The sequence below is a fragment of the Bos mutus genome, chromosome 4 (assembly GCF_027580195.1).
Source record: "Bos mutus isolate GX-2022 chromosome 4, NWIPB_WYAK_1.1, whole genome shotgun sequence".
Lineage (NCBI taxonomy): Eukaryota > Metazoa > Chordata > Mammalia > Artiodactyla > Bovidae > Bos > Bos mutus.
In genome coordinates, this window is record NC_091620.1 from 25,000,409 (window position 1) to 25,112,184 (window position 111,776).

A 111,776-nucleotide genomic window follows, 5' to 3' on the forward strand; every position below is an offset into this window, starting at 1 on the left:
TCATCAGCTACGGGTTATACACCATCTCCCCATCTGAGAGCAGGTTTTACTTTCTCTTTGGTTTCAAGTCTTAAAGATTTCCAGGTATTTATGCTTATAAACATTTATGGGGCGTCTACTATGTGTTAGGTAGTATTCTTAGAGTCTTCATTTTATGTTTTGACTCATTTGACCATCCCAACATCCCTACAAGGTAGGCGCCCCCGTTCTTAGAGGGAGAGACTAAGGGTCGAGTGGAAATTAAGCAACTTGCCCTTGAGTCACTGAGCTGGAAGGTTGAGAAAACTGCACTGCTCTGGGCTTCCCCCTCTGGGTGGGCCCAACACCCTCTCCCTGGCCATGCCTCCAGTTCACCAACAAAAATGTAACTTTCCCTTGGCTGTCCGCCTCCCTCCCTTCCCTGTTACCTGAGATTCCACTGAAAGCCTTCCTCCTCTACCTACACGAAGGGCAGTGGGAGTTCAGGGACAGAAGCATGTGCTTCTGGGACCATGAATTTCCCCGTTCCACCGCTGTCTGTGTCTGGTGACCTGTCTTGAAGACAGGTGCCCCAGGGTTTCTGAGATTTGTTTTGGTTCTCAGCGTGTCCCTAATGAGGTATCACTTAGGGAAGGGGAGTTACAGGCTTTTCAACAGATTGTACGGGGAAAGTAGGCTGTTTTCCTGATGGTTGAACTCTCCAATAAAACCATATTGATATGATTTGTGTCCGATCTTCTCTTTCCTTTGTGGCTATGTTTCTGATGTAGGCTGAAACATAAATTGTGTGAATTGGCTCATGGTTACAGGCCTAGGCTTCATGGGAGGAAGCAGCAGCAAACCTCTGCACCTCTGTCCGTGTGTGAGCAGAGCTCTCATTCCACTGCAGTCCTCTAAAAATGTAGCTGAACACACCACTGTGGTTACAAAGAAGACTTTTAACTTTCTTCTTTTAGTTTGGCAGTAAACATTTGGCCGTCTTTGTCTCTGGGGTTGGTAGATGATGCTCACAGTTTGAGTTGCCAAATGGATCCTGAAAGCTTTGGGGAGAATTCATTACCCTTTGACAGTTTTTTTCAGATTTGACGGGTGTTCTGTGCTTCCTTCTCAGAGCTCTTCCTTCATCTGGCCAGTTTGAATGTTTTGGTTGGTCATATCAGTTTCCTGTAAGGAGCATCTGGGTCTCAGTGTGTTCACAGAATGATGTTTCTGACCTTAGAGTCCTTAGAGCAAGAATCCATCTGCATCTTCAAATCCACCTAGTCCCACATGTCCTTGCAAAACAATCACTGAGATGATGAACAGCCCTGCACTGGATGAGGGACTGGTGAGGTCATATCTGGATTGTGTTCAGTGACATTTCAATTTTAACTTCAGGCCAAAGCTAGACATACATATCTTGGTGTTAATTCAAAAGACCACCCAAAGGATTCTTATGGACCACCGATGGCTTCACAGGCCACACTGAGAGCCATGGATAAGGGTCTAAGAATGGAGTAAATGAGTTCATTTTAAAATAAAGATTTTTGAAAACTCCTGGAGAATAGGCATTAGCCTAATTAATTCCCCAGATTGCTGCAGGAATTGAATGTGAGCGGCAAGGGCTCCTGGGATTTGTCACCTGCACCACCTCTGGCCCCAACAAGGAGATGTTGGTACCCTGCCCTTGGTAGGGCACTTACTTCCAGCTCTGTCTGGAATATAAACTTTTCCAAAAGTAAGACAATTACCTTGTTCAGGGCGACAGCAGAAGAAATGACTTTAGACAAATTATGAAAAAGAATCTGGGCACAAATTAAGACGGTCATATAGATGTTTGATTTTGATAATAAGTTGATACTAGGTAACGTTACCCACAGGTGATCTGGTGTGTTTGAGTAGCTTCTTTCATTGCAAGAAACTCAGAAAAGTGTAAAGAGGAAAAACCATCACCTAGGGTAACCACGATTATTATTATTGGAGAATATCTACTTCCAGGCATAGTGGGTATATGTTTTCCAAACAAAAATGAGATTCATACTCCATATACTATATTATAGCCTGCTTTTTAAAAAACTTTGTGGAAATACAAATCATATGCCATAAAATTCACCCATTTGAAGGATACAGTTCAGTGGAGTTTAGTAAATTTACAGGGTTGAGCAAGCATTACCACAATCCTATTTTAGAATATTTCCATCATGTGACCAGCTTGTCTCACTCAGTATATTGTGACCATTTTTCCATATCAATCACAGACTACAACGGCTTCCCAATATTCCATTATGTAAACATGTAATATCCATATTAATACTGGTATCTATCTAGGTTCTTTTCTATTTTATTTAAATTTTTATTATTGCAACGTTGTACATGTGTTTATTTGAACTTCTCAGGGAATTTTTATAAAGTAAATTCCTCCAAGTGGACTTACTGAGTCAAAGCAGCAATATGTTGAAATGTTTTATTTATATCACCAAATTCCCCCTGGGAAGGTGGTATAAATTTATCCTCCCACCAGCAGTATATGACAGGTCTTATTTCTTCATACTCTTGATAATACTGAATTGTCAGTCTTTCTATTCTTTATCTGATGGGGAAAAAAATAATATATTTTTCTTTAATGTACAAAAAAAATTGCCCAGAGAAACAGTATCTTTCTCTTATCAACTTTTTGTATTTCTTCTTCGGGGAAGAAATCTTCTATTTTTCTTTTGAAATGTTAAGTCTTTTTTTTTTTTAACCCCTTTTACTTATAAAGGCTCTTTTCCTCTCAGGGTTATTAATAATTTTTCATATATGCTGTATGAGTTTCTAAAATTATCATTTCTCTTTTAGCATTGTTTTATTTAGAAAATAAAAACTTTTAATGCATAGATTTATAAAAATATGTATCTGCAAAGTATAAAGTTAAAAAATTTTAATTTATTTCCATGTCTCCATTTGAGAAGCATTTATTAAGTGCATGATACGTGTCATGTACTTGGCCAGTCACTAGAAACCGAGTGTTGAGCAAAATGGCACAGTTCCTGCCCTCGTGGCATTTTCATTCTGGTGCTATGCTTCTTGTCTTTTCAGCTTTCTTAATACTTTTACTTGTTCAGAGCATTACTTTCTAAATTGCAGCTCAGAAAAATTCAAAATAACTTGCAAGCCTACAAAAATACAGACTATAAAAATGAAAAGTTTTCTAGTAAATGTGGAGAACATTTGTTCAACAAATATTTATTGAGTATCTGTATGTCAAGTACTTCTGAGGGTTTTGCAGACTGAATACCAAACCAAGTAGCCTCTGCTATCAGGGAATACAGTTTACTTTAGATTAAGCAATTCTATCCTGGATCCCTAAGTAATCCAGTTTTAATAAGAGGATACACTATCTTGCTAACTTAATATTTTTTCATTTATCAGTCTGTATTAAGCAGTGAGATCAGTTTTTTCCTTGTCTTTTTTTTTTTTTTTTTGCTGAGCCATCACAGTGGGTTTCAGCTTATCTACATAAATTGAAGGGAAATGCTTCCCAAAAGATAACATGAAGGAAGGGTTATAAAATCTTTAGATCATCTTTCTGTAAAGACTGAAACACCGTTTCACCTTGCCTCATAAACTTATATATGTGTAAGTTTGTGTGTACTATATGTATAGTCAGCCTCATCCTTTTTATTTTTCAGAATGTTTGGTAGAAAAACATATTAAAATAAAAAATGAATGGTGTGTAATACATAAAAATTTTTAATCCCTATTTTGTATACCTGAAACTAATATATATATATTGTAAATCAACTATACCTTAATTTTAGAATATCAAAGATTATTTTAAAAACTCCAAGATGAAAATTCCTTAATGGGCCCTTAAAAAAAAGCATTTGAACTTCAGGCTACTGTATGTGAAAAAGACACAAATTTTTAAGTCACTGGAGTTGGAAGCATTGTACTTTGTCTGGCTGATACAGGGAAAGGCTGCCATCCTTACCCCAGCTCCCCTGTTTGGGGAGCTACCAAGCCATCCCCCTACCTCAACTTCCCAGTAACTTCTTAGGACTGACTCCCTACTCCACAGTCACACCTTAAGAGATCTGGAAGAAATGAATATAGATTCTTGCTTTGAAAAAAAGTTGAGATATATGCTACGTGTTTGTGGTGCTAGCCACTAAGGTGATATCGCAGACACCAGAATCACCAAGCCCAAGGAGGGAAGCCAAGTTCTAGGCGCTGAGGAGGCGATGTATCAAGAGGAGAGTCTTACGTTTGAGAAATTCTGCAAATGATCAGGAGCGGTGGCAGGTGGGAGAGGAGACAGGGTGCAGACAGTGTACTAGAGATGCTAGAAAGCGTGTGGCAGTGAGAAGTAAACTACTTCTGTCTCTAAAGGCAAAGTCTTTGCGATAAACTTCAATTAATAAAAATGCCCTGGGATTGGTGTTTGTTTTTTATCTTTAAATGATTCCGTTTAACGCAATTGTTTTCTTCCAATTTAGTTCAGGAGTGGGAGACCATATTTTGCTGTATAGAAAGCTTTGCCTGACTGTGACATCCATCTGGGAAAGCAGTGACCACCAGGATTATTCTATTTCATACTCAGGGTTATTGCTTTTGTAGATGAATGGATCCAACTAGCTAGACTATTGTACAAGCTGAATTCCTTACCACGGCGGGGTGCTGGGCATTTGGTTAGCAGCTGTGGCTGCTGCTTGCTCCTAAGGTATGAACAAATCACCCCACTGACGAGCTGAGCTCAGGGTGGTCTCATTAAAACAGATGCCACTTGGATACAACTTCACAGGACCTTGGAATGCAGGGAAGTTTAAGGGTCATCTAGTCCAACCACCCACACATTTCCACTGAGATCTGCAGGAACTAAATTACTTCTGCCCCAGCTTGAAAAGACAGACATGCCACATGCATCCCCACACGAGAGTCCATTCTGTTCCATGTACTCTCAGACTTTATTTGGTTGCCTGGGTAGGGCTGAAGAGGAGGAGGAAAAGAGTGCTGGAGGGCTGGGTCAGTAAAGATTATTCAACGTGTGCTCCATGATGGTCAGAACCCCCAGCCACGTCTCCTGGGCTGTGGGGATGATCTGGGAGGCTGGCAGCAGGAAGCCATAGCGCCCCGTGTCCCGGAGTTCAAAGGTGAAGGAGTACTTGATGCCTTGGTTGTAGGACCAGTCAATGCTGCCTCCACTGGCTTGGTCTGCGGCAGGAGCAGAACCGGCAGAACAAGGTCACTCACTTGAAAATATTTGCATGGGCCAAGCTAACAGTCCCAAGCCGAGAGCCTCATGCAGTGTCGACTGGAGTCAGCCTCTGCTACCTTCCGGCTCTTGACCAAGCAGCCTGGCTTCCTCCCAAGAAGCTCCCCTGAAAGACTGCAGTCCAAGAGGCCCAGAGAGGCAGACCAGCAATGGTTCTCCTCTCACTAGGGTGTGCAAGGAAGCTCCCATGATTTTGAAAGCCGCCTCCATCTAATAGTAGCTTGGGTCAAGCCCCCACATATTCCAGAGTTGCCCACTTGGGTAACCAGGATTGTCCCCCAGGGTCCTGCTCTGCAGGGGGAAAGTGCAAAGGGCCAGAGTCATAGCAGAAGCCCTCGGCTGTCTTTGGCAGACAGCTCTGCAGTAGATAAACAAAGCTCCTGAGGAACTGGGCTGGGGAGGAGGAGGTGGCTCCAGGTCAGAATTGAACCCCACAACACTCTGAACAAAGCAAAAACCTTTTCATTCAGGGTTGAAACAGTCTCCAAACAAACTCTAAACAGTCCAAAAACAAGGCCAGCCAGAGGTGAGATGGTGACCCCACTTGCCCCCCAAAACTGGGCAATTGGGGCAGGAAGTCAGACGTGTGTCCCTGTGCCCTGCTTCTTCAGGACTCTTCCCTGAAGAGTGAACCCCAAATTTGCTGTATCCCCCCAGGGCCCTACGGAACCTCCTCCACCCCCGACCCGTCTCTGCTGCAGCCAGTGAGTCTCTGCTCTTCCTGCTGTTCCCAAAGCACACCACCCCAGAGCACGTGGTAGGGACTTTGTTCTAGAAGATTTCTCTGCCTAGAATCTCTTCCTCAAATAGCCTCTTGGCTCCATCCCTCATTTCCTTCAACACTTGCCCAAATTTTGCTCTCACTGAGGCTCCTGCTTCCGTCCCACTTCTACCCCCATTACTTGAGTCCCCTCACCCTGTCCTGGGAGTTCTTTTTCTCCTAGCATTGATCACTTAACACACAATATCATTTCCTTATTCATGTTTATTGTCTAGAATAAATTGTCTGTCCCTGACTAGAATAGAAGTCTGCTTATTTTATTCCCAACTGTATCTCAAGCACACAAAACAAGCCCTAGTGTATCATAGGTATCCAATAAACATTTGTTGACTTAATTCTATTTGATACATTGCATGGATAAGTAAGCTGAGCAAAGATAAAATATATTCTGTAATAGATGGGCATTGGAGGAGAAGTATTTTTTAAGTTGAATTTCTTGGGGGATCTACAAAGCCAGCAGAACTCTCTACCTGCTCCATGTATGAAGCTGGATTTAACCCCAAGATAAGGGGACAAGAGTTCTCAGAGGAACTGAAGTGTTCGTCTGAAGGTATCAAGGAAAGCAGAGTTCACGTCAGGAAAGGGCCCGCTGCCCACCAAGCCAACAGTCAGCCGGGGCCATTCTCCTTGTCCATGCTCCCCACATTGGGGCACCCCTGGCTACTTCCTCCGGGAGAGACACTCCCGTGGGCAGGAAAAGTCAACTGAGCTTCCTCCCAGGACCACCCACGAGACCGTGCACACTTACAAATTGTTGTGATGATGCTGCCATACTTGTAGCTGGTCCCATACAGAGACTTCAGGGCCTCAACAGCGGACTTAGCCACCTGATTCTGGAGAAAACGCCAAGCAAGATGACTTGTCACGGCCAGCAACCCCAGATCCCCCATAACCACAGTGCCAGGGTATCCTGGGGGCTGGCAGGGTGACCCAGGAGCACACGCCCTGCAGAAGCCCACCCCCAGCAGACAGCATGGAGCCCACTGGGCCTTGCAGGGTCAGTCTCAGGAACTCAGAAGCCCTATGATTCTGAGCTTATGGGCTGTCTGGCTGGTACGTCACTGCCCTTTGGTCATTCTGCAGCTCCAAGTGTGAACTTGTGGTCCTAGCTCAAAGTCCAGCCCTGCCCTTTGCTCTGTCATGTGACAAGAGTGACTGAAGCACTCTGTGCCTCAGCTTCCCAGGCGGAGAGTCTAATCAGCCTTGCTGGTCTTCCCAAGCCATCAGGGGTCCATGGGAGAAAGGGGTGCCAGGCACAGCGTAGGCCCTCGTGCCTTCAGCAGGTTTGATGGGCCCGCCCAAAGCTGCCTTTGGGATGCGAGGGCAAGCAGACCTCAGGTACATACCAGCTCAGTCTTGTCAGGGATTGATTGTGTTGTGTAGCCATAGGGATAGAGGAGGAGCTGGGAGTAGCTGTGGATGGAGAGGAAGGCCTTGAAGTTCCCATGGTCTTTCACAAAGTCCACGATGGACTTGACCTCCACTTCAGAATTGGCATACTTGCCATGATAAGTCTCCGAGCAGGGGCTGCTGCTGGCTCCTGCCTCTGTGGGAGGGGAGAGAGGAGAGCTGGCATTCTTTATACCTGAGTAGTTGGTTTCCAGGGGCTTCTGGTCTTTGCACGAGGTGAGATGTACGAGGCCTAACCCCCACCCTGGATAAGGAAAGGGCAGAGGCCTTTTATAACCTGGGGGTCCTGGGCCTCCCTCCCCAGCCAAACTTGGACAGAGCTGATGAACACACCCAGAGAGGTAAGAAGGGTCCTCATGTGAGACTGCTCCCTGCAGTGCAGTGACCATGGACGGAAGGGGCTGAAGTTAGACTAGAAAACCCCTGGATGGGTTTCAGACCTCAGATCCATTGGGAGGACTTTCCTTTTACTGGCAAGTAGGTCTCAGAGGCCACCTTCCTCACTGAGTACCTTGGAGGAGGGCCCGGCATTCCCCACGTGCCCCCATGGCAGGGGCAGGAGCAGGGTGGAGCAACATGACAAAGGATGGTAAAAAACCATTCTGGGGGTCCCGTCCCTGCTCCCCAAACCACACTGGGCCTTACTCCCAAAGCCGGCATCCCAGTTCCGGTTGGCGTCCACCCCAACACAGAGGGAGCTCGACGTGACAGATCGAGTCTTGCGCCACAATCGATTCTGAGAGAGGAAAATGGTTAGCCACCCCATAGGGGTCACAATCAACACAGAGCTTGGGTGTGGACACAGTAGGGGATCAGAAACCATTTACAACTGGTTTTCAGGGAGGAAGATCTGCAAAGGAGGCTCTTGGCTGAAGGAAAATGGAGGAGATGATAGGTGGCACTTGGCAGAGGGTTCTACTGGTGGAAAGTGAAGAAGGCATGTGGCATTCCCCCAACCCCATACATAGCTGATTGGTCGCAAGTTGTCCCATAGAAATAAAATAGAAGCAGGAAATAATTTCTGGGGAGTATGTCTCCACTGGGGACAGTTCTGTCCCCCACAAGCTGGAGATGTTTTCAGTTGTCTCATCTGGGGGCTTGAGGAGGTCAGAATGCTGTTTACGCAGGACAGCTCCCGACACACCAAGAATTATCTGCCCAAACTGTCAAGAATGCCAAGGTCAAGAACCCCTAGTCAAGGAGAAAAGGTCTGTTTGTCCTTCCCTCAACTTCTAGGGGCTGAGATTAGAGGAGAGTAGCTTGTGGGGCTCAGAGGACAGAGGCTTGCCCCGCTTCCCCCAAGAACAGGAGAAGGGCTATACCTGGCTGTGGGTGAAGGCAAAACCATCAGGGTTGGTGACAATCTCCAAGAATATGTCCATGCTGTCAAGAATGGCGGTGAAACTCGGGTCCTGGCCATAGTCTTCTGTGAACTGGGATCAGGGGGAGGGCGGTGTTAGGGAGCAGAGGGGCAGAGCAGGCCAGGCCATGCATCTGCTGCACTGGACCAATGGATGCCTGCCCTTAGCCTCCCTCTGCTTCCAGATGGGAGGCAGGGGCCAGGGCTCCTGTGGGCCGTGGATACCAATGCACCACCAGCTGAGAGCACCCTCACCTCCCCAGGCTCACCTTCTTTGCAAACCAGACCCCAGTGGCCTGGGTGATCCACTCCCTGGAATGGATGCCTAAGTCGATCCAGATGGCTGGACGGTTGCTTCCCCCAGTGCTGAACTGGATGAGAAGAACAGGAAATAGTTCAGCTGGGGCCCCATCTCGCCCCCCAGAAAGGGAGTGCACCCTAGGCTGTCTGGTCTCTGTACCCCAGGTTGAAGCTCCATCTGAGGGGCCATCACTCAGGTGGGAGACGGAGGTGGGTCTGGACAGGGATCCTGCAGAGCCTAGCTTCCTGCCCTCAGCTCAAGTGAAAGTGAAAGCTGCTCAGTTGTGTCCAACTCTTTGCGACCCCATGGACTGTAGCTTGCCAGGCTCCTCGGTCCATGGAATTCTCCAGGCCAGTATACTGGAGTGGGTAACCATTTCCTTTTCCAGAGGATCTTCCCGATCCAGGGATCAAACCCAGGTCTCCCGCATCGCAGGGAGATTCTTTACCGTCTGAGCCACCAAGGAAGCCCAAGAATACTGGAGTGGGTAGCGTGGGGCAAACATGACTTGGCCAGACTCCCGGGCCCCACCATGTTCCCAGGCCCACACATAGCTCTGTCGAAGGTCACGAGCAAAACATTTTATTTGGACTACCCAACTCTGGGATACTTTGCACAATGTGCCACCTTACTGGGAACAGGGGAGTCACCTAAAAGTTTAAATTGTGTGTACAGGTGTGTGTACACCTGTGCTACACACGGAGTCTGTATAACTGTGTTTTCTGTCACCCTGGGCTTATGCACAGATGCGGGCATCCATTCTTGAGGAAGTGCCCACATACATGCACTGGCATGCACCCATTACCTTCAGCACGTAGATGGGACGGCCTTCATAGCTGCTGCCAATCTGGAGTTTGCTGACAAGCTGTGGGTGCTCGGCCACCAGCAGGTCCATGAAGTCATAGATCTGAAGGGGCAGAGGAGGGAAGGCTGCCTTCATGGCTTCCGAAGGGAGCCTGGATGCCTCGCTTAGCAGCTCCCTGAGCGAGCCTGCTGTGAGCCCTGAATGTGGAGCAGCTGCAACCCAGAGCCTCCAGGCAGCGTGGAGACAGGGCAGAGGCCACACACATCCAGGCTGGCCCTGATGTGATCTGCCAGTCTGACCAAGAGCTTGGTGCTTGTGGGGAGCAGTGCCCTCCCGGGGTCCCTTACCTCATCCAGGGTGTGGTAGGTGGCGTAGTTAAATGTGTTGGTGCTGCGGGCCCGGCTCTGGGAGGCGAACATCTGCTCCTGCTCCTCGTCTAGCAGGGATTGCACGTCCTCGATCATGATCCTGTATCTGATGCCATGGGCTTCCAGGAAGACTTTAACAGCCTGGAGGCTGGGGAAGGGCACTCGGACGTCGATGGGGGAGCCTGGCTGGCCAGGGCCCCTCCAGAAGTCCAACTGGGGAAGACAAAAGCCACTGTCACTGCAGGCTGGGGAAGGACACCCATGGGAGGGAGCGTTGGCGCCACAATTTCCCATATAACTGAGGATAGGGCATGAATATGAGGGGAAGAGGATGAAGGGAACCCCTGGGCATGGCACAAAGTCGTCTGGTCAGGTGAATGGCCCAGGAAGCAGAGTGGAGGGGCTTGGAGGCAACAAGGGAGAGACAAGAACTAGAAGTTGGGACGGAGGAGGGTGGGGGAGGCCCTTTTGTTCAGATGCGCAAAGGCAGCAAGATTCCAGAATTGGGAGGTTTAAATCACATCCTAACAGGGATCATTGGTCCCATGGCTCATTCCTGGGTGGCTGGGGAGAAAGAGCCCAGGTCCCAGGTGGCCCCAGGTGGGTGGAGGTCTGGGGCAAGCCCGTCTGCTCTCAGAGGTACCCTGGGGCCTCAGGGCTGCTCCCACGTCCTCTGACCTGCAGGTGCTCCAGGTCCTCCAGCTCCTTCACCGTCTGCACCTCGGCCTCATCGGCGGCAGTGATTCGGAGCACCTGGTGGCTGGGCAGAGCGGGAGGGGAGGCTGAGGGCCTGAGCAGCTCCTACGGCCATGCACGCTCCCCAGGCGGGAGCAGGGGGGCTGGGCCAAGCAGGGGAAGCACAGGGGATCCCAGCAATGGGAGGCCTAGGCTCCCTGGAACCTTCTAGACACTGCTGCTGTCACCGCCCCAGCTTAGACTCTTTCTCTCTCCAAAGACCGCCAGGCCTCCTCCTGCCTCCTCTTTTGAAAATTCCTCTTCAGGGCTCAGATTCTCCAGGGCTCACGAGGCTGTCCTGAGAGACTGGACCCTTTCTCAGCCCTGGTCCCCCGTCAGCCTGCCTTCTGGGATGTGCTAATTTGCTACCCTCTGGCCATCTTCCCATGTATCTCCCCCAGGCGCTGGCTGGCGGATGAATGCTCCCCCATCTCTCCTCTGAGCACCCCCTCCTCTCCATGCTCCTACCCCACAAAGTCCTCTTTGCCAAGGGCAGCCCCCAGCAGCACACTCAAAATCAGCAGCCCCTGCATGCTGCAGTCAGTTGGGAAGGTCAGCTGATGCGGAGAAGGTCCTGGGGCCTTTTAAACTCTCCCAGGACAGAGGTCTCCCAGCTAAGCCCAAGCGTAGTCCTTCTACTCACACCTGGGCCCTCTCCCACGGGCAGCGGGGAGGGGAGTTCCGGGCTCTGACACCGGCCCACCCTCCATGATAAAGTGGCAGGGAACAGGGCAGCTGGAGAGATAAGCCAGGCCTCAACCTCTGGCCATGAGGGCCCAGCCTGGGCCTGAGGGTCAGCTAGGGCTTGAGGCCTCCCAGCTGGAAGCCTGCTTGCCCACAGATCCTCCAGTCCTGTTACTGACCCGGCAATGGAGAAGAAGCCGGGACCCTGTAGCCTGGCCACACCAGCTGGGGCCTTGTGTGGGGTGTCCCCTTCTCCCACGTTCCCGAACGCCAGCTCTTTTGTTCCCACAAGAGAGCAAGCTGGGAGCCAGACTTGCTGGCTCCTCAACCACCCTGGTTTTGTCTAGGGTCGCCTGACCTGTAAGGGCACAGCCCTGGGAAGGAAACTTCCCAGCCCCACTCCCACCAGTCTCGGCGGCCTTGTGGGAATCAGGCCACAACACAGGAGCAGAAGCTCCCCTCCCTCCCTGCTGCTCCAGGGCTTTGGGAATCAAGGGTTGCCCTCGGTGGGAGCTGTAATCAGATGTCCTCTGAGCAGAAAGTGTGATGGTGGGAACCAGGGCCAGACCCCTGTGGGGACTGCACAGCATACAGGATGCTGACCTCACTGAAGAGACATCTAACACAAATCCACCCTAATCCGCAGGGGTCAAGCGGTTCCCTCGCGGCATCTGGGGGCCCTGGTCTGCGTCAGGGCCTCAGGCTCGGGCACTGATGAAACAGCCAAGGCGGCCCTTTCTGGTTTCCATCTGTTCCTTCTGCCTCTCCAGCCCACCCCCTACCTGGCCAAATTTCCTAGGCCAAGGCAGAGGGACCCATTGTGTTTACCGACAACTCTCCCGAACATAGCTCCGGGAAGGTGATAAAGCACTGAATTCATCCTCAACAGATGTTGAGCCTCCATGAAAACTGTTCCTTTCTATACTCTGGCAGCCTTGCCTGGCCTCCACACCCCAGGGAAATCTTACCTCCTCCCTGAAGCTTCCTCTGGCTTCTCTCCCACCTCTCTGTCCCATCTCTGAATGAATGCTCATCTCTTTGCTCATTCATCCTTCTGGGCCTGGTCCTCCGCTCCACCCTGATATGATGCCCAAGATAGATGGGCCCCTGATCTCATGGAACTTGGTCTGATGGGGCACACAGAAGTAACCAACTTGCTTGTATTCTCTCAAGTTTTCCAAGATGCTTTCAGTCACCGAGACAGAATTAAACACGCATGACATTCATGGGGAGACATACCCATGAGAGATAAAGGGGAGGGGGAGAAGAGCCTTCACTCGCTGCAGAACTGACATCTGGGAGAGGAGCAGAAGGCAGATTGGGTGGGAGGAATTCAGGCAGCAGCACAGTTCTGAGGACATTTCAGCCAGGCCGACGCGGAACCTTGGAGCCAACACGGCAGCTCAGGGAATCCTGTCTCCAACAGGAACGCTGGTACTAGAGCTGTGCTGTGCTCAGTCACCAGCTGAGAACAGCCCAGGGGACACGTGGGCCTCATCACACCACAGCGATGGGACCATCGGGCCACTAGGCTCCCCAATGACTTGTTAGGATGCTGACAGAGATCTAGTGGGAAAGACAGAAACAACCAGCCAACGTGTTGGTTCTCCAATAGGTCTCCAAGAAGTTGTCATCAAGATAGGATGAAATATGCAAGACACTCCTTGGGCCGCTCTCCTTGCTATAGGAGACCTGAGCATCGCATTTTCCATAATGTGGTGTGAAAGGCACCAGGAGGGCTGTGGACTCAGAACTGTGGACCCAGCCAAGAGTGTCCAGCAAAGACTTTACCAAGAAAGTGAAATCTGACCTGGGTCTTGATGACTGGATTTTGCCAGGTAGGGCAGGGAAGTGATGTTTATCACACTGTTTGGTGCTTGAACACAAACACACATTTATTTCTCCTTAATCATTCCTAAAGTGTTATTTCTGTCTCCCCAGTGAGACTATACACTTCCTGATACCAGGAACCATGTCTCACCCATCCCTCATAGTCCCCCTCATCTCCTAAGTATCCTACAGGGCTCTCAAGATGTTCTAATCGGACCCCCACCCCCCCACCCCCGCCCCAGGAAAGGTTTTGTAGAGCCTTTCTTTAGTTTGCATTATGAAAACAATATTTCTCTTTTTAAGTCAAAAGCTGCCCTATAGTTTTTAATGTTTCATGCACACTACCCATGTTGAAGGGGGTGCTGGCTAATTCTTGGTCTTTTGTGAATTCCCTTCAGAAAAGACAAGCCCGTTGGAAAGGGGGGAGCAGTAAGGGAGGGTGCCACAAGCCGAAATTAGGGTCAGCACTGAGCAGCAAGCTGAGAGCACAGTGGCAGAGGAATGTGGGTCTCAGATAGAGGTTAAGCCTAATTTCTGGGGTCCCTCCAAATGCTGAACATTGCCTTTTGGTAAAGACCAATTTGCTGGACTGGAACCCGGGGCAGAGAGCCACAGCTCTGCCTTTCTACCCACGGGCACGTTTCACATCAGTCCAGAGTGAGGGCAAAGATGAGGGCCATTGGGCTGAAAGCTGGGGGAACAGGCAGAGCACCAAGACCTGGTCACATGAGAAAGAAAACAGGCTGGCATCTAGACTCAAGGACAAGCCACTGGGCAAGTGCCCGAGTGCAAACAGACGGCCCTGCTGTCACCACATCGACCGGCATTCAGTGCACTCAGTGTTCCTCCTTCCTGCTGCTGAGCTGGCTGAGCAAACCCAGAGTGTATGTGGGTGCCACCCCTCAGCAAATCACCCCATTCCCAGCTTAGGAATAAGGTCTAAGATTGAAAGTGAAATGAAAGTCATTCAGTCGTGTCTGACTCTGCAAATTCTCCAGGCCAGAATACTGGAGTGGGCAGCCTTTGCCTTCTCCAGGGAATCATCCCAATCCAGGAATCGAACCCAGGTCTCCCACATTGCAGGCAGATTCTTTACCAGCTGAGCCACAAAGGAAGCCCAAATTCTAAGATTGGTCTAAGACAGTCTTCAAAGAATCTCATTCTATTTTGCAAGTGATTGGTTAGAGGTAGGCATGTGACCCAGTTTCGTCAATGAGATATGAGGGGAAACCAGCAAGGAAACTTCTAGAAAACATTTCCCCATTCTTGAGAAGGAGATACCTTTCTCTGGACATTGTCCAGTCTGTTGCCCCACCTTTGGACTGTATAATATGAAAGAATATACATTTTGTTTTTATTAATTGGGATTTCTGTTGTTCCTGTAAAAAGCATTCTAACTGATGCACTGACTAAGGTAAGCATACAGGTATTTTTAAAGTACCTGTATTGTCAGAAGACAATAAATTTTAGCCCAGGAGAGTCTTTATGGGAAATGGAGAAAGACAGCCCTCCCGCTCTGGACAGACATCATTCCTTGTCCTAAGCAGAATACCTTTCTGCAGTGCACAAGCTGGACAAACATCCATGGCAGCCCTGTTGCCAGAAAACACCCAAGCATGGTCAATAGGAGCTCTAAGACAATGCTTAGAGATCCCCACAGCAAAACCTAGAAAATGGGTTGCTAAAGCAGCATAAGGAGACACAGTCCCCCATGTCCACTTTAGAGATCAAAGGGGGCCAGTGACAAGGGAGATCTTGGAAGAGAAGACAATGGGTGCAGTCAGAGTGGCTAGGTGCAGTAAATGCATGAGACAGCAGCTGTCTCCCTTTGGCAGGTGTGTTTAAGGCTGTACGTGCTAACACAGTGTGCATGGGAAGAGACATCTATGGGAATCTGGGGCAGCCAAGTGGTGGACTGTAAAGGACATCTCTTATTTGCCCACCCAGTATCCTCCTCCTGCTGATAACAGCACCTTCATTTTCCCCGAAGGTCCACCCTTCCCAACTCTGAGGTCACGTGACTCAGGTGGACAGAGCCACCCTGCCCCCACCCCAGCTTTAGGGATGAGCCAACAAATTCTACTTCTTTCCCACAAGCTTTTTCAGGTTGGTTTTCTGTCACACGTGATTGAAAAATGTATCTAGCTATAAAATAGATAACTAATAAAAACCCACTGTAAGCACAGGGAACCTTGCCCAATACTCTGCAATGGTCTATACTGGGAAGAATCTAACAAGAGTGGAGAGAGAGAGATATATATATATAGATTCACTTTTCTGTGTACCCGAAACTAACACAACATTGTAAATCAACTATACTCCAATAAATTTTGGTTTTAAAAAAGAACCCACCTAATACAGACACTGTCTAACTTCAGAAGAGAGAAAAATGGGACAGCAATGCTTTGTACAGTGATTGCCACAAACCAGCATATGATTTAGGGCAGGTGCCTGCACATCCCTGGACCTCAGTTTCTTCATCTACAAAATGAGGGAGTTGGTCAAAATGATCTCCACAGTCCCTTACAGCTGTGACCCTTTATGATTCTAGGACATTTATATTTTTGCCCTGGGCAGAGTGGAGAGAGGTCTGCCAGGTTTGTGGCAAGGTCAGAATAGAGACAGAGGGGCCCTGGAGTTCTCAGTGGGTAAGTGCTCCCAGGGCAGTGTAGGTTGAGAGGGACCACGTCCTGCTAAGGTTGTATTAGGGAGGGCGGTCTTGGTGGGAGGCACGGAAGACAAGGAGAAAAAGGTCCATCAGCAGCCCTCCTTGAATTCTACTTTCATAACTGAGTGCCCAGTAGAGACTATTTGTTTGCTTTCACGTTATGGAGCTATCACTTTAACATAGCTAGCAGTGTTCATCCTTAGAATGGAGGCAGAAATTTTCTTTGGAAGAAGAGTCACCTGCAGAAAGAAGCACTCCAGTGGGTCTTTAGGAAAAATCAGAAGAAAAAAAAAAGTCAAAATCAGAGCCCAAATCTCAGAACAGAGATGCAGAAGAGAGCAACATTGAGCGGGGGTGCCCCAAGTGCACAAGGAAAAATGTTCCTGACCCAGCCTGAAAGAGGAGCTGGGGAGCACTTGGGGGTGCATTCCTATCCTTAGCGGGCAGGATGGGCTGCCCCAGCAAAATAGGAACAGGCAGAGGAAACCACCTCTGAATTCCAGTGGCAGCAATCTCCAGCATCCAATTTAGGTGTTTTATTTTCTACATTGCATTTCCCTTCTGTGTTCCCAAGGAAAATTTCGTGAGACGTTACCCCTGGTTTTGACTCTGTTTGGGGGAATTCAGGGAGGTGGGCTGATGGGTAAGGAGGTGAGGTGCAGATGGAGAATCACAGAACTTGGTGAAGCTAGTTAGTTAGGACAGAGCAAGAGGCCGAGTGCAGACCCCGGGGAGAGGTTAGCAATGGACAAACGAATAGATTTGCAACCCTGTCATCATTCCCAAGGATGGCCCTGCATCCTGGAGGATGGACCCTCCAAAGGCAAACAGGCTGGAGCTGTTATTCAGGACACACACCCCACCAGCAAGAGGAACATGGCCTCGTTCGTCAAGCGCTGACAGGTCCCACGTCAGCTGGGTTCTCCCTCAGTTTGTACTGTGTGGCTGCCTGGGCCTTCTTATTTTTCTAGGGAAGCTTTTAAAATTTTTACTTTATCTTTCAGTAAAGTCATTTTCTCTCTGACCCTGTCGGGGCCATGCAGAGGTGAGAGGGAGGAGGAGGGGGAAGTGGACAGCACCTCGCTGGACTCCCAGGACCCCAGCCATTAGCCCATCACCCTCGGCCCCTGCCGCCCGCGCTGCCCTCACACAGGACTCTTTCACATTCCAAACTGCCTGCCTAGTTTGTTTTTCTAAGAAAGCAATAACCACAGCACATTCACTGTGGTTCTTTATAGCTCTCCATATGTATAATCGCTCTTTCTCCCTTCAGTTTTTCCAATGTTTTTTTTCTTTCAAATAAATGCTCATAAATTTTTCTGGTGAAAAGGATGAAAAACATACCAAAAAAGGACAGTCTGTTGGGAGAAAAAAAACAAGCAGAATGCAGGGGGGAAAAAGTCTTGTTTAGTATTATATACCTAAGAAATGGGGCGGCGGGGGGTGGGGGGCAGTTCAAGCTTTATGAAAAAGAGATTATTCTGTAATAGCTCCCAAACTTGCATGTCTAAGTCTTGAGCTTTTACTTGATAAACCTAAACCGCACCCCAGGCCCCGCCGCCATCACACCCTGGGCTTGCTAGAAGAGACCCCTCAGTCCCGGGGGACGGTCCCTGGCTTCTCTCAGCCATTAGGGTTATGTGGGGCCTTGCATAAGTCGGATGATCCAAAGGCCTCCAGTCTTTATAACAGCAAAGTGTTGGATTAGAAACTTTCAAAGGACTCCTTAAGCTGGAAAGTTCTATGGCTTTATGATTCAGTCAGTCACTTGATGAGCTAGAGCAAAGAAATGGATTCAGAGGTCCCTGAAAATCCTCTGCCCTCTCAGAGAAGCTGCAGCAGAGTCTGCCGGCTGCCTTTCCAATATCCATACTCCCCTTCCTCCTTGCCAGCAGAGCTCCAAGTCTGGGGGGAGGGTCAGCAATGTGACCAGCTAGGAAGCAACTTTCCAGCCTCTCTTGCAGGTGGGCCTGGCCACCTGACTGTCCCAGCCAATAAGACGTACATTTAAGTTCATGGACAGTCATCTCAGCCCCTTACCCTTCCTGTCTGGAATTCAGTCATATGATGGCGACAGACTAGCGGTCAAGAGGATCGCAGAGTGGCAAAACAGAACAGGCCAGAGGGGTCAGGGTCCCCAACGCATCATGGACACACTGAACTAGCCCTGGACTGCCCACCTCAGATGACTTGTTAAGAGAAACAAAACCTTCATCTGGTTAAGCCACAGTAAGATGGGTTTGGAGAAGGAAATGGCAACCCACTCCAGTACTCTTGCCTAGAGAATTTCGTGGACAGAAGAGCTTGGTGGGCTGCTGTCCACGGGGTCGCATAGAGTCAGACACGACTGAAGCGACTTAGCATGCATGTATGCATTAGAGAAGGCAATGGCAACCCACTCCAGTATTCTTGCCTGGAGAATCCCAGGGACAGGGGAGCCTGGTGGGCTGCCGTCTATGGGGTCGCACAGAGTTGAACACAACTGAAGCGACTTAGCAGCAGCAGCAGCAGCAAGATGGGTTTCTGTCACCTATGCTAAACCCACACTAGGCGGAGGAGAAGAAACACCCCTTCAATAATGAGTACCTACTGTGTGCCTGACAGGAGCCGAGCGAGAGGGAATAACCCAGACAGGGTCAGTACCCTCATAGGCTCTCAAATAGCAGTAGACAGAACCACAGATAAAGAAGTCAATTAGTATCACTGCTGTCAAAGAAATTAATCAGTTCAGTTTAGTCACTCAGTCGTGTCTGACTCTTTGCAACCCCATGGACTGCAGCACGCCAGGCCTCCCTGTCCATCACCAACTCCCGGAGTTTACCCAAAGAAATAAATAAGGTTTGAGAAAAGGAAATGATAGACCTACTTCTAGTGGGTGGTCTGAGAAGGACTAGTGAGGAAATTATACTGAAGGGGAAATCTTAAGGAGCGGGACACATGAAGGAAGACGAAGAGGACACAATATTGCAGATGAGGAGGAGCAACACGTGCAAGGCCTCTAGTTGGGAAGGAGCTGAAGGAACAGAGAGAAAACTGGAGAGGCTGGGCTGATGAATAAGGCATTAAAACAAAGGTGAGACATGGCTGGCCACCTCGCAGGGCCAGCCAAGCAATACCTTGGGTGGGTTTTAAGTCACTGAAGGATTTTTAAGGGGAAAGTTACCTTTTAAGAAGACCACCCTCTGGAAAGCCGTTTCAGCTTCAACTTCAGAGGGCCTGTTGGCTGCACAGAGATCTTGCCAACGTGGCTGTGAGAATGAGTTCCTGGCCCTGGTCCTGAAGAGCTTCGAGCATGACTAGGGTGACCTGCAGGCCTGTCCCAGGCCTGCCACTCAGTAGCTGTGTGCCTTTTAAAAGCCAACGTCCAGTCTGAGTCTGAGCTTCCTCTTCTGGAAAATGAAAGACAGTACTAGCCTACCTCTTGGAGCTGTGAGGAGGCAATGGGTTGAATCCCTGGAAACATTCCTGGTGTGTAGTGTGTGCCAGAAGACAGTTGATTATTTTCACGGTTACTGGGAAGCCCATCAGAGTCCATATCTGCGGCCTCTAGGACAGTGCTTCTCTGACTAGGCTTTAGCATCACCTGGGTCCCCTCCTCAGAGATCCTGATTCAGGAGGGCTGGGGTGGCCGGAGAACCTGCCGTTCCAACAAGCTCCCAGGTGATGCTGATCCTTGTGGTCTGCAGACTACGCTGCACTAGGCTAGGGTCAAGGCAGCCCCTGGGAATATTCTGGAGAAGGGTGACTGGCTCCCCAGTGTTGTAGCCACCTTCGGCCCTAATAGCAGCAGAGAGTAGGAGGCCCAAAGCCCCAGGAGTCCCTGGGAGACTTGAACATGCTCCTTCAAGTCAGGGGAGTCAGGGGAGCAGGGATCAGAGGTCCTCAGCCTTTAAGAAACCTCAGATCTTCCGGGCAAGATGGTAAAAAGGTGAATTGGGGGCCCACCCCAGAGAGTCTGTTTCAGTCTGGGGGTGGAATCTAGCCACCTTTATGTTAAATGACTCCCTACAGACTCTGCCCTGGGCCACACTAAGACAAACGGTGACACGGTGGGTTTGGAGTTGGACAAACCCAAGTTCAGATCTCCAACTTTCCATCTGCGTGGCCTTTGATGACCTTTAAAACCTCTCCAAATCACGCTCTCCTTATCTGAGCTTATTAATGAGTCTATACACCAGGAATATCCTCCCCTCAAGGCTGAAATAAAAATATTTGTGCAAAGGGCATAAAAGTTATAATCACAGACTCCAGTGTGCAAAAGTATGACTTGCTTTATTTATCTATAGCTTATATTAACTTAGCCCACAGCCTCGGGTTTCTGTTAATAGCAGAAAAATTCAGCTTGGAAATTCTAGGCCGCTTCCAGCTTTGAAAAAAAAAAAAACACACAAAAACTCAAGTCTCTTTAGGGGAACTCTAGCCCGAGTCAGGACTCTTTCCTCCTCTGTCGCTGGCCTTTTTCCTGGAGATGATCTAGATATAGCTGGCCCTGGACACAGGCATGCCCACCATGCCATCATGGCCACTGGCTGCATGGCCCATCAGCTCAGCCTTCTTGCCTCTACCTTAGGCCTTCTCACTTGCCAACCTTCTCATTTCTTTGCTCAGAGCTCTCAACAGCTGCATTACTGATGTGTACCCAGCCATATGGCTGCCTCTAACCACCTGTCCAGACCCCCTATCAGCCACTGTTAATCTTTGGCTCAGGCGCCATATTGGACATGGCCCGTACCTAGAGCTTTGATCACCACTGATGCTCTCTTTCCACTAACTGGTCCAGCTTCTGTCTTCTTCTACAGGTTGGGTGGGAAGCAGAACTTGCTCTTATTCCCACCATACCCCCTTTTCTTCCCTGTCTGTAAAACCCTGCATTCTTTGTGTCCTGCAGGGGCTGACTCATGGGTACCCACAATTCTGTTTTTTTTTTTTCTATTTTATATTGGAGTTGTGAAAGTTTCAGTGGCACAGCAAAGTGACTCAGCCATACACATACATGTATCCATTCTCTGGTACCCACAATCCTTTAGCAACAACAACAAAAGTCTGGCCCTTGTAAATGAAGGTCTTGCTTTCTGCCTCAGACTTACACAACCCCACTCAGCTCTCTAGTTGACCTCCTCTTCTTGGTGGTACCTGCTTGCCCCTGAAGGCAGGGCAAACAGACCCACTATCCCTGCTCCCTAGTGATGGGGTAACGCAAAAGGGACAAAGCAGCCTGAGGATGGTAGAAGGCAGCTCATCTGTGTCTTAGAGTCTCTCCTTGAGATAAAGTGCTTTCTTAGTAAATGGCCTTGCCTGGACTAACTTCTTAGTGCATGACGACTGTGGTGAGGAACAAGAGGATCTCTCTCTCTCTGGATGTACAGCGCTTTGCTATACTGGCTCTGACTGGCTGAAACTCTGCTCCCAAGACCAAGGGAGCATCTGAGGGTGCCCAGGAAGAGTAGGTCACAAACCAGTGACTTGTTCAGTTTTGTTATCCAGGTGACGAAATGGGGGACTCTGAACAGGTCACTCCAAAATGGGCAACTCCTCCCTACCCAGGATGGGAAATGTGGCAGGAAGAGGAGGTCACCTGTCTGTACCCACCTCTCACTCAGGGTGCCAGAAACGCCGCCCCTGGAGATCCACTCCTTCAGATCAAACACTGCCCCTTCCAGGGTCCTCTTAACATTTAAGTGCCAAAGGGATGATGTGGATATTAGTAGCTCCAAGGAGTGTGTTATCTGTTTGGGGCCCCGAGACCATTATAAGAGGAGAAAAGGGAATGCCTGCTAGTCTTGCCTTTCTCCTGGGTACCTAGAAGGCCAAGAGGCATTTTCAAGGCCCCTGTACCTTCCTGAACCCAAAGGGGTGTCAGCCAGCACCAGAAGCTACCAAGCCTCTTCAAATTTGTTTTTATTTCCTAAGGAGTCAGGGCAGGGATGGGGAAGGGATCCATAACTTGGGTTTCAGGAGGAGCCCAGGCCTCGGAAAAGAAAACCACTCCTCTGGCTCTCCCCTCAGCAGTTCTGTCAGTAGGGATGATGCAGTGTGTGCTCCATGATGGTCCGAATGGCCATCCATGTCTCCTGGGCCGTGGGGATGATCTGCGTGGCTGGCAGCAGGAAGCCGTAGCGCCCCGTGTCCCGGAGCTCGAAGCTGAAGGAGTACTTGATGCCACTGTCATAGGCCCAGTCAACTGTGATCCCGCTGGCCACATCTGGGGACAAAAGGAAGAACAGGGTGTGGTCACAAGGCACAGAGGCTTCCTGCAAAGACAGTGTGCCTTGGAGACCAAACCCCCACCCATCCCAGACCACACCAAGCTTCCTGGCCCGGGCTTCAACCCGGGCCACACCCTGCTCACCCAGTGCATGCTCTGCTCTAGCAAAATGAAAGCTCCTGGAGGCCACCAGACTTGGGATATTTACGCCTATGGGGCATCGCAGTGAGCCAGCCGTCAGGAGCTGTGCACTAATTAACGCTTCAGAGAAGTGGGTGCTGGGTCTAGGTACCACCATTCACCCTCGTACTCAGATGTGGAAATCAGCTCTGGCCCAGCCCCGCTGGATCTGTGGCACAGCCCTGTGGCCAACCAGGCCTGCCAGCCAGCAGAGCCTGCACCTGCCTGAGCCCAGGTGGATGTGGCGCCTGCAGCAGCAGCAGCCAGGGGACGGCTCACTCACAGAGGGTGGTACTGATGCTGCCATAAATGTACTCGATCCCATGAACCTCATACAGGGCCTGCACTGCATCCTTGGCAAGATGGTACTGCAAGATTCAATCCAGAGAGTGAGAGGCAGTGGGTCCCCACTCCCCCACACCCTCACCAGCTGCTGTGAACCAGGGACTTAGGAGTCTTGGAAGCTGAATGTGTAGATGGCTCTTGCGGGAAGGAAGCACAGCATCTCCAGCTGCGAACTTGATCACATGTGAGAACAAGCCTCTCACCCCCACCCTGCTCCCTACCAAAGGGCCAGCTGAGAGTCTGTGGGATGCCTCCCCCAAGCCCTAAGCAGCCAATCTCACCAACTCCTCCTGGTTTGAAACAGGCTCCAGAGAGTGGCCATAGGGGTACATGAGCATCTGAGAGTAGCTGTGGATGGAGATCAGAGCCTTGACGTTCCCATGGGACATGATAAAGTCCACGACGGCAGCCACTTCTGGCTCTGACTGAGGGGAGGGCCCATGGTAAGTCTCTGAGCAGGGGTTGTTGTTAGAACCGTTTCCTGGAAGTAGAATAAAGGCACCCACAGGGTTCAAATTCCCAGGCGTCGGAAAGACTCTCACAAATATTCTGTATTCCTCTCTAATCCTAGCCTTCTTTGCAGTTTGGTTGAGGTCATGTGGCTACTTTTGACCAACAAGAATGTGAGCAGTAATGATAGGTCACCTCTAGTTTGAGGCTAAGAGCAAGTATGACCTCTTGATACTCTCTTCTGTGTGGTTAAACCAACAACAACAAAACCCTCTAAACGGAGACGTGTCCCGGATCTCTCTGTCACCAATGGAAGACAGCTGTCAAGGAGGGTTACCTACCCACAGTGGACTTTACGTACGTGAAAAATAAAAGTTTTTACTGTGTTAGGCCGCTGAGACTTGGAGGGATGCTTGTTACTGCTGCATACCCTGGTCTAATACATCAGAGGAGTGTTGCCACACCACAACTCAGCAACTCTGTGGCCCTGCAGAGTGCTCCCTTAGCTTGTCTTCTGGTTAAGTCCTGACTGTGGTTCCATTAGAAAGTCAGGCCTGCCTCAGCAGTCGCCACTAAGTCTCCAGCCTGGCTTCCCCTATGAGCAGTGACCCCTGTGAGCTGACCCTTCTCTCCCGACCCTCCATTTCCATGGGGAAGGCTTGGGTCAGTTGAGTGCTCAGATATAGTGTCTGCACAAGCTGTGCCAACCCAAGGACAGCATGGACTTGGAGCTGGGGAAAGAGAGAACAGATCACCATAGTTGCCTAAGACTACTTTGGGAAGCACAGATGCAAAAAACGCTTGAAAATTCTTCTGAATGGGGACCTAAGTTGGAAGGAGGGCAAAGAGTAACTGTTCCTCTACTTTAATTTGTTCCCATCTCCTACTAGATTCTTCGCTCCCCATCTCTTTTCTTCCTCTCTTGTTTTCCTCTCTTCCCCAGTGGCCAGTTGGTGGAGGGCTAGGCTGGGCTGGTCAAGATTTGGGGGTTAGGAACACATGAAAGGAGCATCCCAGGCCCTGCTCTCACTTCTCCTCCCTGAAATGACTGCACAGAAGCCCGGTCAGAAGCCAGGGGCTGCCCAACTTCTGAAGCCTCCTGAGGATGCCAGAGCACGCCCCTGACCCGCAGGGCAGTGAGTTGGCTGCAGACCTAGGTGGCTGCCCATGGACTGGTTCAGATGCTGTTCTAGGACTGCAGCAAACAGGTCCTCCCCAAGGGTACAGGTGAGGGCGGTATAGGTGGGAAGGATGATCTACAGATTACTCATTATGAGAAATCAAATTAAGGCAATAATAAAGTCATAAACAAAATCTTCCTGCCTGAGTCACTAACCAGATACTCGCTATTTCTGGCCACAGGCAGGCCCAGAGGCAATTCTGTCTCCTGAAAGTGCATCCCCTCTTGGTCTGCACGACCTCGCAGGGGGTGAGAACTGACCCTGGTTGGAAGGGGGTGTGCCTGCAGGGAGCAAAGGGGTAGGAGCAGCCTGGTGGGCTGGAGCTGGCCCAGCAACAGCGGCCCTATTTGTTGTGTCTGCTGGGAGCTCCTGCACCTGCTGCACTTGATGAATGACAAGCAGCAACAGATGAGCGGAGCGGGGGAGGCTGCGAGCTTTGTCTGCGTTTGCAGCCCACGCACGGAGAGCGGTTCCCCTGCCAACGACCAGGTGGCTTTGCCCAAATATGGAGAAACACTTCAGGCCATTAGTTCTGGTTTGAGCTAAGCAGAATAAACTAATCTTCCCCTGACCAAATGGGAATTAGCTGCCTGCCTCTCTCTGACGTTCACAAAGTCCTCCGAGCCTGCCTGTTTCACAAGTACCTGCTAATGGGTTCATTAGCTATTTATTTTTCCTTCTCAAAAATGTAATTTGTAGGAAGGGGAACTGGCTGGAAGGACATGGTAAATTATTAAAAGCAGTAATCTTTGGGCAGTGGGATTATGGGAGCTTTTTGTCCCCTCTGGGCTTTTTTTTTTTTCCACTTTTTTTTCCACATTGTGTATATACTGATTTTTTCCCCCCTGTGGTGAAACCCACAAAAGATATTTTCTTTAAGAGGTAATTTGTCTTTCTTCTAGCCAGTCTGTCTCAGGGTAGATAGGCACTCACTTCAGCCAGTTCTAAGGGGCCCACGTGGATGCTTTCTTGGGACAAATGTCTGGTTATTTGGAGATGGAAATGCCTAATTTTACACAGCTGTGTTTCCTTACACAAGCAGTTACAAGTACAACCCAGATTCTCAGGCGACCCCTACACTGTGGGCTGACTGGTTTTGCTCTGTAGACTTCAGAGCTATCCTTATTTTCACAGAACGGATTCAAAGAAGCCAGATTTTTGAAACAATGGGCATCTGGATCTAGAATGTTCTGCCTTGTTGGGTTAGCCAACAAACAGGTCTGCAGATCTGTTTTTCAATAGCACTGTCTCCTGTGGAGCTAAACTCTGACTCCTGGTATAGTGTGGCAGCCACATCTGGAGGCCAAGGGCTATGCCTATTCAACCCTCTGCTTTGGAGACTGTCCTGGTTAGACCCAGCATCCCACCCATCAAGCTGCTGCATTCGCAGGGTTCACATACTGGTCTCTGTTTCAGTTTCCCCGTGTGGTCCTTATGCCCCTGGCACGGCAAGAGAGATGATAAGGAAGAACACCAAGGGAACTCAGGAGGAAGCTGCCCACTCCTCCCTAGGATCACAGGGCCCTGTGGATACACAACAGCCCAGAGTCATAAAGTAATTGGACGGAAAATAAAAGCCAGGCTTAAGTCAGTGTTGATGATAAGAAACTAGCTTATTCTATATTTAAACCTTTGTCCCGGCCTCCCCAGAGGGCAAAATTCGGGTCACAGTTCTCAGGGAATGAGTTTTGAGACCTTTTCTTGTGGCATGCTCCCTTCAAGGAAGGGCTAGAGATATTCAGGGGGCACCATAAATCCTGGGTTTTGAACAACAAGCAAGACTACTTTGAACCTCCTTAAGCCTTTCTCTGCCATATTTAGGATCTGATCCTTGCAGTTAGTCCCCATTCAAGGAGCTGTTTCCCACGAAGGTTTAGCATATGTATACATTTAACAGACATATGCAACCTCTCCCCATATATCACAGCCAATCCTAGGCATGTGCCCGCCTGTCCCTGCCATGACTCACTCGCATTAGCTAAGTGCTCTGCCTCCCCGGTTATGCGTCAACATAATCTGTGTGGGAGATGTGCCAAGGACCAAGTTCTCTCCAGCCCTGCCCCTGGGGTGCAGCAGACTGAGGTACCTCCAAAGCCTGACTTCCAGTTTCTGTTAAGATCCACACCAATGCAGAAGATTCCTGGTCTGGTGGACTTGTTCTTCCGCCACAAGCGGTTCTGAAAAAGTGCAAGGCAGGTGACTCATTCACTGAGCCCTTTCTGGGTGGGAGCCTCTGACATCCTAGGAAGCGGGTCTGGTGGGACAGGGAGGGACGAAAGGAAGCAATCTCTAGGGCAGGATGGGGCTGGCATACTGAGCCATGGCTGCAGATTAAATGCTTTGTGGTTAAAGCTGGGGTATGGCGAGAGGCTTGAGCACAACCAAATAACAGTGGACTTCCCTGGGCAGTTGGAGGGCAACATTTGCAGCCACAGCACCTGAGCAGCCCGCCTGCCTCATGGAGACTCTGCAAGGAGCCCCCAAAGGGTCTGTCCCCAGGGAACCTCAGCAGAGCATCCCAAAGCCACTGTGACCTTTCTTTGCTCCATTCCCCCCAGAGCTGACCCTGATCCCTAAGCCCCTCCCTCTTAGGTGCTCTCACCATACTGTGGGTATAAGCAAACCCATCGGGATTAGAGACAATCTCCAGGAAGATGTCCATGGCATTCAGTACATCTGTTACGATACGGTCTTTGCTGTATTCACTGACAATCTGCAAGAAAGGGCTGAGTGGGTACAGACTGAGGGACAGGAGGCCCTGGCGGGCTCCCCTCCAGAGCAGAGCAGGATATCCATACAGCCACTGGCTACAGGCAGGGATGGCATCAGGTCATCAGGTTCATCCTTGTGCAGAACCGAAGACTTGGATTTTCAACAACTAGAAGGTGGGGGCTCTGGGCTGCAAATGGCCAGAGCACGTGGCGGCTGTTCCACAGGGCAGGTGTGCAGAAAGCACCCCAAGTCAGATGAACCAAGTAAGTTTTCAACTGGAGGTGCCCTTAAATAGTTGAGCAGCTTCAATCCTCCACCTCATCCCAGCCCCCATGGTCCATGCTGACCTTCTTGGCAATCCAGACGCTGGTGGCATGGGTGATCCACTCCCGGGAATGGATTCCAGAATCAATCCAGATGGCCGGGCGCCGAGAACCTCCAGTGCTGAACTGGGGAAAAGCACCAGGCCCCACACAAGTTTGAACCACAACAGCTACAGGGCTGTCCCCAGACTGCCTAGAAGGAGGCCCCAGATGTATCTTCAGGGCCTGGGGTGGCTCCCTGTTCCTGAGAGGGGGGTCATATGTGCGGGTACATGTGTAGGAGCCCATGGAAAGTGCACACAGGTGGGGACCTTGGCAACACAGTGATGCTCTTGCAGGGCAAAGTGATCTAGTCAGAAGCACAGAATTGCCCAGGTCTGCAAGTGTTTTAGACTAGTGCTTCTCAAACTTTCAAGGGCATGTGAATCCTCCAGGGATGTTACTAAAATTCAGATTCTGATGTAGTAGATCTGGAAGGTGAGGTTGGTAATTTCTAACAAACTCTCAGAAATGCTGCTCCTGTGGGTCCAGGGACCACCCTGAGTAGCAAGAGCTTAGACAACATTAAAGAGAGAACACAGGCAGCCCTTATGAGAAATCAAAGCAGGCACAGGTGAAGTCAAGTCCCACGTTAGCCGAGGCCAAATGACCCTTCAGAAGAGTCCCCCAGGGCACTTGTGAGGACAGCAGAGTCTGCCTTCTCTGAGAGCTGCGTGCCAAATGACCTGCATGCTCCACACTCTCGAGTGCCCTTCAGGGCACATACAAAGAACTGTTTTCCAGTATGCTTCACACTTCCACCGCTCCTGCCGCCTTCATGGCCAAGGGCACTGCTGCCGCCAAGCGTACTGGAACCCTGTTTCCAGTGGGCTCTGTGAAGGGCTAGAAGGTCTCCTCATAGACTCAGGCCTATCCATGGGGCTGCCTAAGCCAGAGGGCCTCAGTCATTTGTAAATGAGGCCTCTGTGTACCTCTCTTCCCATTGACCAGATGAAGCAGCTGAGTTAACAGGAAGAATGCTGATTCACTCACACTCACATCCCCAGTTCAAGGTGATGACTGCCATTCTGCAGTTCCATTTCCTTAACAAACCTCCCACCAGATTCCTGACCCAGGACCTGCCTGGTTCACTTCACTGCCGACTGTCCACACCTACAAGGGGTGGGTCCCTGAACACCACCATCCCAAAGCTTGTGCATCACCTCAGGACAGGAGTGTACACATCTCTCTCCCCAAACGGACTGGCTGACTCCCACCCAGCCACAACCCCACACGAGCTCAGTCTTATGCCTGAGGCACTCACTGTACAGTCTGGTAGTCAACACTCCCAGCTTTTACCTTCAGAACAAGGATGGACCGATTTTCAAAGCTGTGGCCAATCTGAAGTTTTGAGACAACATCTGAATGCTCAGTTACAAAGGTGTCAATCCAGGTATAGATCTGGAAGGAATGAAGTTTCTCAGATGGGCAGTTAAGCAGGGAGGGAGCAAACCCCAGGGTCTCTCTGAATATTCTCATTCCCTGATCCTACCACCTTCTTTAATGCTTTCCCACCTCCCTTGAGGATCTAAAAGAACTGCAAAAATCAAAGACTACCCTCGGGTCTAAGGCAGGAGCTGTGGTCAGCCTGGATTCCCAGACTTTTCACCTCCGTGCAGTGCTATGCCTTTGCCTGGAAGAGCAGCATATGCTGAGCCTACTCAGTCCCCTAGGGTTAGCCTGCAAGGCTCTCTCTGGTGGAAGTTTCTCTTACTTCCATTTTATTGACCCCTTCAATCCACTTACAGATCTCATAGTCCTTGCAGTGTTGTTTTTAGTCATCCTGCCCCTTTTAGATTCTAAGGTTCTTGAAGGCAGGATTATTTATCTCAGACATCAATAACTTTCTCCCAGTGTCTGCTCTACACTTTCTAGGCATCAGCTCACAGTCTCCTATAGCCCCAGAGCCCTGAGTCTGGACAACCCGAGGGTCCAAGAGGACAGCAGAGTCTAGAGCTTGATGGGGCAGACCCACCTCCTCCAGGGTGTGGTAAGAGGAGTAACTGAAGCTACTGGTGCTTCGCTCCAACCGGCGGGACTTCGCCATGGCTTCTCTCTCCTCGTCCAGCAGCACCTGGGAGGCAGAAGCACATACTGGAAGGGAAGGCGAGGCTGGGCCAGGCATGCCACTTCCGGGCCCTGCCTCAGCTGGCTGCACAAAGACAGCGTCGACACAGCAGAATGAGCCGCCATGAGTGTGAGCTGTGCAACAGGAGATGCCAGGTTGCGGGGTGATTCTTCTGCTTGGCAAGCTGGCATTCACCCTGCCTTCTCCCAAATGAGCATGGATGGGTCAAGGAGTCTGGAGAATGTGGTCCTAAGTCTGCCACTGCCACTCACTTGCTGTGGAACCTTAACCTTGGTTTCCTCAGCTTGAAAATTGGGACTTCCCTTGCCCATTTCAATAGGATAAAATGTAATAACAAATACCAAAGGGCTTTGGAAAAGATGCTCATGGGTGGCTGCCAACATTGCTTTTGCCCTCTGTGAACACTCTGTTGAGCGAAAGCCCAAGCTGAACTATGGACACTGACCCCTGGGAGAGCAGAGGGCTCACCTGGCCCACATCATGCACTCTACTCCAGGAAGTAGCCCTGACAGTTGACATCCAAGCCATTTGAAAAGCCTGTCCAAACCACTTTACCTAATGTGCCAATAGTCTTTCACTCACCACTTTAACTGCCTCTTAAACACAAGTACAGATGAGCCAAAGCAGCATCCTTACTTGAGTGGCAATTGGGAGCTGGCTCTCAGCCCTTCTGTGGTACTTCCCTCAAAGAGGGCAGTATAGTGCCTGAGTTGAATTGACCTCCCACATCATCCCGGGGCATTTTCCCCACTTTTGAAGTCAGTGAAATGGGCAGGTGCCCTTCATCCTAAATTCATACCCTTACATTGTCACCCAGGGATGAAGACACCCCAGGACTCAGCGATGACTACAGCGTGGGAGGGGTCTGGGCCTCTTTGCAACAAAAGGGAAAGCAAAGGCCCTCAACCCAAAGTCACCCTGGTTTGCCCCTCTGTGGTTGTTGCGTAGTCACTCAGTCATGTCTGACTCTTTGCGACCCCGTGGACTGAAGCCCACCATGCTTCTGGGTCCACAGGATTTCCCGGGCAAGAACAGTGGAGTGGGTTGCCATTTTCTTCTCCAGGGGAACTTCTACATCCAGGGATTGAACCTGTGTCTCCTGCAATGGCAGGCAGATTCTTTACCACTGAGTCACTGGGAAAGTCCGTGCACCTCTGGGTCACAAGTAAATCCTGATGATGCCTTGCTTCAGGCCAGGGCCTTTTAGTTTACCAAGCATCTTAATACTCATCATTCCAGTTAATCTTATGACCTGATGACAGGGCAAGAATTAACTATTCATGTTTTAGAGATAAATCAAATTAGAGAGATAAACAGACTTAACAGCAAAGCTAACAAGGGACAGAGATGAGATAAAAATCCAGATATCCTAGTTTCTAGCACTATGTCCCTTAAGGCCAGCTGGCTAGCAAAATTAAAGGCAAATAAGAATCACACACACACACACACACATACATCTATGTATCTGTGTGTGTGTGTATGTGTGTGTATGTGTATACATAGAGGGAGAAAGAGAAAGCACATGTATAAAATACTAACAACAGGTCAGAAGTCCATCATACTATTCTTATAATTTAAAAGTGCTTTAAAATAATGAAAAGGCAATACCCTAAGCATAGGAAAACAAGACAGTAAAATGCCAAAAAAATTTACCCAAATGCTAACATTATTGTTAGGATAGAAAGCTTGTGATTTTAAGCAATTTTTCCTTTTCTCTATTTTTACATTTTTCACAGCGTGCTCATATTACTTCAATAAGTAAAATCTTCTAAATGAATAAATACTAAAACAAAGGCAAAAATGCCCCAATGTCTAAAAATGAAGGAGCAGCCATTCATGGAGTCTCCAGTCCCAGGGCTAGAAGACAGCCCCTCTCCATCCCCCACTGCTGAGGCCGAGGTCACTGCCGGGTGACACTCTCACCCCACTCCCCCTGTCAACTTACTCACAATCCTCAAAGCACAAATTTAAAAATGGGAGTGGAAATCAAAGCTTGGGGGCTTATTTCTTTTTGAGCACCAACTACACATGTGGCATTTATAATTGTGATGTTTTCTAGCTAAACTTGCTGGGCTGGGGACGTTCCCACTTGGGCAAAGCAGGGATTGCTGGTTTGCAGAGAGATGGCTGGGGGAGCCCCAATCTTCACTGGCACAAGCACCATCCCGGGAAGTCCTAACAAAGGAAATTTGTTTTCTTCCCAGAAAATCGACGGAAATCTCAGCAGCCCCCATGACCGACGTGTGCCCGGCACCATGGGCCAGGCACAACCAGCTGCAGTGAGCAGCAGAAAGAGGTCGGGCCGACGTACCTGGAGTCAAGGCCGGTTCTGTCCCATGCTGGTCCCACCACCATGAAGTTAAAGGACTAACATCCTAGGGGTGGAGATGGTGGGTGAAGATGGAGGAGAGAGAAGACAGGACTGGAGGACCCAGTTCTTCCTACACAGCCCAGGGACACCCACAGGAAGAGAGTTCACACAAGGTTGTCCTTTGTTCTACACAACAGCTTGGAGGCAAATGGGAAGTCGGCACCCAACTGCAAATAACTTTCCAAACACCCTCACAGCCTTGTGAATGGATGTGACACCCGCTTACAAATTGGAAATGCTCAGCCCTCACAGCTGGGCCCTGGATTCCAGGAACATGAATCTGTCCTGGCCTGAAAAATACACAGATGTTTGCTCCCTTCACAGGGCTGAGGGAAGGGAAGGAAGGGGACGGGAGATCTAAGAATGCAGTCTCGTCTCACCACAGCCCTGTCAGGCTTCTTGGAGAAAAAAACAGACTCAGAAGCAAGCCATTTGCCTCCTGGAAGCCATAACCTGACAGAAAAAGTAGTACCTTAGTGTAAATTAATTTATGACAGTTGTAAGGAAGGATGGGGACATTAAGAAGTGCACCTCCAAGATGGGGGGGGGGGCAGACTGAGGGCCCCTAAGGTGAAGATGACACCTGAAAGGAATCTGCATTCACAGCTCTCTCCAACCGCAGACGTGAAATGGAAGCAGCTCCCGGAAGCGGTGGATGGGGGACAGGAGACGGCTCTAACACAGCTCTGTGAAGAAGGCAGTCACTTCTCCTTACCCACCCCTGACCTCCTCTGCAGGCCTAACATTTGCAGTGGTAGCTGCATGGCTGGTAGCAACCACAGTCCATGCCTATGCTGGGATGTGGGGCTGGGAGGGTACAGATCTGGGGTTGTAAGAATGAACCCTTCGGAAGTCAAGACTGAACTGGGGCTTCACTATCCTAAAGGCAAAGTTAAAACACCATATGAACAACAGTGACACCCACTAAGGAGGCAGACGGCATAAGAGTAAAGAGTCCAGGGCCTGGAGTCAGGCTATCTCAGGTTAAATCCTTTGTTGTCACTGATGGGCAAATGACTAAGTTCTCTGTGCCTTGGTCTCCAAATTACAAATTTTTCTGAGCTTTCATAAAATGGAGGTCATGTTATCATGTACTTTCACACATACTTGAAGTGTTCTTGTGAGGATTAGAAGGATGAATACATGTAAACTGCTTAGAACATTGCCTAGCACACAGTAAATGCCAGCTATGATGACGAGGGACAATAGGATAACAGTAACTCTCGAGGTGACTCCAGGACTCCGTGGTGGAATAGTCATTACAGGGCATGACCAGGAAACCTGGGTTCCTCCAGAAACCTGGTGTCTGCCGGACTTGGACAGTAAGTGGAGCATCAGTGGTCACTTGGGTGACCCTGCCCCTGCCCTCTGCAGGACCAACAGAGGGGCTGGCCCTTCTGTCCCTGTCTCCCCACCCCCTGGACCCTCCTCAACCCTCACCCCCAGGCAGCCAGCCTCTGCCTCTCCCTCAGGAGCTTGCCCATGATTCCTTCCTTTCCTCACCTATTCCTGTCCTCCTCTCCTCTTTAGAGCTGCCACCCACCCAGACCCCAGCCAACACAATTCCCACATTTTAATCTCTTCTGTTCAGCAGACTGGGCTTCCCAGGTGGTACTAGTGGTAAAGAATCCAGCTGCCAGTGCAGGAGAGATAAGAGACTCGGGTTTGATCCCTGGGTTGGGAAGATCCCCTGGAGGAGGGCATGGCAACCCACTCCAGTACTCTTGCCTGGAGAATCCCATGGACAGAGGTGGGCTACAGTCCATGAGGTCACCAAGAGTCAGACATGACTGAAGCGACTTAGCATGCACACACATTCAGCAGAGTAATGTCTGTGATGCACACACTGGGCACTAAAGACACAGCAGTCAACAAAACGAAACTGCCTGCCCTCATGCAGCCCTACAATCTGGTAGAGGAGACAGACGATAAACCAGACAAAGAAGTGAACCACAGAGGATATTAGAAGGCCGTAGGTGCCAAGAAGAAAAGTGAGGGAGGGAACTGGGGGAATGTGGGAGAAGGGCACAACTTAACATAAGGTGAAAAGTTGACATGTGAGTCAAGTTTTAAAAGCAGTGAGCCACATGCTGATATTTGCAGAATCAGCATTCCAGCAATATAGGGCCAGCAGTGCAAAGGCCCTGAGGTATGATCCTAGCCAAAGGCATTGAGGCAAGGGTAGCTCAGGCAAGCTGGAGGAATGTCAAGAAGGTGATGGTGCCTGGAGCAGAGTAAGCAAGAGTCAGCAGTGCAGGGCAGCACATGGATCATGTAGAGCCTTATAGCAGTTTTAAGGACTTTGGCTTTTACTGTGAATGAGGTGGGGAGACACAGAGGGTTTTAAGCAGAGGACTGATATAACAGGACTTGCATACTGACTGCTGTGTTGAGAGTAGGCAATAAAGAGGCAAGGGTGCAATCATGGAGAACAGTTAGGAAACTACTAGAATAATCCAGGTGAGGGCTGATGGGGTATTGACCCATGGTGCTAGCATAGAATTTGCAAGATACATCTCTCTACATCTCACTATCAGAAGGGAGAACTGATAGGATTTGCTAATGGACTGTCTGTGGGACAGACCACCTGACCTGCCTCTTGAGAAACCTGTATGCAGGTCAGGAAGCAACAGCAGAACTGGACATGGAACAACAGACTGGTTCCAAATAGGGAAAGGATTATGTCAAGGCTGTATATTGTCACCCTGCTTATTTAACTTCTATGCAGAGTACATCATGAGAAACACTGGGCTGGATGAAGCACAAGCTGGAATCAAGATTGCTGGGAGAAATATAAAAAACTTCAGATATGCAGATGATACCACCCTTATGGCAGAAAGTGAAGAAGAACTAAAGAGCTTTTTGATGAAAGTGAAAGAGAATGAAAAAGTTGGCTTAAAGCTCAGCATTCAGAAAACAAAGATCATGGCATCAGGTCCCATCACTTCATTGCAAACAGATGGAGAAACAGTGGAAACAGTGACAGACTGTATTTTTTTGGGCTCCAAAATCACTACAGATGGTGACTGCAGCCATGAAATTAAAAGACGCTTACTCCTTGGAAGGAAAGTTATGACCAACCTAGATAGCATATTAAAAAGTAGAGACATTACCTTGCCAACAGAGGTCCATCTAGTCAAGGCTATGGTTTTTCCAGTGGTCATGTATGGATGTGAGAGTTGGACTGTGAAGAAAGCTGAGTGCCGAAGAACTGATGGTTTTGAACTGTGGTGTTGGAGAAGACCCTTGAGAGTCCCTTGGACTGCAAGTAGATCCAACCAGTCCATCCTAAAGATCAGTCCTGAATGTTCATTGGAAGGACTGATGTTGAAGCTGAAACTCCAATACTTTGGCCACCTGATGTGAAGAGCTGACTCATTGGAAAAGACCCTGATGCTGGGAAAGATTGAAGGCAAGAGGAGAAGGGGACAACAGAGGATGAGATGGTTGGATGGCATCACCGACTCAATGGACATGAGTTTGAGTAAACTCTGGGAGTTGGTGATGTACAGGGAAGCCTGGTGTGCTGCAGTCCATGGGGTCACCAAGAGTCGGACACGACCGAGTGACTAAACTGAAGAACTGTCTGGGGGATGTGAGAAAAAGAGTCAAGGATGACTCCAGGTTTCTTGTCTGAGGGACGAGAGGACGGCATTGCCATTTGCTGCACTGAGGGAGGCTGTGGAGGAGCAGGCCAGGGGAGCTGGGTTTGTACCTGTGAAGTCTGAGATGCCCATTAGACACCCAGGTAGAAATGCCAAGTAGATGGTCAGAGATGTGAGCCTTCAGTTCAATTCGGATATGAGAGGCTGGCTGGAGCTACCAACATGGGAGTGCTCAGGAGGTGGAAGATATTCAATTCCATGATCCTGGATGAGGTGACAGAGAAGAGGTCGAAGGACAGAGCTGGGAAACAGGAGAACAATGTGCAGAGAAGCAGCCAGGAAGATGGGACCACCCAGGAGAGTGCGATGTCCTGGAAGTCCAGAGAGGAGAGGGTGATGGGTCAGGCTACAAGCTGGAAGCACGATGCACACTCAGAGCTGACTGCTGAGGGAACCTGGGAGCTGTGTGTGACGCTGTGTATGACAACGAGGGTGAAGGTAGCGGTGGACAGTTTACCCAAAAAGAGGGATGAAGATGGCATGTAGAGTCAACATTTCCTGGAGTTCTGGTCTTGGAATAAGAGGAGAAGTGGGGTGATAGCTGGAGGTTGGGGGAAGGGATCAAGAGAGGACCTTTTTAAGATGAGAGAAATAACTCTATATTTGTATGCTAATGGGAATGATCCAGGAGAGAGGGGAAAATTGGCCAAGCAGTATTTACACTAAATTGTATTTTACTCTAGAGCGTGCTCGGAGCATGGGCGATTTTTGTTTTCTCCTTTGTGCTTTCCCTTATTTTCCGAATTATCTACCATGAATATTTATTAATTTTGTAATCAGAAAAAAAGCCATTAAAATCCACAGAGCTGATTGCTCAAGTGAAGCCTTTCCATGGTGACTCATCCCAGGGAAAAAAAAAAAAAAGGAAAAAAACCAAAGGGCCAAAAAGAATGAGGAGGTGAAGAAAAATTAAATGCAAATAGAGCTCACTCAAAATCAGATAATTTCTTTCCTGGCCCACTGCAATTTCCTCACTACCCTCCTGCCTGTCAGTCTCTCCCTGCTCCTGTCCCTAACTCAACACTGTCAACATTGTCACTGTCAGAAGGATTTTTCTTAAATGCAAATCTGATCATGTCAGAGCCCTCCAAAGGCTCCCCCATGGTTTTCGGGATTTTCTCTCAACCTTTTCACCTGGTGGAGGGTGCCCTTTGTGCTCTGGTCTGGCCTCATTGCCAATCATGGGCCCCTTCCCCTCCCCGGCCCTCCCTTCTCCTGCTCTTCAGCCACACCGTAATTGCCGCCTTCTCAGAGCCTCAGAGCGACCATGCAGTGCCTCTTGTACTCGCTCCCATAGCAACCTGCTCCACTCCATCAGCGCATCATCCACTCCATTGTAATCACTGATTTACTCCCCTCCGCTTCCCCACCCCCACAGCACTCCAGCTCCCCTGGATACAGGGACTGGATTTCTTTATCTTTGTTTTTCCAGTACCTTGCCTAATACCCAGCACGCAGTTGGCATCTCTGTGTCTGTGGGCGGAAAGAATGAGTCCGCCTAGTTTATCTCAAGCATCTTTCTGATCACAAGACAGGAGGGAGTAGGGGGCACTTCCCTTCCTCAAAAATCTCCAGTATCTCTGGCCAAGGTGAAAGCTGGGATCAGGGTTTTTCACACTTTCTCTCAGCCTGGTACTAACCAGCAAACACACCCTCTTTCCTTTCCTTCTCACAACCATTAAGTGAGGCAACATTTACTAGTGCTGTGCTGTGCTTAGTCACTCAGTCATATCCGACTCTTTGCAACCCCATGGACTGTAGTCCACCAGGCTCCTCTATCTATGGGATTGTCCAGGTAAGAATACTGGCGTGGGTTGCCAGGCACTCCTCCAGGGGATCTTCCCAACCCAGGGATTGGACCCAGGTCTCCCGCATTGCAGGCAGATTCTTTACTGTCTGAGCCACCAGAGAAGCCCAAGAAAACTGGAGTGGGTAGCCTATCCCTTCTTCAAGGGATCTTCCCGACCCAGGAATCGAACCGGGGTCTCCTGCATTGCAAGAGGATTCTTTTCAGCTGAGCTACCAGGGCAGCCATTTACTAAGTCCTACCTAAATGGCAGGCCCTATGGTAGACGCTGGGGTATAAAGACAGATAAGGCAAATGATTCTATACCTTGAGGGGCTTGGGGAGGGGACTCTTGAGACAAACACCAATATATTAATCAGGTCTCTCTGAGCAATTCATTCAGCACACAGTTACTGAGGGTCCTGTGCAGGAGATGCTATGCCAAACACTGGGGTGAGAAGATCCAGAAGACAGAAAGCTAGCAGTCCTGTGCATCAATAACTAAAACATGAGACTGCCGGCCAGCAACCTGAGGGGTGCAAAGCCCTTCCCTTCTGTTAACGCCTCTGAGTTTCCCTCCTCATGGACACCTTCCCCCATCATCACCACAAATCAACTCAACACAGCAGTCTCCCCCCAGCCCCAGCTTCCTGGAAGCCAAAATGTGATCTCAAGTACGACAATCAGAGCTTGATGCATTGCAGACAGAGCAAGTTGCTGGTGAAAATCCTGCCTGACTGGGTTAGCGCCCAGAGTCCAGGGCATTCTACTGAGAGGCAGTAAAAAGCTCCCCTTTCCCTATCCTTAAAGGGAATCCAGGGCTGGGGGTGACAGGAGAGGACAGCCCCAGAGGAGCCAATGATTCAGGGAGACTCCCAGGTGCCTCTGGGGCCACTCCTGATACACGAGTCAACAGAAAGAGTTTAGAGACCTCTTCATATCTGTTTGCCAAATACTGCAGAGTCTCCAGGGCAGGGCTGATGCATGGAAATGAAAACTTTTAAATGCAGGCACAGGTGAGAAATGAGGATTGAGCACTGAATTTTTTGATGTGGTAGCCTCTATTGTCTATGCGAGTTTCCCCATTTTTGTTTGTGGGGGATTTAATTGGACAAAGAGCCTACTCCCAGATGTTAAGCAGGAAACAGATGTGCCTGAGGAGGAGGAAAGGTCTTTGAATGGACCACAGTGCCCCAGCCCTGTCCTTGCATGAAAAGGAATGCACCTAATGCGTTTATCGCCTGGCAGGCGGAGAGTGTGTGCACTCCGGGGACTGTGTGTTCCCACACTCAGAGCCCGTAGAGGAGACTAGCGGCAGCATGACATGGCTGGGCAGGAACCTGTGTGTATACAAATCTACAGGTACACAGCAGCATTTGCAGAGGGCTGCAGCCAGAGAAGTCTAACCCAGTGGTGCCCCAAAAGAATCATTTTAGGAAAGAGGCTCCTTGAGGGTATTCTGGAAGACAGATCAATTAAAACAGAATTTCATGATGTTCAGAAAAGATGCCATTAAGATGCAGCAACGAGTGAGGGTGGGGAGAGAATGGGGTGCCTGGAATGAAGTCTCCCTTCGCCCTAACCAAGGGCAGGTCTGTAGTCACTTCTCCCAGAGCTGTTTTTCTGGGAGAGTCCTGCCCAGGAGAGACGCCTGGTACTGAGAGCCAGCATTGGAGGCGACAGGAAGGAAACCACAGCAGGGTTCACAGGAGCGGCTTCGCTCACCTCTTCCTGCTTCTCTGGAGTGAAGGAATTCCCTGCTATCGAACGGGTGAGACACACAGGGACAGGAAGGAACAGTCAGAAACGCAAAGGGCGCCGTCCAGAAGAGCCCTCCCTGCCCTCAATGCCCAGGAGACAGCTGAGCTGCCCCCTCCTGTCTCCCTTCTCCCTGTCTTCTCCTTTGCCACGAACTATAGATTCCTCCATAAGAGAACTCTCAAAAACACAACAAATTAGTGAATATAACAAAAGAGAAGCAGACTCACAGATCTAGAGAATAAACTGGTGGTTAGCTGGTGCGGTGCAAAGGGGCAAGACAGAGGCAGAAGAGTGGGGAGTATAGACTGTGAGTGTAAGATAGGCCCTGTGATGTAGGGTACAAGGAATACAGCCAATAAGTTTTGTAATAACTCTAAGTGGAAAGCAACCTTTAAAACTATATAAAGTTAAAAAAAATTTTTTTCATTGAAGAGGACTCCACAAGCTACCCTGACCTGTGAATTATGAACTCTTTCTTGGATTTTTCTTACATTTAAATTTTTTAGAAAGATCTTTCTTAGATTTAAATTTTCTTTGACTAGTATGAGGTTTCATTCCTTTCCTGGAAGGTTCACAAAAATGCAGATGAAACTCCAGAAAGAAAACATCCACTTTAACCTTGGGTATTTTTCCTCCAGGTCGGGCCCAAACCTGCAAGGGATGTGAAGGTGAGACCCCCCAACCTCAGTGTTGGGGCAGGACCTCACCTGGATGTCCTTTATCATGATGTTGTAAGCAAGGCCGTGAGACTCCAGGTAAGCTTTGATGTCTTTCAATTCAGAGAAGGGAACCCTCATGTCCACAGGGAGGCTGGGCCTGGCTGGGCCGCGCCAGAAGTCCACCTTAGTCACAAAGGAGAAAAAAACAATAGGCAAGTGTACCAAACATCCTGCAGGCACCTACAGAACCGATGATCTTCTCTTATACAGTTGAAAGGGCCCCGGTTCCAAAATGAAACCCTTAAGGCAGAGCAGAAAGACGGAGACAAACAAAATCCCCAGGTCATGGAGTTTCCTTCCCTAATACTAAGCACCTTTGTCTCCCAGCCTCACTCACTCCATGTAACTTCACCCAGATCCAAAGAGCCCACAATAGTTTTCTAAAGGTGAGACAGCGTATCATCTGGGACATTCACGTGGTCAAGAACACTGGGGAGAAAAGGGAGACATCACTGCCCCCGAGCCCCAAAGAGGTAGGAGAGGCCCGATCCGGAGCCCTGTGCTGTCCGATTTTCATTTTGTAAAATGGAGAGAATTATTGTAAAGTGTTCTGAGTCCTGGTTGATAGGGGCACTCACACAAATAGGATGGTGGGCTTTGGGGCACATCCAGAAATATCTGGTTGTTTCAACAGCCCTCAGACCAAACCCTTCTATATTGAAGAAAACGTCTTGCCCAGTGGAATACTTGTGGAGGACACACGTTCTCAGAAACCAGGGCTCGGGCTGAGGGACAAGCCCAAATAAAACAGGTTTGCCAAGCTAAGCCACTTCAGTCGGGAAGCAGATGTGTCCAGTGCGTGCAGCATGGCTTCCCACCCAGAGACTCATGCACCTCTCGCGTGGCTTTAGGACCTTCCAGCCGTTTTCAGAGCAGCCCTCCGTTACAGGGCAGAGGGGAAAGCCAAGCAGGGCTGCCCCACCTTCTGGGCCAGTGTTCCCAGCCTCTCCTGAAGAGAAGCCGCGCTTGATTCTCCCCCTGTGCTGTCATCTCCGGCAGGCATACCCAGAGGGCCAGGTTTGGGGTGGAGGGAATGGGACAGGGAGCCGAGGGTGCAGGCCGCTGTGAGGGAGGAGAGGACATGGCCCCAAGCCCCGCGGATTCCTCACCTTCTGGGGCTTCAGGCCCTCCAGATCCCTGAGAAGTGAAAGCTGCTTCTCATTTTTAGCCAGGATTCGAAGAACCTGGTCACTGGAAAGACACAGAGGAGACCGAGGGAGCTTCTCGGAGGGGTTCCTCAAAGGCTGTGCAGCCTGGAGGATGCAGAGTGGAAAAGAGAACCTGGCAGGATAGCTGGGAGGCGAGAGGACCCCTGGGCAGAAGGACCTGCGGCTCTGGGAAGCTCCAAACTCCTTTAGTCTGAGGCCAAGGGGTCTCTCCAGACCCAAAGATAGACCACCGGGGGACTCCATAAAGCCTGTCAGTTCTGCTGATGAACCCACTGCCCAGACAGGGGAAACAGGACGGGTAAGTGGTGGAGAAGGGAGGAAGAAAAAAGAGGAATGAAGGAGAGAAAGGGATAGATACAGGGAGTCGAGGTACCGATAGTGGCCCCATGCACTCTTTATACAAGGATCCAGGCCATGTCTGCCCCAACCCCACTGCCTTCTCTCAAGAGCTGGAGGACATGGAAGAGATGAATCTCACCCTACCTCACAGGGGGAAGCTGAGCCCCTCCCCATCCCCCTGGAGGGGTGGGAGCCGGGGCAACTGAGCAGCCTATAGTGTAGCCTTTGGGGTCTGAGCCAGGATGGCCATGGCTCCCTCCCTGGCCGGCTCTGATACCCTGGATGATGAACCCCCCTCTCTAAGCTTGCGTTTCCTCTTCTCCACTATGGAAATACTGTGGAGTGCTCACTTTGCGGGGCCTTTGGAAGGCTGAGAAATCATGTCTGTAGAGGGCCTGGTATGTAATACTCATACTTAATTTTACTCAAAGGACAATACCACACCCACACATTAGGAACACAGTCTTTGGGGGGTTATGACTTTTTTAAGAATCAGAGGAAAGTTATGAACACTGGAGAAAAGTAGATACACAAAATTTTACACACGGTTTCAGGGGATTCTTGGATTCTTGGGATTCATGCAGACTAAGAACTCTAGATTTGGGGAGGAATAATAAGACACTTGAGCGTCCTGCCCTCACATGCAATATTGGGAGGTGAAGGAGTAAGAAGTGGGTTCAGGATGGGAAATGAAATCCTGAATCCCTCTGCCCTGATCAGGTCCCACTGGGCCACCAAGTCACCCAACTCCTGGCAATCCTCTCTCCCACTAAGGAGCAGCCACTCACCCTGTGAAATTCATCTGGCCCAAAGCTGCTGCCAGGATAAAGCTGCAGACGAGGAGTGTCCGCCTGCCCACAGGGTACAACCTGCGAATCACGCCTCCTCCAGGGGAACTCTGCATGCTTCTTCCTCCAGGCGAACTTCAGGGGTTTTCCTCGCACACAGGCATGGCCAGGCCTCAGGACAGCAGAGTACCTAAAAGCCAGCAGGCCCGGCAGAGGACGTGCGTTAGGCTCTCTCTGGGACTCCCACGTCAGGCCTTCCAGAGGTGGGGCGTCCCTCCCCACTTCTAGGTGAGTCCTCTCCTGGGAAGGTGTGGGGGGCAGGGGTAGGGAAAGAGGAAGTCAAGGCCTTTAGCTGTTTTCCTTCCCAGAGGTTTACTGGGCTAGCCTCTCGTGAATATGGAATCCTCCATCTCCAGAGAAAGGCTGAGAGAAGCCATAGGCCCAAAGAAATCACTCCTTTCCAGTCTCGTGCTGTCTTTGTGCTCCTTCTCCCTCCCCATCCACTCACACATATGATCCTTGAACATAAGGGTGTGGACGCCATTGAAACAACACCAGGTTTAGACACAGAGCTGGGTACTCACTTCCTGTCTAAAAGATCCGGGGCAACTGACCTAGTCTCTCTAAGTCTCAATTTACTCATCAGTCAAATAGGGTTAATAATATCTCCCCTCCCTACCTCACAGGGTTTTCTGGGGGATATTAGATGAGACAACTTGGGTGAATTGGCTTGGCAAAGCCTGCAAAATAGAATGTCTTATTATCTCAAAGCATTAGCTCTTAGTCACAGCTGCATCTTAGGTCAGGACTCTAGCTGCAGTGGAGAGAAGGGGAGAGAAGAAAACGGAGCGAGGAACAAAGGAAATGTCTATTCTATGAGAAGGAATTCAGTGAAGGGTCCCTTTTCGCTGTGTTCAGGTGGTCACCATTATGCCAGGATAGGTAGTGCATTTTCTACTTAGACATGAAGGTCACTGCAGTCATTATTATAGTTCTCAACAGAGAGCAGAGTCAATTTCTCAGTCTGCTGAAGCCCCACACAGCCCCCTTTATGGTCTGGGAACAGTATGAATAAAGCAGAGTCCAGCATACAAAGCAGTCATATTAGAAGGAGAAAGTGAAAGATGATGCCTGAATGGTAAATGATGAATCTAACAGAAAATCCGCAGGAGGTGGAGGAAAGGCAGAGACTAAATCCAACAAAGTTGTTCAGCAGAGGACGTCAACAAAAGGCCACTTAACTGTCACCGGCGATTCTCAGAAGCCCCCCTCCCCATCCATGCTTTCCCAGAATGGCCAATTAACCGGCCATGTGTGCAGAGAGGAGAGCTCTTTTATTGAGAGAATGCCCTGCTCCCACACCCCGCCGGACCTACTCCATTATCTCGCAGTTCAGCTGTTCAGACATGCCAAACTCTCCTAGAACCCTGGCTTTGAGAACTCTCAGACTGAAACATTAGCAAAGAGTTTAAGGACCTAGAAAAGAAAGCAATTAGGCTTTCTACTCAAGTAACATTCAGCGTCAGTAGAAATTTGGAATAAAAGAATATACTAGTAAACAATAGCTCAGGAATTTAAAAGAAAAGCAGTGGGATGGTACTAGTCACCCAAAGTACCCAGCATCTTCTTGTTCAAAAGCATCATTATAAGTCACTAATAATAAGACAACCCCTGCACTTGCTTTAGGGGTGGGGAAAGAGACAGAGATAGATCGAGAGCAAGAGCAAAAGAGAGACAGAGGCACAATTAAGAATTCTTGAGAATTCTACGGCAGCACGTGCAATAGAACTTTCTGTGATAATGGAAATGTTCTACGTCTGCAGTATCCAATAGGATAACCACCAGTGGCTAGCATGACTGAGGAATTTCAGTTTTTAATTAGCTTTAGTTGATTTAAATAATTTAAATGGCCACATGTGGCTAATGAGTGCCGTATTATAAGACGGCACAGTTCTGTGGGAATTCACCAGCCCTAAGTACTGACTCCATGGCTGGATCTGAAGCAGACACACACAGCTGTGTTTAATACCTAACACCCGCTTCTCATTCAAAATTAATTACTCATTAATTAATTTTTATTTGTAGACATTAGTTAGACATTAGATAATGTCTAATTAAGTAGACACTATTTACTCAGTAGATGCTTACTGAATACCTACTATGGGCCAAGCACTTGCTAAGGTGTGGAAATAAAATAGAGTGATACAGATCTGGCCCTTAGGTTTCTATTGGGGTAAGTAGACAACTGAAAGAGCATACAAATAAATGTGAAAATATAGCTGATGTATGTGTTACAAGGGGAAGGTACAATGTGCCAGAAGGACAGGTAACATAGATTCCATATAGACTGAAGATGCAGGGAGACTTACTCTAAAGAAGTTGTTAAAAGGACTTTCACCTCCTGCCATATACCTGACCAATCCTGCCCAAATTAAATTAGTAAAACGCTAGATAAAATATTTTTAATACAACTTTTCTTAATGCCTTACTGGGTTGGCATAAAAGTAAGAATCCACAGATCCAAAAGAAGTAAAAGCAAGACCCATGAGAGGTAAGCAAACTTTTCCCATGATGAGTAGAGGTCTTTCAACTCTGTTCTTGATCTTCCTTCTTAGAAGAATATACCTTGTATCTAGGGTCATTTTCGTCCTACTTGAAGTATATATTTAAATGTTTCCTTCAGTGAAAAAAAAAAAAGCTCTTTGTTTTTATTTGTTTGAAAATTCTTTATTTGCTTTAATTCTTGAAAGAATCTCACTGAGTATAAATTCTAGGTTGATTATTGTTTTTCTCTCAACACATTGAAAACATTATCCCCCAGTCTTCTAGCTTCCACTTTCACAGTTAAAAGGTAATCAATTAGTCTATTTACTGTTCTTTAGTATGTGATCTTACCTTTGGTTGCTTTGAAGACCTCTTTGTCTTTGATGTTCTGCAGTTTTATCTTCATGTATTCTTCGGATACACAATAATGTGTCTAGGTACAAATTTCTTTTGGTTTATCCCACTTGAGATTGGATTCCTGTACCTGGGGATAGCTATCTTTCCACTATTCTCATAAATTTTTCAGTCATTATATTTTTTAACATTGGCTTTTACCCAATCTATTACCTTCTGTAATTTTATTAGGTATATGTTTTGTGCTCTCATTCTATCCTTTAAGATGTAGTCTTTCTATCATATTTCTATTTCATTGTCTCTCTGGGCTCCAATCTGGATAATTTACTTACGTTGAATATTGTTTCTTTAGTCCAGTTAACTGATTCTCTTATCAGCTGAGCTTAATCTGTAATTTAATCAATCTGCTAGATTTTTAACTTTCAATTTATATAGTTCATCAATTCTGAAACAACTTTTCTCTCAGATTTAAACACCCCTGCAGTCCAGGAGCATCTTATAATCAGTGGCATCTTGAATGATAACTGGCAGTGTTTTTGATGGCCCATAAAATTATGCTGCATCTTACAATCTTATTTTATAGTCAACACAATATGGTATTTCTTTTTCATTTTTTGGAAGTTCTATTTGATTCTTTTTGAGCCCAAAAGACTTGCAATTATTATCTATTTTAGAACCTCTTGTTTGTTTTTTTAAACTTATAAAACTTAGTAATTTTAGAATCTGTCAGATAACTGCAGTATCTGAAGACGGCAAGTCTATGTCTACTGCATATTGTTTCTGCTGGTTCTTATTCAAAGTGCATTGTTTTCTTGTGCCATTTATCTGTGAGTCAGTCATTTCCTTTGGACCTTTATCTGTGGAATTCCTGAGGCCTAGATTGAAGTTGAGTTCCTCCAGAGAGGATTTGTATTTACTTTTATGAGTTGCTGGTGGCAGGGGGGGGGGGGCACTACAATCTGAGATCACTCTAAATTATTTGCTTGAGTTATTTTGGACCGCATAGTTAGCATAAATTTAGACCACAGACTCACGTAGAGGCTTACTTATTGTTATGAATTCTTGGAAAATACTTTTCTCTGGATTGCTTAACATCAATATTTTAAATCCTGCACAATAAAGCAAGTTACTTGCAAGTAGATAATCAGAGTTAGTGTTTAAGTGTTTTAACATAGAACTGTTGGAAGAAAGGGTAGATAGTGATAATTTTCTAGACTTAGATTAAGTATGTATGTTCAATTTGCTAAAGCAGTAACTTCCAAACAGGTAGAAAGGGTAAAGATGAAATAAAATACTGGGGGGAAAATAAATCAAAAGATGAGAAAGGAAAGTTAAAAAGGCAGAGTGTAAAAGTAGGACAAAGAGAGCATAAAAAGAAGAAACTTATCTAAATATATATTTCAATTTAAATGTAAATTATTTTAACTCTCTAGTACAAGACAAAAATTATCAGAAGAGATTTTTTTAACCTAGCTATATGTGTTCACATGAGCTATGCTTAAAGTATAAGAACTAAAGAAACTAAAAGTCAAAAGTGGGGGGGAAAAGATATGTCAGGTAAATGTTAACCAAAAGAAAATATCTGTAGCTTTATTAATATAAGATAAAAATAAACATCAAGGCAAAACGCATTATCAGAAACAAGAGGGTCATTGCTGCTGCTGCTAAGTCGCTTCAGTCGTGTCCGACTCTGTGCAACCCCATAGATAGCAGCCCACCAGGTTCTGCCATCCCTGGGATTCTCCAGGCAAGAATGCTGGAGTGGGTTGCCATTTCCTTCTCCAATGCATGAAAGTGAAAAGTGAAAGTGAAATCACTCAGTTGTGTCCAAAACGCTTCGCAACCCCATGGACTGCAGCCTACCAGGCTCCTCCATCCATGGGATTTTCCAGGCAAGACTGGAGTGGCGTGCTATTGCCTTCTCCGAAGAGGGTCACTACTACTTTCAATTTCCCAAGAATTTTTAACATATAAAAATATTTATGAATTATTCTAACAAATAATGTGCAATCCTTCCTGAAGATAATTATAAAGCTTTACTGAAAAATGCTAAAATTTGAAATAAATCTGAGGATATACTTTATCATAGGATAAGAAATTTCAATGTCATAAAATCACATCCTTCCCAAATAGATTTAGAGATTCAATATAATTCCAATCAAAAACCCAACAGCCCACACAACTTCATAAGCTGATATAAATGTATATGAAAAAATAAAGGCCATAAGAAGAGTCAGACTAATCCTAGAGAACTAATTAGGAGAACTTTCTATATCAGACACTAGTACATATTATAAAACTATATGAGCCTGTGCTCTAGAGCCTGAGAACTGCAACTACTGAAGCCCATGTGCCCAGGAGCCTGTGCTCTGCAACGAGAAGCCAGAGCACCGCAGCTAGAGAGTAGCCCCTGCTTGCCACAGCTAGAGAAAGGCCCACACAGCAACGGAGCCCCAGCACAGCCAAAAATAAATAAATAAGTAAAAATTTAAAAATAACACAAAACTATAGTAATTGAGATGGCATAGTATTGGCACAGATAAACAGAACATAATAGAAACAAACCCAAGCGTATTTGGAAATTTTGTTTTTTTGCAGACTTGGCACTCCACATCATTGTGGAACAGAAAGACTATTTAGTAAATGTTGCTGAGACAAACATAGATCTATATGAGGAAAATGGCATTAAATCTCAATCCTACCACATACAAAAATCAGTTCCAGGTAGATTAAAATACTTAAATGTAAAAGACAAACTATAACACTCTCAGAAGACAACATACACAATATTTTATGACATTGGAATAGGTAATAATTTTTCTAAATAAGATGTGAAAGGCAAAAAATAAAAAACATAACTATAAAGTTTCCCATAAATGGAAAAAATGAGTAAAATCAACTATATTATAATTAAGAAATTTGCAACAGAGAATAGAAAATAAGCCTCAACCTGAGAGGATTTTTTGGTAATATATAAAACTGGAAAACAATATCCATGATATAAAAAGAACATCTGTGAATCATTTTTTAATGGGCAAAGAACACAAAAATCCATTTCTCAAAAGAAGACTCACAAATGATCTATGAACATATGAAAATTATACTTAGTAATCAGGGAAAAGAAAATTAAAACCACAGTGAAATTACCATATCATACCACCAAATTGTCAAGAGTTAAACGTCAGTCAATACCAAGAGTTGAGGGCAAGAGCACCTCTCATCACTCCTGGTGGAGCTTTAAAGTGGTGAAATCACTTCAGAACACAGTTGTTACCTAGCAAAGCCGCATATCCTACACCCGAATAATTCCACACCCAGCTATACGCCCTGAAGAAACTCTTGTGCCTGTGCAGCAAGATTTATGTCCAAGATTGTATTTCTAAAATGGAGACGTAGCTGTAATGCAACAGAGGAGAGAAAATGAACCAATTACAGCTACATGCATCCAGCAGACAAACCTCAAAACAGCGATGTTGAGTGAAAGACGCCAAATTGGAACACACACTGTGTGTTTCCATTATATATGTTCAGACAGGTAAGACAGAACAATATATTGTCCAGGAACATGTGCACACTGATATTACAAGGGCAAGGAAGGAAATTATTATCATGGATTTGTGGTTTCATCTGGGGAAGGGAAGGGAGTGCAAAGAGGCTTCTCAGGTGTGTCTGTTCTTGTTAATGCTGAATGGTGGGTAAAAGAGTTAATTTTAACAGGCAATGAAAGTTTTACACAGGCTCTTGTACAAATACTTCATAGTAAAACCTATTTTAAAGGTAATATGGGAAAGCTAAATTCTTATTTTTCATAGTGAGGAATCAATAGAAAATGCCTAAAACTTAAAAAAGCAAGAAGTAGCAATATAAACACCACATTGAGGTTTATGGGTGTGAATGCCAAGGCTAAAAGAATTCAATTGGGTTGTTGCTGGAGAGCAAGATGTGGGAAGAAGGAACGGGGAGCGGGACTTAGCTGCTTTTTACAACTTTTGTAGAACTACTTGACTCTTTAAACCATGTGCTGTAAAACTGATTTAAGTAAAAATGAAGTTTGAGAAGTGGCATTTGATACCTAGAACAGTCAAATGCATAGTGACAGTAGAATGGTGGTTACTGAGGGCTGTGGGGGTAAAGGATCACAGGGGTTAGTGGTTAATGGGTTCAGAGTTCCAGTTGGGGAAGATGACAAGATCTGGAAATGGATGGTGCTGATGGTTGTACAACATGTGACTGTACTAAATGCAAATAAACCATACACTTAAAAACAATTCAAGTGGTAAATTTTATGTTATGTATATTTTACCACACACACAAAAATTTAAGCTCAAAATAAAAAAAAAGAGAGAGACTGGAATTTGAGCTATGTTAGGCAGAGTATGAAGGAGTTAACCATCCAAGGCAGGGTGAAGAGGTTGTAGGAAATCTGATTCTTGCCCCGGATCTTTTCTTCATTAAAAGTATTAATTCCCACTTCTGGTTAGAGACCTCCCTAAGGATCTCCAGAGATCATGTGAGGTGCTCCAACATTTCCAAATAAAACTCACAAACTAAATTATGTTTAATTTCCAAAATTCCTCCTTGGGTGCTTAATGGAAATAAATACATCAAATGTAATCTTAAAAAACAGAAAAACTCGAGTATCATTATTCACAGTACAAAAGGATTCTTTCACTAACAAGAGGATTTACTACAGTCGCTTAATATAACTCCCCCAGGACACTCAAAATGTGATTTAATTAACACAAAACAGGCTTATCCCACCTTTCAGAAATATGCCAAACAGGTGCTTTCAAAGGAAATTGAGAACTGAAAATCCAAGAAAACAATGACCCACGATAAAGTGGGTTAAGGCTGCTCTAGCCTAGAGTTTCTAAATCAACTTTATTATTGAAAAATCCCACACTGGGATCATCCCCACAAGGGAAGCTGTAGCTGACCAACCATATCTCCAATCATACCTCATGCCTCCCTCTAACATCACACACCATATAAATTCTAATTCTTCACAAGAATCCGTCTAATACGAGACAAGCTCACCGTGGGCTGGGGCTGTGTCTTCCATCTGTCTGACCCCAGGACATCTGCATACAGCCCAGGCACTGCCCAGGACCTACTTATTGATTGATTATGTTGATCCACTCATTCTACCGACTGCCCAAAGCCTAGGAAAACAAACCCTTCTTTCTTGGCCTTTGTTCTTGCCTGCATCTACCAGCTCTGCATCCACAAGCTCAGAACCTAAATCTTTGCTCTGTTCTGCTCCCCACTTTTAGTTACTGGACTCCTTTCTTATCACGCACAGTCAGAGACCTCACATGGTATCATACTTGAGTATAATCCTTGGATATCAGGGTCTTGCCTTCCCCTCCCCCAGAATTGGTGTCCATCCCCAAACCTAGGTCCAGCAGTTAATGACAGGCTCTTGGGTCATCCTCTGCTGCATGGCTGCCTCCACTTAGGCACCCAGCTGGCCTCCTCTCTATTGCAGTACACCCTCCCTCTGCCTTACCAGTTCAGCCACCTAATGGGGAGACCCCAGCTCTATTCCATCTCCACTCAGTCCCTGAAGGGGAGAGGGTTTGCCCAGTGACATTCCCTGGCCCTCAGTCCACAGGTCTCATCGCACTGTGGCTGAGGGTCTGGCCACACCAGGACCACCAGCAAATGATGATGAGGTGTCCCAGATCACAGGACAAAGAGCTTGCTCCCCAGTGAGGCAGAGGGTTGGCAGCCACCACCCAAGAACCCACTTCCTACTCTTTGGAGGAAAAGCATCTGCAGCCAGGGACCACCCCTACAGCCAGGGAGCCCACTATATAGCCCTGGGAGGAGCGGGTGAAGACCCTACTGTGTGGAAGAAAGGCAAGGTGACCAGACACCTTCCCTATCTGTGGGCCAGCAGGACCAAATAGTAAATATTTCAGTCTTTGGCAGGGCGGGGAGGGGTGGGGGAGGGCATGAGGCAAGACAGAGTAAGTATTCTCACCCAACAGTCTTTCTTATATTTAAAACTATAAAAAAGTTTTGGAGCTGTACAAAACTAAGTGGAACTAGATTTGGCCTGCAGGCGTAGTTTGCCCACCCCCTGGTGTGGCTGAAGAGGCAAGAATTCATTTACAAGACTATTAGAAGCTATTAGAAAGCTCAAGGGAAATCAGAGACGTGCGTTAGAACCCTTCTTCAATCAAAGCCAATGATTTCCAAAGCTATAGAAGCCTTCTTCAATCAAAGCCAATGATTTCCAAAGCTATAGAAGCCTTCTTCAATCAAAGCCAATGATTTCCAAAGCTAGGCGTTCACTCCTACTGGGGAGAAAGGAAGAAATTAATGACTTCTAGTGTATAATCCCAGGGACGGTGGAGCCTGGTGGGCTGCTCTCTATGGGGTCGCACAGAGTTGGACATGACTGAAGCGACTTAGCAGCAGCAGCAGTGTATATTTTTATCTCATACTTTTTATTTCAATTTTTGTATTTTATAAAATACATGATAATACAATGGTATATATACAGAATTTATAGATATGTAATTACATATATTGGGTGTGATGTACTAAAAACTTTTTAATTGTAGGAGTGCAGGGTAAAAAAAAAATCTGAAGAATGCTGGCCTAATGATCTGGCACTAATTGATTTTGAAAAATCTCACACTGTCATGCCTTTATTTCTATGAGTACCTCTTTTCTAACATACTGTTGAGTTTTTTTTTTTAATTAAAATTTATTTAAATCACTGTTGACAGATACTAGAGGATTTCCCTGTTTTGAAATCAACATATTATGAGCGGGGTGGGGGGGAAGCTATTTGAGCACTGCTATGAGCAAGCTTCGGGCTTCCCAGGTGGCACTAGTGGTAAAGAACTCGCCTGCCAAAGCTGGACACGAGTTTGATCCCTGAGTTGGGAAGATTCCTTGGGGAAGGGCATGGCAACCCACTCCAATACTCTTGCCTGGAAACTTCCATGGACAGAGGAACGTGGCAGACTACAGTCCATGGGGTCACAAAGAGTTAAACATGACCGAAGCAACTTAGCATAGCACAGCATACAGCAACAAGGTTCTGCCTTTGGAATCCAATGTGTGGTCAAGATATTGAATCTTCACTGCTCCTTTTTGTCGTGTAGCATTAGAACCATCTTCCCCTATGGAAGGCCTTAGGATCAAGACTTTTAAGACTACTTCTGGGTCCATGTTTACTTCATGAACCTTGAAGGACTGTGGTCAAGGATCATGCTCTCCTTGACTTACACCAACTGCATAGTAACACTTCCTGTATGTGCTGAATTCAGCCTCTTTTGCAACAGAAGGAATTGCTGGGGTTGTGGGTGGGCGGCGGGGGGGGGAGGGTGCCTGCAATTTATCTCCTCACCTTACCTGATTTCATCCAAATGGCATCATTTGTACATTTTGCCCACATTTTGTAAAAATGGAAAATAACAAACTGAAAATTGTAGTGCCAATGATTAAACAGTGGAGATAGACTTGATGCAACTGAGATAAACATGAATGGAAATAAACATTCTGGAAACAAATAGCCTCACTTGGACACTTATTGCATAACCCAGGTAGCTAGGTATTGATTTGGACAGGAAAAGATTAAAACTATAAAAGATGTTGTCAAGGACACTGAAAGGCCAAATTTTTACCCCAACTTCAAATTAAGTTGGCTTGCCACTGTTTCATGGGAGCCAGCAAAAGACACAAAACCCTGGGTCACAAAGGATTTTATTACTCAGGGTAATATCAGCTCTAGTGCCAATTCCCTGAGCCCTGTTTTATACAAAGAGAGTCAAGTGACATCTGCCCAGGTAATACATCAAATTATAGGAGAGGAATCCTGAGTGTAGGGAACCTGAAATCTATGATTTCTAGTTTAATTTTTTAAGTTTTTTTAAAATTTTCTGGCCATACTATGGTTTGCAGGATCTTAGTTCCCTGATCCAGGATTGAACCTCTGTCCTTGGCAGTGAGAACATGGAGTCCTAACCACAGGACCACCAGGTAATTCACAAGATTTTTGTGTGTATATGACCCAGAATGTGGCTTATCTGCTGTTGGATGAAGTGTTCCATAAATGTCAATTAGACCAAGTCAACTGATGGTGCTGTTTAGGTCAACCATATTCTTTTTGATTCTCTGCCTGATTAACCTAAAAATTACTGAAAGAAGAGTTTTGAAATTCCCAACCAGATAGCAGATTTGTCTATTTCTCCTTGCAGTTTTATAGTTTTTGTCTCATTAATTGTAACACTGTTAAATGCAAACATGCTAAGAACTATTATATAGTCTTGGAAAGTTAAATTATTTATTGTTATAAAATGCCCCTCTTTAATCCTGATAAGTTTGCTTTTTCTGAAGTCCACTTTGTCTGTAATTAAGACAGCTACTACAACTTTCTTTTAACTAGTGTTAACATGGAACAGCTTTCTCCATCACTACCCTTTTAACATATCTGAACCTTTATATTTAAAGAGGGTTTCTTGCAGGTAACTTAAAAGTTGGATCTTATTTATCCAGTTGATAATTTTGGTCTTTCAATTGATGTATTAGACTGCTGCTGCTGCGTCGCTTTAGTCGTGTCCGACTCTGTGCGACCCCATAGACGGCAGCCCACCAGGCTCCCCCATCCCTGGGATTCTCCAGGCAAGAACACTGGAGTGGGTTGCCATTTCCTTCTCCAGTGCATGAAAGTGAAAAGTGAAAGTGAAGTCGCTCAGTCGTGTCCGACTCTAGTGACCCCATGGTCTGCAGCCTACCAGGCTCCTCCGTCCATGGGATTTTCTAGCCAAAAGTACTGGAGTGGGGTGCCATTGCCTCACATTTAAATTTATTACTGATATAGTTGGAGTCAATATTACTTGAACTATCATTGGAGTGAACTATTACTGATATAGCTGGATGAATCACAAGCTGCAATCAAGATTGCCAGCATAAATATCAATAACCTCAGATACGCAGATGACAACCACCCTTATGGCAGAAAGTGAAGAGGAACTAAAGAGCCTCTTGATAAAGGTGAAAAAGGGGAGTGAAAAAGCTGGCTTAAAACTCAACATTAAAAAAACTAAGATCATGGCATCTGGTCCCATCACTTCATGGCAAAGAGATGGGGAAACAATGGAAACAGTGACAGACTTTGTTTTCTTGGGCTCCAAAGTCACTGCAGTGACTGCAGCCATGAAATTAAAAGACAGTCACTCCTTGGAAGAAAAGCTACCACAAATCCAGACAACATATTAAAAAGCAAACACATCACTTTTCCAACAAAGGTCCATATAGTCAAAGCTATGATTTTTCCTGTAGTCATGTACCGATGTGAGAGTTGGACCATAATGAAGGCTGACTGCCGAAGAATTGATGCTTTGAACTGCGATGTTGGAAAAGGCTCCTGAGAGTCCCTTGGGCAGCAAGGAGATCAAACCATGCAATCCTAAAGGAAATCAACCCTGAATATTCCTCTGAAGGACTGATGCTGAAGCTGAAGCTCCAATACTTTGGCCACCTGACAGGAAGAGCTGACTAAATCGAAAAGACCCTGATGCTGGGAAAGATTGAGGGCAGGAAGAGAAAGGGGTAACAGAGGATGAGTGAGATGGTTGGATAGCATCATCGACTCAATGGACGTGAGTTTGAGCAAACTCCGGGAGACAGTGAAGGACAAGGAAGCCTGGCTTGCTGCAGTCCATGGGGTCACAACGAGTAGGACACGACTGAGCAGCTGAACAACAACAACATAGCTGCAGTGATATCTACCATGATTGTAACCGTTTTCTATTTGTTACACTTGTTTTCGTTTCTTTTGCTCCCCTCTTTACCTGCCTTCTCTGTTTTTTAAAAAAATATATTTATTTATGTATTTGGCTGTGCTGGGTCTTAGTTGCTTCCTGCAAGATCTTTAGTTGTGGCATGTACACTCTTCATTGTGGCACATGGGATCTAACTCCCTGACCAGGGATCATACAGGACCTCCTGTATTGGGATCACCCACCACTGAACCACCAGAGAAGTCTCACCTTCTCTTGTTTTAATTGAGCCTTTCAAAGAACTACCCTGGTGGCTCAGATGGTAAAGTGTTTGCCTACAACGCAGGAGTTCAGTTCAGTTCAGTCGCTCAGTCGTGTCCGACTCTTTGCGACCCCATGAACCACAGCACACCAGGCCTCCCTGTCCATCACCAACTCCCGGAGTCCACCCAAACCCATGTCCATTGAGTCAGTGATGCCTCCAACCATCTCATCCTCTGTCGTCCCCTTCTCCTCCTGCCCTCAATCTTTCCCAGCATCAGGGTCTTTTCAAATGAGTCAGCTCTTCACATCAGGTAGCCGAAGTATTGGAGTTTCAGCTTCAACATCAGTCCTTCCAATGAACACCCAGGACTAATCTCCTTTAGGATGGACTGGTTGGATCTCCTTGCAGTCCAAGGGACTCTCTAGAGTCTTCTCCAACACCACAGTTCAAAAGCATCAATTCTTTGGCACTCAGCTTTCTTTATACTCCAACTCTCGCCTGGGTTCAAACCCTGGTTTGGGAAGATCTCCAGGAGAAGGAAATGGCAACCCATTCCAGTATTCTTGCCTGGAAAATCCCATGGATGGAGGAACCAGGTCCATGGGGTCGCAAAGAGTCAAACACGACTGAGCGACTTTCTTTCTTCAAAGAATTCCACTTTATCCTCTCCCTTGGCGTATCAAGAATGCTGCTTTTAAAAATTATTTTAGTAATTGCCCTAGAATTTGCAATGTACACTTTTAACTATTCTATGTCTGCCTTCAAACAACATGGCTTCACATGTGGTGTGGGTACTTTAGAATATTTTCAGTTTCTTCCTCTTGCCCCTTATAACATTGGGGAAATATAGTTTGTTTCACATATCCATAAACTGTAATCTAATTGTTACTATTTTTAAAGTTATCTTTTAGATCACTTAAGAGGAAGAAAAATAAAATATTTTATTTTACCTTCTTTTATTCCTGCCACTTTCTTTATATAGATACAAAGTTTTGACCTATGTCATTTTCCTACTCCCTGAAAAACTTTAAAAAATATTTCTTGCAGAGCCGGCCTGCTGCAATGAATTGCCTCAGATTTTGTTTGTCTGAAAAAGTATTTCTTCTTCACTCTTTTTTTTTAAAGAAACTTTCATCTTTGTCTATTTATTTGATGTCTTAGGCCAGGCTGTGCACGGCATGCGGGATCTTAGTTCTTCAACCAGGGACTGAACCAGTGCCCCCTGCACTATGGGAGCCCAGAGTCTTAACCACTGGACCTAAAGGGAAGTCCCCTTCCTCTTTTTTTTTTTTTTTTTGCCTCTCTGCTTGCCACCCCCTCACTCTTTTTTTTAACATTGATATTTAATTATTATCCTGAAGAAGGAAATGGCAACTCACTCCAGTATTCTTGCCTGGAGAATCCCATGGACAGAGGAGCCTAGCGGGCTACAGTCCATAGGTAGGCAAGAGTCGGACACAACTTAGTGACTAAACCATTTAATTATTATATAAGTTTCAGGTGTACAGCATTATAATTCAACATCTGTATATACCATAAAATAAGTATCACAAATCTAGTTACCATTCATCACCATACAGTTGACCCCATTCCCTCTATTTCACCCACCTCTCAACTTCCTTCCCCTCTGGCAGCCCCTAATCTGATCTCTGTTTCTATGAGTTTATTTTTGTTTTATTTGTTCATTTGTTTTATTTTTCAGATACAATATATGAGTGAAATCATTGGTATCTATCTTTCTCTGGCCTAGTTCACTTATTTCATAATACCTTTAATATCTATCTATGTTGTTGCAAATGGAAAGATTTCTCCTTTGTATGTCTGAGTATATTCCATTTTGTATGCACACATCTTCTTTATACATGCATCCATCAATGGACACTTAGGTTGTTCCTTATCTCGGCTATTGTAAATAACGCTGTAACGAATACAGAGGTGCATGTATCTTTTTGAGTTAATGTTTTCATGTTCTCTGAATAAATACACAGAAGTGAAATAGCTGGGTCAAATGGTAAGTCCAGTCTTAATTTTTTTGAGAAACCTCCATATTGCTTTTCATGGTGGTTGTACCAATTTATGGTCCCACCAACAGTGTATGAGGATTCCCTTTTCTCCACACCTTCTGCAACATCTGGTATTTCCTGTCTTTTCAATCATAGCCATTCTAATAGATGGGAGATGATCTCTCATTGTGGTTTTGATTTGCATTTCCCTAATAATTAGTGATGTTGAACATCTACTCATGCATGTTGCCCATCTGTGTGCCTTCTTCAAAAAAATATCTATTCAGGTCCTGTGCCAATTTTTTAATCAAAGTTGCTTGTTTTTTGTTGAATTATATGAGTTCTTTATATATATATATTGGGTTGGCCTAAAAGTTCATTCAGGTTTTCCTTTAAGATGTTACAAAAAACTTGAATGAACTTTTTGGCCAGCCGAATATTTTGGGTATTAGCCCCTTATCAGATATATGATTTGCACATACCTTCTCCAGTCAATATGTTGCCTTTTCAATGTAAGACAGTTTCCTTCACTATACAGAAGCTTTTTAGCTTGATATGGTTCCATTTGTCTATTTTTGCTTTTGTTTCCCTTGCCTTTGGAGTCAGATCCGTAAAACGTTACTGAGATATCACTACATGTCTTCAAGGTTGAGTGTTAAGTGTTACTCGCTCAGTCATTTCAAACTCTCTGTGACCCCATGAACTGTAGCCAGTCAGGCTCCGCTGTCCATGGGATTCTACCAGCAAGAATACTGGAGTGGGTTGCCATTCCCTTCTCCAGGGGAACTTCCGGACTCAGGAATCGAAATCGGGTCGCCGGCATTGCAGGCAGATTCTTTACCATCAGAGCCACCAGAGATTACCTATGTTTTCTTCTAGCAATTTTGTGGTTTTAGGTCTTACATTACATTTTAATCCATTTTGAGTCAACTTTTGTGTACAGTGTAAGACAGCGAGACCACTGTTTCATTCTTTCATTCTTTTTCATGTGACTATCTAGTTTTCCCAACACTACTTATTGAAGAGACTATCCTTTTTCCTTTGTATGTTCTTTGTTCCTTTGTCATAAATTGTCCTTACACATATAGGTTTATTTCTGAGCTCTCACTTCTGTTCCATTGGTCTGTGTGTCTGTGTTTGCCAGTACCACATTGTTTTATTATTAGATCTTTGTAGTATAGTTTGACATCAGGGAGCAGGATATCTCCAGCTGTGTTCTTTTCTCAAGACTGTATAGCCTTTTTGAGTCTCTTTCAGTCCTGAAGGATAATCTCACTGGGTAGGAATCCTAAGTTTGTCTTATTTTCTTTAAAACTTTAAATATCTCACTCCACACTCTTCTTGCTTTTATAGTTTCTGACAATTTCACTGTAATTCTTATGCTTGTTGCTCTGTAAGTAGTAAGGTAATTTTCCCCATTCTTGCTTTCAAGATTTTTTCTTTGTCTTTATTTTTATGCAGTTTGAATATGATGATTATTCTACTACACTGAACAGTAAACAACTGTTTCCTTCACTCCAGAGGGAACATTACCTCCATCCTCCAAAGCTATTTACTGTTCTAACATCCTTGAAAAGATCATCTGGATGTGCAGAAAGATAAGATATCCATGGAGAATTTATCCACGGATAAAACATTGTGAAAATTGCACTGGAAATTGTGTTCAAAACAATGTCCTCAGGGAGAATTCCCTGGTGGCCCAATGGTAAGGACTTGGTGCTTTCATTACTGTGGTTCGGGGTTCGATCTCTGGTCAGGGAACTAAGACTCCTGCAAGTTGAATGGTGCAGCTAAAATTTTAAAGTGCTCTCAGCCTTGGTTGTCCATTAGTATCAGCTGAGACCTTTATAAGCCAATGCTCACAGATTCTGTTTCAATTGGTCTGGGGTGGAACCCAAGCCATCAGTAGTTTGCAAAATCCCTGGGTGATTCTAATGTACAACCAGGGTGGAGAACACCTGTCTAAAAGATGCTGAGGTGAGGTATAATTAGTAAATATATTTTTAGCTCAGTGCTTCTCAAAGTTTACTGGGCATGTGAATTACTTGAGAATCATGTTCAATGCAGACTCTGATTCAGTAGGTCTGGAGTGGAACCAGGGATTCTGTTTCTGACAAGCTCCTGGATATAGCCTAATGCTGTCATTTGAGTAGAAAGGTTACTGGGATTCCCTGGTGGCTCAGACAGTAAATCATCTGCCCGCAATGCGGGAGACCCGGTTCAATCCCTGGGTCGGAAAGCTTATCGCTATAATATGTGTCTACTGTAAACTTTTGTATATATACATGTTCAGAAATTTACCATATATGAAAGGAGAAGGCAGCTTGACTCTGGAAGATGGTTCTGCGGTAAGGGTGAGACCTTTTGGTTCCCAAGATCACAGAAACACCTTGGGTGTTGAGATCGTCAAAAATTTGACAGACGGTTCAGGGTGTTAACAAAAACACAGAGATTTAGAATACATGGCCATTAAATCCTAAACAACTTTACTCTGAATCTCACATTGCTCAAATATCAGATCAGATGAGATCAGTCGCTCAGCTGTGTCCGACTCTTTGCGACCCTGTGAATTGCAGCACGCCAGGCCTCCCTGTCCAACCAACTCCCGGAGTTCACCCAGACTCACGTCCATCGAGTCGGTGATGCCATCCAGCCATCTCATCCTCTGTCATCCTCTGTCATCCTCTTCTCCTCCTGCCCCCAATCCCTCCCAGCATCAGGGTCTTCTCCAATGAGTCAACTCTTCGCATGAGGTGGCCAAAGTACTGGAGTTTCAGCTTTAGCATCATTCCTTCCAAAGAAATCCCAGGGCTCATCTCCTTCAGAATGGACTGGTTGGATCTCCTTGCAGTCCAAGGGACTCTCAAGAGTCTTCTCCAACACCACAGTTCAAAAGCATCAATTCTTCGGCGCTCAGCCTTCTTCACAGTCCAACTCTCACATCCATACATGACCACAGGAAAAACCATAGCCTTGACTAGACGAACCTTTGTTGGCAAAGTAACGTCTCTGCTTTTGAATATGCTATCTAGGTTGGTCATAACTTTCCTTCCAAGGAGTAAGCGTCTTTTCATTTCATGGCTGCAGTCACCATCTGCCGTGATTTTGGAGCCCAGAAAAATAAAGTCTGACACTGTTTCCACTGTTTCCCCATCTATTTGCCATGAAGTGATGGGACTGGATGCCATGATCTTCGTTTTCTGAATGTTGAGCTTTAAGCCAACTTTTTCACTCTCCACCTTCACTTTCATCAAGAGGCTTTTGAGTTCCTCTTCACTTTGTGCCATAAGGGTGGTGTCATCTGCATATCTGAGGTTATTGATATCTCTCCTGGCAATCTTGATTCCAGCTTGTGTTTCTTCCAGTCCAGCGTTTCTCATGATGTACTCTGAATATAAGTTAAATAAACAGGGTGACAATATACAGCCTTGACGTACTCCTTTTCCTATTTGGAACCAGTCTGTTGTTCCATGTCCAGTTGGTGATAGCTGAGGAATGGTCCACAAATTTGGATTCAAGTGCCAGAGAAATTCTGATACTACTAGAGCAAACAGTCCATCAGGTTTGAGCAACCCAGGGAAACACTGATCAATGTGTTATTATTTCTCCTTCTATGGGAGTATGAAAAATTATCTCTGGACTGCCTCCTCTCAATCTTTCAGTTTAATTTCCAAAGGTTATGATACCATTGACCTCTGAGCCCGCAGAGCTGGCACTTATATCTCTCCCCCACCCTGCAGCCCTGGCAAAGAGTAGGAGGGGAAACCCCTCTTCCAGGGCCAGTGCTATTAATTAGCAGGCCTTCCCCAGCCTCAGCAGTAAACAATCTGCCTATAATGCAGGAGTCTCAGGAGACATGGGTCCAATCCCTGGGTCAGGAAGATCCCCTGGAGAATGGAATGGCAACCCACTCCAGTTTTCTTGCCTGGGGAAACCCATGGACAGAGGATCCTGGTAGGTTACAGTCCATGGGGTCACAAATAGTTGAAAACAACTGAAGTGACTTAGCATGCACGCATCCCAGCCTAGCAAGTTGTCCACTTTCAGCCTGAACAAATATCTTTCTGCCTACAGGAGTCCCTTATTTGTATTCCTGAGTAGACAGAAGGCTCCTAGACTTCCTGCCAGGCATCAAGGAGCCTAGAGGACATAAAGAAACATGCCTATAAGATATTTATCCTATTGATGGCCCTGGGGCAAAAGGGAGAGAGGAGATCCGGGGCCTTCTTTGACATGCCTCCTTAGCAAGTTAATACCTGTTTACCACCAACTGCAGCTAGAAGTATCTAGAAATACCACTTTAGGGACTTCTCTAGTGGTCCAGTGGTTAGGAATCAGCCTGCCAACGCAGGGGATGTGGGTATGATCCCTCACCTAGGAACAAAGGTCTCATATGCTGCAGGGCAACTAAACCCATGCACCACAACTCCAGAACCCAGGTGCTTCAACTAAGACCTCACACAGCCAAAAACAAATAATAAAATATTAAAATACATATGTATTTTTTTAATTTTAAATAAGGAAATAATACCACTTCACAACCATGAGATAGGTCATCCTTCCTTTCCCACTGAGCCTGACTTCTCTGAGTTTTCTCATACAGATTTGCTGAAACGAGAGCAGGAGGTCTTCGCTTTCCCTGACCTCTGGGCTTCTCCCATCCATCAGATAAGAAAAATACCATGGCCAGGTACTCAGAGCCAAGGAAGGGAGACTGCCTCAGCCCATTAGCCGAGTGGATCAGGTGTGAAAATGACACTGCTGTAGGGGTCACCAATTTTTGCTCACGTACTATGGACCCAAAATAAATAAAACCTTGGCTCTGACCTTGAGAGTCCAAAATCTGAGTTAATGGCTTCCTAAGGTTAGGTCAAGTTGTTTAAATTCTCAGAATATATCTGTTTGTTGAGAGCGGTAGGCATTTTGTCATCCAAGGTTTCAAGAAGCTAATAGTTAAAGATGGGAGTGGGCGGTTCCGTAGGCTGTCTAATCTCTGTGAAAGTGCACGAAGTCCCTAATGTATGGAAATAGTGTCTTTGGTCCATTCCAGATGTTTTATAATAATTAAAATATTGTCCCTTGATGACAATGTTAGGTGAAGGCACAGGGGGCAGACCCATGGGAACCACACAATGCCTCTCAACTGTGGGTGTCATCAGCCAGCAATGGTAGCCAGAGAGGGAGAATGCGGCTCCTGTTTCTTCCCTAAACTCCCTCTTATCACTGCAAACCTAGAAACTCAAAGCTATCAGAGGACAGGAAGGTAGTACAGGGTTGTGAGACCAAAAGAGCTGGAGGAACTCTGTGCATTTTAAAAGCATTCAAATTACTTTCTCCGCAACAATTTCTAGAGCTGGCCTAGAGAATCTGCTTCACCATTTCCATCTGTTTTTGTTTGGACATGTTTCTTCACCTCTTTAATTCTTTGACTCCTCATCAGTAAATAGGGACAGGAATACCCAGCCTGCATGTATCCCCAGGTGGTTGTGATAATTTAATTATCCAGTATAAATAAAAGCATTTTTTAAATATAAATCATTACAAAAATGCAAGCAACTTAGTATCAAGCCTTCCTTATCTCTGAAGGTTTAATTTATGTTCTGTTTCTCTTAGAACTGAGGGATATACATTCCTATTTTCCAGAATTCCACTGATAATATTTGTTGGAAAAAGTACTCTTTTTCTGCTGCCCGAACTTGTTGAGAGTACAGCTTATGCAATTGTTAACTTGCTGCCCTACAGCAAATCAAATCAACAAATATTTACTAGCTGCTGAGCTCAGCTTTGTAAGAAATACAAAAACTATGAGATTCACTTTCTGCGTTAAAGGAGCAAATTGGCCAGCTGCACATGGTACCCATATATTCTAAGGAGGAAAAAACCGCCTATGCTCTCTGGATGCCACCAGTACACCTGGAGCTTTACTTCAAATACAAGAAACAGCTGGTGCTCATGATTTAAGGTTCAATACAAACAGAGAGAATTTATTTTACAAGCTGTCTGGTTTGGCAAAATTCCAGAAGTCATCAACTAGAAAGATAAGGATGATGATGATAACGATAAAAATGATTCTTCATAGTTGGTCTGAGGATAGTGACATTAAAAAAAGTACATCTACATAAGACATTCCAAAACTGGAACATATCCTCAACTTCACCCAAAATAGACTTATAGCAGGCAGCACCAGTAAAAACCAATGGTAACCCTACACACTTGACACGGCTGTGCATGGAAGCTGGACCTATGGAAGTTTCAGGCCATGTTCCCTTGATTAATCCTTTTACTGAGAAGGGCATCAATATCTGTTTAACGTAGAAAAGCTCCCAGAGAAAGAACCCTGCAACTTCAAAACCCAAATAATACTCAAAATGGAAACATCCAACCAGTGCTTTTCTGTGAATTATTGAGATCTTTAAGTCTTAAGATAAGTCTAAAAAAAAATATATGGCTACTATGGGACTTTCCTGGCAGTCCAGTGGCTAAGACTCTGTGCTTCCACTGCAGGGCACACTGGTTTAATCCCTGGTTAGGGAACTAAGATCTCACATGCCACGAAGTGTGGCCAATAAATAAATAAGGGTTCTAATAAGGGGAAATGCCAATGCCTCATTCATAAATGAATTTTTAACATTTGGTGAGAAGAATAATTCAAGCAACATATGTGGAGTACTTCCACCTGTAGGTAAAGTGCTGAAGACTTTCACGCATTAGCTTACTGAATCCTCTTCATAAGTTACTATAAATACAGTCACTATCCTCATCTTAAAGAAAAGGAAACTGGGGCTCCCAGAGGTTATAGCACGGCCCAAGGTCACATGACTGAGTGAAGGAGTTGGGCTATTTGGCTGCCCCTTGCCATGTGTAACACAGACAAGTGGATGTGGTCTGCCTTGAAGTCCCCAGATGGCTGCAGTTCAATAAGCAGCTGGTTTCAAGTAGCTAATCCCATCCACAGCCATGGACCATACCCTTACCTATTATTTACTTCACAGAAGGTCTTCTTTTGGTCCCCAATAGGACTGGGTATAAGACTTGAAAATGGCTCAGCAAGCCCCTTCCCAGTACTACAAAAAGAGAGAATTTAAAATACTTTTTTTCCATTATCAATGGATTATCCCTTTTCTATCCTCTTCAATGTCCTTAATAGTGAAAAATTCCATGGAGACTGGTTTGATGAGGTATCAGAGCCTTTTGAACTAAAATATGATTCAGAAATTCAAGTTGTGTCCATGAATGCTTATCATTTAGATCTTCTCTTTTTCAGTGGGGTCTTCACTTAGGGAACAGAAGATACTGTTTGTTTTGGGCAAGAACCTTATTGCTCTTCAGATTTTCCACCTGTAAAATGTGGATAACATTAGCCCGCATTTTTCACGTGGTTTGGGGGAGTATAAAAGAATACAAGGAAGAGAGGTAAGAATAATTTTATAATATTATACAAGCTAGATGCCATCTTCTCTAACATTTCCAATCTAGAGGCCCCACCACCACCCATCACTCTCCTGACAGCAGCTGGTTTTATTTATAGCATCTTGCATTACCCAAATTAAAATTTATTTTATTTGGCTGTGACAGGTCTTAGTCTCAGCACATGGGATCTAGTTCACTAACCCAGGCCCCCTGCATTGGAAGCAAGAAGCCTTAGCCACTGAACCATCAGGGAAGTTTCCCAAATTAAAATTTTAATTTAACAGTTCTCTTGAGAACTTACTGTCTCTCCAACTAAAGTGAAATTCCATGCAAGAAGGGATTTTTGTCTTTTTGTTTAACATCACATTGCCAGCATCTAAAACTGTCCCTGGAATACATTAGATTCTCAATAAATGCACGTTGCATGTATGTTGCACAGTAAAACCTTAAAAAAAAAAAAAAAACAACAACAACTGTATCTTTGTAAACATTTTTAAAAATTGGATTTCAGGTCCATGCGTGCATGCTCAGTTGTGTCTGACCCTTTGCAGTCCTATAGACTGTAACCTACCAGGCTCCTCTGTCCATGGGATTCTCCAAGCAAGAATACTGGAGTGGGTTGCCATTCCATCCTCCAGGGGATCTTCCCAACCCAGGGATCAAACCCATGTCTCCTGTGTCTCCTGCATCTCAGGCAAATTCTTTACCCACTGAGCCACCTGGGAAGGCCTAGAAATAGATTAATTGTCAGTTCAGTCGCTCGGTCGTGTCTGACTCTTTGAGACCCCATGGACTGCAGCATGCCAGGCCTCCCTGTGCATCATCAACTCCCAAAGCTTACTAAAACTCATGTCCGTTGAGTCAGTGATGCCATCCAACCATCTCATCCTCTGTCGTCCCCTTCTCCTCCTGCCTTCAATCTTTCCCAGCATCAGGGTCTTTTCTAGTGAGTCAGTTCTTCAATCAGGTGGCCAAAGTAATTAATTGTAATTAATCCAAATTGATTGCAATTGTAATTACAAATTAATTGTAATTAAGGATTAATTGTAATCCTTGGTTAATGGCTGCCTTCTTTTGTTATTTAGCTGTTGAATTAGGTTTTTTACCTGAAAAAAAAAGAAGGTAACCTAAAACAAAAGCTCAGGTCCTTTACCTCACCAAAGGGCTTTGACCCTTATCTCATGTCCCAACCTCTTCCGATCTAAGGTAATCATCATTCAGAATCCCAGGTTCTCCATTTCCCTACAAGTAGAGCCTGAGATGGGATTCTTGTTTAGATGATTTACTGAGGGAGTTCTCAGGAGAAGGAGAGTTTGGGAAGCAGGGATGGAGAGGGAAAAATAGCTAAGCAAGGATGTGGAATTTGCTGGAGCCTGGATTCAGAGCTCTCAGGCATACAGTGAACCAGAACATTGACTCTACCTTGAAGCAAAGACTACCTGTTTGTACCCAGAGTCAATCAGTGATGGACTGACATTTGGGGAAGTGATAAACAGAAAGCAGGTGCATGGCTTCCTGGGTAAGGCAACCCCCATTGGCTAATGGCAATACTCCAGAGAGGGATGGGGCCTGATATGCTGACAGCCAACATTCACAGTAGTTAGGGATAAGTGCACTTGACCAGGAAAAGGGGTCTGGGTGTGTCTACTGTATCTTGCTTCCCTCCTATCCTTTTTATTGAGTTATAGCTGATTTACAATATTGTATGTTTTAGGTGTACAACAAAGTGATTCATAATTTTTAAAGATTATATTCCATTTATATTTATTATAAAATGTTTGCTATATTGCCTGTGCTGGACAATATATAGCCTTGTAGCTCATTTATTTTATACATAGTAGTTTGTACCCCTTAATCCCCTACCCCTATCTTGCCCCCTCCCCTATCTCCCCACTATTATACACTAGTTTGTTCTCTGTATCTGTGAGTCTGTTCCTTTTTGTTATATTCACTCATTTGTTTTATTTTTCAGATTCTACATATAACTGATAACATATAGTATCTGTCTTTCTGTCTGACTTATTTTACTATTGCTTACTTTTTTACATAGCTTTACCAAATTTTGTATGTCTTCCTTATAAATGTGTGTGTGTATATAAATTTTATATATATTTACCTCCCAATTACTTGGAACTTTCTAGAAAGGAAATCACACTAAGTTTTGTTCTGACTGTAGTATAATATTTCAGTATGTGAAAATACCATATTTATTCACCCACTGTCCCACTGGTGGACTTTTAAGTTGTTTTTAGGTTTTTGCTGTTATGAACAGTGTTGCTGTGAAGATTCTCATATATGTCTCCTGTTACATACTGCAAGAATTTCTTGGGTTTATAACTCTGGGAGACAGTGAAGGGCAGGGGAGCCTGGCATGGTGCAGTCCATGAGGTCGCAAAGAGTCGGATACAACTTAGTGACTGAACAACAATGCCTGGGATGGAAGAGGTGGAAGGGATGGATGGAAGTGTGAAATTTAGAAGATAATGCCAAACTATTCTCCAAAGTGAATTTGCTAATTCACACACCCACCAACTAGGTATAAGAGATCCTGTTATCTACCTCCTCTCCAACTTTTCTTTTTTTTTTTTTGTCTGCACTGGGTCTTCATTGCTGCTTGTGGGCTTTCTCTAAGAGTCTTGGCTAACGGAGGCTGCTCTTCGTTGCCGTGTGCAGGCTTCTCATTACTGTGGCTTCTCTTGTTGCAGAGCACAGGCTGGAGGCACATCGACTTCCATAGCTGCACCACACTGGCTCAGTAGTTGGAGTGCGAAGGTTCTAGAGACAAGCTCAGTAATGTGGTGCACAGGCTTGGTGGCTCCATGCCATAAGGAATCTTCCCAGACCAGGGATCGAATCAGTATCCTCTGCTTTGGCAGGCAGATTCCTATCCACTGTCCACCAGGGAAGTTCTCCAACTTTCTGACTTATATAAACTGAATGAGTATAAAATGGCTTTTCATTTTGGTTTTGATTTATATGTCTTCCATCAGTAATCATCTCTTCCTGAAAGTGTCAGTCACTCAGTTGTGTCCAACTCTGTGATCCCAGGACTGTAGCCCACTAAGCTCCTCTGTCCATGGGATTCTCCAGGCAAGAATACTGGAGTGGGCAGCCATTTCCTTCTCCAGGAGATCTTCCTGACCCAGGGATTGAAACCATGTCTCCTGCACTGCAGGCAGATTTTTTACCACTGAGCCACCAGGGAAGTCCACCCTCTGGACTGTAGCCTGCCAAGTTCCTCTGTCCATGGGAATCTCCAGGACAGAATACTGGAGTGGGTTGCCATGGCCTCCTCCAGGGGATTTTCCTCACCCAGGGATCGAACCTGCTTCTCCTGCAGCTCCTGCATTGCAGGCAGTTTCTTTACCACTGAGCCACGGGGGAAGCCCCAATCATCTCTTCCTATGTTATCGGAATACCTGTTACCGCTTCTTAAGTGAAGTGCTTGCTCATATCTTTTATCCACTTTTCTATTGGATTATTTGTCCTTTTCTTACTAATCTGTAGTTCTTTGTATGTCCTTTGTCTTTTGAGTGTATTATGAATATTATGGCTATCTTCTAATTTCCAACTTGTTTTCTCATTTTATAGTGTCTTTTAATGATATCTCTTAATGTTATTATAATCATAGGTATTCTTTTATGGTTTTTTATGCCTTGTTTAATAAATCTTTCTCTTAAGGAGTCTAAAGGACCATTTCAATCTTGGGGGTGGGCAAGGGGTTCCACAAACAGAGGTTACAGGCAAGTCACAGAGGCAAGCATGTTATATCTACTGAGGCATTGTCTGGTCTGCAGCAGCCCTGACTAGCCAGCACAAGCGACCAGCTGGCTGGCAGGTGTGCTCTGGTTATAGAATTGGATGTATCATGCTATTAGAGCTGGATACCATTAAAAATTCTAATCATAGACTGTAATTAACTTTCCTTGCTCTGACGCCCCGCTCACTAAACAACCTTCTGATTATAATTTGGCTTCCCATGTATCTTTGCCTACAGGGAGAGAATGTACTGTTCAGGCCGACGTGAGGATCCAATCCACTAAACAGTTACATGCCATGATGTAAATTAATAAATTTGTATTCTGATTTTATCATGTGCCTCATCTGAGCTCTGTAGGCGTGAGTCAGCATCCCCAAGTCTAATCAATACAGACACAAAAAATATCAAGCCTCTGAGCTGAAAGACTAAGAACTAGACCCAGGACCAGAGTGCAGTCACCAAGGTAACAGTACCCTGGAGGCCCCTTAGCCTGATGGAGAAGGATATGTCATGTGATATGTGGACAGGGATTAAAATTGACTTTTGACATTATAAAGAGCTGCATATTCAAAACCATGGCTTGGTTGCATTCAGGTGAAGGCAAAGAATAGAAGATGATCAGGAGACTCATATTGAATATTTATTGGCTTATGAGCACATACCAGATGCTGCACAAATCCTAGGCAGAAGGGTAAGATTTACAGACATGTTTGAAAAGAGCAAATTAAAAAAGAGAGAGAGAGAAAATAAAAGAGGCAGATGGTACATGCTAAGGAAGAATGTAACAAGAGGAGCCTGACTGATGAATCTTTGCTCCACCTTGCTACCCAAGGTCCAGGATGCAAAATAGAAAAAGCAACTTTAAAGATCAAAACCAAAAAATGAAAACCAGGAGAAGGAAACAAGGTACACCAGAGAACAAATAGGGATGTGCAAGGGTAGTAAGATTACCCAAGCCAGAGGAGTGAGTTAGGACCAACAGGGTGAGAGAAAGATCTCTGAAGTAAGTTCAAAAGGCAAAGTAGAGGTGAGCCCATCAGGACAGATGGGGATAATTTAGCTATCCTGCTATTATATTAGATCAGCACTTAATCCAGGCTTTCTAAGTGAGCAGTACCTGAGGACACAGATCACCTTCTGGATCCCAGTTACACTGAATAACAAAGGGGAGAATGTGATCAGAATTGTAATATCTGGGAATTTTTGACCCAGTTATGAGACGTGAGTCTTATATTCAGACTAAGAGCGAACAAAAACAAAACAAGGGGATGACCTGTACTGATGACCCTATGGGATTTATTTTTCAAAGAAAAATATGTTCAAGAAGGAGTGAGATCAGTTAAAGGAAGTTCTGTGACATCTGTGAGACCAGTCTAAAAGACAAGCATTACCTCCCACAGCACTTCCCTTGGGGCCCCCACCAGAGCAAGGCCATGGGTGTGGCTAGATCGGATGAAACTAGAGAACCATTTCACATACCTTTTGATCTAAACATGAGGTAGAGACATGCCACCCAGTAAGGGTTGATCCTAAGTGTGGCTTGCCCACCCAGCTACGTGGAAGGAAAGGCATACAGAGGGCTCATTGAAACAGCAGAACCAAAACACAGCAGGCTGGCAGAAGTGCTTCTCTCAGCGCACGGCCAGAATGCACAAACTACAAGGAAGGGGGCTGGCCGGGGGCTGACCTGTGTTCTCTACAAAGCCAGAAGACTCCGACTCATGTGTGAAGGAACAAGCTCTCTTTAATAATGGCCTCTGTGTGTGTGTGGACAAGGGAATACAAAATGTAGACAGAGCAAGGCTCTCTTCTAGATGTTGTTCCGCACATGCTCCATGATGGTCTTGAGCCCCAGCCAGGTCTCCTGTGCAGTGGGGATGATCTGGTCGGCTGGCAGAGCGAAGGCATAGAAACCAGTATCTCTCAACTCAAAACAGAACGCATACTTGATGCCATTATCATATGCCCAGTCAATAGTGTTCCCACTAGCTGTATCTGTTAAGTCAAAAAGAGAAAACACTTTGAAGCCTAGTTCCTTTCAGGGTTAGACGGGATGGGGCTCGGAGCGCTGCCAACCTGTGGTTCCTCAGTGATCTACAGTTCTTTCTGAAAGTCATCAACCTACAACACACAAATGTTGACCTGATCCCTGTGTCTCAGGCCGTCCTGCACCAGGAAGGTCTTCACCAGTCTCAATCCAGGAGATTTTAAATCCGCATTTCCATTTTGTCACCAATTCACTGTTTGGACTCCTTCAGGTCACTGGAAGCCAATCTCTGCAGAGTGTGGGAGGCAGCCTCCATCACAGCCACAATGATCCTATCTCCTAGTATTCACATCCTTGTGTAATGCCCTCCTATACTGGGCAGGGCCAACATGATCTGTTTGACTGCAGAAATGAAAGTGTGCACCCTTCAAAGCTAGGTCATAAATATCATGGCTTCTGCCCTTGCTCTCTCTTGGGTTACTGGCTCTGATAGAGCCAGCTGTTATGTTGTAAGAACACTCAAGCAGACCTTTATAAAGAGGTCTATGTGGTGAAGAACTCACTGCCAACAATTAGCAATCACTTGGCAGGCACCAGAGTGAGTCTGAGAAGCAGATCCCTCAGCCCCATTAAGCCTCTAGACGACTGTAACCCTGGAAGACATCCTGACTGCAACCTCCCGAGAGTGCCTGAGCCAGAGCCACCCAGCTAGGCAGCTCTTGAGTTCCTGACACACAGAAACTGTATAAGAAAATTCATGTTTATTGTTTTAAGCTGCTAAATTTTAGGATAACTTTTTGCATCTCAAGAGGTAACTAACAACACAGAGGGAAGGAAGCACTTGGGACTTCCCTTTGTCAAAAGGCCAAGGAGGCAAAAGGCCCTGCTTCTTCCAGTCAAACTCTAGCAGAAACTGGATAAAGGTGTAGTGTAGATGATACTGAATAATAAAATAACAATGTCAACAGCAGCTATCATTTGTTGAACATCTACCATAAGCCAGTCATCATACTGGTAAGTTTACATTTAATCTTTAATAAACCAGTGAGATGGGTATTACTGTCCTTGTTTTTCAGATAAGAAAAAAATCCAGGCTCAGAATAGAATACTTTGTCTAAGAAAACATAGATGGAAAATGGCAGGGCTGGAATTCAAATCCATCTGATGACAAAGCCCATGCTTTCTTCAACCTACTTGGGGTTCAGTTAGAATGTTTTATATATAAAACATATGGTGGTGGTGGTTTAGTTGCTCAGTTGTGTGCAATTCTTGTGGCCCCATGGACTGCAGCCCACCAGGCTCCTCTGTCCATGGGATTTCTCAGACAAGAATACTGGAGTGGGCTGCCATTTCCTTCTCCAAGGGACCTTCCTGACCCAGGGATTGAACCTGTGTCTCTTGTGTTGTGGCAGTCTCCTGCATTGCAGGCAAATTCTTTACCAACTAAGCTACCAGGGAAGCCCATAATATACACATGTCTGTTAAAATATGGGTCCCTTTATTTTTCCATTGTTCCTGAATGTTGTTTCTTATGATACCATTTGTGATTTTCTAGAGATGCTGCTTCACGGAGAAGGCAATGGCACCCCACTCCAGTACTCTTGCCTGGAAAATCCCATGGACAGAGGAGCCTGGTAGGCTGCAGTCCATGGGGTCACTAGGAGTCAGACACGACTGAGTGACTTCACTTTCACTTTTCTCTTTCATGCATTGGAGAAGGAAATGGCAACCCACTCCAGTGTTCTTGCCTGGAGCCTGGTGGGCTGCCGTCTATGGGGTTGCACAGAGTCATACACGACTGAAGCGACTTAGCAGCAGCAGCAGAGATGCTGCTTCAGCTGCAATTACATGTTCCCTGAGGTTATGGAATAGGCTCTCCTAATCTCTCTGAAATTCCTGTATAATTCCTACAGATTTTCTCTACCTGGAGAAAAATGCTGAATAATAAACAGACTATGGCACCAGCAAGTTACATAGCAAGCTCAAGTATTTCAGAACAGGTTTTAAATTCAGGAAGAGGGCAGGAGGACCTCTGCTGAACAAACTGATCAGATTCAAGAACTTCACTTTACTTGGGTCCTTGCTAAGTCTACCTACCTACTCTTTTTTAAACATAACTGGGAACATACTAATAACACTGGTGTGCACACTCTATTTTTCAATTAACAATTGAAGATTATTTCCTATTAGCACATACAGATCCACCTCATTCACTTAAGGGCTGCATAATGTTTCACTGTAAATGAGGTGAAGTTGCTTAATCATATCCGACTCTTTCTGACCCCATAGATTGTAGCCTGCCAGGCTCCTCTGTCCATGGGATTTTCCAAGCAAGAATACTGAAGTGGACTGCCATTTCCTTTTCCGTTTCACTGTAGGAATACACCAAATGCATTTTCATCCAGTACTCTACTGATAAACATTTAGGTGCTTCCCAGTCTTCTATAACTAAACAATGCTGTCATGAACATCCTTAAAACTCACAATCTACCCATGAGCCAAACAAGCTCAAAGACTTTGTTTCTAAGCCCTTAGTAGATCAGAATCTGTGAAGAGGAGGGGAAAGGGTTGCTAGAGGAAGGTGGCCTAAGGAAGGAGACATGAAAATTCTAGAAAGTAGACACAAGAATTAAAGAAGCAAAACAAGCTGGGCTATTTAGCAAAAGGATTGAACAGTCCAATATAGCACAGAAGGCTTTCAAGATACAACAACTGACATTCAGAAAGCCACTCAGTCATGAAGAAAGGAACTTAAATCTCTTCTACATGCTCAAAGAAGGCAGGAGAGTGTGAAAATCCATTTTAGAATTATTTATATTTATACAAATACAAATAATTTGTATAATTGAATAATATATACAAATTTTATAATTCATCTAAAAGTATTAATCTAAGGAAAGGGTCAGCACTTGAAGGAACAAATGTCAAGTACTTACGTCCTACACACCCTAACCCAGAGAGTGAGAGTATTTTTATACAAAAATTGATTTCATTTTGGGGAAGAAAGGAGGGCAGGCAAAGCCTGTAAAAAATACAGAAGATGGGCTCTTGAAAGAGGTAGAAAATATTATGTCTCTTGATAACACTCAGGAGAGCCTTTGTCCTACTCTGTTGGAGCAATCTGATGAGTATCTCTTACTTTGACAACAGCTTATGCTGGGAAGAAGAATGTTTTTTGATATGGGAGGAAAAGGCTATTCTTTTTTTTTTTTTTCTAATTTTATTTTATTTTTAAACTTTACATAATTGTATTAGTTTTGCCAAATATCAAAATGAATCCGCCACAGGTATACATGTGTTCCCCATCCTGAACCCTCCTCCCTCCTCCCTCCCCATACCATCCCTCTGGGTCGTCCCAGTGCTCTATTCTTTAAACTGGCGTTTAGACCCAAAATCCAGGACTCTGGTGACCTGCAGAGATCTTTGGAGAGGACCTCCTCAGAAGGCTCCTGCCAACTTCCTTTAGCTCTCTTTGGCATAGGGCTCAGTTCTGACTAATTAAATAGAAGGTGGTGAACCTCTCCTGATGTGTTTGTTCTCAGAGGTGCTCCCATTCAACAACACTAGTAATGATAAACCATGAGTAATTACTAGCTTGTTGATGCAATTAGCAACACAAACATCAACATCCTGCTAAGTGCTTTATGCAGCTTGGTGGCATGTGAAATACAGACAAGAGTGCTGAGGTCAGAGTATAGATGAGGACCTAGGAGGTGGGATGGAGAATCTTTGCAGAAGAGGAAGACTGAGGAGAACAGCAGTTGAGGGCAAAGTAAGTAGGATGGGAGAGCGAGTTACAGTATGGAAAAGGAAAGCAATATCGGCAAGTTTTCAGGGGCTTTGAGGGCAGACCAACTGTTGGAAAACTATTTACAGAGGAGGCACCAGAGGGGGAAAAGAAGGGCACTTGTTTGAAAGGAGCTTAGCTCCCCATGTTTTGTGTTTCTATTTCCCATTTATAGCTAGGGCCTTGGAAAATAATCATATCCTTCAATCTGATCTAAAAATTTAAAGATCAGATCACAGAATAACGGAACTAGAAGGATCTCAGCAGGAACAGAGTGAAATGCTCAGATGAAACACTTCAGCGAGAAACCAAAACAAAAGTATTTCCTGAAACTGAGGTTGAGTTGTAGGTCATGGGTCTCAAGACCCTCATCAGGTCTGCAGTCTTCATAGAGTTTTTTTGTTTTTTCAGCTCAATGCTAATGACTGTCCAGAGGACCTCCTAAACCAAGCCTGCTATGCACATGTTCATTTCAGACAGGATGGTGAAGGGGTCCCCTCCACGCCCTGGTACCACCACCCCAGTTCGATGAAGATGGTTGCCTGCAACAACTACCACCACACGGACTTGACATAAATTCAGCCTATCACTAGCAACAAAAACAGGTTACAACATAAAAAAAGGCTGTCTTGTGGCTCTTCTCCAGCTTCAAGTATCCTCTCCAAGTGTTCCCTAGTAACCAGTAAACTCAGGGAGTACTTACAGACAATGGAGCCGACAGAACCCACTCGGTACTGAGTGCCCGACAAGGAAGCCATAGCTTTGGATGCATTCCGTGCCACCATATCCTAGGAGCGGGAGATCATTAAAGTGAGAAAGAATGGACTCTGAAGCCAGACATTCCTCAGCTGTTCTGTACTGCAGTGGATTGGAAGATTCCCGAACCCCCACCCCCCAACCCCTCCCCACCACCCAAAGTTCCCTTCTGGTCTCCTTCTTTCCCATCTGACCAGAGCCAAGGCCTAACTATAAAGTGAGAGAAATGGAATGGTTCCTCCAACTCCTTCTATCACATCCTCAGTTCTTTATTTCCAGTTTGGGGCCAGGGTAAGGAGAGAGGTGGAAGAAGGCCAGATAAGTGCTCTGAAAACAGGTGTATTGTAAACTCAAGTTGGGGTGCTGTATTGCAGCTCTTTGCAGATCTGGAGGGCTGTTCACCAGCCCATTAGAAATCTAGTAAAGGCATCACCATGTTCACCTAACCTGAGGGAAGGGAATGTCATGTTCATGAAGACAAGGGAAGGGCAAGTATGTTCAAGCGAAAACCTTTTAAGAGTTTGGGTGTTCTCAGAGTGGAGGTGGAGAAAGGGCCATCATATATGGATGTGCCCTACACAGAGGACCTGCTTGAGACCAAAGTCTAGACCACACCTAGTCATAAGCCCTGTAGCTGTGACCCCTGGCAGAGGGGCACACTCAAGCAAACCAGCAGAGAAAGAGAGGCCTGCAGTCACTCTGCAGGTGTCAGGCCCACTCCAATGAGTTTACCCTAAGTGTCTGCTCACATCCTGGGGTGAATCACTGCATGTGGTACAGAGCACCCCTGGGCTGTGGCCTGCACCCTACTTAAATTCTACCACACCCCGAGTGAGGAGCACCTCCCCCTTGGACACCACAATGCCGTCCACAGTTCTTGACAAGCAGTGGATCTGCAATACATTTTGGTCAGAAAGACAAGTGAGAAGGAAAAACAGCATCCAGTGTGGATCTTGGAACTCACAGCAAACACAGAAATAAGGAGGATCATCTTCTTCCTGTTCCCAGTAGGCCTGATGGCACATTGCAGAGAAGAGAGAGAGAACACTGGGCCCTTCTGGAAACAAGCCCAGCTTCTGGACTTTCTCTACAAAGCTCGAGAACCACCACTGTAGCAGCACGCAGAGGAAACACATATACCACTTACCAGTTCATCAGCATCCGGGACTCTGCTAGTTGTGTAGCCATATGGATACATCACCAGCTGCGAGTAGCTGTGCAGGTCGATGAGGCATTTGAAGTCCCCATGATTTGTAATGAAATCTGCCACCGATTTCACCTCCACTTCTGAATGGGCATGGAGTCCATGATACGTATCAGAGCAAGGGTCGTTACTGGTTCCCACTCCTGTGGGGAGTGACCCAAGCAGAAACGTTAACCCATGGGCTATGGAAACAGAAATGCAGGATTCTCCACCCAGAGGAGAGGCAGAAAGCGTGCACAGGCCGCTGCTGGCTGCCCTGAGAATCTAGTCCTCAATGTGTATATATTGTGGGGAGGGTGTGGAAGTGGGGTGCTGAATCTGCCAGTGTTGAGCAGGAAAACTGATAACTCCTTTAATGGATAGAGTTGACCTTGTACTGTATCACCAACAATTAATGTCATATTTTACAGAGTAATTAATATGTATTCTTGATAATTAATATGAATACTAATTAATAATGAAAATGACTCCATTTATTCTCCAACTAATTCTCTTGGTTCAGATCTTAATGGCCAAGTGCTGCCAAAAATAATCCATTGTTGTGGCTAAAATCTCTTGATTATTTGACAGATATTTAAAATTATTGCCTTCTATATTACCTCACAATATAGCCCCCTAAGGTATCTGACATGTATGTGAAAGCATCCCTGTTGTGACTTAGCTTTGATGCCCTCAATTGCCACATTTTTATCAGCTCCTTTCCCACAGTCACATTATTTTTCCCCCAATGGTTTGTGTGGTATTTCTACACAAGTAAGAAAATTAAAACCATTACATTAAAACATCACATCAAAAGCAAAACATCAGTACAGCTGTGGAACAGTGAAAGAGAACCACCAGAATTTGGAATTGAAAAGTGAGTTTAGATCCTAAATCCTATCAACCGTATGCTCTTGAGATTGTCGCTGAGCTTCCATTGTCCCATTTCCAATAAGAAAACTCACTCTCTAGGTCAGAAGAATAAATAAGATAATATATGGGAAGCTATATAGCATATAGTTGGCACTACTGTGGGGGTGATTTTTAAATAGCTGGAACTCAGAATCCACGTCTCCTAATTCTCATTTTCGTTCCGTAACATCAAAGGGCAGAGGTTCATATTAATACATCTAAGGGTAAACTGCTATAGTTTAATCTTCACAACGTCATCCTGCCTGTTGGGGTAATAGTGCTAATTGCTCTCTTCTGTTACCACCAAGAGCCCTTCCACCATTCAGTAACTTGCCCAGGAACCAGGATGGCCAGGTAGAAGGTCAGCTCATGGATTTGTATAAGATAGAATAGTTTTAAAGATAATAGTGTTCTCTCAGGAGGACAGAAACTGCTCAGTCATTCCCTTTCAAAATTACACTGAACAATAATATAGAGTGATACACAGAATAAGGGATTTGCCCAGTTTCTCAGTGAACCAGCAATGGAGATAGCCTACAAACCAGTTCCCTCACTGCCAGCTCAGAGACCTAAGGACAAGGCTACCCAGAGGTATCAGGATTTAACAACTGTCTCCCCCACCTACCTCCAAAATGAGAATCCCAATTTCTATTTGGATCAGCACCAATGCAGGTGCTTCTAGGATTTACAGACCGTGTCTTCCTCCATAATCGGTTCTGAAAAATTCATCAAGGAAGAAACAGCATTCAGAGATGGGTCCGGGCACAGAAGAGGTAAAGCTTTTCTTTGGGGGGGCCTATGATAGAGATGGCACCATAGATGGGGCGAGCTGCCTGAGTCCTGGAGGCAACTTCAGAGATTTGAAGGATCATCGGGGTTTCAGCCTTCTCTAACTGCAGAGTCTCCTCTCCTTCCCCAGAAGGGAGAATTAGCCTCCTGATCGGGAGAAAAGGACTTCCCCAAAATGACCTGATGCCACCTGAATCCACTGAATAATTTAGGGCTTCAGTCAAAGTGGAACAAATGGACATTATCGGCCTCAATGATAACTGACGTGATAGCAAGTGCACAGCAACTATTGAACCCTTGCCTAAAAAACTGACCTGACTCCAATCGAGCATCTAGATCTGACCGCAAGTGAACAGGAAACACAGGGGATGAGGGAATAAATTAAATGGCACAGAACAAAGAAGTCATCAGGCAAATTCAGAATGTGACACATTTTACATGACAATTTACTTGGGTTTCTCCAACAAATGAATGACATTCTAAAAGACATGTGGGGGTAGGGTAGGGATGGGGAAGACGTTGTATAATTTAAAAGCCTGCATAGTTGTAACAACCAAATACAGGTACAGACCTTATCTGGATCCTAATTTCAACAAATTGACTCAAAAGACATTTTAAAGATAATTAGGGATATTAGATGATATTGAAAAACTTCCATCCAATTTTTTTACTGTTGATAGTGGTGGTGTTTTAATTATCATCAACTAGAGATGAAGATGGCAACCCACTCCAGTGTTCTTGCCTGGAGAATCCCAGGGACGGGGGAGCCTGATGGGCTTCCATCTATGGGGTCACACAGAGTCGGACACGACTGAAGTGACTTAGCAGCAGCAGCAGCAGAGATGAAGACTAAAGAAGTTTTGAATGAAGTAACCTGATGTCTGGGATTTGCTTTAAAATACATCAGAAAAAAAAATATGTAGGAGGGAAAGAAATGAAAAGAAGATAGGTAAAGTGTTGATAATTGCTCAAGATCCATAATAGGAAGTTCATTAGACGATTCTTTATAAGAAAAAAAACATACCCTGGTAACCCTCAGCCCAGAGAATGACTGGAAAATGAGACCCCCCAAGGAAGCTCCTAAAGTGCACATTTTATGGAATTTTTATTTAAGGTCATAGATAAAGGTCTATGCAGTCACAAAGCAAGGAAATCAACAAACAGGTCTTAACTCCAAGCCCAGCCCATCTGTCAGTATTACTCACGTGAGTATGAGTGTACACATATCCATCAGGATTGGCCACCGGCAACAAGAATATATCCATTTTCTCCAAGATGGAGGTGATGACTAGATCTCTCCCATAATCACATGCAATCTAAGCAAAGACAACATGCTTGTCAGCTATGTCTTTGCAGGCTGGGTTGCTAGATCTAAGTCAGAGTATCTTCCCCAGATGCCCAGCTCCTAGAACAGCATCTACCCTCTGGCAGTCTCCCTGCCACCCTTGTAGGTGCAGCTCTCTGCAAAGCCCACGGAGCACTTCAAAATCTGAGGGAACATGGCTACCTGATGACATCAACTTCAATGAGTCCTGGGCTGCCTGGTTTATTCTTCCTTCCAGGGGGTAGGAGCAGGGGAAGGGAGAACCACACATCATAATAGTTATTAGGAATATGAGCCCCTGTGCTAGGGTTGGGGAAGATGGATCCTCCACTCGCACCACCCCTCCTCCCTGGAACTGGCTTCAACTAGACTTTCCAGAGGGACAGAGCATGGAGATAGCATGAGGTCCCTGAGGGCCAGGAGAGCCTGAAAGGGACTGAAGGTAAAAATTATCTGAGCCTTGCTGCTGAGCAGGACTGACTATGTGTCAGTGTTTCAGGGCCACCTCTACAGCTCATTAGTATGCTCACTGCTATGAGCGGACATTGCCATTTAGCTAAACTATGAGGCTGACTGTGGGGCTCTGATCTTTTGTTTCTCCAATTTGAAAAGACTCCCCCAGCCTATTGTTCCTGTGAGAGTACCCTCCTAACCTACCACATCCCACCCCCTCCCAGGTACAGCTGCATAGTACAGTACAGGGCACCCCTGGCCCTGCAGAATGCTGGGCTAATACTAGGCGACATGACCTTTCTCGCAGTCCAGATTGCTGTGGCCGATGAGATCCACTCCCGGGCATGGATGCCTGCATTCAGCCAAATGGCCGGGCGCTGCCTGCCTTTTCCAGTGCTGAACTGGAAGGAAAAAGAGGCCAGAAAATTACCCTTCTGTCTGGCTGTGTGTCTACTCACCTCTCCTCTCCTCTTCCCAGTTCGCCCCTATTCATTTAAACCATTTAAGATCATTCAGAGGCCAAATGTTCCTGAGGGCACCATCCATTTATCAGGCTTCTCCAGGTCGAGGAGCTTAATTGACTGGCAGGGCCGAATTGCAGCACCACAGCTCCAGGCAGCTTGAACCACTCCAAGGTTGGAAGCAAATGGGAAGGGGAAACAACTGCTATTGTGAATTATAATTTCAGTGTGATTAGAGATAATATTATGTCTCTTAAATGGACTTCCTGGTGGCTCAGATGGTAAAGCGTCTGCCTACAATGCAGGAGACCTGGGTTCAATCCCTGGGTCAGGAAGATCTCCTGGAGAAGGAAATGGCAATCCACTCCAGTATTCTTGCCTGGAAAATCCCATGGATGGAGGAACCTGGTAGGCTACAGTTCATGGGGTCACAAAGAGTCGGACATGACTGAGTGACTTCACTTTCACTTTATGTCTCTTGAATGACCTCAAATGGTATCTCAACAGAGAGGTACACAAAAGTGCATGAACCAGCCTGTTCTAGCTGATGCCATAAATGAAATCAGTTTTAAAATGAGGAAGGGGGGTTCACTATTGCTTACTGCATGAAATGAATTCTGACTGCTCCCTTTTAGTGTTGGGTCCCCTTGGGTCAGAGCTTGGTGCTAATGAAGCAAAGGTCTCCATCAGTTGGCAAATAATCTAAATTTATGTAGATTATTTGACAGCAACCAGCTCAAAGGCAGGGCTTCTCCCACTGGTAATTTCACCATTGCTGTAAGCCTGGATCCCTCAGGACCTGTATGGATCTAAGGGTTTGACAAATTCTAGGCACCATCACTTGTTCCATGGTTTATATCTCCAAATTCCTTTTTATTCATTTGGCTGGATTATTTATGTAATTTATGTCACTGCCATAAATTCTTTGCCTCTTTTGCCAATATAGACCTAAAATCTGTTAGAAATATCTGGAAATTAGGCTTGATGTAGCCAAGGATCATAGACTGGGCTTAAAATTACACCAACCTCAAAATTACCGTCCTAGATTGCTTTTCCAATAAGTACCCTAAAAAGCAGAATGGAATTTTTAGACCCATCCCAATTTGTCTTCATATTTACAGAAGATGGGAATGGAGGGAAAAGACTGTGGCCAATCTGAAAGCTTTCTGAAACACTAACCACCTCCCACTTCTTTCATTTTTAAGTTTTATTAGTTTTCTTGGCTGCCCTGGGTCTTCATTGCTGTGCATGGGCTTTCTCTAGCTGTGGTGACTTCTCTTGCTGCAGAGCAAGGCTCTAGGGCTCACGGGCTTCAGCAGTTGCAGGCTCAGTAGCTGTGGCACACAGGCTCTAGAGCGTCGGCTCGGTAGTTGTGGTGCACGGGCTTAGTTGCCCCTTAGCTTGTGGAATCTTCTTGGACCAGGGATTGAACCCAGGTCCCCTGCATTGGCAGGTGGATTCTTAACCACTGGACCACCAGGGAAGTCCACTCACCTCTTCCTGATCCTGCCTTTCAGCCAAAACTTGGAAAGGGATGTGCTCCTTCTAACTCCATTCGCAACAAGCAGAAGCAGGGGACCCTGTGTCAGAACAACTTCTAACCCGAGCAGAGGTGTCCCCACCTCACCCTCCTCCCTGAAGTCAAGGAGGTCCTTACAATCTGCCTCTTTCAAAAGTGTGAGGGCTGAGTCCTAGACACAAGGAACCAGGAGCCTGAGTCCAGTCGGGCTCTTCAAGGTGCATGGAGCCTCACCTTCAGGACATACATCAACCGGTTCTCAAATGAATGCCCAATCTTCACTGCGCTTACCAAGTGAGGATAAGATTTGACAATGCTGTCCATCTCTTTGTGAATCTGAAGTGTGAAAAAGTAAACACAGGGGCATTTAAAAAATTTGTTCAGCTCTAGATGGGTATCTGTGAACTTTATTTTGTTGATCTTAATGATTTTTTTATAGTCCCCTAACCTTGGGGTTGACAATATGAAATGCTTAATATTAAGCAACTGCCTAAGAATCCATGTCTATGATTTTCTAGAGAAAAACACATTTGTCCACAAAATTATAGTCCGTTAAATGAGAGTAGAAACACGTATACAAATACTGCTTCAAAAGTGTGGCCCTTTGCACTATACTAGTCTAGGCTGTATATTGTCACCCTGCTTATTAAGTTATATGCAGAGTACATCATGAGAAACGCTGGGCTGGATGAAGCACAAGCTGGAATCAAGATTGCTGGGAGAAATATCAATCACCTCAAATATGCAGATTACACCACCCTTATGGCAGAAAGCAAAGAGGAACTGAAGAGCCTCTTAATGAAAGTGAAGGAGACTGAAAAAGCTGGCTTAAAACTCAACATTCAAAATAACTAAGATCAAGACACCCAGTCCCAACACTTCATGGCAAACAGATAGGGAAACAATGAAAACAGCAACAGACTTTATCTTCTTGGGCTCCAAAATCACTGCAGAAGGTGACTGCAGCCATGAAATTAAAAGATGTTTGCTCCTTGGAAGAAAAGCTATGACCGACTTGCTGCTGCTGCTGCTAAGTCACTTCAGTCGTGTCCGACTCTGTGCGACCCCATAGACGGCAGCCCACCAGGCTCCCCCGTCCCTGGGATTCTCCAGGCAAGAATACTGGAGTGGGTTGCCATTTCCTTCTCCGATGCATGAAAGTGAAAAGTGAAAGTGAAGTCGCTCAGTCGTGTCTGACTCTTTGCGTCCCCATGGACTGCAGCCCACCAGGCTCCTCCATCCATGGGGTTTTCCGGGCAAGAGTACTGGAGTAGGGTGCCATTGCCTTCTCCGATGACCGACCTAGACAGCATATTAAAACCCAGAGACATTACTTTGCCAACAAAGGTCCATCTTGTCAAAGCTATGGTTTTTCCAGTAGTCATGTATGGATTGAGTTGGACCACAAAGAAAGCTGAGTGCCAAAGAATTAATGCTTTTGAACTATGGTATTGCAGAAGACTCTTGAGAGTCCCTTGGACTTCAAGGAGATCAAACCAGTCAATCCTAAAGGAAATCAGTCCTGAATATCCATCGGAAGGACTGATGCTAAAGCTGAAGCCCTAATACTTTGGCCACATGATGAGAAGAACTGACTCATTTGAAAAGACCCTGATGCTGGGAAAGATTGAAGGCAGGAGGAGAAGGGGACAACAGAGGACCAGATGGTTGGATGGCATCAAGAACTCAATGGACATGAATTTGAGCAAGCTCCGGAAGTTGGTGAAGGACAGGGAAGCCTGGCATGCTACAGTCCATGGGGTCACAAAGAGACAGGAGTTAGCAACTGAACTGAAGTGAGTCTAGATAACCACCTAGGGCCCCATTTAGCCAAGATTCTTGAAAGAACTCCCCTCCTTTTTTTTCATCACTTTTCCCATCAGTTAGGAAGAAAATTCAGCATGTACTATAAATATGTATAATACCACACAAGTATATTATGTACATTATAAAACAAAAAATAGAAACAAAAGTTGTTACATTAATAATAAATTCAAATATATGTAGAAATATAAATAGAAATTGCAACAGTTTATTCCTCCATTCCAGTGGACTATCTTGCTTACACCCCACTGTACAAGCACTCCACTTTGGAAGTGATTCTTCTAAAGACTTTGATCTCTCAATTGAAGAGCTGTAACAAAACAAGGTTATGAATGCTTTTATTTGCCTTCAGGGATAAAAAAAAAAGGGTTTGCTTTAAATGGAATTCATCCACCTTAGTTGTTCAAACTTTTTGAGGGCTGAAATAAAGAAATAAATGAATTTATATTTAGACCTTAAATTTGAAAGAAGGAGCTTTACAGAGAAGGAAAGTGTGCAATCAATACAGAATAAAATCAAGCTTAAAGGGTTTATCAGACTTGCAGTCATTATGGCAGACTGAGCAAGAAACTCGCTCTCAAATATATAGGCAAGCCAGATAAAATACTATGAAAATGAGTCCCAGACAAATTTAAAAGCCAAAAAAAAAAAAAGGAAAAATTGTGCCAGAAATGAAGAGAGAGCAAGCTAACAGAGTACAGGACAAAAGGTGAAGCCCCAGGGCTAGATATCCGTCTTAGGTTCTGAGGGTTTACAGCAACCAGGAAGAGGAGTAGAGGGCAAAGGACCCTGCCTGGAGCAAGGAGCAAGTTCCAACTTGAGAGCTGGAAAGTGGTAATTATGGCCATGAAAAGGGCCTGGAAACTCTACCCACCGACCCTAGAAAGTGGAGCAAAAGCCAGATGCCTGCCTGAAGTTATGAGAGGAGAGTTACTCAGGAAAAGTTAAAACAACAAGCTGTGTCCAGACATGGGGTTGCAAATTCACAGTGCCAACACAAGGGGAAAGCTTACCCACAACAATAACAAAAGTAACTGCCACCACAACAATACGCACACAGGGTCTTAAATTAGAAACCCTGGCAGAAACAAACAGGAAATTCCCTTTAGAGACCTAAGAAGGTTCAAGTGATTGTGGGATATGTGCTTGTAAAAGCTGTTTTTACAAAGAACTGAATACGAGTAGCCTTCTGCTGCAAGCCAGATGACAATGATACCTCAAGTCAGAGAACAAAATTGAGTGGATAGGAACGTGAGGATCCTGCAGCAGTCAGGTGAGGGGATGGTGTTTCCAGAATCTTGGGTGACATTTGCAACCTGTTAGCTCAGCTCGGGAGTGCCCCGTGTTAATGAGGCTATCGTCACGGGCTGGATCCCTGTGTGGGCCTCAGCTCCATTTTCGTCCATGGCCCTGGACTGAACTCCTGACTTTATCCAGCTGTTTTGCAGATGTATGTCAGTGGTCACAAGAGGGATCAAGGGGCAGTGTGGCCAAGTGTACACAATAAACAAAGCTACTGACAATCCTGGGAAAGAAGTGGAAAAAAAGCTTGGGGAAAAAACCTCATCTGAAAGAAAAATAATTCAAAGTATATGCCTCATGAAAAGCATGCCAGGAACTCTATCTTTGGATATATATTCAGCCATAGGAAACAAAATACCAGTTTAGATTTGGGGTTTGTTCCTGAGTTAGTAGAGAATTTCCAGACTAAGGAAAAAAACATTAGGGGCCTAAGAAAACCATAGGCTACGTGATTCAGTTCCATTCCAGTCCTTCTTGGTTCTTCAAATTCCAATATTACATTAAATTATTCTGCTCCAAATTTCTTATTTGAAGGGTTGGCTTACCTTGAAAGTCATTTATATAAGTGATTTCTAACTAAACACAGCACCAACATGTATTATGGAACAAATACACATTATAAGTAGTCATGATAAATGAGTGGAAATATTTGGTTAACCTTGGAAATAATCACTTGTCTATTTGCCTGGGATAAGTAACACTTTAATCTGGGTGAATAAAGTACAGGGATTCTGGTGGAATATAACAAGGTTGAATTACGAGGACTGAAAATGGTTGCAATTACTTCATGGTTTTCTTTGAGGGGTTGCTTAAGAAAAGAAGGATGCATGTGGGAGTAAATGTTCAGTTTGCATTTCACTCTGCTCTTAGGAGATAAACAACCCAAGAATCAGAAAGAAACTGAAGTGTACACATTTTAACCCCTCATTGTAGGCGTACTGTACTAGGGACTAACACCTCCTGGAAGTAAGGAGAGGGGTTACAAAACCCAAAAGGCCAATGATCTGATCTTCACCTGCTTTGAAATACTTACATCTTCCAGGGTGTGATAGGCCCCATAGTTAAAGCAATTATTGCTCAGTTCTTGACGTACATTGCGTTGTAGCTGTTGGTGTTCACTATCTAAAACGTTCTGAAACAGACATGGCAACATTACAAAGTGATTCTCTGGGGGCAGAGGTTCATGTTGTTTCCACTCTTCCTTGGGATATGGGCTGGCCAAGATGGCAGCACCCTCAGCACACATATCAAGCAGCACAAACGTCAAGGTATAAAAGGGGGTCAGATTTCTTCCCCGTATCTATAAAATCTTACTTCTTGGAGCCCAACGTACAACACCTCATTCAAAACTCACTTTCTCCCTGGAAGCAACATATGTGCCATTTGGTTATTCTATACTATGAATTCTCTAGACGTCAGCCTGCATCTGGTATCCAGTGCCTCTGAAATACCCAGCTTGGGAAACCATTCAGAAACAAAGAAATTCTTACAACCACTCCTACTTTGAAGGCTCCTGGCAGATGTCTGTGACATGTGAGGATGATTAATAAGCTCACAGCTGCTCACACCATCAGGAAACTCCCAGGCCAAATCACCAATTAGCCCACAACCCACCTCGGTGAAGGAGAGAACGTGAGCCAGACACTGTCCTGCTGTTCAAATACAGCTCGTGAGGCTGGTGTCTGACTTGGGCAGTGACGCTGACTCTGCTAGGGGCTGCTGGTAACATTCTCCCTTTCACCAACCACGCTTATTATTTATTTTTGCCCATGCCACATGGCATGAGGGATCTTAGTTCCCTGATCAGGGATTGAACTTCTCCCCCTTGCAATGTAAGTGTGAAGCCACTGGACCAGCAAATAATTCTCAAAGGATATTTTTTATGACTGGCCTTCAGCACCTCCCCACCAGCACACATTCTATTCTTCCCTCTTGACTTCAAATAAAAAAAAAGAGACTTAATACTTGTGAGATAGCTATGACATACCATGCACTGTTAGATATTTTATGTACATTTAAGCACTTAATCTCAATTAATCGTATGAAGTAGATATAACTATTACCATTTTACTGATGAAGGAACAGAGTCTCAAGAGGGTAACAGTTTGTCTGAAATTACACAGCTAGTAGTTAGCAAAATCAGGATCTGGATCCAGATCTGACTGGTTTGCCATGTAAGCCCTTTCTAGCACAACATGTTCCTCTAACAAGTCACTGCACTTTACTTCCATATACCTCAATGTCTTTATCTGTTCAATGGAGAAGAATGAGGCCAGAACTTGAAAATGTTCCAAGTCCACTCTGGCTACTTGGTCCTATGCAAGACCAGTGGAGGGACCTTGGCCTACCCACCTGCAGGTCTTCAATAGCCACTGAGTACTCTAAGCCATGGTCCTCCAGGAAGGATTTGACTTCCTGCAGACTGAAAGAAGGGACCAGGACATCTGCAGGATGACCGAGGGTAGAGGGAGATTTCCACAAGTCGAGCTGAGGAGAAAAGAAGTAAAACCAGGTTAAAGGATAGTTCAGGTAAAAAGCACAAAGAACTCATTCTTCTAGAACAACTGCCAAAAGCCTGGGTGGTCCCTGAGAAGCTGAGTTCTGCACAAGGGCAAACTTCTGCCATTGCAGTTTTATCTGGTCAGGCCTGCCCAGCAGGCAACACATGGCAAAGCTCAAGGAGTGACAAGTCAATGGCAGAAAGATGAAGCCCTCTGCTAAGGACCCCATCTCCCTGGAGAGCACTTCCCCACCAACTCTCTCCATTGTATAAAGACATGTTGATTAATATAGGATTATACACAGAAACTCTTCAGGAATAACAATGCCAGTGCTGCAAGAGTCTTCTCCCACCACGGTTAACTGATACTCAAGATAAAGAGAACTAGGTACCTTAAGGTTGTCTGAATTCACTAGCCGATTGAGTTTGCTGATCTCATCTTCATTTCTGATGTTAATTCTGAAAACTTGGTGCCTGGAGAAAGTGGGGGGAAAAAAAGCAAAAGATAATGGTAAAGCTTTCAGCTGGCAAATAAACCCCAGGCCTACTATCCCAGACATAATGAAAGGAAATGGTCTAGTCTTTGGTTATAATATATAGCCACTAAAAATAAGGCTACGTGGCAAATATGAAAAAGTGCTTATGGTATATAACTTTCAGGAAAATATTAAGTGAAAGAGCAGGACACAAAATTGTATGTATGCCATGACTGTAAGTATGGAAAAAGCAGATGCATTGGAAGAAAAACAGACAACGGAAATATAGCAAATGCTGACAGTGCTTATGTTCGGGTCATGGGATTATGGATGACTTACTTTTTTCCCCTCGTATCTGTTTTCTGTAATGTGGTCATATTACTTTATAATGAAAAACATATATATTTTGCAGAAAGGAATGTTCCTGAGCTACACGCAAAGCTAACTCAAGACACAAAGAGGCACTTCTTCACTGTCAAGGTCTAGGACTGAAACTGGCTGAATGTCCACGCTGGAAAGAGCAAGGAAAGAGAACAGACCTTCCATCCTGGGAGGGTTAGTTATTTTTCCTCTTACCAAAGAGGGGAGAGGCTGGGTGCTCTCCAGGCCCTTCCAGCTCCGGAATCCTACACAAATGCATGGTGCTGGGGCTGAATTTGGGATTCATCCCCCCAATGGGGCTCTGACAGGGCCCAGAAGGAAGCTGGCCAGTCCCAAGCCCCCCTTTGTTGTTCGTCCTGCACTTGTTTCCTATACATCATTTAGCTCCCGCGGCAGCAGCAGGGGTAGAGGCCCCCGAAGTCCTGTGTGTGGGTGGGAGAAGGCCAAGCCTGAAAAGCTGCCTTTGTGCTCTCAGCCGGCTCAGAGAGCCAGGGGAGCCATTAGGCCGTTGCTAGGTGACGGCCCGAATGAATCGGCACTCAACACTGTCACATGCGTCATCCCTTTGACACAAATGAATGCGGGAAGAGCTGCTGGAGACGGCTGTGGGCTGAAGGACCTGTTGACAGAGAAAATGGTTCTGTCACAGGGAGCTAAACGTGCAGCCTCACGTGGCAGATCAGCATCTCCTCATCAGAAAACCGGTCTAATCCGGATGAACTCTCAGAGCTTAACTTTGTTCTGGGAGCTTCTGGGGGGTCTCCAAGGGGTCTGGTCTAGCCTCTAGGGAGGTAAGGTCCGCTGCAGAGTTGCTTCCGTTGCAGGCAGCAGATTTGAAGGGAACGCCATTGCTGAAGCCTCACTTTCCCCCTGCTCATCTGGTCTCCACAGGGTCCTGGGAGGTGGGCAGCCAAATGCATCCCATGGGAGTCTCTGAGCCCACAGTGGAGAAGCCACTGGCTGGCAGGTATCAGCCCGAACCTGACAGACTTGCTACATATTGGACTGCAGCCCTGGGAAGATGGGAAATCAAACCACCATTTCCCTGATACAGGCAAGCAGCCTTGCAAAAGTAACAGGTTTAAGACAAAAGGGAAACCCTTCCTCCTAGCTGAGTACCAGGACCTATCTGTAGAACTCATGCTCTGTCACAACCTGTCCTCAATACTCCAGAAAAAGGGGCATCTTAAAAATGGGTGTTCTGCCTATTTGCAGGGCAGCAATGGAGACACAGATATAGAACAGACTTGTGGACACAGTGGGAGAAGGGGAGGGTAGGATGAATGGAGAGGGCAGCATGGAAACATACATTACCAAACGGAAAACAGACAGCCAGTGGGAATTTGTTGTTTGACACAGGGAGTTCAACCGGGACTGTGTGATAACCTAGAGGGGTGGGATGGGGAGGAGGCGGGGTGGAATGGGAGGGAGGTTCAGAGGGAGGGGACATATTATATCTATGGCTGATTCATGTTGATGTATGGCAGAAACCAATACAATATTGTAAAGCAGTTATCCTCTGATCAAAAATAAATAAAATTTTTAAAATGGGTGTTCTGAAAAGTGCCTGTGCACTGGCATCTCTGTTAGCAAAATGAGGCATTGGTAAAATACAGCATTGACTAGAGTATCACAAAGAGAACAAGGAAGGAGAAGGAATACGAAGAGAAAAAAAGGAACATAAGAATAATGGGCTCTTAAGAATATTAAAACCATGTTACACATTCATCCACAACATGTGCTTTAATTCTCCCAAAGTGGTAACTTCACAGCAGAACTTTCATACTCCTGGGCACAGTCCACAAGGGAGTACAGGGAATCTAATTGGCCCTGATGATGATTAAACTCACAGCTCATTTCATTACATCCTAATTAGCCTAGCTCCAAAGGATAAAGACACATCTGTAACATGCAGACAGGCAGGGCGGAAAAGCTGGTACAGAATAGAGTCTTTCCCCACATGTCTCTCCTCCGTCTCTCCCTCCTACACATTCTTGGCTCCAGCTTCACTCAAATCCCAAATTCACCATACGTTTTGCCCTCCTATGCCTTTGCACATGTTGTTTCCTCTGCCTGGATATCCAGCCCTTTTCTTTATCTGCCTAGCCAATCTCTCACCCAGGCTTTAGGACCAACCTTCATCACCCATAAGGTTTTCCTCAACCAGAAAAGACAATGTTAAGGACAATCTTCAGATGGCACTAAAAACTGGCAGGAGGCAGGGAGGATCTAACATTATTCTCATGAACGTAAGTTCATCCATACCTAGAAGCAGAAAAAACGTAAGTGGGTGCCAGGTGAAGGGCAGCCTTTCTCTTGCCCTCACCAGCTTTGTCTCTATTTGGAAAATGCACCCTGCGAGTGTGGGTGGTGGAACATAACCTATCTCCACCATCTGGAAATCTTTTCAAAGATTTAAGCTCTTTCTGAAGATGGAAAATTGGCCTGGGGAAGGGGACATGCTGGGGTTTGCAGGTTGCCATGTTTACCCTTCCTACTCCACACAGGTAAGTGTTCCTACAGCTCTTCTTAACTCTGGTGCTCTCCAATACCCAGACTGGCAGCTGCTGCCAACACAATGGTCAGTGATCCACTCTCAGCATTTTCACACTCATCCCATGTGCTGGACAGTCAGTAGTCACCTTGGTTCTGAGGTTCTATCCCTCCCCCTTTCACCATGTGGGTGGCCAAGCAGCACGTTCTTTGCGCCTTTCTTACTTGCCTCCCCAGCCAGTCTTAGAAGCCACCACATCTGAGATGATTTCATGGAACTCTTAAATGCCTACCAGTTACTGCCAATGCTACAAGTTCTGCAACTATTTCCTGTTCTCTGCCTGCTGTACACCTTTAGGCATCCTGGCCACCATCCTATCCTTAAGATGAGTGGAGCCCAGGAGAGAAGACACCAGCAGAATGAGAGAGACTGGGGAGGTGGGTGAGTTAGGTGGAAGGAGCAGAGACTGGGGCTGGTGGGGGGATGAAACCATCGCCTCCATCTCCATTGGCACTGTTGCCCCTACAACCCAACCTGCTTCCCGGCTATCCAACCACTCGAATGCTCAGAAATCAACTTCCCCTGGCTCTAGATGTTCACCAAGTTGGGTGTCTAGGCTATGTTTATGGACCTCAGGAAGAATTCCTCCACCTTTGCTGGTTTCCCTACTATAAGGCGAGAAAGATTTGAGAAACCTATATGCAGGTCAGGAGGCGACAGTTAGAACTGGACATGGAACAACAGACTGGTTCCAAACAGGAAAAGGAGTACGTTAAGGCTGTATACTGTCACCCTGCTTGTTTAACTTATATGCAGAGTAGTACATCATGAGAAACACTGGGCTGGAAGAAGCACAATCTGGAATCAAGATTGCTGGGAGAAAATCGATAACCTCAGATATGCAGATAATACCACCCTTATGGCAGAAAGTGAAGAGGAACTAAAAAGCCTCTTGATGAAAGTGAAAGAGGAGAGGGAAAAGGTGGCTTAAAGCTCAACATTCAGAAAACAAAGATCATGGCATCTGGTCCCATCACTTCATGGGAAATAGATGGGAAAACAGTGGAAACGGTGTCAGACTTTATTTTTGGGGGCTCCAAAATCACTGCAGATGGTGACTGCAGCCATGAAATGAAAAGACACTTACTCCTTGGAAGGAAAGTTACGACCAACCTAGCTAGCATATTCAAAAACAGAGACATTACTTTGTCAACAAAGGTCCGTCTAGTTAAGGCTATGGTTTTTCCAGTGCTCATGTATGGGTGTGAGAGTTGGACTGTGAAGAAAGCTGAGTAACGAAGAATTGATGCTTTTGAACTGTGGTGTTGGAGAAGACTCTTGAGAGTCCCTTGGACTGCAAGGAGATCCAACCAGTCCATTCTAAAGGAGATCAGCCCTGGGATTTCTTTGGAAGGAATGATGCTAAAGCTGAAACTCCAGTACTTTGGCCACCTCATGTGAAGAGTTGACTCACTGGAAAAGACTCTGATGCTGGAAGGGATTAGGGGCAGGAGGAAAAGGGGATGACAGAGGATGAGATGGCTAGATGGCATCACTGACTCGATGGACGTGAGTTTGAGTGAACTCTGGGAGTTGGTGATGGACAGGGAGGACTGGCGTGCTGGGGTTCATGGGGTCGCAAAGAGTCAGACACGACTGAGCGACTGAACTGAACTGATGACACTATTGATTAAAACTGTCTGCAATTTGCTCAGGCACACAGCACTTTCTGTGTAAGCTCCTATGGTAAGCACTCCAGAGCCCAGCCAAGCAGTATCAACCCAGGTGTCCACTGCATTATATGAGAAATCTGTATCTTGAGAAATAAAAGTTTTTTTTTCAGCCACGTGAATAGATGCAGCAGGAGCCTGAGAGCTTTATGCGTCAGCCCACATAGCAGCAAATGTAGTTATTACACACTTACTGCTGAGCTGCCTGTGGAGAAATCTCCTTCCCTTACCACCTGTTATGCCTAAGCGCTCTGAGCTATTTGGCAGTAGAGACCAGGTGTGAACGGAAGTCATCACCATAAAAATTACTCAATCACACATAAGTAATTACTTCAATAAACAATCTCAAAGTCCCTTTAGCCAGATAGTATAATGGAGAGTTAACTAACAGATATAGACAAATCAGTTAGATATAGGATTCTTTCTGGAGATTGTTGTTCAGTTGCTCAGTCATGTCCGACTTTTTGTGACCCCATGGACTGCACTTGGGTTTTGCATTCAGAGTTCCAACTCCCCTGCTTACCAGCTGAGTAGCCTTGGGCAGGTTTCTTAATCTTCCTAAGGCTGAATTTTTTTCATGTTTAAATTGAGGAAAATAACACCCCTGCCTGGCAGAATTGTGTGATCCAAAAGATAATGTACGTGACAGCTCTTTGCAAATGGCAAAGCATTATGCAGTAATGAGTTATTAGAATTCAATCTTCCAGTAGGGTACCACAGCATCCTTTCATCTCTCCTACCTCCCAATGTCCTCTCCTTTGTAAACCAAAAGGCATTCCACGTGGAGCACATGTGCCTGTGCACGCGCACATACCGAATGAACAGGTGTACTGTTGCCTTTCACAGCTAAGGCTAAGCAAGACCCATCAAATCTCCACATGCTAGATGCTACCAAGAAGGGTCTGCCAAACTTAACCGTTAACAGGAAGGTGAAGCCAAGAAGCCTGTGACCCAGGTTTTCCTCTAAGTATGGCATAAACTGGGCTTCCCTGGTGGTTCAGCGGTAAAGAATCCACCTGCCAATGTAGAAGCCTCGTGTTCAATCCCTAGGTCAGAAAGATCCCTGGAGAAGGAAATAGCAACCCACTCCAGTACTCTTGCCTGGGAAATCCCACAGACAGAGGAGCCTGGTGAGCTACAGTTCACAGGGTTGTAAAAGTTAGACACAACTCAGCGAATAAACAACAACAAAACATAGCAGAAATTAGAAACAACTGGTAAGTCCTAGTAGTTCACACAGGAGTAAGAAAGTAGGAGATGCCTAAAACTGACCTTAGGAATAAGAACCTGGAAGAAAGAACTGGCGGGAATTATGGGGCTGGGGAGGGACCAAAGACCACCTAGTTTTGACACGACAGCTAAAACTGAGCCTGAGAAAGAAGTAATTGGTCCAAGATACAAGAGCAGAGCTGGGACAGGAATCCAGGTCTTCCCTCTCAGCACCATACCACCTGAGGTACAATCAGCCATTCATGTCCAAATCTATTTGGTGCCTGTATCTCTGAACTAAGTAATAAGTCCAAAAGGAACTTACCCAGAAAATGTTTCTCGGTCACAGATGCCAGACCCAATAAGGGCCCCAAAGAACAGTATCCACTTCATGTTCCAAGGATGCCAGTCATAGAGTGGTTGAGTCAAGCTGTATTTATAAGGAGTCTGAGGCAGACTCATGTCCTCAAAAATGTTAATATGATTCCTAAGCACCCTTGCAACTCTTGACAGTACATCAGGTGGGTCTTTGATGCCTCTTCCATTCCTTGTGAGTGATAAAGGCCAAGCCTCTTGACCTACAAAGTCAGAAATCTGCTCCTCAGGCTGGAAAAGTCTGTGATAAGCGTTCTGTATTGCTTAACACTTGGTTTTAAGGATTGTTTTTTGAGTAAATAGGGAAGTCCCACAGGGCTGGATAGAACTTACACTGACAGAAGAGGCCAGATTATAAACCTGAAATTGTGTTAGCTCTAGAATAAAAATAAAGACTGTCAAAGAAACCCCAAGTCAACTCCAAGATCACACACTTCACACACTTGACAAGCCCTTCTCTGGTGAGAGTAGATCATGATGGAAAGTTTGTGGCTTCTGTTTTGAATCTAACACTTAATTTTTCTGACTCCACTAAAAAGGCAAAAATATATGAGGTACACGGTATAGGAGAAATGTGTTAGTCTTAATAAATTATCAGTTTTCCTTGGAATCTAAAAAGATAAGGCTTAATAGCATTATTAATAAGACTTTCTTACATTTACTAGGTTCCGAGTCTGGTGTCCTTTCTACCAAGTCACAGAAGAATAAGTGGAAGACACTCATGATCTCCACCACTTCTTAAGGACTCTGGAGCCTTTCAATCCGCCCAAGGTGCCCCAGATTGCACAAGCCTCCCCATTCTACTGTCCCCCATCCACATTCTTTCTGTATTTTCTCAAGGGGAGTGGATTCAACCAAGGGTCACGGTTGGGAGTGCTAAAGAAATGTTATTCTGACATTTGTTACAACTGTAAGAGAGACTTCATTCAAGATTATTGCAACAAGACTTCCCTGGTGGTCCAGTGGTTAAGACTCCATGCTTCCAACACAAGGCACACAGGTTAGAGCCCTGGTTGGGGAACTAAGATCCCACGTGTTGTGCAGTGTGGCTAAAAAGGAAAAAAAAAAAAAATGGTTATTGCAATAGAGGTCATGCAACAGGACAGATTAACTGTGTTCAACTTCAAATCTATTAAATATAGCAGAGCAAGGAGGTCAGTGGATGGAAAATTGCTAAGAGGAGACATAAAGTATAGGGAGAATTTTTGCTTAACTGGCCTAACAGGATTTGTGCAAAAGGCAGGCTACAGATTTAGACATCAATGGTAGAGAATAAGGAACCTAATCAGATATCAAGGACTGAGGGATGACTTATCAGTATTCTTTGCTAAGACTGACTTAGGGTCCAATGATAAAGCTAGTAGAAAGAGAGCTCAGGGAAGTCTGTCTATGGTCTGGTCAAGAAGAGCTGGTCAGGAGTTGTGGAGCTGGGGAGCCTCTATTGAGGCTCTTTTGTCCTTCCAACACTGAAAATGAACGCCTAGGCCCACCTTGATCTGTCAAAAAAGCTGGGCTCTACTTCACCAAGATAGAGTTCAGCCTGAGAAGCTGAGACCTTAATCTGTAAGAAATCTGAACTAAGTAATCAAGCACTCAGAATTCCAGGCAAGGTGAAATTCACTTCCCACCTGTATCTCCCAAGGAAAGCCATTAACATGAAGAAAATCCAAATCTCTAAAGGAAGTCAATGTCTAAAGAGAAATGATATGGAATCGGAGACTCAGGTTGATGGAGCAGCCTGGAGGGAGGAATGTCATTGGTTTGCCATCACTAGCTTTTATCATGCAGTGTATCAGAAACAGAAATGCGAAAGTCAACAATGGACCCAGAGTATGCAGCACCTAGCAGGATACTCGGCACAGTCTAGTTGCTTAACTAGTATTTATTGAATTAATAAACTCAGAAGTCTCTTTCTAGCTCTAAAATGTTACTCTATTAAGATGAAGGAGCTGACATATACCACAACATGGGTGAATCTCAAAAACATTATGCTAAGTGAAATAAGCCAGTCATGAGAGGACAAGTACCATATGATTCCATTTATACGTGGTACCTAGAATAGGTAAATTCATAAAGACAGAAATAGAATAGAATTACCACAGGCTGGAGAAAAAAAAAACAGGAAGTTGTTGCTTAATGGGTACAGAGTTTCAGTTTGGGATGATGGAAAATTTCTGGAGATCTATGATGGTGATTATTGTACAACACTGTGAATGCACATGAGCTGCACACTCAAAATGGTTAAAATCATTTTATGATATGTATATTTCACCACAAATTCTTTTAATTTTTAAAGGATGTTGGTAGCATTTGCTTTAAATGGGATTTTAAAAGATAAAGGTTTTTAAAATATCAGTTTGCTGTGTTTCAGGGCAACATAAATCAATGATATAATGTTCCTATATCAGGATTAGAAAAAGGAATAATCATAACCCAATTTTACTTCCAATCAGAGAGGTTTTAATGGTATTTAGTCCCCAGAGTCCTAATGAGGGCGGTCTCACACAGGCTCCATGATTGTCTTCAAGCCAAGCCAGGTCTCTTTTGCTTGTGGCTAAGATCTGATTGGGCGTCCCAGGTGGAACAGTGGTAAAGAACCTGCCTGCCATTGCAGGAGATAAGAGAAGATCCCTGGAGAACAGCATGGCAATCCACTCCAGTATTCTTGCCTAGAGAATCCCACGGACAGAGGAGCCATACTTTGACCACCTGATGTGAAGAACTGACTCACTGGAAAAGACCCTGAAGCTGGGAAAGATTGACGGCAGGAGGAGAAGGGGATGACAAATGATGATATGGTTGGATGGCATCACTAACTCGATGGACATGAGTTTGAGCAAGCTCCAGGAGTTTGTGATGGACAGGGAAGCCTGGGATGCTGCAGTCCATGGGTTGCAAAGATTTGAACACGACTGAGTGACTGAATTGACTAACTGAACTAAAGATCTGATTGGCTGGCAAGAGGAAGCCATATCAACCTGCCTGTCTTTCAGTTCAAAGGCAAATGAGTATTTGATGCCAGAGTCATAGGACCAGTCAGTACTTTCTCCACTGGCTTGGTCTGAAGAGTAAATGAGAATAAATTCTGGTTATACTATTCCCACTGGCCTCTCACAGCTATGCAACCTTTATATGAAATTCCCTCATTATCAAAAATAAGTCCAGCCCCTATGTGCATGAACCTTGAGAACAGGGATAACTTATAGAGGGCCATGCTTATGAAAAAAAAACAAGATTAATTTGAAAAGAAAAAAAGGTGTTATTCAAATAGAGACTATACTTAGCCTTCCTTTGGTGTTCTTAGGAGCTTCTGGCTTTACCCACCCATTTGAAATCCTGCCTGCTCTCCTCATTGGCATCTTCTACATCTTAGGGAGGCTGCGCCACTTCCTTCTTTAGTTGGGTTCTAGGTACAAATATTTTTTCCTCCAGTGGGAAAGGAGGAATCACAAAGGAAGAGATGGAATTCCCTGGCAGTTCAGTGGTCAGGACTATGTTTTCACTGCCTAGAGTGCAGGTTCAATCCCTGGTCAGGAAACTAAAATTCCATAAGCTGCATGGTATTACCAAAAACAAAATAAAACATTAAAAAAAAACAGAGGAAGACATTTGGCCCCTACCCTTAGGGGACTTTCAGTATAAGGACAGAACAGGCTTTGTTCTGATATAAAATAACGTGCCCAGCACCTATATGCATGGGTAAAATCAAGAATGTGCACCTGTGTAATATGTGGACACTGGTATGTGACATATGATAAAGGAAGGAAGCAATAGCCTACAAAGACTTCTGGCAATCGTGACTCAGAAGGGCTGAGCAATGGGCCAATGCTGAGGCCCCTTCCATGGAGGGCTGGTAGAGGTCAAACAGGAGATGGCTGGGGAAGAGATGGAGGAAGTCACCTAGTCCCTAAGAATGAGGCTGGGCAAAGGTGAAGACCAGACAGGTTATACCAGGGGAAAGTAGAACTAGTGGTTAATACTGGGAATTAACACTATGAACTCTTATTTCTTGAGTCTTTGCCTTCACCCACAGAAGGTGTAGTAGCACCTGGTTATTAACAATTACCAAATAGTTGCTTATTTGACCTATCTTCCTGGGTACCAAAATTACTTACCCCTTTCATGTGGCCACATGACACAGATAATCCCACTAAGAGCTCCACAGTGCACCAAACCCTGGCTTCAGATTCAATCCTGATTCTGCGTCATCAGCTGATCATCGTAAGTGATCTAAGGCAATCACTCAATCTGAGTTCCAAATGCTTCTTCTGTCAAAAAAGTATAGTAATACAACTTATTTCGCAGGGCAGTGAGAATTAAATAGGATAATATAATGGTTATGAGTCTACCACTTGTTGAGTGCTTATTAAATGTGTTAAACACTATGCTAAATTGGTTTGTTTAATCCTTACCATGTCACAAGGTAGACATTAGTATTATCCCCATTTTACAGATGAGGAAAACTGATTTCCTCTGAGGAAATCTCAGAAAGATTAAGTAAAGGAGCTGAGATCATGTACATAGAATAGGCATTCAATAAATATCAGTTGTGATTATAATCATCAACAAATGACCAAGATTCCACCAAGGGACCATATTACGGATCAGAGGTATCTGGATTAGCTCCATCAGGAAGCTAATTCACTTCAATTCACTCAGTCATGTCTGACTCTTTGCAACCCCATGGAATGTAGCACACCAGGCTTCCCTGTCCATCACCAACTTCCAGAGCTTGCTCAAACTCATGTCCATCAAGTTGGTGATGTCATCCAACCATTTCATCCTCTGCTGTCCCCTTCTCCTCCTGCCCTCAACCTTTCCCAGCATCAGGGTCTTTTCCAATGAGTCAGTTCTTCACATCAGGTGGCCAAAGTTTTGGAGTTTCAGGCTCAGCATCAGTCCTTCCAATGAATATTCAGGATTGATTTCCTTTAGGATTGACTGGTTTGATCTCCTTGCAGTCCAAGGGACTCTCAAGAGTCTTCTCCAACACCACGGTTCAAAAGCATCAATTCTATCCCACTGCTGGGCATACACACCAAGGAAACCAGAATTGAAAGAGACACGTGTACCCCAATGTTCATCGCAGCACTGTTTATAATAGCCAGGACATGGAAGCAACCTAGATGTCCATCAGCAGATGAATGGATAAGAAAGTTGTGGTACATATACACCATTAATGGAGTATTAGTCAGCCATTAAAAAGAATACATTTGAATCAGTTCTAATGAGGTGGATGAAACTGGAGCCTATTATACGGAGTGAAGTAAGCCAGAAAGAAAAACGCCAATACAATATACTAACACATATATATGGAATTTAGAAAGCTGGTAACAGTAACCCTGTATGCGAGACAGCAAAAGAGACACAGATGTATAGAACAGTCTTTTGGACTCTGTTGGGGAGGGAGAGGGTGGGATGATTTGGGAGAATGGCATTGAAACATGTATAATATCATATATGAAACGAATCGCCAGTCCAGGTTCAATGCATGATACTGGATGCTTGGGGCTGGTGCACTGGGACAACCCAGAGGGATGGTACGGGGAGGGTGGAGAGAGGGGGGTTCAGGATGGGGAACACATGTAAACCTGTGGCAGATTCATGTTGATGTATGACAAAACCAATACAATATTGTAAAGTAATTAACCTCCAATTAAAATAAATAAATTTATATTTTTTAAAAAAAGCATCAATTCTTCGGTGCTCAGCTTTCTTTATGGTCCAACTCTCACATCCATACATGACTACAGGAAAAACCATAGCTTAGACTAGATGAACTTTTGTTGGCAAAGTAGCGTCTCTGCTTTTTAATATGTTCTCTAGGTTGGTCATAGCTTTTCTTCTAAGGAAAGTGAAAGTGAAAGTGAAGTCGCTCAGTCGTGTCTGACTCTTTGTGACCCCGTGGACTGTAGCCTACCAGGCTCCTCTGTCCATGGGATTTTCCAGGCAATAGTACTGGAGTGGATTGCCATTTCCTTCTCCAGGGGATCTTCCCAACCCAGGGACTGAACCCAAGTCTCCGGCATTGTAGACAGACGCTTTACCGTCTGAGCCACCAGGGAACTCCTTTCTTCTAAGGAGCAAACAACTTTTAATTTCATGGCTGCAGTCACCATCTGCAGTGATTTTGGGGCCCAAGAAAATAAAGTCTGTCATTGTTTCCATTGTTTCCCTATCTATTTGACATGAAGTGATGGGACCAGATGGTGACTGCAGCCATGAAATTAAAAGATGCTTACTCCTTGGAAGAAAAGTTATGACCAACCTAGATAGCATATTGAAAAGCAGAGACATTACTTTGCCAACAGAGCTCTGTCTAGTCAAGGCTATGGTTTTTCCAGTGGTCATGTATGGATGTGAGTTGGACTGTGCAGAAAGCTGAGCGCCGAAGAATTGATGCTTTTGAACTGTGGTGTTGGAGAAGACTCCTGAGAGTCCCTTGGACTGCAAGGAGATCCAACCAGTCCATTCTAAAGGAGATCAGCCCTGGGTGTTCTTTGGAGGGAATGATGCTAAAGCTGAAACTCCAGTACTTTGGCCGCCTCATGTGAAGAGTGGACTCATTGGAAAAGACTTTGATGCTGGGAGGGATTGGGGGCAGGAGGAGAAGGAGACGACAGAGGATGAGATGGCTGGATGGCATCACTGACTCGATGGACGTGAGTTTGAGTGAACTCTGGGAGTTGGTGATGGACAGGGAGGACTGGCGTGCTGGGGTTCATGGGGTCGCAGAGAGTCAGATACGACTGAGCGACTGAACTGAACTGATGGGACCGGATGCCATGATCTTAGTTTTCTGAATGCTGAGTTTTACGCCAGCTTTTTCAGTTCTGGACTGGGTTGCCATTTCCTTCTCCAGGGTATCTTCCGAACCCAGGGATCAAACCCATGTCTCCTGCATCGCAGGCAGATTCTTTACCTACCGAGCTATCAGGGAAGCCCCCTGTTGCCCTCCTTCATTGCAAACCCCTTCCACTGCCTAACATCTCCTTCCCATCCTCCGCCCAGGGCTTTTCCTACTTCAAATGGTCTCCTTGTTTTCCTGTTCCAACTACCCTATCTATGTCAACTACCTCTAAGTCTCTCTGCAGAATCCCAGAGCCACATAGCCCAACGCTTACAGGACATCACCACCTGAAAAACACCACCATTATCTCAATCTCAATAATCCATCCCTCCTTCACCTTCCTGGCTATCTCCCTCAGTTAATGGCACCATTCAGTGACCCTCAGTGGGAAACTCTCCACTCCTAATAAATGAAAAAAGCCTTTTGATTTTACCCTCTAAATGTTTCCCTTCCATCCTCACTGGCCTCAGAAAGTCTAACAGCAAGCTCCCAAGCTCTGTTCCTGCCCCTGCTATTATTCCTGACTTGTCCTCTTCTGTTTCCCCTAACTCTTCATGGACAAATGGCTGCAACAGAGTTTTTCCACTGAAACCTCTGTGTGCTCTTAAAGAGCTGCATGCATTCCATCCCCACACAGTCCATGGGTTTATTTAGGGTGTGAGCCTCTTTTAGCCAAGACATGTGTAATTAATAAAAAGTAATCATTTAGGACCAAGTTTTGATAAATGCCCATTTTCAGGCAAGAAGATCCCAAATAATGAGAGTGAGCCATAAGAATCACGACAAACACAGCAGGAAACACAGAACTTTTCTCTAAATACAGAGTAACTAGCAGGAAACCCAGAACTTTGCTCTAAATTCAGGTAACTAGCAGGAAACCCAGAACTTTGCTCTAAATACAGGGTCAGTTCAGTTTAGTTCAGTCGCTCAGTCACGTCTGACTCTTTGTGACCCCATGAACCGCAGCACGCCAGGCCTCCCCGTCCATCACCAACTCCCGGAGTCCACCCAAACCCATGTCCATTGAGTCGGTGATGCCATCCAACCATCTCATCCTCTCATCCCTTCTCCTCCTGCCCTCAATCTTTCCCAGCATCAGGCTCTTTTCAAATGAGTCTGCTCTTTGCATCAGGTGGCCAAAGTATTGGAGTTTCAGCTTCAACATCAGTCCTTTCGATTAACACCCAGGACTGATCTCCTTTAGGATGGACTGGTTGGATCTCCTTGCAGTCCAACGGACTCTCAGGAGTCTTCTCCAACACCACAGTTCAAAAGCATCAATTCTTCTGTGCTCAGCTTTCTTTATAGTCCAAATCTCACATCCACACATGACCACTGGAAAAACCCATAGTCTTAACTAGATGGACTTCTGTTGGCAAATTAATGTCTCTGCTTTTCAATATGCTAAGATGGTCACAACTTCCTTCCAAGGAGTAAGCGTCTTTTAATTTCATGGCTTCAATCACCATCTACAGTGATTTTGGAGCCCAGAAAAATAAAGTCAGCCACTGTTTCCACTGTTTCCCCATCTATTTGCCATGAAGTGATGGGACCGGATGCCATGATCTTTGTTTTCTGAATGTTGAGCTTTAAACCAACTTTTTCACTCTCCACTTTCACTTTCATCATGAGGCTCCTTAGTTCTTCACTTTCTGCCATAAGGGTGGTATCATCTGCATATCTGAGGTTATTGATATTTCTCCTGGTAATCTTGATTCCAGCTTGTGCTTCTTCCAGCCCAGAGTTTCTCATGATGTACTCTGCATATAAGTTAAATAAGCAAGGTGACAATATACAGCCTTACTGTACTCCTTTTCCTATTTGGAACCAGTCTGTTGTTCCATGTCCAGTTCTAACTGTTGCTTCCTGACCTGCATACAGGTTTCTCAAGAGGCAGGTCAGGTGGTCTGGTATTCCCATCTCTTTCAGAATTTTCCAGTTTATTGTGATCCACACAGTCAAAGGCTTTGGCATAGTCAATAAAGCAGAAATAGATGTTTTTCTGGAACTCTCTTGCTTTTTCCATGATCCAGCAGATGTTGGCAATTTGATCTCTGGTTCCTCTGCCTTTTCTAAAACCAGCTTGAACATCAGGAAGTTCACGGTTCATGTATTGCTGAAGCCTGGCTTGGAGAATTTTGAGCATTACTTTTCTAGCGTGTGAGATGAGTGCAATTGTGCAGCAGTTTGAGCATTCTTTGGCATTGCCTTTCTTTGGGATTGGAATGAAAACTGACCTTTTCCAGTCCTGTGGCCACTGCTGAGTTTTTCAAATTTGCTGGCATATTGAGTGCATCATCTTTTAGGATTTGAAATAGCTCAACTGGAATTTCATCACCTCCACTAGCTTTGTTCGTAGTGATGCTTTCTAAGGCCCACTTGACTTCACATTCTAGGATGTCTGGCTCTAGGTGAGTGATCACACCATCGTGATTATCTGGGTCATGAAGATCTTTTTTGTACAGCTCTTCTGTGTATTCTTGCCACTTCTTCTTAATATCTTCTGCTTCTGTTAGGTCCATATCATTTCTGTCCTTTATTGAGCCCATCTTTGTATAACATGTTCCCTTGGTATCTCTAATTTTCTTGAAGATATCTCTAGTCTTTTGCATTCTATTGTTTTCCTCTATTTCTTTGCATTGATCAGGGTAACCAGCAGGAAACACAGAACTTTGCTCTAAATACAGGGTAACTAGCAGGAAACACATAACTTTGCTCTAAATACACAGTAACTATCTCCTGGAAGAGATCTAGCCTCAATGAAGAATACTGGGTAAGGCTGGGTTTCATGTACTTTTAAGGTCTTTCATATCAGTGCATTTAAAGGCTTTTACCCTAAATTACATGGTGCCTGCTGGCTTAGTAGGCAAAGACACATTAGATATCTACATTTGACTGAGGACATAGGTCCCACTTTGTATTTGGAGCTGTGCAGGCTTGCCATAGTTTGCGCTGCCTTTGGGGCACATCATTCTATTGGGGCACATCATTCTAGAGTGAGGGAACCAGGAAAAAGGTGGATGAATAGTGCTTGTTTCTTGGAAAAACAGAAGCCCAATAGCAGAATGTAAAAGGGACAGTCTGATGAACTGGACTCTGGTTAATTAAGCATAACATTGTTTTTGTTTCAATCTTTTTCACTGGGAAGTGAGCACAAGTTCACTTCTTTTGGCTCTGAAAATGCAATAGACCTCATTGTTTATTTGATCATCCAGGTGTTTGCAATAAATACACCAGGGTCATTATTTTGCCACCAGCTTTCCTCATTCAGGAGTATGGGAGGAAACAGAGTGGGAGTAAGGGACTAAAGAGAATGTGTACTGACCCAAGGATGTACCCTGGAAGTTGGAGTTTTTTTTTCTTTTTAACTCAGTCCCTGTTGTTGGTGTTCAGTTGCCAAGTCTTGTCTGACTCTCTGCAAACCCATGAACTGCAGCATGCCAGGCTTCCCTGTCCCTCACCATCTCAGAGTTTGCCCAAGTTTATGTCCGTTAAATTGGTGATCCTCACATTGGATTATTTCCCTATGATTGTCTCTTTTTCCAAGAAGTAAAGCTCAACAAAGTATTTTCCATTATTTGAGGGTTCCAATTTTGGCCGATGGAGGCTTTACTGTCCCTTCTAGGGATAATTCAAGGTCTTGAACTTGGATTCAGGAAAACAACTGTACAATTACCAGATGGGGGAAACCTGGCTGGGTGGAATCCTCAGAGAGCCTGGGGGTTTCAGCTGTCAATGAGCCCAGCATGAGTCAATGGTATGACACTACTGCCAAAAAATGAATATGACCCTCAACTGCATAAGCTGGATGAGGGCACTTATGGTCATGCTCTGCTCTGTGCTTGTTAACATACACAAGTTCTACATTCACTTCTGGGAGCTGCCCTTGAAGAATACAGACAAAGCAAAGCACATTCGTGAGATAGCAACCAGAAGGGTGAGGGGAGTTAGAACCATATTCTGAGAGCTTGAAGGGACCGGGGTACTTAGTTAGGATAAGGAAAAACCTAGCAGAAGCAGTTTATTAATCTTTAAGTAATTAATAAATTTGTCTCTCAGCGGGAAATAAGCTTGCTCTCTGGAGCAAGACGGTAAACCAAGGCTGGTACATGAAAAACATAAGCAGAGGGTTTGAGCTCACTATGAGACAGAATTCAAACAATCTAATCTTCCCAACATGGAATAGGCTGCCTTAGAGACAGGGAGTGATCCAATTATAGGCTGGAGGACTATTTTGTAGAGATGAAAACACCAGATTTGGATAATTTAAGGTTATCTAGAGTTACTAAGGAGAAGGCAATGGCAGCCCACTCCAGTACTCTTGCCTGGCAAATCCCATGGACCGAGGAGCCTGGTAGGCTGCAGTCCATTGGGTCACTAAGAGTCGGACAAGACTGAGCGACTTCACTTTTACTTTTCACTTTCATGCATTGGAGAAGGAAATGGCAACCCACTCCAGTGTTCTTGCCTGGAGAATCCCAGGGACAGCGGAGCCTGGTGGGCTGCCGTCTATGGGGTTGCACAGAGTTGGACACTACTGAAGGGACTAAGCAGAGTTACTAAAGGGCTTCCCACGTGACTCTAGTTGTAAAGAATCCACCTGCCAAGGCAGGAGACATAAAAAACTCAGGTTCTATCCCTGAGTTGAGTCAGGAAGATCCCTTGAAGGAGGGCATGGCAACCCACTCCAGTATTCTTGCCTGGAGAATCCCACGGACAGAGGAGCCTGGCTCGTTACAGTCCATAGGGTCACAAAGAGATGGACATGACTGAAGTGACTTAGCACATGCACAGAGCTACTAAAAGTACCTTTGACTTTCAACCCTGACATTCTTTTTGCCCTGATTCAATGTTAAGTGGTAACACTCACCATCAAACCCTGAAAATTGCATAACAGAACTGAAATACAACTATGAGATAAAAGATACACCTGAATTGGAATAATCTATTCCATTTCTCGCAGAAGGCAATGGCAACCCACTCCAGTATTCTTGCCTGGAAAATCCCATGGACTGAGGAGCCTTGTGGGCTGCAGTCCATGGTGTCACTAAGAGTCGGACACGACTGAGCGACTTCACTTTTACTTTTCACTTTCATGCACTGGAGAAGGAAATGGCAACCCACTCCAGTGTTCTTGCCTGGAGAATCCCAGGGATGGGGGAGCCTGGTGGGCTGTTGTCTATGGGGTCACACAGAGTCGGACACAACTGAAGTGACTTAGCAGCAGCAGCAGCAGCATTCCATTTCTGCTAGCTGCTGACAACAATCTACCTGAAACGGACCAAAAGGTCCCATCTCAGAGCTTCTCTCTAATATATGGGCTTCAAAAACCAATCTTAAAAGCCAAATCGGAAATATTTGCACCTTCTCTTCCGCTAGGGATAGCACTTTCTCAATTATAAACAGCCCCCTGAAACATCACCATCTGACTTAAGGCTGCCACCAGTCTGCTCATTTCTGAAATGGGAAAGATGTTGGAGGGTATCAAGTGATACCTTAGAGAAGTGTTTTATGCCCAACATACACCAGTACAGCATGATGATGGGTGACAGAGCCTAAGACACCAGCAAGGTATGAGGCAAAGTTGGGAGCATAGGGAAACTGACTATAGATCCAAGACTCTCAGGTCCAAACCCAAGTGGTTATTTCCTAAGCAACAGAAAATGCATCCTGGGAATTTATAGTCAAATCAGGTTCCTGCTCATCTACATTAAGGCAATAATAATTTCATGAATCCTGTTTCTCAAGGAAACTTAATTCAGGAAGTCCGTAACCAGCGTTTTAAATCTTTGCCTGAGTCAGTCTTCTCCAAGGTTGGACATATTATGTCTCATTCACCTTTGTAACCTGTCACTAGTCCACCCAGATCTCAATACCTATCTTTATGACTGAAACTTAACCTGTCCACACCATGGATGTTTGTTTCCAAGCTGAAATGAAGTTTCAGAAACTTAACAGCTCATCGAAGTTATGTGACTTGGCACATAAATATTCAAAGGGGAACATCAGCAGCTGTGAATAGCTGTGGAAGGTAATGAAGCCCTTGACTTTCCCATGACTCTTGATGAAGTCCACTATGGATTTCACTTCAACTTCAGAGTTGGCACTGGGTCCATGGTATGAGTCGGAGCCAAGAATTGTTGCTGGCTCCAGGTTCTCACAGGATGTGGAAGAAGCCAAGTGAGAACAGTGAGCTTTAAGAGGACAGTGTATGGAGGCAGTTACCATGTATCACTCAGTTCCTCCTCTGGAAATCAGAGCAAGATTGTCATGGTATTAAATTGAGATACTACCTAAAGGCATAGTCAGAAAACCTAACTTAGGAGAGTCTGGACACATCTCTCCTCTTTAAAAACATGGTTCCTCTATATGGCAGAAAGAGCAAGTTAAATCATCTCCCCTCTGTGGGAGTTGTTGGAAGAAAAGCTAGATTTAACATTATAGATGGAATTCCTGCATCGGGTGGGGGTTGAGCAAGCTCATTTTCTGGGATTTCTTCCAATTCTTAGAGCCCAAGAGTAGAAGATTCTATGCATCTGTACTTCTAAGTCACAAACCCACACATGCAAAGAACCTCTGAAACCCTTTCTGTGGTAAGGAAATCACAGCCACCATCGACAACAAGGCTACCTTCGGCCTCATTTCCTCAGCTACGGGAGTTACTTATGACCACTGAAGTGGGCCCACTGTGGCCTGGCCAAGGCTAGAGAAACTCTGAGGGGACAGGTAGAGGCTGGGACTCCCCAGGGTCTCTAAACAATATGGACAAAGTATATATGCAACCTATCATCTCATTTTGAGAATATTTAATAAGAACAACATCCCAGGAAAAAGTCTGACTTTGAATTGCTAGACATTGTTCAACATTTTGGATCTGATGCTTTGATATTTTTCTTTCCGACACTAAAAAAAAAAAAAGAAAAGAAAAGAAAAAATTGGTAAAAGTAATGAATGAAGTTGCCACTCGTCCATATCCTGTCACAGCTCCTTAGGGTATCCTTTCTTGGTTCAATGATTCTCATTAATTCAATGTGTCTTACAAGTATTTATTGATTGCTTTCTATGTGCCAGACACTGTGTCAGGTGTTAGGAACACTATTTCTAACTGCACTATTACATCTAATGAGGAAAAACCAAGCTCAGCTTAACTGATTAGAGAAACATAAGGGGTTTTAACTGGTGCCTGAAAGCAAAAAGAAGCCCCCCCTCAACCAGCCTTTCGGCATTAAACTCTCAAAAATCAGAGCTACAAGTCAACAAAGGCAGAGCAGGAAGTGAGTATTTTCTCTTTGAATCTATTTTGATTTGTACTTCATTTTAGTTTTCCTTCTCGAAGCATCCATAGATGATGTAGTGCGTCTCCTCTTTTAGATCCCAACCCCCTCTAGTGGTTGGTTCAGGGCTGCCTGAGCCTTCCTGCCAGCATACAAAGTCTTTGCTCTAGAAGCTCAGAAGCTGAGCTGGGATACAGCTTATGTGAAAACCAAGATGTGAGACAAAACTATATTAAATGCTCCTCAAACTCAGTGACAGCACTGTGAGCCTGTGAACAGAACTTAGTGAAGTGGATTTTTTTTTTTTTCAGATAGATTTTTAAATAGCTGCAATCCTGAATGGGCTAAGCAAGCTGACAGCAATGCAGAGCCATGCAAATAGCTAGCTGGCCAGACAACATCTGACTATCCCCAGGGGCAAGCTCCTGTGCTCTGCTCAACCTCCAAACCCGAGTCTCAGTTCTGGTTTGAATCAGCACCAACACTGAGGTTTCCAGATACCTTCGACTGGGTCTTCCCCTACGTACAATTCTTTAAAATCCAATGGAAAGACAATACAGAAAAAAAAAAAAAAAGATGACTGTTCAGTCTGATGAGAAAGTTCCTTTAGAATTCTGTTTATTGCTCTCGTTTCCTCCCTGGAAGGCCCCTTTGGAACTGCACTCATGCCCTCCCTTGCCCACAGAGAGACCAGTAGTCTTCACACAGGGTTCTGCTTGGAGCTTCTCAGCCATGGCTGTCTCACCGATGCAAGAAGTAAATAATCTCTCCATCTCCTCAAATGAATACCTGCCTCTAACCATGTTCCGCAGAACTATAGTCCGGCCAAATGTTAACAATACAGTAACAAAAAACAAGAGCAACAGAAAACAAAAATTAAAAAAAAAAAAGTGGGGAGAGAACAAGGGTTTTGTGGTCGAACATTTTGGGAAAATATAGGGTTAAATTGGCTAATTTACTTCAGAACTCCTAAAGGTGTTTTTTTTTAATGCTTTAAAGTTTTTAATGAAGTGCCAATGAGGGATACTGGGGACTGTACTTCTCAAACTTGATTGTGGAAGCCTTTATTCTCATGAGATGAGTACTAGTATTTGTACAAGTTCCTTTTGAACACGCATTGAAAAACACTATGATAGTTGGCTCTCTCCAAAAATAAACCTGAAGCTCTGATTCATTTTTAATATACGTGGGTCACAGTTGCCATAATGGTGTTCTATAATGAGATTTTATAAGAAAAACTACAAAACTCCTTTTTGTGATATTACAGAGGATTTCTACAGGTTTTAAGTAAAATGCCAGATGCATTGTACTGCCTACGTAAATCCTTACAGCAATCTAATTGTCAGCAGGTAACATCCGCCTCCTCTTTTCTATCAATCTTACCACAAAAAAGCAGAGACAATTGGAACAAATCTCCTAGGTGACTCACAGTGAACACTGAACTCTAATAGCCCAGCCTAACAGCTGAAATGGGCTCTGATTCAGGCAATACGGAAAGATATCATGTGCTGGGAAAAGAAATGATTATAAATATCACTATATGCCTCAATTCTGGCCACATCTAAGAGATAAGGCATTCTGTTTAGGGTAAATCAGAAATAGAAAGATTACTTTTATTTTGTTTTGAAGTTCCTACACATCTCCTTAGATTCTTGTTGAAGAGAAAAAGTCAAGCTTACTTTGAGAGAACACATAGCCATTGGGGTTGGTGACCCGAAACAGGAAGATATCCATCATACCCAATCAAAGTGATGAATGGATCATTTCCCTAATCAGAGGCAATCTGAGCAGAGACAACAACATATATGTCAATCTCATACTCCCCTTTCACCAGGGAACAGAGAAGAGACTATTAAGGCAATGTGTTTTTTCCAAACATGAACTATCACTAAAGGTCAATTAGAGTCTTCCAGGACTACAGCCCATCTCCAGTTAATGTGCCGAAGTTGATACTTCTCCTTCCAGTCAGAATAATTTACTTATATTAAATAAAAATCAGGAATCACTTATCCATTCTCTCTTAAAAGCAGAATTCTTCCAATTAATTTTGGTGAGACATTTTGCAATGCTGGGGAATGGTGTATGCAGCTTATAGGGATCTGTGAACCAAAGAAATTTTTTCAGTTTCCTAGTTTCCTTAATCACCACACAGACTATAGCTTTCCCAAAGTACTCACAACCAACATCAGATTACTAAAATATGCAGACTTTTCTAAAGATCCAGAGAACCGGTTAAATTCCATTTGGGGAATTACATTTCTACTTGTGATCAATTGCAGTAGAGTTGAAGTTTCTGCTGGATTAAATTTTATTCATTTCCTGTGCTCAGCCATCCTAAGGCATTATTATTCAACTGTTAAATATCCATTTCATAATACCCTAAAGGTAACCGAATTTTAATTGAAGGGGAAAATGTATCAGCTGGTATGCACGTGGTTGCACATGCTTGAATGATCTGATGTGGATTGATTTCCTTTGCTCATGAATTAACATTCTGATTTATAGCATGTCATTTTTGAATTACTTAAGAAATACCAGAGTAGGTCACACCCAGCACGGTGTCCGGACTCCAATATCAATGAACATGTGGAAGAGAGGTATCACTACACCCTAACTTTAAATCAGATTTGGAAAATTTTCAGAACAACCCGAAAACCCTTAACAAGTTCCACTTCGGATCTGCAGGTCAAAGTAAACTCTTCTAGCTCCTATTTACATTTTCTATCTGAGCTCCTTTTGTGATTATATACATTTCTAGTACACTGTGCCACAGCCCTCTGAACTCCAGGCAGCAAAGCAATTTTCTCTAGTCTGTTCTTAGGCTGAAATCTGACCCACCCCCTTAATCTCTTCTTCACAGAGCACACAGTGGCCAGCAGGCCAGAGGAAGACTGGGGTGCATGCTAGGGTGCTGGGTGGGGCAATATCAAATTAGGTGTGAATAGGTCTATTTCCTGCCTTATGACAAGAGAAGAGGTTGGGATGACAGTGTTAGCTGTTAGGACCACAGATATTGCTTTGACGTTAGGCGGGCCCTGACCCCAGAAAGACATAATAATCGAGGGATAGGGGGCAAAATTACCTTATTTGCAGTCCACAGCACAGTAGCTTGTGTAACTCACTGGCGGGCTTGGATCCAGGCTTGGATCCCGTGTATGTCCTCCCTCCCGTGCTGAGCTGCAAAAGGAGCGTGGAAATGGGAATGGCTTCACTGCCGCAGAACCCTTGTCTGTTCCTCTTCCTGTACTTGATGTGGTTGAGAAGAAGGAGGTGTAGACAGTGGTGCTGTAGATTAACTTTTCATTTAACGTGGGTTTTTTTTTTTTTGGGTCCCCTTCCTTTAATGTAAACTTAAATTCTGGCTAACAAGAGGAACTTCCTTTGATGTTTGTAAAAAATCATTGTGGGAAACGTGATGACATGAAAATATGTTTATCATATGTTTTAAATTTTTAAAAATAGATTATCAAATAGTAAGTGCCATTTGTAAAAGGCTAGCTCATGTGTATGTATATATACAACATACAAATACAGGAGAAAAAGGGGGTCTGGAAAAGAGAGGAAGAAATAGATATACAACAAAATGTTAATGGTTAACAATCCCATAATTGTAGAATTAGTAAAATAGGGATGTTTTTCATTTTTTTCTCTATTCTACATTTTTTGCAATGATTGTATTATTTTTGTAATAAAAATGCTTTCGAGTCCTTCATAAAACCAGGATGGTAAGCTCCGGAGGTGCTTTCCAGAGTTTAAATTTTATGATCTAAGTGCCTCAGTTTTATTTGGAACTGTGGCTTTGCCAATTGGATCAGTAAATGGGGAGGAAAAGATTATT

At 45.1% G+C, this 111,776-nt stretch overlaps 2 protein-coding genes across 4 annotated transcripts; both read right to left on the minus strand.

Annotated features, from left to right (window-relative positions):
• Positions 1-4,926: 4,926 nt before the first annotated feature.
• On the minus strand, positions 4,927-11,834 carry LOC102271372 (carboxypeptidase A1). The gene is made up of 10 exons (XM_005905283.3): positions 11,441-11,834; positions 10,916-10,997; positions 10,217-10,450; positions 9,870-9,971; positions 9,033-9,134; positions 8,726-8,836; positions 8,049-8,139; positions 7,340-7,539; positions 6,742-6,826; positions 4,927-5,151 (listed from the first exon to the last, which is right to left on the minus strand). The coding sequence occupies exons 1-10, from the start codon at positions 11,503-11,505 to the stop codon at positions 4,964-4,966; spliced, it is 1,260 nt and encodes a 419-aa protein (XP_005905345.1). The 5' UTR covers positions 11,506-11,834; the 3' UTR covers positions 4,927-4,963.
• A 10,207-nt stretch (positions 11,835-22,041) lies between these two features.
• LOC102270897 (carboxypeptidase A5) lies at positions 22,042-111,156 on the minus strand. Of its 3 annotated transcripts, none has more exons than XM_070369229.1 (13): positions 111,021-111,156; positions 97,930-98,082; positions 93,765-94,863; positions 87,542-87,623; positions 87,002-87,136; positions 85,683-85,781; positions 81,758-81,859; positions 79,840-79,944; positions 78,972-79,082; positions 77,603-77,693; positions 76,030-76,229; positions 74,830-74,914; positions 42,322-42,466 (listed from the first exon to the last, which is right to left on the minus strand). In XM_070369229.1, the coding sequence occupies exons 3-13, from the start codon at positions 93,899-93,901 to the stop codon at positions 42,450-42,452; spliced, it is 1,164 nt and encodes a 387-aa protein (XP_070225330.1). In that variant the 5' UTR covers positions 93,902-94,863; positions 97,930-98,082; positions 111,021-111,156; the 3' UTR covers positions 42,322-42,449. The 3 variants fall into 3 exon arrangements, with proteins under 3 accessions (XP_005905344.1, XP_070225330.1, XP_005905341.2); XM_005905279.3 differs by lacking the exon at positions 42,322-42,466 and adding an exon at positions 70,101-70,347; XM_005905282.3 differs by lacking the exons at positions 76,030-76,229; positions 77,603-77,693; positions 78,972-79,082; ... (6 more) ...; positions 97,930-98,082; positions 111,021-111,156 and adding exons at positions 22,042-22,356; positions 22,823-22,907; positions 23,166-23,365; ... (5 more) ...; positions 39,969-40,103; positions 41,090-41,171 and having other exon boundaries at positions 42,277-42,466; positions 74,830-74,910.
• Between the last annotated feature and the right edge of the window lie 620 nt (positions 111,157-111,776).

Coding starts and splice junctions, on each gene's coding strand:
- LOC102271372 (XM_005905283.3), bottom strand. CDS start 11,505: ATGCAGGGGCTGCTGATTTTGAGTGTGCTGCTGGGGGCTGCCCTTGGC. Junction 10,998..11,440: donor GGCAAAGAGGACTTTGTGGG/GTAGGAGCATGG, acceptor CGCTCTGCCCAG/CCACCAGGTGCTCCGAATCA. Junction 9,972..10,216: donor CCTACCACACCCTGGATGAG/GTAAGGGACCCC, acceptor CTGCCCCTTCAG/ATCTATGACTTCATGGACCT.
- LOC102270897 (XM_005905279.3), bottom strand. CDS start 93,901: ATGAGTCTGCCTCAGACTCCTTATAAATACAGCTTGACTCAACCACTC. Junction 85,782..87,001: donor TGGCTATTGAAGACCTGCAG/GTGGGTAGGCCA, acceptor TGTCTGTTTCAG/AACGTTTTAGATAGTGAACA. Junction 70,348..74,829: donor TTCTGTCGGCTCCATTGTCT/GTAAGTACTCCC, acceptor TTGACTTAACAG/ATACAGCTAGTGGGAACACT.